The sequence below is a fragment of the Actinia tenebrosa genome, unplaced genomic scaffold (assembly GCF_029948245.1).
Source record: "Actinia tenebrosa isolate PJP-AT-01 unplaced genomic scaffold, QUT_ActTen_1.0 PGA_scaffold0__85_contigs__length_37466705, whole genome shotgun sequence".
NCBI lineage: Eukaryota > Metazoa > Cnidaria > Anthozoa > Actiniaria > Actiniidae > Actinia > Actinia tenebrosa.
Window position 1 is genome coordinate 10924358 of NW_028292569.1, and position 143791 is coordinate 11068148.

Genomic DNA, 143791 nt, shown 5'->3' on the forward strand with positions numbered 1-143791 from the left:
ACGTCAGCTTTATCTGTCTGTCCTCTTATTGATGATGGAAATAACCAATCAGCGCGCGAGAAATGCGTATCGTAAGTTATTGTAAAAATATAATGAGCTTTCATGGGAAAACGTGTCTTAACGCTTTACCGTTAATAACGCCTTTCGTTAATGACCGTTAAAGCGGTTTGAAAAAGCGTTAAACGCTCTCGAAAACCGTTAGCTGTTTATGAAAAACCGTTAGGTCATTCTAGAAAAGCGTTAGCTCTTACCGTTCAAACGTTTTTGCAAAGCGTTAGCCGTTTATGTAAAACCGTTAGCAAAGCGTTAACAGTTTATGAAAAGCGTTAGCCAACCGTTAGCCGTTCATGAAAAACCGTTTGCCAACCGTTAGCCGTTTACGTAAAATCGTTAGCAAAATGACAAACCAACAGGCGTGGCAAAAATAGTTGACAGTCATGCTTTGTTACCATAAAAATCGTTTTCTAATAACTTTGATATTTATCAGCAACAAAAATGTAATAGTCCTTTTCACTTGAGCCTAAGCTTTCTTTTGATGTATTTTTTAAATTCAGAACTTATCTAGAACAGAAGTTAAGGGAAATTATTTGGGTGTATTTTCGACGAGTCAGTCTGAATGCCGGTGAATGGTGAAACTTTGGCGTCGTTTGACTTCTCGTATGTTTTCACGAAAGTCGTTTTCTAATAACTTATTTCTCAGCAACAAAAATATAATAGTCATTTTCCTTTTAACCTAAACTTTCTTTTGCGAAGTGTCTAAATGCCTGCCATCATGACACTTCAATCGACCTGTACTGTATATTCAAGGAAAACCAGGGCATCAAGCTTATCATTTATTCGTATTTTTCTCAACATTGAAAAGGAACAGCGACAAAACGATCAGTTTAGCAAACAATCGTATATTATTATTTTTTGACAAGCATTTTTTCTCGACGAATCGACAAATCAAAGATTTTTCAAAGATTTTCCCTCAAAACTTTTAATATTTCTATAGATAAGCTTAATTTATTTTAATGCTGGAGGAAATATAACATAAAGAGCATATTACAACAAATACTCGTAAATCATTAACAATTCGGTTAACCAACTATCATATGTTTTTTGTTCAAGAACAATTCAGCTTTGTTTGCCTCCTATCGCGGGTCCCATCGGTAAAACAAAGCTGAAGACTTTCATTCAATGATTTTATATCTTTCTAGAGATAATTTATTTATATATTAAATGAAATGTAAAATTACGCCAAACATTGAACTGTTTATTAAGTTGTTCGAGCTAGCCATAATTATACAAATGAGCTTAAATTTGTGTTGTTGAGAGATGATATTGTATAAAGACCTTGTCTTTCACTTTATAACCAAGCTAAAAAATGTTCAAAAACATTTACAGATGCCAATTTACTGACAAAGAAATTAGTCATTTTGTATTTTGCATTATTTTCTATTTTGTCTCAGTTGTTCGTGTCAAGTTTAAAGACCCATTGCCACTTACCGTGATGCATCACAATTTGTTTACATTTTGAATCGTGTCACCACTGAAAAAACAATTCCAACCTTTTGAATAAACTCTTAAATAGTCCCTAAAACCGTAAAATAATGTAAAAGAATCATTATTGTGCCTTAGTGCTATGTCGGAAAAGGATTTAATATGACGTTATTATTCAATATATGAATGTTTGAATTTCACGGACCACGAAATTCATCTGTGACCGCGGTGCATCACGGTAAGTGGCAATGGGTCTTTAATACTGAATGTAAACTTTGCTTTTCGAAAACTTTTGTCGTTCGTGATTTTCGTATCTTTCTCACACATGAAAACAGACATGAAAACTGGTAAAATCGAATCTCAAAATTTTGTAAGCTTAGTTTTCAAGCTCCTCGAAAAGTAGTTAATTCTCATATGAAAGGAATAAAATTATTTCAATGAAGTAATTAGGAAAACGTTTTCCTTTTAACTGCTGACACAGTTGGTTTTAAATGTTCAGGGCCTTCATTTCTCAAGTTTAGTTAGTTGATGATCTCCAGGCAATTTTCTCTCTGATGCTACCAAAGCATTTGTTTTTTTTAATATTTTCATTGCGGTAAAAATACATTTAATATAAAAACATCAAAATTCTACTGGTTTTCCAAACATCTTTATGTGAAAGACGCAAGTAAGCTTTAGTTTTTTCTCACCTTAACCAGTTTTCAAGTCTGTTTTATAGTCCTGATTTGTCCTAAAAGAATCGGGAATCTCCAAAATTTCGATTTCAATGAAAGACATCCAAGGTAAATTTCACTAAACCTGATATTTTGTTGGATTGTCTGTAGTTATCTTTCGTTTTTTTAAAGTAAAATTAAACAGAAATTCAAAGCTTAAAAATGTCGGCCATGGAAAACTTTGTCGAAGAATCTTCAAAGAACAAAAATATCCTATGGGGTGGCTGGTGGTGAGTTGTGTTCAAAATTTCTAAGTGGGATGGTATAATCGCGCATAAAAAACAATGTAGTGCATTTTGATTCGATTTCAATGCATGGTTTTTATTATGGGATACGTTATCTTCATCTCGAATCAAAATTATTGAAGATTTTTTTCCCGATCTTATTTTGACCTTTCAGATTCATTGAAATTGGGCTCCCTGGCTCCCTAATTTCGTATCAGGAGCTCCGCTTTTAGGCAGTGCCTAAATATATATATATTAAAAAACCGTTAGGTCATTTCAGAAAAGCGTTAGCCGTTCAGTGCAAACCGTTATAACGTTCTGGCAAAGCGTTAACGTCTCTCAAAAAATAGGCCTTTAAAATAGGCCGTTTAACGGAAAAGCGTTAAGACACGTTTTCCCATGGAAGGTCACATTATTATTGAGGCAATGCCTAAAAGCGGAGCTCCCAATAGCAGGGGGAGCCCAATTTAGTTAAAACTGAAAGATGAAAATAAAATCGGGCAAAAAAATCTTCGATTTCTTCTCTCCATCGAGATGAAGACAATGTCCGCCATAAACATCGCCAACTATTCCGGTCATGCGCCCGCGTACAAATGCAGCGGTATCGCTTGAAAGTGTTAAGCGAGTTAAGTCAGATTTTACAAAGAAATGTATAGAGAGTCAAGACAGTTTCGATTTATAAATTTCTGTGTAAACAGTTTTCCACTTGCCGGGGTAGAAGAACAATATATAACATTAAAGCATTTATTTTTTACCAAACATACTTTAATTTGTTTGGAAAAATCTTTTCGTCTCGATAGTTAGATTTTAACAGCCTTCCTTGCCATAAGTGCTTTGTTAAATTGCAAGAAAAACACAAAAGGTCAAATATTATAGCCTGCGTCACATCTGGAATTTTCTTCGTAAATACTTCGTACTGTATTGTTCATGCTTGATAATACACTCCGATCATATGATATGATCGGATATGAGATGATATCATATGATCGGAATGTACTATCAAGCATGAACAATACAGTACTGCTAATACATTCCGATCATATGATACCACACCAGACATCTGACCTAGGTCAAGCTTTCAGTAAACTAGAAAAAAGATTAAAGATTAAAACAGATTAAAGGTAATTAAACCTAGATATACGTCAATTTAGGTGAATTTAAGAAGCCTCACAAAACACTTCATTAAAGAGATTTAAATAGGACATTAAAGCTCAGGAAAGTTAAATTTACTAAATTTAATTAAAAAATTTAAGTTTACTTAAATACCTCATTAAGTTGACTTTCGTGTAGCTTTAATGTACATTAAATTTGAAATTTTGCCCTGTGCGAGTTTTTGTAATTTACCGAGTTTTGGTGATTGACCGAGTTTTGGTTATTGACAGAGTTTTGTAATTGACCGAGTTTTGGTGATTGACAGCGCTATTGTAAATCGACCGAATTTTCGCAATTGACTATTTTCATAAGCATTGATTGACATATGGAACGTGCTTGCGTAATACACATTCAAACGAAGTAAGAAGAAGCAATTGACCGAAACAAACGAAATGACAATTTTGAACCATTCCGCGCGCCATATGTTTTACCCACATTTTAACCTTAAGTTAGCAATAATCGTGCTTTGAACAACGCATTCTCATTCCTAGATTAAAATTTAAACCTCGATTAGGCGATTTAGCGTTACTGATTGATCGGGATTTTGACAACAGAATAACATCAGTCAAGTCTACGAAAACAACACCACGAAAGATACTCACATGCTCCTGACATTATGTTGACCATCATCAGAGGAATGAAGAATTTCAGGGTTCTAAGAGTCATTTTGAACACGTGGCGTGAGGCGTAGATAGAGTTGGCTTGGGCAAAACTAACGCAACGACCGACACTAAAAGCGGATGCGAGGGCGAGGGAGACTAGGACAAAACACACCACAGGGAACCCGGCTATATATTTTTTGCTTCTTTTAGAAAATTAACTTTGCTCTTTGTGGGTTTCCTGTGTTGTGATCAGTTTTCTTTTACATAAGCTGTAATGAGATCTGCGCTGTAATCAGATCTGTGCTGTGATCAGATCGGCGCTGTAAACTGATAGCCGTTTAAATTCAAATCAATAACCGTTGGTAACGCACTCTCTAGTAAACCCTCAAAGGAAACACTATGGAAAGCTAAAGAAATCCTTACCGGGGCTTTTCCAACAAAATCCCCTTATTATAACATTTTTATATAATTTTTTAAGTTTATGGGTTTTTTTAATGTACCAAAACACTTCAGTGCAATAACGTCAAAAAAGGTTTATTCAAAAAACTGGCGATGTTATCTTAGCAAGTCACGTGATATGTAACGTAATACACCCAAAATCGTTGGGGTGACTGACAGGCCACGTGACTACATCCCTGCCAAGTTTCGTAATCACAGGTTGTATTGCCGCGGAGAAAATGGGACAGGGGCCACCAGAGGTGTGGGGCCACCAGAGGTGTGGGGCCACCAGACGTTGGTGGAACGTGCCAACCCCTTCTCGCGTTACAAAATGAAAATAGTCGTAAGTATACATCTCTAAAATACATGTTCATTATATCATGTTCTATATACTAGTAAAGATGTTTATATATTTTCTTCTTTGCCTGGCGATATGGCTTATGATTTAGCCATTGTTATGTGGTGACTTCCGGTGCTTGTATGCAGGTAATGGGTCTGGTTTGTGTGGTATGATTTGTTTTACCATATAAATTTGAGTTCAATTGACCTTATAAAGGTCATGTTATTAAGAAAGATAATAATTATTGTAATATTATTAACGATTTTGAGAAATTTGAAGGTGTACAGATTTGCTTCCTTAAAATCACTTTAAAATATGATAATTATAATCAATCTATTTATCAAACTTATTAGTGTTAATATCAACTTCAACACCTTTGCTAATTATCCATAGTTCATCACATTGACAAAAGTAACCATCTATTGATTGGTCCTATTGATCAGTTTATTTTCAGAAAAGAATATATTTGCTATTATAACTGATATAATATTTGATACTTTGAACAATAACCAAACAGCTGCAACTATTATTTGTTGAACTCTCTCTCTATATACACATAAATTTATAAAAATATATATAATCATATTAAAATTGTGTTCATTAGGTTTCTGGATATATGGTACATTTCATTTTTAAACTTTTATCAGCATAACTACAATAGGACGAGGAAAGTGTTTCAGTTGTCGTCATGAACTTGGTCCATCCCCAAGTCTTGTTTTTGCCAAATACTTCAGTTCCTTTTAGAGAAACATCATTGACGCCAGGCACTTGGCTGATCACAGTCATCTGGTAAAAATTATTAAGTTATGTTAGTTATGAAAGCTGGATGTGTATGAAAATAACCATTAGTTCAAACAGTTTGTTAGGTCTCTCCCTTTATTGGGTAATTCAGGGTTTGATCTGTGAGTTAGCCCAATTATAAGAGAGGGAAACTTCTTATTGTTGCACGCACCATGTGAATTCTTAGTAACCGGATGTAGTTTAAATTTCGCCTTACACTACTCCCGTGCATCATCAACTTGTGCATTCCGTATCTTTCTGTTTATTTTTTTGACCACTAAAAACGAAACAGAAAGAGCTAATACGCTTGCAAGTTGATGATGCCTGGAAGTAGGGTAAGGCAAAATTTAAACTGCATCCGGTTACTAAAATAGCCCAGCCGAGATTTTACATGGCAAGTGCTACAATAAGAAGTTCTCCTCTCTTATTTATGCTCTCTTGGTTAGCTGTGCCCTGACATCTGCCTAGAGGTTGTTTCAGGGTTCAATCTGTGAGTAAGCAGTGCCCTGACTTAGATCAGCCCAGAGGTTGTTTCAGGGTTCAATCTGTGAGTTAGCCGTGCCCTGACTTAGATCAGTCCAGAGGTTGTTTCAGGGTTCAATCTGTGAGTTAGCAGTGCCCTGACTTTGATCAGTCCAGAGGTTATTCCAGGGTTCCATTTGTAAGTTAGCCATGCCCTGACTTTGATCAGTCCAGAGGTTGTTTTAGGGTTCAATCTGTGAGTTAGCCATGCCCTGACTTAGATCAGCTCAAAGGTTGTGTCAGGTATGGATAAAAAAATTAAATATTTTTTCAGATGGCTTTTGTTGTTTGAGCTGGTGAGATCATGTCATATCAGAACTACAATCACAACAGTTTCATTGGTATGTCCAGTCCAAGAGGTGTTTGGCAAGATAAGTGCCAATGTTGGACAGACATTGTCTGCTGACAACCTGCTTATTAACTTTTGATATTATCAACATATCATATTTATCAAAAGGCAGGTTTGGATACTGGTGGGTGTGTGTCACTACCTGAAACTTATAGTGGCTTTACTGCTGGGTACCACATGAACATCACCAGAAGTTCGCAAATGGTCTTCATATAATGTTAGGTATAAAGAGAGGAATGAATGACTTGTTTCTTTATCTCCATTAGGGGATACTGATAATCTAAGTCTGTAACCACATAACCAGAAAAAAGGACTTTGAAAGCTTGAGGCACAGGCATATTTCTTGCATAAAGTGGGGTAGTCAGGAATTATCCATGTGTAACTATTGGCACTGGCAAGTTGATCTTTTAAAACTTTTCTGAGAAATAATGATTAACAATAATCATCACTAAAAGATGAATAAACTAAGTTAAATAATACTATTAATTTTAGAGTGATAATAATCTGCAGATAATACATTTATTATATCAAGTTCACATGCCATCAGGGATTGCCTTATTGATATCAGCCAATCAGAGACAATCTAGTGAGTAGAATGTATAATATTTTAAAAAGATATTTTAATAGGAAAGGGGATTTATTTATTTTTATTATATACCAAGTGTCAAAGTTCAATTTTCCTCAATTCCTATTGGTCGAGAGTGTGTCACGTGAATATGAAGAAATTAGACTGTTTCCTGGCAACCATTCTGGGAGGGGAATATTATGTTATGGACCGGGAATAACAAAACCAGAAGTCAGACACGTGATTGAAAATTATAAAAACCGGAAACCAGAAAGCAACACATTTGAGCGCGCGTTTGCAAAATTCATTCACACTTTTTCTTTCAGGAAACATCATTATTCATTTCTCCACTTTTGTTTTGTTCTCTTTGACACTTGGTATGATAATAAAGCACTTATTTACTGGGACCTCGGGAAAGCAGTATGTTTTGTGGTCCCTCGACCTCTGATGTTTCCCTTAGCTCTGCCTCGGAAAACATCAGTGTTAAGTGTTAAAAAAATAAAATATATATTTATCTTACCAATTTAGAAATTCATTTCCTTAAGGACAGACTAACTGGGATTCATTTTACAAAATATGAACAAGCAAAAACACCTAGATCTGAATTCTATATCTTAGAAAATACTTAGATGTCAATGAAAAAAGTTGGGAAATGAAACATTGTGAATGGCTGAGGTCAACTAAGGATCTCCTGCCTGATTGGCTACAGTTGTCACTCTATGTAGTGATTGGTTAACTTTGTAAAAGTGGTCCTAGTTAGAGTGTCCAAAGATTAAGATTACAAATCATTGTATCATGCATACGTACCTTTACGTCTCTTAAAGTAGACTTCAATGTCTTCAAATCCTCCTTGATTACAACTACTTCCTTTGTCAACCTGTCACTTTTCTTGGCAAGGCAAGAGTTGATTCCCATCATCAGTTTGTTCTCTTGAGCAAGTAGTAACATGTGTGAAGACATCTTGTCCTCCAAGTGTTTCTCCATATCTTTGCGTAGCACTTGCTCTGAACATCCTTGGTGTGAGAAGGGGCAGGCAAGTGAGGTATTGCTGCATGTGTTGTCCAGATGATCTTTCATGGCACTCCTTTAATGTAATTATCATCACCTTTAAATTAGTATAGCAAATCGCACTGGTTATGAAGTCCACTAGCCAGGTGACTCAGTTCGATGGTCGAGCATCAGACTGTTGAGTGGGAGGTTTTGGGTACTATTCTTGGCCAGACCCACACTCAGAGTCTTACAATGACTGAGAAGAATGAGCTGCCTTTGTAATAACATCTACAAATATTTAACCTTCATATAGCATGGATGACCACTTAACTGTGTGGATACTCCAGCCAGGACCACTTTGATACACTAGTATCATTAACCAATCATATTGCGACCTTTAGTTCAATATTTTTAAGCAGCCAATAAGATAGCACATTGATAATAACTTATAATAAGTGAGTTATAAGCTGTGCCCTGACTTTGATCAATCCCTGGAGAGGTTGATCCAGAATGTGACAATCTGATTGGCGTACAATTTTATCAATTCAATTTCGGTCTAGTTTATTGTTATCTGATTGGCCAGTTTGATTCAAGTGCTCGCGGTTAGTGTCTCTCCACATTTCATTGGTACAAATTAATTTTGGAGGTACGTACTAAAAGAACCACTGTGGATATGAAGAAAACCTAGTAGTGACCACCCTCAATGCCTTCTCCTCATACTAACCACCTCTCATTCAAAACTCATTGTAAAGAACCTGAAGTTTCATCATATCCATATTGAATAAGGGCACTATATGAAACAATTCAGGGATTTATTGCACAGGCATTTCAACGAACATTTTAAACAAATTTCTCATAATGCTGTACCTTTGTATCTTGCTTGTTTCATGATTTGTATAACAGTTGTTGGGGCATGGGATCATTGCATCAGGACAGTCACTATCCTAGTGGAGTTGAAGATCATGTTGAATGACTTGTGCTTGGCAATCCTTGCAGGTCACTGTTCTATGTATACATGTTTGGGTATGATCATCAACATGTCTTCTCTGCACCATGGCTATACAGTTTGCATGAGGACATCGTACTTGGTAGAAAGCACAAACCTCTTGGTGTTTTTTAAGCTCTTGCAGCTTGCCATTCCAGTTACAGACATCTTTTGTGACTCCCTCATCTAATAAAATCATGAATAAATGATATGATAAGAAGAAATATAATTATATAACTATATTGTTATTCTGTTAATAACTATATATGTAAACCGAACACCAGTGTTCAATTCCTGAAACAACCTTTGGGCTGATTTAAGTAAGAGCACAGCTAACCCAAGATGGAGCCCTGAAACAACCTCTGGGCTGATCTTAGTCAGGGAACTGCAAACTAACAGATTCAACTGTGAACAAACTCATAACAGTAGATCAAACCTGGAAAAAACCTCTACACTGATCTAAGTCAGGACACAGCTACAGTAACTTATAATTTGAACTCTGAAGCACAGTGCTCAAAGCTGAACTTTTTTAAGATACTAGGCAGTGGGAAGCCTGTGAAAAGCCAAAGGTAACTGTGGTTTAGCACTATGGGTAGCATGGGTGGCGTTCGCGGCTAACGCGTCGTCTTTCACCGCTGTGAGTCCAACGGGTCGGGTCACTGGTTCGAGCCCTGTGGTCGCCACATGTGAATTGAGTTTGTTTGATGTGTCGTTCCCTCCTATGCTACGAGGGTTTTCTCCGGGTTCTCCGGTTCCCTCCCTCCATAAAAGTCAACATGTGAGTTGAGCGTTGTGTGCATAGAATATTAAATGTAGTGGTAGGGCGTGTGAGTGAAAAGTGTCCCCAATTAGTGCGAAAGCGCTAAAACGACTAGACACTTAAATAAAAGTGATTTATTTATTTATCTATTTGGTTAAGTCCATCTGCAAACTAGCAACAGCAACTAGCGAACTAGCTGCACGTTTTCTCATTCTATGGCCCCCAGCATCATACTTGGATTTCTAATTTTGGTGTGAGTTTCCATTGATATGTCAAAATATTCACACATAACTACCAAAACATTCCCAAAGCATGACCACCAGATGCAAGCTCAAAGACCAATAACAATATGGGTGTAAGAATGAATTAGCATAACAGCCAATCACAGTCTATAATATATAACCATTCAACCATGTTGGGGGTATTAACCAGAGTTAAACTAGGGCTGCACGCAGGCTAGGCAATAGGCTATGTCTATAGATCAAGTAGCCCAGCAGAGTAATCTGCTAGTCCAGATAATTAGTAATCCAAAGACCCCACTAGCCTATGGATTAGCGAGCCCTAATTTCCACTAACCCGGAGGAAAGATTTGCTAGTCCCACACAAGTGAGCTAGCATTAGTGTTGAACACTGAAACAACTTCTGGGCTTCTCAAAGTTAGGGCACATACAGTACATATATGCTACCACTTACAGATGTAACCCTGAAACCTGGAGAACATGCGGAAAAACCCTTAAATAAATGGACAGACAAAACAAACTCTACCCACATGTGATGCCGAGACCAGGAATCAAAGTTGAGACACTTAATTCCCTGTGATCAGTTACAAAGATAATAGCCATACTACAGTACAACTGTAGCTCTCTCTATCAGTACTGTTTTAAGATACATCTCACCTAGAAGGCAGGGGCTATTTGGCTTTGCACTATAATTTATACTCAAAATAAATATGTGAGGCCAATTAGGGGAATCAAGTTATAACATATTATGAAGCACGAGGAGTAAGTGTTATGCTGTTGAATGTTTTCTCATCAGTTTAGTTGTGGGTTAGATCCCTAGACCAGCCATCATATAAGACTAGAGCAGTCCATTGGTTCTCTTTTGTACTTTGAGGGTTTTCTCCAGGTTCTATGGTTACCTACCTAAAAATGTTAAATTCAAATCCACCCTCAGTGAGTCCTCTACCAACTACAAACGAAAAAATACATAGCCTTACACAGTACTTACGAGTTTCTAGCTTTTTCCTCTTTGCTTTTGGTTCACCATTCTCCTTATTCTCCTCATCTTGAGCAAAACAGTAGACGTAAAGATTATTCACGATGTTATAAACAGTCAAGTTACGAACCAAGCTGTCAGTGATCAGAGTGTTATCCAAAGGACAATTCTTGCTCGTCTTCAGCCACAATTCAATAAACTCGCTGCAGAATGTGTGACCATCTTTGCAGCTCACAGGGTCTTGGAACACTCCATGGCTAGAAATAAAGTAAAAATAGAGTGAGTTTAGTGATTTTGGAGGCGAATTATTCAACTGTAGTCTCGTTTTGCTCACCATATTGGACAGTGAAGGTTTTCATCACATGAATTCACAAACTGATCGGAATTAAACCCCATTTTCTCAAACTGCTAGAGGCAAATATATATCTTATTGACCTTTCTTGGAGTGAATTGAGGGTTTTTAATGGATATATTAGGATAAAAGATGAAGGTTTTTAGGACCTCCGCGTTTTGAGATGCAGAAAATATGACGTACCCTATGCACGAGTATCAAGCTTAAACTGTAGCGGGAAATCCCAAGAACCTTTGCGTGCTTACTACGGACTGGGGAGGTAAGGGGCTATAGGCCTTTTGCAACAAACAGTCACGTGCTAATAGTCCCTTGGGGAAGGCTCTGCTGGATGGCAAACAAACTTAAGGTTACTCCCTACAGTATTTTTTGGTTCGGAGCAGCATATCATTTTCATTCGGCTTACTGATAGCCTTTATCTGCACCTATGGATTTGATTTTTGGCCTGGTTTAGAACGAAGATGAAAGTTTTGAATTAAGTTGATTTTAGCTTGATCGACGTTACCTTGGTAACGACTCTTCAAAAGTGAACATAATGATATAAGATAAGAGGTAATCGATGAAACTAATCAGTAAAACTCGTGCCGATACACAAATTATCTAAACTTTCAAACGTCCTAGTAATTTCAACAGAGAAGGTTCCTACCGCCTTACAGGTCATCTACCTGAAGAACGTAACACTAGTAGTGACTGACCGCCTTTGCCATGACAACCCCCCCCCCCCCCCCCCCCCCAGAGGACAGTAGACGTGGCATGTCGTCACTCATTCATCGTTTCACTTCGTCATTATTCTAGTTATAGCCGAAACCATGTTTTTTAGAACGTCTACGCGTTTTATACGTAATGTTACATTTAATTTATCAGTAAACTTTCGCTTATTTCACTAAGTAGTTTCTCGTTTATGCGTAGTTTTATTTCATTGTTTGAAGTCAAAAGAATCTTTTCTTTAATAGATTTATTGGATAAATGCATGCATCGTTTTATCAACTTGATAAAGATTATATATAATAACCGGTGGATAGCGCTGTCCTGTTCCTGTTCTGACTCACAGAGGAGGTTTCAGGCCTGTTGCGAAAATCCCAAATTATTCTTTTTTTCTAGTTTTCGGGCATAATTTAATTTGTTTTCCGGATGTAAAAAGCACCTTTGTTTTTCCTGCGGTGATACTAGTAATGATTGGGCTTCACGTATAATGGAGGATCGTTGATTTACGATCGACAAAACTGAACTGAGGGTTTGCTTAGAAATACGAGACTGCTTTTCTTTTCTAGTCTAAGCGGTACTATTGGAAAAAAAAAAATATTATTTTATGCAGGTATCCCTGGCATGGTATCCGCGATATCCGTGCTATCTGCGTTTTCGCAATCACCTCAAACTCTTATTTAAAACCCTTACGAAACACAGAATGGGTTACACATGACTTGTATTACGTCACTTCATCGGCTAACTCAGTTTAAACGGAATAGTGGCCCAAGCTAACAACTCGTTTCTCCGTTTCACGACGAGTTAAAAATGATCCCTAGAAGCCTTTTATTTTGCATTCTTCTGATGGTCAACATAATCTCAGGAGCATGTGAGTATCTTTGGTTTTGGTTTCGTAGACTTGTGACCGTGTGTTTTTATTCTATAATTCCTGTTTTCTTTAGAACTACTGTATTTTTACCACCTACGCTCATTGACACTTTCAAAGCCTTCATCTAAAATTAGAGCAAAAATGGCCATCTTGAACGCATTCAAATCAATAGGTAAATTACGAGCCTTGTATGAAACGACTGAAGAAGATCGAGTGCCAATAGATGTGTTTTACAATTTTAAATCGCGTAAAAAAGTCGCTCAGCTACGCGACGTCGAAGGGTTGTTTTAGCTTCCTCGTCCGCCATCTCTGCAAGCTAAGCCTAGTTCGTGCAGCACTAAAGCACGTGTGATGAGCCCACGTCATCACTGTACATCTGCTTACTAATGGCATAGGTCAAGGGCACTAGGACACCGAATGTGGTTGGATTTCTATAGGTTTTTTCCCCTTTCGATTATTTGAATTAAATTAACGTTGTATACTTGTTTACTTATCTTGTGTTCGTGTTCCTTCGTTGTCTTCGTTCGCTGTTGTAGTGCAGACGTTTTCATTCCAAAGGTCAAACGGTTTGAATAGCCTACGAGCGTTACTTCTTTAACGGCCGTTCCGTACTTGACTCTGTTTGTACTATACCAACAACAACGCGACCGCGCGATGCTCTTTACGTCAGTAACATTCAACCGTCCAGTTAATATGGTTAATCAAATTCACCTTAAGTGATTTAATTCAAATAATCGAAAGGGGAAAAAACCTATAGAAATCCAACCACATTCGGTGTCCTAGTGCCCTTGCATAGGTCAAACCGGCACTCGTGCGTGGAGTTCAATGGTAGAACTTGAATGTTGGATTTGTGTAATCCAGCAATGACGGAAATAGATTATGTGTTTGTATCTAAAAACTTTAAAACCTTAGTCCTTGAACGAGAAACTCTAGTGGTTCATTTTAATATACTGTTTAGAAAATAACGTTCTCAAAATTGAATGCTGAAATTGATGTATGTCAAAAGAGCAATGTTGAATTTTGTCCAGACACGAAAAGCTATTAAAGGATTTTGAATCGTGGAACTCGAATGTTGGACGAGATTACAGCTAAGTTGAAATCGAAATCTTCAATGTCGGAAAAGCAACTAACAATATTGCATTGCAAGTGAAACACTGAATTCTTTACTAGAATGTTGAAAACCTGATGTTGAATTTTGTCGGGAATATAACGCCATAAGTTTCAGGGGTGTGCGGTTTTCATTTTTTGTGTCAAGTGGCTTTGTTTTACTTTTTAAAAGACTTACATTTTTAACAGTTCCGAGCGCAATCCAATCACGACATTCAGACAGTGAGTAATGTTTAGGAGTTCTATTTTTAGCTTTCTTCATAGGAAAAAATGAACTCATAAATGGTGCCAACCTAAAAATATGATATAGATATATGATATATGGTGGCACCTAAAAATATGATATAGATTGCTTATTGTATAAATATAAAAAATCTCCATAAAAAAGAACCTCGAAGTAAAAATAGAGCGATTATTAGTGAATTGTTGACTTTTTTTTTGTCATTTATTTATTTACTTATTTACATTCATATTTTAACAGGAAGCTTCTTCACTTATAAATGTGATTTTCAAGAAGGTCGTGATAAGTAAGATGTTTTGACAGTAATATGCAAAAAGAGAATTTGGAGGTTGAATATCGAAACCAGCTCGTTACTGAAAAGTCAACATCATTATTACTAGTATGTAAAATTGTAAAAGATGAAAAGTTCAGATTTAGGTTTACAGGTTTAAAAGAAATTCGATTTAAAATGGTTAATATTAGAACACTGTTTAAGAGTGTCACTCAGATTGTTCCATTCTTTCATGGCTTGAAACTGCATTGTATGTTTTCCCCAGTTAGTTTTGGGTCGTGGTAAGCGAAACTCGCTTCCATGCCTCGTGTTGTAGCCATGCTCATTGAGCTTATTCAGCTTTATTCAAGCATTCGAACTAGACGTGGTCGAGTTCCTGAATCTTACTAGTAATTTAGAAGTTTCAAGGATCTCTCGTTCGTGAAACCACAAGTTTTATCTGCATCTGTAATTTTTTCTTTATTCACTTGAAGAAATAGCAGGTACTTGAGTAAGACAATGTCCAAATCCTTTACTCTACATCATCGGTTGGTCGCAAATGAAATATCTATCTCGCATTGTTCGTGAGTGCAAACACGCACACACGCGAGTCTTTTTAAATACATACGCTTCGACAAGGATGTCAAACAATAAATTGTTATTTTAAATCAAACAATAATTGAGCTAAATCCAATAAGTGTTTGCTATTTATTTATTTATTATTATTATTTTTTTAATTATTATTATTATCATTTTTTTTTTTTTTTTTTTTTTTTTGTCTATTAAGATACGCTATATGATCTTAATTGCCTATCAAGCTACGATAGCTATCACTGTCTCTATTAAAGAGAGCATGTGATTCATTAGCAATCTTCCATGCCTCCAACCATTTCCTCTGGTGCCATCGTTCTTCTTTATAAACTACAGAACTACCAAGCCAGTTAATGCTGTGGCCAGTCTTCGTGGCGTGCTCTGCTAGAGCTGACTTATCCGGAAGGTTCAGATGGTGAAAACCTCAAAAGTAAACGTCTTAAGAAGCGACTTTTAGTTCATATTTTTTCACAAACATCTCTCCATAGGTTGATACATCCCCAGTAGAAAATCTCAAAATTCTGATGTGGGGCAAGCGATATGCCGCAGAACAACAGAAAGCGGTATCGTTCTTATTAGGAGCATTACTTTTAAAATAAAATCAGATTCGTCTTTTGTTCTTTTCTTCTCAATAATGCCATTATTTAAAGCGTGGGATGTGTCGAGACTTAAAAGAAAGTACTAAATGACAGACGATTTTGGTGAATGAAAATATGTGTGACCATGAGTGATTTGATATATTGCATAACATAAATCTTTGTACTACATGTTCCTTTCTTTAGCTTCTAACCAGAACAACAGTTGTTAACTCTATCTAACAGATGTTTTTGAAACGGTGAAGAGTACCTGTATGTCTATAGGTTTAAAAGTTCATTATCACTTATCCTTTTATTGTAACTAGTCGTTCATAACACATCCTTAACAAATCAAACATAAACTCCTTATCAGGCGGTTTATCAAAGATGTCCAATGATTTAATATTCAAAGAAATTCAATTTTAACGCAATTTTGACCATTTACATGCCAGCTATAATTATATTTCAATAAAATAAATGCGGTTATGGGTGTACATTTTGGCCCCCAGGGAAGAGCTATTCGTAATTAAGTTATGCCCTTTACCCAGGGGCTTTGAATGGTTTTTGTTTGTCACGAAAAACAATTCCCCGGTGGTGCCCCGGGGGTCGACCCACGGGGAAGCAAATGATAAGTGCATTAAGAGAACTTCATTCGTTATTTATGAAGTGATAAGAAAGCCGAATGTGATTGGATACGATAGAAAATAATGACAGCGGATTGACTGCTTCACAGAATATTATGGATTACCGAACTGATCTTAGTAGCGTTTCGGCCTGAGGGCCGAAACAAAACAAACAAAAAAAAAAAGACAACAACAACAACAACAGCAACAAAAAACACAGACACATCGGCACAGTCCATGATCAGCAGACACGCCGGTACATATCAGCATTATCGTTTCATGTAAATATACAAATGTGTAAGTTGTAATTCGTGATGACGTAGGTGAAAACCAAGAATACATCCTTGATAGGTGACAACCATAAATACTTATTAACGAAATCATAAGCTAAGGATATAACTTCTAATTCTATATATCACTTCTAGTTTTCTAAAATGGAAAAGCCCAAAATACTTCATGGAACCGGTTGTATGTGCCATTTTGAATAAGGGGATCTATGTGCTTCCTACTGTTATGCTTTTATCCTGTTTATCCAATGTATTGATCGTGCTCCTTACAAGAAAAATACATTTTTGAAATTTTAATTAAGCGAACAAAAATAAACTATAAACTTCCATATTCTAGTTTCGAATTATCGTTCTTTACTTTACCGTCGGCATTTGTGAATATTTTGACACTGAAATTTATATTATATCCAGGAATAGACCACATCGGTGGCTACGAACTCGACTGAAAAAGGTATATACTATTCAGCCGTGAGTGCGCTTGTAAACTTTAAGCTAGGTACATACGGTTCAACAAGGCAGACAATGTCGATAAAGTATCGTTTTTCCCCTGAATGATTACGTTCCAAAAAAATTGCTTCGTGTTACATGGCTCGCAACATTGATTGCCAGCGACATTGCGTACAATGTTGTAACTTAGCTTTACAGTTACAGTGGAACACCGCCTTACGGCCACCTCGTTATTGCGGTCAGCTCTTTTGGGTCCCGACGAAATGCCCATACATTTACTGTAAAATGTACCCGCTTAATACGGCCACCCGTTAATACGGTCAACGGCCACTTTTTTGTGGCCCGATTGACAAACTTCCATACTTTTTAACCCCGTATTACGGCCAGGACAAATAGGTTACAATTTAGATCTGAATGTAAATACTGCAAAGTTATTGCTGCAAAATGTGTGATTCTTTTATTCATTCGGTTAACATTCTACAGTAATGCTTTTTGTAGAATCATAATCAACAACTTCAAACACGTACAGCGCGATGCGCAAAAGTATGTCCGCATTTATTTTATAGCGGTACAGTATTAAAACGAGCCATGCCGGATAGCCTATCTGGGGTGATATCCAGCCTCGAGTCAGTATGGCTTCAAAGGGAGCTTCATTCGTCTGTACGGAAAGTCACTGCCTATTTTAAAAAGTAGTTGTTACTGTACACAGTTTTCTCTGTTGTACTGTTATATCTACATTCCTGTACTACTGTATAATTTAAAGTTTTAAAGTACTACTAAAGTTAAGTTATAAATGAGCTCCAATACCATCAGAAGTTTTAGAAACATTTAAAAAGAAAACCATATGTATTATTGCACTTAATTTGTTTAGTAGTTTCGTACTGATTAATAAAACACGTTTTTAACATATTTTTGACAGTCCGCTTAATACGGCCACCCCGTTAAAACGGCCACTTTTGAATGTCCCTTCGGTGGCCGGATTAACGGATTAACGGGGTTCCACTGTATGTCATTTCAACAATGGTCTCCATCCGAGAGCGATTGAAAGAGAAAAAATTACATAGGGAAAATGTAAAGAGTTCGAGAAATTAGCATTCACGTGGAGAAAATGGAACGAACAAAATAGCCGCAAAGAAAACTAGTCTCAATGAGGTACCACGTCTTACAAAGATATTTCGATGCTAAACCAAATACTATCCCTCTCATCTATAAGATAGGTCACGTATATAGAAAGAGTGAGGCATCGCATCATCTCTTGCTACAGCATAACAAGTTTTATATCAAAACAAAGTAAGTTTGTATGCTAAAGCCGAATCTCACCAGCAGTTGCCAGTTGCAGTATGCAAGAGAGGAAGATCTATTATAGCTAGGACTAGATGACTCGAGATGTTTTTCTTGAGTCAGTAACGGCGTAAACGATTAATGACATATGAGTAGTATAGGGAATGGGGGTTCCAGCGCAATCTCAACACGGGGTAAGACCCGCGTCAAAAATCCACCTACGGACGACCCCCACTCCAAGTGTGGTTGAGGGCAACAGCGCACTTAAATATGTTAGTCTATATATGGAGTGCGAAGGATGTAAAGAGTTCGTTTATGACTTCTGTGTAAAGTGTTTGAAACCCAAGTTTGTGCCTACTAAACCAAATAAGTATGTTTGTTGTGGTAAAAAAATGCAAATAGAAGATGACACGTCAGCACAGTGTTACGAATGTGGTAAGAATATTCGTAATGCCGTACCAAATGCTACCAAAGAGCAGTATTACGCCAATGGAGGTCGTAAGAAAACGCCATATAAGAGAATAAAATACTTTAGGGACTGGATGAGTCATATCCAAGGTTATCGACCGATATATTTAGACAACGAAGTAAAGAAGAAAATCATAGACCATTTAGAAGAGCCAACCCCACAAAGTCTACGGAAAACGTTGAAAAAATTAAAGCTAGGGAAATATTACAAAGCTATTCCCTATCTTTTGTCTGAAATTACCGGTAAGTCTATTCCTGAGGTTTCTGATATGACAAAAGCCGAGTGGATGTTTTGTCGGCTGAATAAGGATATTCCTTATTACCCTGACGTAATCTACGAAATATTTTACGAAATTGACCCCAACCACCCCCTGTTAGGATGGATTCCGAGAAGATAGTGAATCTTATGCCATAAGATGAGCGAATAGCATAAATCTTATGCCATAAGATGAGCGAATAGCATAAATCTTATGCCATAAGATGAGTAATTAGCATAAATCTTATGGCATAAGATTACGCGTAATTTCCAGACTGACGTTCAATATGTAAATAGAATCCTGTCACGCTTTTTTCAAAGCAGATGTTTACTGAGCAAGCTTTCTTTGAAGCTCTTCTTTCGCTTCTTGGTAAATCTTTTTGCGAGATTCCTCGGAAAGATCTTTTACGACTGTTTTTTTATTCCTTATGTCCGTCTTTAATTTCTCGTATTTGTCTTCTTCGGCCAGAATAAGCGAGAATTCTACGTCGTCTATCTTTCTGTCACGCAAAGCCTTTGAGACAAGATCGGTAATAGTATTTACTTTAGCCCTAGATAGAGCTATTGTCGTGTCATGCTTGGATATTTTCGTGGATAGCTTTTTCATAATACCCGTAGCAACAGCCGAAATGATACCACAAGCTGCCCCAACGCCAGCCAAAGGAACTCCAACGATTATTCCCGGTCCAGTAAGCGAAGTAGCAACGCCAGAGCCCGTCAACACAACAGATATGGATCCTGAAGTTATCGCAATCTTATGTAGCGTACTCCGGGCTCTAACGTACTTTTTTCTAACTTTTTCATAGTGTTTTGCCTGCCCTTCCAAGTAAGCCAGGATTAAGTTCGCTTTATTCAGACGAAAGTTTTCGGCGTTTAGTTCATTAGGTGTAGTATAGGGAACATCTGGGTACAACTTAGGTGCTGATGGTATAACATCCATTATATATACTAATGTACGACGCTTTTGGGAATGATATTGAGGAGCAGCCACATCACGATAATCGAGATTACTGGAATTGGAGAGCATTTAGGAAGATGTTTCCGCATGCAGACCCTAGTAAGTTCGAAAGAAGGCCCGATGGTATTTACTATAACGGCTCCAGAATGTACAGTAATGAGGATTTGAAACCTACGCTGGTCGATCAGATAGACGATCAACTGAAGAATTCTGGTTATGTTGAACATAAGCCTAAGCCAACGCCAACATATGTTGAACCCGGTTGGTCAAAGGAATTATTGCTTGGTACCGGTACTTATCCGATACCCGCGGTTTCATTTGATAAACATCCAAGTTTGGATTTGACATTGAACATGCGGATCTCTAACAACCATTCCTTTTCGTTAAAGGTGCGAGATATCTTCAAAGACGTACCCATTAATCATACCACCGCTAAGGAATCTCATGAATGGTTAAGTGGTCCTAACATGCGTTATTGGCCGCAGCAGCTGAACTTTGCGGTTTGGTGTGCCACTAGCGGCTGCGGTGTAAGTGCAAACTTGATGAAGAATTCAATATTCATGTTTCACTTCCACTTCACGGTTAGAAGAATACTACATGAAATGGGTGTTATTGCGCTGCCGGGAGATGCTGCGTTTTATCCTAGAGATAACAAATACGACGTTCCAGCCTATGACAGGCTTTGTAAGGAGTTTGGAGTTGTGGGAAAAGACTTTAGATGCACTACCGGTGCTAACAATGGCTTGGGGCATATTTGGGCTTATTGGGGGATTGGTGGACATGTGCTAAGCGATAAAGAAGTTCATGCGTTGAATCTACGATGGAACACTGGGTATCACAAAGAAACTCACGACAGTAGCACCTTCTTTGAACCAAATGCTAAGACCACTAAGGAAGTTAGAGACGGACCTCTGTTCAAAGACGAGGGTGGTAAGTATGCAGGGGCCAATCCACTGATTATCAAGATTACCAACGACGAGCAAACGAAGCAATACTTTAATTTCATACCCCCAGAAGGTAAAGGACTAACCAAAGCCGGCCTTGCCCGTTTGAACCGCAGCATAGAAGCTTACGTGTATTCCATCCTTGGAGCTCAGGTAAACACCCGATCGAGTATAGTGGGGAATACCGGCGCCGCAGAAGAGACGCGAGCCGAAGCCTTGATCTTATTCGAAAGTTCGATCTTGGAGGGCGACATTAGCAAGGGCGTACAGCGTTACCAACTAGCTATACAAAATTCTAAGGCGAGGTTGGACTATGCAGTAGCCCCGGGTTGTTGGTTAATGCCTAGTAATTTATCTATAAATACTGGTTCTGTAGTAGGATACAACAACAAACTTCAACGAGCTACTAAGGATATGAAGTTTGGGGTGAACGACGTGAACTCTGACACTCTTAGGAACATCCCCCATTTCGTGGAGAAGTCAAAAAAGTCGCATGAAACGAAGCTACCCGTAGTTAAGAAACCATCAAAGAAGGCCCTGCCTGCGATACCTGAGGAATATGACCATAACTTACTAAAGGTCGGCTTAACCGCTGCAAGCATTGGTCTGAGCTATTATATATGGCGATGAACAACCCCTACGTAGCTGGAGTAGATTGTGTTTATACGACTTACACAGGCGAGAAAAAATACACCCAGGCATCTTGGGTTGATGTCACGGGCATGTCCGTGAATTTGAATTACTCAGGAAAGAAATTGATCCTTTGTAGTATTTGCATTGGTACGAGCAGCCATGCCAACGTCGGCTTTAGGTTCCTGGATGAGAATGGCGTACTGCAGCCTATGAGAAATAAGACAAACAACAGGGAGCCTACGCATTTCTCCGTAGAGCCCACCACAACCAGCGCCGAGAATCTTTCCGTTTGGACTTTCCACATGGTCGCCGATTGCCATGGGAAGGTAAAGCTGCAGATAAGAGTAGACGATACGGGAAAGGTTACGGTAAATAGCATAGAAAATCAAAGGGATACAGCCTACAATCACGCTACCATTAGCACTCTTACGGTGATTAGTCTTTAAATATATGAACCCACACGCGAAGGAAGATTGGTTTCTCCATTACCTGGAGGAGAAGGACTACTTAGAACAGCATTGGTATGACACCGGGCTGTGGGTGAAGGTTGGGGGCCTGGGATTAATCATGTGTACTATTAGTATTTCAACGGCGTATTCATGTAAAGCCGGGTTTAGGATTGTCGATGAGAATGACCATCCATTACTACCTTACAGAAAGAAAGATAATAATAGGAACCCAGTTCATTTCTCGTCGGAACCCCCACCACCGACTGTAGAAGACTTAACACCAGTAAGTTTTCACATGATAGTCAATTGCCAATATGCGAAGTTACAAGTTCTCCCCAACCGCGTTGCCTACCTTCGGATAAATGCCGCCACAGTAAAGGCAAACCCCCCGACTGACGCAGCTTGGAATCATAAGACCATTAGCACCATGACCGCCATACCGCTAGTTCCGCATTATCAAGGCGGCGCGAATACTATCTTTACTTATCCCCAGTCGAGGACGCCTCGGGCGCCCGACGACGATAAGCCACCAGTAACATACAAGGATAAGATTAACCCTTCATCTTCTTCAGGAGTACCACTCCAATAGCTACGACTAATATCCAAATGTTATTCCCCACAAACTTTAGCAGTTCTCCGCCGGCCCTAAGTGCCAAGGAAACAACCGAACCCAGCAGCCCAGGAAGACCGGCTGCCATCTTTTTTCCCAAGTCCGTCAGCCCACTGCCTAATTTCTTTACGCCCGCGCCTGTAGCCTTAAGCGTGCTAAGGATGACTCCTACTACGCTCGAAATAGCAACCGCAAATGCCAGCGGAATACCATACTTCACCAAAGCTCTTTTTATTTTTTCCTTGGTGGTAAGCCCCAGCTCTTTCTCCAACTTCTCCTTTTCCACCCGCAATTCCGCAAGGCGTACCTCTAGATTTTCTATTTCCTTTTGAGCTGCCTCCTTTTCTTCCTCAGGGCGTTCTTGATCTTCGATTACCCCCCGCTGTCGTTCTATTTCATACTCCAAGTCTTTGATGGCTTGATCTTTCTGTTGAATTTGATCTGTTTTTGCATTGATTTCAGACATTAACATTCGCCTTTCTACCAAGGAGTCAGTCATTTCAGCCCGCAGGTTTTCCTTTTTTATATCCAACTCCTGCAGGGTGAGGTCAAGATCCTTTTGTAATCGATTTCTTTCACGTCGAATTTCATTCCTTTGATCTACCAGCTCCCTTATTTCTTGATTTTTAAATTCGACTTCCCTCCTATGCGCGTCGGCAAGCCGCTGGTTTTGCTTCATGTATTCCTCCTCCCTTTCTTCCAACGTTTCCCGCAGTGCTTCCACTGAGGCGCCAGAGCTTTGGGCTTCTCCTAAGTCCTCCCGTGCTTTATCCCTTTCGCGCAAAGCTTTATCCAACTGGTTTCTCATTTCTACCATTCTTTCGTTACCGAACTTTTTTTCGGTATCGACGAGTAGTTGAGTTTGCTTTGCGTATTCTACCTCCCTTTCTTTTAACGTTTTTTGCAGCTCCTCAGCGCGTTTTTCTAGCGCAACCTTTTCATTCAGGGTTTGCAGCCTTTCTAACAGGCTTCTAGTAGCACGCTGAAAGCCTCTTAATCTTGAGACGTCACCCCTAACGTTGCCCTCCTCATCAAAGAGGGGTTGTGGTTTCGTCCAGCGGTCTTTGTCGGGAAATCTCAGGTCTTGGACGCTTATGAGGACTTTGTTTCCCTTTTCCGTGAGCTTTACGTCGTCAGCATCAAAGTTGTCGTAGCGCAGCTCTAGCTCCCGCGCTGCCCACTCTACGGTTTCCCGCGCGGCTGCTTGCGGCTCGCCCATGTTTTGAAGCTCTATGTGCTCACGCGGAAACGTGTACTCGCGTGCTTTGGGATGTCTTAGGGCCTTTGCAATCCTATCCCTTAGGGAATCGTCGACTTGTTGGGTGGGAAGCAGCGGTTCTTCATCACCGTCGTTAATGTCAGCCTGACCTTCCTCAGTGGTGGGATCGAAGTCGGGGTCTGTTCCTTCTACTTCCATTATATATGATAAGCTCAAAGTTAAATCCCAACGTATTACCTAAGCAGGTTGGCGGACTAAAGGCAGAACGCACCTTTCACCGGGTCACATTCACACCTTCTAGCGCAAAGCCAGGAGAAACCTTGTACGTAGGCGTGCCCCGTCTAACGGATAACCTAGTCTTAGTTCCTGGCACCTTGGCTTTGAGGTTTGACCTAGCGGTACAGTCAAACCCCACAGATGAAAGGATTATCGTTAACAACGTGGGTCGCAACATCGTTTCTAAGATGCGCGTAAAGTTCGCCGGGGAATCCTTGCTGGACTTAAATAGGTACGATCTGTATACCACGTACAAAGACTTATGGTTGACGGCCTTTGACCGCGCGCAAAGGATAGAACAAGGAATTGGTAGTGTCATTCTACGTAAGGTCCGCACACCTACGAAAACGCAACCTACTGACGGCAGCGGAGAAACCGCAGTAGCAGACGCAAAGCGAATAAAGACCGCCTATGGTAGCAAGTATGTCATACCGTTGGACTTTGAAGTGATTACGAATCACGGTGTGTATTACCCAAGACAGTTATCCGAGTTACAGTTTGAAGTAACCTTAGCAGATGCTAATAACATCATTGGTGGGCTAAGCACTGCACTTACCAAAACAACCCCATACTCTATTACCAACTTAGAGCTACAGTACGAAACGGTGTACAGCGAAGAGCTGGCCCGTAGCGCTGGCATGGAATACAGCTCCGGAAAGGCATTCCTTTACGACCACGTAGTGATGTATAAGACATTTAGCTTCTTGGATAAGACGGATGAGGTTATCAACCAAAGCATTAACCTCCCGCGAAGAAGTCTCACGGGGTTGATGCTGGTGTTTGCCAAACCCTACGAGGCCGGTAAGCGCGACTCCGAAGCCTTTCACAACCCTAACATTACTAACGTCGGCGTGAATATTAACGGCGTTCCAAACAAGGTTTACTCCCAGGGAATAAAGCCCGCAGACGTGTACAGAGAGGCCGCGCGCAAGTTTGGCGACCAAATTAACCCTGAGGAATTCTTCAATGATAAGTACGCGCTGTGGATCGACATGCGCACAACGAACGACGAAGACCTACATGGTCAGGGTTTACGTCTAGTAAATACGCAGGATGGCATAACATTGGAGATCAAGCGCACCAAGAACACCGATGCCGGCGACGGCGATAAGATAAACTGCTACGTCTTCGTCGTGTCTGACGCGCAACTGAGCGTAGAAATGAATCAGCTAAAGAGCGTTGCATATTAATGTTAAAATATTTCTTAAATATACAATGCTTCGCGTATTTGAAAACAACGACACCAAACTGCAATGCATAGTGCAAGGCGAAACTTTGTACTTCAAAGCAAAGGAGGTGGCTTTGGCGTTGGGCTATGAGCGCCCTAGAGATGCAATTAGAGCACACGTATCTGAGAAATACCAGAAAAAATGGGTTGATCTACAAGGGGCTGCGAATCACCGCTCCTTTACTACGCAACCAAATGCCGTGTTTATATCCGAACCTGGTTTGTACGAACTGATATTTAGCTCCAAACTACCCAAAGCTGTGGAGTTTCGTGATTGGGTCTTTGAGGAAGTCCTACCCGCGCTAAGGAAAACGGGTAAATATGCAATAGAAAGGCGGTTTGGCGGCCCAAACAAGTTAGTATTCAAGATCGAAAATGAAGCCGACCTACACGCGAAGGTCGTCGACTACACACGTAGGTTTTACCCCGATTTCATCATAGCGCCGGGTCTTGGCGAACTTCAAGATTCAGACAGCAAGCGAATAACCTGCTGGCGAAAAGGCTACCAAGCCGGTCAACCCGACCTTTTGATCCTAAATGCGCATAAGAAATACCGTGGGTTGTGTATTGAGTTGAAAACCCCAAAAGGAAACGGCGTCTTATCCGCGAAGCAATCTAAGAAAATCTCACAGCTTGACGTAAATGGTTACCTAACGATGGTTAGCAACGATTACGACATCATCTGCCGTGCCCTGATGGATTACGCGGATGGTATTCGTATTCCCTGTAAGGGCTGTGTAAAGCGGTTTAAGTCCTACGCCACTTTGAAAACGCACCTAAAGATATTCCATAGGTATAATGAAGCTCAGCTTGACTCACTGGCGTGATCTTGTCCACGGTAAAGCATACGAAATAAAAAATTACGTCGTCTTTGAAGACATCGACCGTTTACGGTTAGTCCTCAAAGACTTAGAAGGCAAGGAATATTCCCTTTGGGCGCCGGATTGCGTGCGGTACGTAATTCAGGGCGAGGAATTCACCCACTTACGCAGCTATGGTAAGGTAAATGGCCGATGGAAGTTTGACATTGAAAGAAGAGTCACTCCATCTCCTCTTTGTAGTTAAGCGCGTCTGCTAAAGTCCGCTGCGCTTTAGGATCCGCGGAGCACCAATGCCCCACAAAGGATCCTTCGGAGAATACCCTGTCGCAATGAAGGCAGGTGTATTTTTTACGCGGTTTGGGTATCGCAATGCAGTCGGCAGGTAGTTCGCAAGTAATACAGTCCATATATTGAAAGGGCGATTAGGGCGCCCCCAAAGAATGCCGTGAAGTAGGCTACCATATACTTAGGGGACTCTGCAAGGCCCCTTTAAAGGGGTCTTTATTTTTATTTATTATTATTCATTATCCTTAATAATAATAAATAAAAATAAGAATGGGATTTGAGACTCTTTGCGCAAACCCCATTCTAAAAGGGTCTCAGAATGTTGAGCATAAGGTTGTTATATTGTTAAGGACGCTTGTTTGTCGAGGCAGTTGAAGATATGTTCCTCTTCTCTAACACAACCACAACGATCGCACTCCTGCCTCCAATACTCCCTTTTAGTCCACGGAACGCCTTCGGCGCGTTCAAAAGAGGGGAAAGTACGGACTATCTTCTTATGGTAATCTATGCGATTCCTTAAGTAATCCTCTTTATGCGGGCAGCGACTCATCATATCCGCACATTGGTAGCAACCCACGCCTTCCAAGTCGTAGCTCCCAAAGAGAAACCGATAGTTGACTTCATGTGTTTTCCGATGCGTTTGTAAACGTTGACGACTGCTTAGTATCTTATTACAGAAACTACACTGTCTGCTTTGTTCACAGACGCCCCTTTTCAGGTGCTCGGAGGTGTTAGGAAATTCCTTATTACAGCCCTTGCAAAGCCCACAAATGCGTTTGTCTTGATGTTGTCGCATCTTTTGAACGGTACTGAATTCTTTACCACAATCCTTACAAACTTTACTAATTGGTTTCTTTGTGCAAACGCCACGACGAACGTGGTATTGTAGTCTTTGCTTGGTGCTGAACACCTTTTTACACATCGAACAGTTCATTTATACTTAAGTGTACCTTAACCACAATATAACAACTTTATTGTTAACATTATGAAGTGTCTTTTAAAATAGGTCCGCAGGAGCATACAGCTGCGTTTAAAAGATACCTTAGAATGTTAAAGATAAGGTTGTTATATTGTTAAGGATGCTGTTTAAAAGAAAAAAAAGATGTCTTAGAATGTTAAGTATAAGGTTGTTATATTGTTAAGACTACTATTTTAAGAGATGTCTCAGAATAAGGTTTGCGTAAATCCCATTCTTAATGAAAACAGCACATCCTTAACAATTTAACAACCTTATACTCAACATTATGAAGTGTCTTTTAAACAGCATACGCACACATCCTTAACAATTTAACAACCTTATACTCAACATTATGAAGTGTCTTTTAAACAGCATACGCACACATCCTTAACAATTTAACAACCATACGCTTAACATTATGAAGTGTCTTTTAAACAGCTCTACAGGGGATATCGCATAAAGTCCTTAACGCTTTCTTTCGCCCAACCGGCCATCGTCAAAAGCGCACCAAACCTCTCCGCGCGCTTCAGACCGCACATTTCATCATACAACTCCTGCACGCGCTCCCGCAGCCGATCGATCTCCTCCCTTTGCATTTCTATGGTGTCTCTTTTATCTTTTGCGTCGCCGGCAATTCTTCTTACTGCGTCCACTGGGTCCATCGTATATATAATGGATCCGAACCATATTCCCTGCAATGCTCTGATAGTAGGACCCACCGGCTGCGGCAAAACGCAGTTCGTCGTGGAGCAGCTATTAGGACCCTTTAGATACCGCTTCGACTATATCGTGCTGCTTTGCCCCACCTACGTGAATAACCGCACCTGGACGGGCATAGGAGTGAAAGACGACGACTTCTTCGTAGATATCTTAGACCCTAACGAGTTATCCAGCCCATCTTAAGTTCTGGCACAAACAATTCCCTAAAGATACACAGACACTCCTCATACTGGATGACATCGCCTGCGGGGACGACGTAAAAAGGCGAACTTCCGAATTAGTGAAGCTCGCCTTTAGCGGCAGACACGACAATATTAGCGTTTGGTTGCTCTCCCAGCAGCTTACCAGTGTCTCTAAGCCCTTTAGGGAAAACATAGGATCGCTTGTCGTCTTCTAAACGCCCAGTAAGTCTGACCTGGAAACCATCTTAAGCGACTACGGCGGCGAGATATCCAAGGAACAGTTGCATGAATACATGCGGCACCTAAAAACGCACCAACATTCCAAGATGATCTTCTCTTTGAGGTTTCCCTACACGGTTGGAATCTATGATTCCTAATGTATATGGACATTGAGCAGCTCTTAGATGAAGTCCCCGCGCAGTTAGACGAAAGTAACCTTAAGGAACAACTTAACATCCTGGTGTCTTCTGGGAAGTGTAAAGAAATGATAGGCAAGGAACTTACCCATGAGCAGGTTAATAAGTTGTCGGAAGAGGAAGTCAAGAAGTTCCATAAGAGGTATGAGGCTGCCCTTGCAAGTAAGACCACGGACGCCGTAGCAGACTCCGCTATCCGACTTGCGACTAAATTACTTGGACTTGCACTGCCCATAGACGACGTGGAGCAACTGCGGAAGGACATAAGCGAGGACTATGTTATCGCCCAAGAACTTAAGATAACCTGTGGGTGGTTGTCTTTGAAGTGCGGTAAGTTAATGGCAGTCGCCTCTGCGGCACTTCACGTAGCTCAGCACGTCGACTTGAAGGAACTTGCGGGCACCTTTGGTGCCTCTTGGAAGGACTTCAAGAAGGACAGAGAAGTCGAAAAGGTCTTCCAGGCAGCACTTGCTGAGGTACCTGATCAAGTCACCTCAAGTACTTAGTCAAGTCGTTGTCAAGTCACCTCAAGTACTTAGTCAAGTCGTTGTCAAGTCATTGTCAAGTCGTCATCAAGTTACTTGTCAAGTCCTTCAAGTCCCTTAATATAAGATGAGTGGCACCGAAGAACAACCAGAAAAGGCTCCCGTAGAAGATACCAAGATTACCAAGGCTAAATCTCCAGGCAGAGTTGCTGCCGGAAAGAAGCTCGCGGAGATGAATAAAAAGAACAAAGCAAAGAAAGAAGAAAAGGTGGAGGAAAAAGAAGAGGAATCCTTTATTAATCCGGGATACGTCATTGGCGCGTTAGGAGTCGCTATAGCAGCAGGCAGCCTCTACTTACAATGGCGGGCTACGAAGCCAAAAGTAAAGTGGGAGGCCGCAACATATCACGCACCTGTGGAACCGGCTGTTAGAAAAAGTAAGATCCCTGAAATGGAGTAGATTTATCACCCGCGGCGACCTAGATTTTCCTTCTCGCTTTGTAATATAATGTCAACCGCGTTGTTGAAAACTGTTGAAGAAGCAGCTATTATTACTTCCATCGTTGCGGGTATTGGTTGGGTAGGTAAGAAAGTGCTCAAAGAAGACTTTACTGAAGACCCAAGCAAGAGCTTCGCTAATTTTGCTAAGATGACCGCTGCCGTGGGTGGGGCTATCATGGTAAAGGATTACCTACGGAAGGAAAAGTACCTACCTACGGTGTGATTTTCTAATATATAATGGCTAGCGTGGTCGCAGGTGGAGTTATTGCAGCCTTAGCATTCACTGGAGCTAATTATGGTGGTCAATATTTGGATAGATTAGTCAGAGGCGACAAAAGCAGAGATTTAGCCGCCGAAAGGAAGAGACACGACTTAGCGCTGGAGAAATATCAGCGAGACGTTGCAGCTTGGAATGAAAAAAGACAAGCTTACAGGGATTGGTTGGACAAGAACTACCAAGACAAAATGCAGGCGGATAAGAACTTCGAAAACACAGACTACGCCTTCAAACTTTATGCGCAAGCACACCCCGCGGCATTAACGGGGTTAAGAAAGCCCCAGTTTAAGAATTACTATCAGCCTTCTAAGAAACAAAAAGACAATGAGCTGGTCTTCGTAGGAGTTGCAGGGCTGGCAGGAGGCGCGGCTTTGGCGTATCTGCTCTGAGCGCAGCTCAGATCACTAGAAGGGGACTTGTCCCCTGTAATATATGATCGTCTTTTTGGAAAGCGACAAGAATAACTTTACCACTTATTTGAATCCCCCCATCACAGCCCATAAGGTTAGGCTGGTTAGTTGCTCTTTGTACAATTCTTGGTATAACCTGATTAGGGGCATAGTCACTGAGCATACAGGAGGATCTAACTATCAAGCCGTATTGCTGCCCGATGGACATTATACACCAATCACACTGGCCAAGGAATTAGCAAAACACGGTTATACTCTCACCACAGGATTGCCGCACGAAATGACCCTCAAACATAATATGTCAAATTATTCAATGACTTTTGGAAAGTCTGACCCATTGGGATCTTTATTATGTGCCTCGGGCAAAACAATTACCGACACAGCCATACCTGTGAAATGGAAAGTCGCATCCTCTTACGAAGTCTATTGCGATTTAGTCCATAGTTACAACAATGGAGAAAAGTCTTCTCTTATGTCTAAGTTCCTACCCAAAGGTAATCCATTCGATCTGGTAGAATACACTCCAATTTCTTTAAGCTATGACTTGTCTAATTTAGTAGAAAGCATAAACATCACCATCAAAGTGGACGGAAAGACGGTGGATTTTAACGGACGTAAGATCAATCTCGTTTTGGAATTCATATAATGGGCCGCGTAGAGGACAAACTCAAAAGGATTTACTATGGGCCTGAAGGCTATTGGAAAGGAGCGTCGGCCATCAAGAAACTCGCGACCGCGGCCAGGGTATCAGATGAAACGGCCAAGAACTGGCTAAGAAAACAAACCCTCTGGCAGGTTTATCTTCCCGTGCCCAAGTACATTCCCAGGCCCAGCTTTACCGTAAATGTCCCCAATGAAGTTCATCAGGCGGATTTGCTTTTCTTACCGCACGATAAGGTGAGAAAAAAGACCTATAGATACGCTTTGACCGTAGTCGATATCGCAAGCAGATACAAGGACGCCGAACCCATAACCAGCAAGGATTCTGGGGAAGTCGCAGAAGCCCTAGGTAGGATTTATAAGCGCGTCTTGAAATGGCCTAAGCTGCTGCAAGTGGATGCGGGGACAGAGTTCATGGGCGTGGTTACCAAGACCCTGAAAGACCACAGCACTAAAATTAGAAGAGCCGAAGCTGAGTACCACAGGGGTCAGAGCATTGTCGAAAGATTCAATAAAACCCTGGCTGAGCGTCTCTTTGGATACCAGTATTGGAAAGAGCTGGAAGATCCCTCCAAGCGCAACAGGGAATGGACTCAGAGGCTCCCCCAGGTCGTCGCGGCTTTGAACAACGAGGCGGCGAGGGCTACGGGAATAAAACCCAAGGATACCATAAAAAAGAAACACGTGGAACACAAGTCCTACGTCAGAAGTTCAAGGGCGGTCTTCCCCCATGAAAAAAAATTAGGTAATGTCACGGTCCGATATCTCTACGGACCGGGTGAATTAGAAGGAGGATCCAAAAGAGCTACGGATCCTAATTGGTCTTTGGAAACTTACCAGATCCGAAGCGTAATAGCTAAGAAGGGTCAGCCCATCTTGTATTATCTTCACGATGGCCCCACACGTGGGTTCGTCATGGAAGAACTGCTTATCGTGTGATGTCCGAATGCTATCGTATGCACTCCGTCATCACACATCCATCGCTTACCGTCAAATGCAGACAGTGACACCTTCTCCTGCGTGACGTTATGTATCTGATGACCATAGCTGCGCAGGCTGTTCATCTTATGCCGCTGTTCCTTGCGTGTTCGTAATACGTTGAGGTAGGACTCGTGCGTAATGTCCTTCTTAACCACGTACTTTTTTACGCCTTTAGCTTTCTTTTCTACGCCGTCTAACTTTAGCACGCTGTACATCTTTGGTTTCAGACCCACGTACTCTACTATGGGTTTTCCTAACATTTCGTCTTTCATCTTCCCAATTACCTTCTTATTCTTCGCAGAGTAAAGGAAGTGCTCCTTCGGGTAACCGCTGGTGTCGTACTCGTCTATGTCGGGGAGGCAGTCTTTGTAAACGTCTTCCGTTTGCACTTCTAGAATTAGGGAGTCGGTGTCTGTGTACAGGAGGCGACAGCGGTCTCCGTACTTTGGCTTAAGCTTATCGTAGTAGAACTCGTACATAAGCAGCTTCGATAGATCCAGCACCGTAAAGCCTGTGTAAACGGGCTTGTTTAGTAAGAGGTTTGCCCTTTTCATGTGTATGAATGTAGGGGCGCATCCAGGGTTCCTGCGTGAATTTTAGGACTCTGTGGATCTTCTCTACGCGCATTCCGTGTCGCACGTAGAACTGCAGGTTGCGGTAATGTACCACATACTTCTTCTTATCCATCAGGTTCATAGTTAGTTTCCTGTACGGTTTGTAACCAGGGCACATTTGCTTTTGCAGCGGACTTAGCTGCTTAAATGGTATCTCTATCGCTTCTGGTGCTAAGGGGAACTCATTGTGTTCGTCGTGCAGGCGCTCTGGGTACTCCAGATCCACTTCTAAGACGTAACCCTTGTCTTCCTCCTTTCCTACCTGCATGTAGAAGTCTATCGGCTTCACTGGATCCCATTCGAAGTCTCTCACAGGTAGGTACTGTGACATTGCCCAACCATAAAGGTTATTCGCATCCAGGTAGTAAATGTATGTGGTTGGTTTCTCTGGGTCGTGCTCTACTAAGGGGTTGTTTGCGCGGGCGTAACGTCGGCTGGGTCCGCATACGCCGCCACGAATACCGTCTTCCATAAACCGATACATGTCGTACTCCGTTAGGAGATCCAACTGCGCATTTGTCTTCTTTAACAAAGCACTCCAGCTGAGCCCAGGAGCCGTGTAGAAATTAGCGGGATCCAATCCGTAATATTCCATAGCCATCTTTCTGAAGCTTTGGAAAACATCTGCAAGCAGCACTACGTCAGACCTTAGGTAGATGTCGTGGTAGTCCCCCATGTTCTCACAGGAGTACTTTTCCCACACGTCTAACGCATGCTGGTACTCCTCATCCTTTATACCGGACTCGTTTAGGGTGCTGTAGAAGCGATCTTTGGGTGGTAGGGACTCTTTGAATCGATCCCAGGAATCCATGTATTCGTATGGGTAGACTCCTTTCCTTTCCGCGCCATATTGACTGGAAATGGGAAAGTTGGTGTTATACTTTACGAGGTTTGCTAAGGAGTCCGCCATAAACTGCTGCGAATCTAAGAACTTTAGCTTACCCACAGTTACGGACATGTAGCGCTCTTTGTTGTTGGGTATGCATTTGACGTCGGAGCCGTCTGTTCCTTGTAGTAGCAAATGGGAGTCGTAACCGCGGAGGTTGTGAAAGAACACCGGAATCTCCATGTCTGGATTTACTTTGAAGTTTATATTGCATTTCCAATGAGCCGCTCCTCTGTATTTACCCGTGATGTGGCAGTGATCCCTAACCTTATCCACATAGAAATCCTCAACAAATGCTTTGTGGCAGTGAATGCAGTGCGTGGAGGGCTTTCCCGGCTTCTCACCTTTCTTAGCATACTTCCCGCATTTAAAATGAGCTTCTCCTAGATACTTTCCATCTTCATCCCACGCTTTCTTGGCTCGTCTTCCAAACTGGAGAAGCGTATGTTGGCAAATGTGGCATTTCTTTGCCTTGGTAAAAGCCTCCTGGTTCTCTTTGGTAAATACCATCTTCTTTGGACGTCTTAATTGTTCTCTAATCTCCCCCTCCTCTTCTCGCAATGCTTCTAGAAACTCATTAGCTGCGTTCTTACCTCGGTAAATCACAGGAGGGTTTGCTTTACCGTCTGATCTGACTACTATGTAACCAAAGGAGCAGATCTCGTGTAATCCTACCTTATTCGTGGCACCACGTTTCTGCTCTTCCTTAGTTATCAACGCTTCGAAGTCTGCATATATCACGTAAGGCACTTGCATCTGCTTTTGATGGTCTGCGTATGAAAGCTCTTTGTTGGTGGGTATCTGGATCCGTTGCGCCACTTCTTCGACTCCGCGGCAGATCTCATCGTGTTTCTTTAGGGCATTTAAGGATGTAAATGACAGCAAGCAGCAGTCGCAGAAGTACTTTTTGCCTTTGTGCTTAGTATGTCTGTAGAATAGTCTGCTAATGTGTTTAACCCATGAGTAGTGTCCGCCGTGGTAGAATAAATGTACGCGCTCTCCTTTACTTTTTGACAGAACTAACGGTACTATCGTCTGCTCTCTGACTCCATAAACGTTAATTGCTAGATCGTTTATTTCCTCAAATATGGGGATGTCTATCAACTGCATGGGAAATTCCACACCATCCCACTCTAAATCATCTGTGGGATACTTACTTGTCCTACAGGGATCCTTCTCTGCTGGATACAGTGCAGACCTGATTGCCCACATAAAGCATCGATTGTCTTCATTCTTCACGTTTACAATAGCCTTCTTCCTTTCTACCCACGTTGGTAGCGGTACGTAACTCCCCCCTCGTATGGGTACGTACCTGGCTATACTTATCTCTATTCCTTCAACCTCCTCTACTGTCCAACCCGATCCTTCTTTCGTGTAGTTAGACAGCGACTCCATTATTGCTTCTAAGGCTTCACTGAGTGACCTATCCAGATTCGTGGATTCTAATATCACTAACGACTTTGATCGCAACATTGCTGTCGTCATTACCTCGTCTTTTGACAAACTTACTTCTACCATTATGCTCGCTTTCAGGGCTCCTAATTCTTCTATACCTTTTCGGAGAGTCCTTTTAACCTTCCTTTCTGACTGACGCCAAAACTGTCTAACGTCAATCTCACCGTTACCGGGTATTGACACCGTGCTGAAGTTGCTTTGGGATTCCATCTATATAATAGGAAATATTTTATACCTAATACCAAGCACTTTTTAGGTCGTCGTAGTCGTACTCACAGTCCTGACAATGCCAAAACAATTTAACCTTAGTCTCAAACTTCTTACCACATCCACAATCATAACTGCTCATACACTTCGTCTTCATTTTCAAATGCTTTTTCAAATCCGCTTCTTTCTTAAAAGTTCTCTTACATTCTTCGCACTCCATATATAGACTAACATATTTAAGTGCGCTGTTGCCCTCAACCACACTTGGAGTGGGGGTCGTCCGTAGGTGGATTTTTGACGCGGGTCTTACCCCGTGTTGAGATTGCGCTGGAACCCCCATTCCCTATACTACTCATATGACTATATACTGAAAATCTTTTACGAACTAACTTTTTATTTGAGCAGATTTCTTTCTCTTTTTTTTTAATCGACCAAAAATATCAGAACTTATTCGACAAGAAAAGGGTTAAGAATGTATTTATCACCTGCCTGTCTTGGACGAGGATCATACTAACCTTAGTCAGGTGATATGAAGAAGTTCACAAGTCGGCAGTTGTTGTCACAGAAAAAAATTGCTAGAATCGGATAGTTTCAACATGACCGTAAAATGAAATCATAAGGAATCGTCGAAAATATTCCCAGAAATTTGTCACCGATTTAACTAGCCAGCTCTAGAGTTCTAAGAAACGCGAATGTCAACTGGGGAAACAAAGAATCAAGGAATGATTTATTCCAAACTGTTTAGATTAAATTTATGCTAATTATTGAACATTGATTGTGTGACTTATGTCACGTGGACTTTTATCACGTGTTATGATAACATTGATTTATGTAAATGAGTATCAAGACACAGTTTTTTTGGTTTTCAAAAATGTATGACACGTATTTTGCTAACCTGGACTATCAAGACGTTATTGCTAACCTGTACTTTACATGATTGGAATTTTATGGAAGTGTAAGAAGTATGTCTTTATATAGTCGCCACAGATGTAAGTTGTGTGAATTTTATGATTCATTATACACGATTGTAATCGTAAATATTAAGCTATGTGATCTGCATGTTTTAGATCGAATACACTACATTACTACACAATAAACAAGTGCTATACGGTTTGTGGTGACTCTGGTAACTTCTTCGCGGTACACAAACGTTATACATTGTTTGAGTCAGGTAATCTAATTTCAGTGAATAGCCTATATAACCAATACAAAAGCTTTCTGAATCAGTATTGCTCCAGAAAGAAATAACCGTTCTACCAGTCTTGTCAGTATGAATAAGTTAATCCTCATGACTTGTTAGAAACTCCATAGAACAGTAATCGTATATACACTATACAATATAACATGGTCACAGTGAATATAAATTCTTGAAAGCTAAACAAATTGAAGTAAAAATTGAAAGACATTATGTATTTTGAAAATATTTCCAAGAGTTTGGCTTGGTCATTGGTGCAAACATAAAACACAATAGGGGGGCACCTCTATTAACTATGATAAGGATAAACAAAATAAAGGTTTTTTCAGTGATCGCTTGCGATGGTAATTACAAAACAGTGTGAGAAGACGCGGTTCCGTGTTTTTGGTAAATGCAGTGCTAAAACCGGCTTAAGGTTTTAACACTTTTAATCCTTCGAGTCCATTAAATGCTTTTCTTTTACTAAACAAGCATTATAGATCCTTCGATAGAAGCTCTCTGGCATAATATGCTAAATTTTGCCACCAGTCGGCTCAGAATTTTTGAGCATTGCTGTGGACAAATGACAAAAAGCATACCTTCCACCAGAGTGTTTTGAGCTTTTTTTCATTTGAATATAAAGAATCTATTTCAAAGCTCTAGACAGTTTATAGATTTTCAATAAAAACTACTCAAATGATATTCCAAATGACATTGTGGAGGTAATACCTACAGTTTTTGTTTCGAAATGAATTGTGCAAAAAGATATATTTGTAAAAATAAAAAATAAAAAATCAATTCGATTGCCATGGTTAACTTAAACCTGCAATGATGATAATATAACAAATCACTTCTAATTTTCTAAAATGGAAAAGCCAAGAATACTATAGAACTGGTTATATGTACCCTTTTAATAAGGGGGATCTATATGCTTTCTACTGTTATGCTTTTATCCTGTTTATCCAATGTACTGATCGTGCTCCTTACAAGAAGAATACATTTTTGAAATTTTAATTAAGTGAACAAAAATAAACTATAAATTTCCATATTCAAGTTTCGAATTATCGTTCTTTACTTTACCGTCGGCATTTGTGAATATTTTGACTTTGAAATTTATATTATATCCAGGAATAGACCACATCGATGGTTACGAACTCTGTAATAATAATAATGATAATAATAATAACAATGATAATAATAATAATAATAATTTTATTAATATAACGCATTTTCCAATATGCCCAACTGCACTTGCATGGGACTTACGATATTCATAATAAAAAAATAAAATAAAATAGAATAGAATAAAAAATAATATATACTATTCAACAACTATATCTATTTATAATTCTAAATTACTAATATCTAAAAAGAAACGAATGATCTAAAACTAATATCTAAAAACTAATATAAAATAATATTGATACTCTATAGACTATGTATAAAAAGGATGCTTTAAACACTATGAAAATACCTAATACGTAAATGCTAAATATGAAAGGGCTACAAATTAAAGACATCCTTAATAAAAAAAATAAGATTTTAGATTCTTTTTGAAAATAGCTAAGTAAGAACTCTCTTAAATATACATAGACAGAAAATGCACGTAGCCCATAATATTTAAGTTTATAGCTTGGCTGCTCTAAGAGAAGTTTATGCTGTGATCTTAGACTACGTTACTTTAGGTACATAATGGTTTAAGAGGACATTAAGTATTCAGGTGTAGCATCCTTGATTATTTTATAAGTATATAGTAAAATCCTAGATTTGATGCGATGCTCTACTGGGAGCCAATGTAGCTCATAAAGAATAGGCGTTATATTATGTTACATGTTAATTGTTACTAGTCTTGCAGGAGTGTTAAGCACATGTTGAATACGCTTAATCAAATAATCTGGTACTCATCCATATAATAATGCATTGTTATTATCAATACGAGATGTAACGAATACGTGGACTAATGTCTTTGCAGACTCAAAGCTAAGGTATCTTCTGATAACGAGAAATGTTTCTAATATGAAAAAATGAAACTCTACGAATGTCATTAATATGTTTCTCAAGTTTCGCCGTTGTGTCAAATACGACACCAATGTTTTGTGCATCATCAGTGGAGTTGACAGATGCATCACCAACTACAATACACTTTAGTGGTGGCATTGGTCGATGCTTTGAGTGTAGGATCAATAACTCGGTCTTGCCGTTGTTTAATTTTAGATTGCTCTGCAACATCCAGCTATTGATATCACGCAGGCAGTCTTCAACTTTGGTATATGCTATTCAGTCGTGAGTGCACTTGTAGCTTAAGCTAGGTAGGGAATCACACCGGCAGTTGCCAATTTCTGAAGAAATAACAGGCATGCAAGAAAGGAAGATCTATTATAGCTAGGACTAGATGACTCGAGATGTTTTTCTTGAGTCAGTAATGGCGTAAACGATTAATGACATATGACTATATACTGAAAATCTTTTACAAACTAACTTTTTATTAAGTTGAGCAGATTTCTTTCGATCTTTTTAATTAATCGACCAAAAATATCAGAACTTATTCGACAAGAAAAGAGTTAAGAATGTATTTATCACCTGCCTGTCTCGGACGAGGTTCTTCGCTATTTCTTTAATCATAAGGATCATACTAAAATAAATAATAGCCTATATAACCAATAATAATAACCTGAATAGCCTATATAACCAATACAAAAGCTTTCTGAAACAGTATTGCTCCAGAAAAAAATAACTGTTCTACCAGTCTTGTCAGTATGAATAAGTTAATCCTCATAAATTTGTAACAAATATTTATTTGAAAGCTTATGGTCGGTAGAAACTTTATAGAACAGTAATCGTATATACACTATACAATATAACATTGTCACAGTGAATATAAATTCTTGAAAAATACATTGAAGTAAAAATTGAAAGACATTATGTATTTTGAAAATATTTCCAAGAGTTTGGCTTGGTCATTGCAAACATAAAACACAAGTTCTGTAGGTTTCTGTTGCTTAGTGCTATAGAAAAAACAATTCCACTTCTTTGGAAGTAACTTAATTAACGGATCTGAGGAGGGGGTGGATTTGGTTGCTGTACATCCTCTTAATTGAAGAAAATGCGAATAAATAATAGATCCGATCCTTTTTAACATTATGCCAGGTGTTCGAGGCTAACAAGAAAATGGAAATGAAATATTTTTTGAATTTTCAGTCCCGCTGGCCTCGCAACCAAGATAGTTTGTTTTTAAAAGTCTATGAAATCTATAGAAAGCTATGTATAATGGCTTTCGACGTGGCTAGAGAACGAGAGAATGAGAAAAAATATCGTAAATAGATATTTCCCGGATTCGCTTGCCGACCACGAAACAATGGTTCCAAGGCGAGGCTGAACTTGATATATTTATACATTTACTGCTAGCCTATACATTATACACTTACATTATACATTCAAGTCTAGCCTCGAATTGGAGTAATTGTTTCGTGGTCACGCAAGTGAAACCGGGAAAGGTCTTTTATTTATGATATTAAACTGATAACACCGGCACCACTTCTTTTGGATTCATCTGAGACGACGAATGAGGTTGCCACATTCAGTAAAATATAAAATTTGTTTCCATTGGGAACGAGTCATCCTTACCTGTGCTTTTCATTTTACTTACACTAGTTATTCAAACTTTGGAACTCTTTTACCAATTTTTGCAGGTTCCCCAGTGCTGAAGTCACTAGATGCTACTGAAGGTGACGCCGTTACTTTTGTATGGGACCTTATAAGCCCTGGAACAGGAAAGATAGATAGGTTGGAATGGGGAATTTGGATCAATCCTACCAGATGGTATCCCTGTATTGTCTTGACGAGGAAATACCCGCCAAAACATGACAGTAAAATAGTGTGCAAGTCTCTTTATTCTCGGATGAAACCCCCAACCAAAGAGAATCTGGAGCAAGGAATATCAGCAATGGTATTGCTAAATTTCACCAATGAAGATCCAAAGAACTTCTACACCGACGTTCAGCTGGAAGGGAGATACAATAAAGAAGATCCTATAATATATCAAGTCAAAGTTTCCCCTAGTAAGTATATATAAGATATTTTACAATAAATTGATGAAAAACGAAGAGATCGATATTGAAAACTACTATAGGTGGAGGGCCCTGAAGGGGTAACATGCATGGGAGCTGGGATTTGCCTAGTCCTTTTTTGGGCTGGGAAAATGGAAGTTTATGAATTAGACATGGGATTCAAACATAGGCTTATAGCCCCCACATTTTGTGAAGTTCACGTGACTGAAACTATTCAATTGCCCTTTTTTTTATAGCTTTTTGTTTATGATCGGATAGTTTGTCTAATTTTCAAATCCCCCCAATCCCCCCAACTCACTTACTTTCGGACGTGCTTCGCGGTCCGCCTGAACCAATCCAATGATTGACAGCTAGAGGCCGCCATTGAATAGACAGCCATATTAGACAGCCATATTCTTCGTATTCAAGGTTGATATAACAGGTATATGTAAGGGGATCCAATAATTGCTGTGCTGTGCTGTGCTGTGCTGTGCTGTGCTGTGCTGTGCTGTGCTGTGCTGTGCTGTGCTGTGCTGTGCTGTGCTGTGCTGTGCTGTGCTGTGCTGTGCTGTGCTGTGCTGTGCTGTGCTGTGCTGTGCTGTGCTGTGCTGTGCTGTGCTGTGCTGTGCTGTGCTGCTATCTATCCACTTATTAACTTAATATTTTATTATCAGGGTCAGTGACGGTTAACCCAACCGCAAAATCGGTCACCACAAAACCCAACAGTAAGTATACTATTGTTCATGCCGTCTCCATAATAACGTAAATCAAATTAGACATTTCCTTTATCAGAAGACTTTAATCGAGGGAGAGAACTGCTTTGTTCCTAGGGAAGACGTTTCAGGCGGGACTGACTAAACCTGTTTCCTCCGCATGATTTCCAAAAGATAACCGCTCTGAATGAATATCGTATGCTTATATAGCTTCTTTTTAATCTTTTTTTTTTTTCAATTTCAGGCGCTACAACGAAATCGGACCTGAAGATTGTAGTACTTATAGCACCCCTCGTGTGCTTTGCGCTACTGGCACTGGCTTGAGTTACTCAAGGGAAAAAAGGGAGCATAAATAAGAGAGGGATGCAGTTCACATTTCGCCTTACCCTACTCCCGTGCGTCATCAACTGGCGAGCGCACGCTATTTCCGTTTCGTTTTTAGTGATCAAAACGATAAATGCAAAGAGAGCGCGTGCGCAAGTTGAAGACGCAAGGCAAAATTGAAACTGCATCCGGTTACCAAAAATAGCCCTACCGGGAATTTACATGGCGCGCGCGTCATTAAGAAGTTTCTCTGATATTGATGCTCTCTTGCTGGACCTCAACATCCTCTCCATCTAGGATAACCTTTCTCGAGTTCGTTCACTTACCTATACATCAAAAGGTGAAGTCACAATCTGTACTTCCTGCACTCTACCGACATAGTTATCTAAACTTGTATATCTTAAGCCCTCCCTACTATATGTACCAACCACAACCTCCAGCTCCAATACCCGGCCGTGCATGAAGTTCACAACTGTAATCCTCTATTATGCTTCCAGGTGTGCTTATAGAGAGTTACTATCAATGTTTGTATTTATCGGGATATTATAGGCACTTAATGGATTCATCCAAGCCCATTATATATTGGAGAATATTAAAGTCGAGACTTAATATCTGACATAATGGGCGAGGATGAATCCTATAGGTGTAAATTATAGGAGTAAAATATCCGTCATTTGTTAGTGGCGACCATGCAAGCAATTATGCAGATGCAAATAATTCACCTTTTTGGCGCTAGCTTGGATTGTGTTACGGTCTCCAAAAAGTTTGGACATCGTTCTCGGATTTCCATACAAATTGACTTACTTTAAAGAAAAAATTTAAGTAGATATCTTTGGTTAGCTATCTTAACACAGTAAGAAAAGCTTCAATCAAGCTAGAAAAATAATTATTTACTTGTATTTAGAGAACTAGCTAAACATTAACTAAATAAATAGTTCATTTAGAGTCAGTACATTTGTACGGAAATTCGAGAACAATGTCCGAACTTTTTGGTGAACGTAACACAATCTAAAACAATTTATACCCCGTGACGGCTAGCGCCGAAAAGGTCAATTGCTATTGCGAAACACTAACAAATCACGATATATTGTGATTATCGAGTTCAATAATTGTTTTATCATTCAAGTTATAATTCCGTTCTATCTTTTCGATTTGGCTCTTTTTGCCAACTATCAAACATACCATGTAACAAGGAAGCGAGCTATGTTGACAAATGAATCGTTACTGCGCATGAGCAAACTATCATTTGCAGCAAAACGGCTTTGCATCATAATGCGCATGAGCAGAATATTATTTGCAGGCAGTTATTTGCAGTTGTCTCGGCCAATCGAAACGAAGGTAAAATTATTGGATGAAGTTTTGATGACATCTAAAATTATTAATGTCCAAGTAAGTGTTATTGGCCGAAAGATAACATTTGCAGAGACAATGATAATAGACCGGCTTCGAGTTCCAAATCACGCTGTGTTTCTTGATAAAAGACTCATTTACTTAAGGTTAGCCTCGATTTTGTATAGAATATTCACGTGTTCCAGTCAAGGTCCGTGGAATTTCAAAGTGTTTGTATTGTTAAAGTTGTGCTACCTTTTCTTTACCGTTGGGGAATTTGTGAATATTTAGACACTGATTCGAGACTAACCCAGAGTCTGTAATCAAGGAACACAGCGAGAATTTGAAACTTGAAACTGGTCTATTCCGGATATCATCAAAACCGAATTTAGCTAATGTTTTATTCTACATTGTTCAAATAGATTAACTGATAATACGAAGATAGAAACTTTATGATGAACTTAATATTTTAAAAAGTTTCCACCGTCCGCTGACCTTCGAGGCTCGTTTTTGCAGATAACTGCCTACAGATATAACAATCGACCGCTGAAAAATCGCTGGCGCCTGCTGATTGCAAGTTGTAGTTTCTCGACCAATGAGAATTGTCAGTTAACTACTAATTTTTGGATCGAATGTCAGTTAACTGTAATGATTTTGCGAGCACTTACCATAATATTAACCACAATAATGAAAACATCAGTTAACTGTGAAAACTATTAATTTTAGGTTATTTGTCAGTTAACTACTATTTTTTGGCCAATTGTCAGTTAACTATTAACCCAATTGGCAACCTCGAAAAATATTACTTATAATCACTGAGCCTGAGGGGAATAATTTTAGTTTTAGTATAATTTTAGACTTGAAAAACAAAGAAAAATTGAAATTCAGAATTAAAAAAACACGTTTTAGTATTACTTCCAATCTGGAAAACTTTGGAAAACCTCATAATCACCGCTCCAGCGGTAATTATCGTCTCACTGGTCGCTCGACCAATCACAGCGCGAAACTCTATATTCAAACCTAAAATTTACTAATTAACAATTATTCGCCGAAAGCGAAGTGACTATCGTGGAATATTTACCGAGGCGCGAGTCTTCGAGCGGCGAAATAAATATTCCCTATATTGATCACTGAGCCTGTCGCGAATAATTGTTTTAGTATTCATTTTAACAAAAGTGAATTCAGTAAATAACGGAGAGAGAGTTTGTGTCGTATTTTCAAATGTTATTTATCTTTGCAAGCGGCACAAATCGGCAATCGAGCGTGCGCGATATATTCACATGTAGGTGACTATAGCAGCATAAGACGTAAAATGTAACCAATGAGCACGTCGGATTTATTATATACACTTGTGTAAAAATAATAAAATAAGATATGATAACTTTTTAGTTTAGTAATGGTAAACTCAGGATTAAACTAAATATTGCAATACCTTTATTGGATCTTCCTGAACCGGAAGGGCTTTTCAAATTCAATTTACAAAGCTTACAAACTTTAAGAGCTCCTTTACAAATACATGTATGTGCTTAGGTATATAAATTTTAGCTATAAAGGCTTTTTAAGTAATTCTGTCATAATGTTTAGTGGATAATAAAAGCTATGTCATACGATTAATTACAATCTACTTAGTATATTAATATTATTACTACTATGTATTATTACTTATTAAAGTATTAAATGGACAAACTAATCAGCCAACCATTCCGTGGACGTTAGTCCTTCGTCAGTCCCCATGGGATGAATTCATCCCATGGGCCGGGGACTGACGAAGAACTAACGTCCAAAACGTCAGTTTCCGGCAAAGCTTTTTACGGTGATCCAAGTTATCTACAAGTTCCTACTGTTTTATTCAGAAACACCGACGCAGTCCACGCTAGTACTCTACTAGTTACCACTAGCTACTCTTAAGAGAGTTTTTTAAAGAGTTTGACTGAGCTTATCTGTGTAATACTTTTGGGATAGAGTTCCAAATGTCAAATGCAGCTCTTAAGGAAAAAGACTGTTGAGCGAGCTTTGTACTTATATGATCTCCCCCAATATTACGGATGGGTTTTAAAGACCATTGCGTCTCCTCCCTCTCTGTTATCTGTTACATATTTTGGTAAAAGCTAAATTTGCTAGCACATAGATGTGAGCACAAGTTCAGTTACAAATGTGAGATAAAACGTAGAGTGCTTGTATTTTGGTTCTATTTTCACTTTTATTACATACACCTACAATGTACACCTACTTGCAAGAACTTTGTCATTCGACATTAGAAAGTTAGTAATATAGTGAGAATGGAATACATTAAAAGACAAAAGAAAAAGTTCAGCTTCAGTGATCTTCTTTTGTTGTTTTTTTTTTGATATAATTCCTATCCCACTAAATCACTAATGTTCTATTTTCGTATGACAACGTTCTTTCAAGTAGGTGTACCCAGATCACAATCAAGTGGTTTACACGAGGGTCCTCCTAAACAGAAACTATATAAACCTATAACTTAATAATAATGTATAGATAATGATGTTGAAGAGATTAAATAATAACGATAGAAAGAGTATGAATACTAAAATAGAGAAACTATAAAAATACTAGATATACCATTTGTTTGGAAAGTTCCGAAAGACTCGCGGTCTTCTGATTGAATTGTGTGCTAGCTAGAAGCGTGTACCATTTGTAGGGAGTGAAAGTTTCGCGCTCTTTTCTTACCATTAGCAAATAAATTTCCGACCAGATGGTTTAAATGGTGTAATTCGTAATGGCACTTTTTGTACACTTAGGCCCGGTTGTACGAAGCATGGATAGCGCTATCCATCAGTGGATAAATTTATTAGGTAACACTGAGCATCAACTTACCCACTGGATAAGTATTTACCTATCAGATAGTACTATCCTATCTTCGTTGAACCCGGCCCAGGCTTTCTGCTGACAAAGGCTGCCTTGATCTTGCCACTATCGATATCTTTACTCCTGGTCTTTTAATTGTATATTACACTTAATTTGCAAGATCCCAGTGGAACTGTCACAGAAGGTTCTGGAAAGTGCGACATTTGACCTCATGAACCGATCCCACTCCCAGTAATCATTGGACTTTTTGAATATTATATTCCTGGTTACGACATGATTTTTGTTTCCTTGTTTGACGCTTAAAACGTCCAGTCTATTTACACAAAAAAGACAACAAATGTAATTAATTGGCTATTATTACTATCCTTGCGGAACATGCTTCGCTAGTGAAGTATTTAGTATGAAAACCGGTAACCAATCAGAACAAAAGCGTAGCAAAGCAACAATATGGCGGCTTTTTAGATTTTATCCGGTAATTTCAATTTCTTTAAAACGAAACATAGTACCGTAAAACGTAATGCTAGTTTTTATGTTTATGTCAAAAAACAACAAAAAAACAATTAAACAAACAAAAGTAATACGGAAGGAGCAGTTGGCCGTTGTTGTTTTTTTTGGGGAGGGGGGGGGGGGGGGGGGGGAGGAGGGGAGGGGGGGCAAATCAGAGCAAAGGTCTAGCAAGGGGGACCAAGAGCGCCAGGGGCCCCCTTGGTAAAAACAAAATGGCGGATTTTTAGACGGTATTAAATTTTCTCTTTTTTTTTTTTTTTTTTTTTTTTTGTAGCGAAATCGTAAATGTATAATGTCGGTTCTTTTGTTCTTATATTTTTGTCAAAAAAAAAAAACAACAAAAAAACAAAAAAACAAAAAAAACCAAACAAGCAAAAAAACAAAAACAAAAACAAACAAAAAAACAAAAAAAACAAAAACAAAAGAAAAGTAATACAAAAGGAGGCCGATCTTCATCCCAGATTTGTCATTTTCAGGTTTTAACCTGTTAGCTAGCCGTGCCCTGACTTCGATCAGCGCCCCAGAGGTTCAGTTCAGGGTTTAACCTGAGAGTTATGAGTGTCCTGACCCAGATCAGCCCAGAGGTTGTTTCAGGGTTCCATCTGTCGGTTAGCGCTTGACTTAAGATCCTTACACAACTTGTTTCATCGTTTCATGCATGAAGGGTTCAAGGAAAAAAACTAGATGTCAATTGATAACTTTGTTTTGAATTGAGGCAAAAATGATGTCCTTACCTTACAAAAGCAGATATTTTAAAATCTTCATATTGTTTCCCCTCTTCGTCTCCAATCCAAAACAAACGCAAATTCATCATTCCAAAACCTGAAGTACTTGAACCATTTGGAAAAACTTCCATCATCCATCGGTGACCACATTGTATGAACATCGGACTTGTAAATGACGTGCCTTTTTCTTTTGTTTTGGCAAGGGATTGGTAATCATATATCTTCCACAAGTAACTCCCAAAGGATTTATAATTACTTTTCTGGATTGAAATGTAAAAAAGTATATTCAAAAAAGATTTCATAACACTACTAATTACTATTGAATACTAAAGAAAGAAAGAAAGAAAGAAAGAAAGAAAGAAAGAAAGAAAGAAAGAAAGAAAGAAAGAAAGAAAGAAAGAAAGAAAGAAAGAAAGAAAGAAAGAAAGAAAGAAAGAAAGAAAGAAAGAAAGAAAGAAATTTGAAAAATTATTGGTTTTTTTTAATATCATAGCCGTCCCACCCAGTTATTTAGTACAGGTCATTGCTGGTTTGCACTCATTCCCAAGGGAATGAAATAACAAGGCGGCGGCCATGTTGAATGCTATAACGAAAGAGATTATGACGAACGTTTTGTTAAATTCTCAACATTGCAGCTGTGAAAACAATCAATACTAACCCTCTTAACTTCACTTAATTCATTCTTCAACTGTATATTTTGATTTTCAACCAATTTCATGTGTTCAGTCGTGTTATCTTGTACGTGTTTATCGACATGTTGTCGTTCAACTTGGACTGAACATCCCTGATCCTTGAATGGACAATCTACCAATGCTCTATCACAAGAAGTAGCCAAATGGTCATCTAAGTTCATCCTTAGGAGAAAGTGCAGAAATGAAAATGAGAAAAATGTTAATCTTTTTTTTTAAACAAATTACATAAAGATTAGGATATGTTCACGCAGAAAACAGACTCATGCTTTCAGCTTGCATGTCGCGGTAATGTTTACAGTCGTGCGACTACTTTAACTCCAAGGCCACTCAAACAAACTGTAAATCAAAGTCATAAAAGCCAGTTTTTGATGATGAATAATAGTATGGTTATGAGTTCTCGAGTTTTTTGTTCGATCCTGTTCATACAAACACATATCAATTAAAATATGTGATTATAAAAGGGAAAAAAACTGATGGGAAATGTGTGCAGATTCTAGATAATTGTCTAAAAACTCATTCGTGGTTGCCCACTCTTGCAGTATGAAAATTTGACTGGGTGAGCTTGGTTGGTATAGTCTCGCTGTATTGATTTCCCATTTCAGACGACAGCGTATCATTTCTTTAGGAAGAAAGAAATGGTACTCAAGAGAATGACATTTGGTCTGAATTGAGATTTTGGATGTTTTTGTAACCAGCACTTTGTACTGACGACTTGCCTTTTTATATTTTGTATCAATCCATCTACACTTGTACATTGGTATGGACATGGAATCAGTGTTTCAGGACAGTCACGCGCTTTGTGGTTCTCAAGTTCATGTTGGACTAACTCAAGTCCGCATTTGCCGTCACATGCCACTCTTTTGTACTTGCATGTGTTCTCGTGATCTTTTATTCGCATTCTTTGCATTTTTGTGATGCAGTTTTCATGTGGACAGGGCACGAGCTGAAAAGGACATGTCTGTTGGTGTTTTGGAAGAGCTTCCAATTGGCCGATCCAGGTACACTTCTGCGTAGCATCTATTGACCCTTAAGAATTCCAAGTTCAATAAATCATACTTTAATTGACATAAACTGGTAACACGCATTTCTCTTCATGAGAACCCCAGACTAAAATTATGAGGCAAATTCGCAAAGTCATGATTCAGAGCTTTTAAATGAGCATTATCCGGCCCTAGGAAACTTTGAAGGACTTGTCCATCCCCAGAAGCCATTGTATATACAGTCAATTCAAAAAACGTTGTCGTCGACCGGCTCAAGCCTACGCGACTGGACCGAAAGTAATATGAGTAAAAATCACTGAAGCGGTTAAATATTCGTTCTGAATAAATTGTTCCCGCTGGTAATAAGATAATAATGGCTAGAAACAATCCATCAAATGCATGTCTTTGGGATTAAGGAAAGAAAAACAAAGTAGTTATGATTAAGTTCACAATTCCTAAAATATGTAGGCATTAAAGAAACGTCTCCTTCAACACTTCCCGCTCGCCTACGAAGGTTCGTGCTGTTAACCAGGCATAACTAGTCAGATAAAATTATGGAGTCAACTCGGCTTCAATGATTACTACCCAGAGTTCCTTTCGGTCCAGTCGCGTAGGCTTGAGTTGGTCGACGACAACATTTTTTGAATTGACTGTATGTTCTCTCGTTTTCCTTATACCAAACATGGTCAACGACTTGGATCAGAAACCATGCGTAACTTGAGTAGTATAGGGAATGGGGGTTCCAGCGCAATCTCAACACGGGCAAGACCCGTGCCAAAAATCCACCTACGGACAATCCCCACTCCAAGTGTGGTTGGGGGCAACAGCGCAAATATGTTAGTCTATATATGGAGTGCGAAGAATGTAAAGAGTTTGTTTATGATTTCTGTGTAAAGTGCTTGAAACCCAAGTTTGTGCCTACTAAACCAAATAAGTATATTTGTTGTGACAAGAAAATGCAAATAGAAGACGACACGTCAGCACAGTGTTACGAATGTGGTAAGAATATTCGTAATGCCGTACCAAATGCTACCAAAGAGCAGTATTACGCTAATGGAGGCCGTAAGAAGACCCCATACAAAAGAATAAAATACTTCAGAGACTGGATGAGTCACATTCAAGGTCATCGGCCGGTATATTTAGACGACGAAGTAATGGAAAGAATTATGAACCATTTAGAAGAGCCAACCCCGCAAAGTCTACGGAAAACGCTGAAAAAATTAAAACTAGGGAAATATTACAAAGCTATTCCCTATCTTTTGTCTGAAATTACCGGTAAGTCTATTCCCGAGGTTTCTGATATGAGCAGAGCCGAGTGGATGTTTTGTCGGCTGGATAAGGATATTCCTTATTACCCTAACGTAATCTACGAAATATTTTATGAAATAGACCCCAGCCACCCCCTGTTAGGATGGATTCCGAGGCGACAATAACATATTACGCGTAATAATTTGCCAAATAAGGTTATGTAAATAATTCATATTACGCGTAATAATTCACCAAATAATTCATATTACGCGTAATAATTCGCCAAATAATTCATATTACGCGTAATAATTCGCCAAATAATTCATATTACGCGTAATAATTCGCCAAATAATTCATATTACGCGTAATAATTCACTAAATTTATATTACGCGTAATAATTCACTGAATTTATATTACGCGTAATTTCTAGACTGACGTTCGATATGTAAATAGAATCCCGTCACGCTCTTTTCAAAGCAGATGTTTACTGAGCAAGCTTTCTTTGAAGCTCTTCTTTTGCTTCTTGGTAGATCTTTTTGCGAGATTCCTCGGAAAGATCTTTTACGACTGTTTTTTTATTCCTTATGTCCGACTTTAATTTCTCATACTTTTCCTCTTCGGCTAAGATAAGCGAGAATTCTGCGTTGTCTATCTTTCTGTCACGCAAAGCCTTTGAGACAAGGTCAATGATCGTATTTACTTTAGCCCTTGACAGAGCTATTGTCGTGTCGTGTTTTGATATTTTGCTTGACAACTGTTTCATAATGCCCGTAGCAACAGCTGAAATGATACCACAGGCTGCCCCAACGCCAGCCAAAGGAACTCCAACGATTATTCCCGGTCCAGTAAGCGAAGTAGCAACGCCAGAGCCCGTCAACACAACAGATATGGATCCTGAAGTTATCGCAATCTTATGTAGCGTACTCCGGGCTCTAACGTACTTTTTTCTAACTTTTTCATAGTGTTTTGTCTGCCCTTCCAAGTAAGCCAGGATTAAGTTCGCTTTATTCAGACGAAAGTTTTCAGCGTTTAGTTCGTTAGTACCCTCCTTAGGAAGTTCAGGATAAAGTGGAGGCGCTGATGGTATAACATCCATTATATATACTAATGTACGACGCTTTTGGGAACGATATTGAGGAGCAGCCACATCATGACAACAGGGATTACTGGAATTGGAGAGCATTTAGGAAGATGTTTCCGCATGCAGACCCTAGTAAGTTCGAAAGAAGACCCGATGGGATTTACTTCAACGGCTCCAGAATGTACAGCAATGAGGATTTGAAACCTACGCTGGTCGATCAGATAGACTCTCAGCTGAAGCATCCTAAGATCTTACCGCATAAGCCTAAACCCGTGCAAGGTTGGTCAAAGGAATTATTGCTTGGTACCAGTACTTATCCGATACCCGCAGTTTCATTTGATAAACACCCAAGCTTGGACCTAACGCTGAACATGCGGATTTCTAACAAGCATTCCTTTCCGTTAAAGGTGCGGGATATCTTCAAAGACGTACCCATTATTCATACCACCGCTAAGGAATCTCATGAATGGTTAAGTGGTCCTAACATGCGTTATTGGCCGCAGCAACTAAACTTTGCAGTTTGGTGTGCCACTAGCGGCTGTGGGGTAAGCGCAAACTTGATGAAGAATTCAATATTTATGTTTCATTTTCACTTCACGGTTAGGAGAATACTACATGAAATGGGTGTTATTGCGCTGCCGGGAGATGCCACGTTTTATCCAAGAGATAATAAATACAGCGTGCCGGCTTATGACAGACTTTGTAAGGAGTTTGGCGTTGTAGGGAAGGATTTCCGATGCACGGCCGGCGCTAACAACGGTCTGGGGCATATTTGGGCTTATTGGGGGATTGGTGGACACGAGCTAAGCGATAAGGAAGTTCATGCGTTGAATCTACGATGGAACACTGGGTATCACAAAGAAACTCACGACAGTAGCACCTTCTTTGAACCAAACGCTAAGACCACTAAGGAAGTCAGAGACGGACCTTTGTTCAAAGACGAGGGCGGTAAGTATGCAGGGGCCAATCCACTGATTATTAAGATTACCAACGACGAGCAAACGAAGCAATACTTTAATTTCATACCCCCAGAAGGTAAAGGACTAACCAAAGCCGGCCTTGCCCGTTTGAACCGCAGCATAGAAGCTTACGTGTATTCCATCCTTGGAGCTCAGGTAAACACCCGATCCAGCATAGTGGGAAATACGGGCGCCGCAGAAGAAACGCGAGCCGAAGCTTTGATTCTATTCGAAAGTTCGATTTTGGAGGGCGACATTAGCAAGGGCGTACAGCGTTACCAACTAGCTATACAAAATTCTAAGGCCCGACTGGACTATGCCGTAGCCCCGGGTTGTTGGTTAATGCCCAGTAATTTATCTATAAATACTGGCTCTGTAGTAGGATACAACAACAAACTTCAACGAGCTACTAAGGATATGAACTTTGGGGTGAATGACGTGAACTCTGACACTCTTAAGAACGTTCCTCACTTCGTGGAGAAGCCAAAAAAGGAACACGCAGAAAAACCCGAACCAAAGAAACCATCAAAGAAGGTCCTGCCTGCGATACCTGAGGAATATGACCATAACTTACTAAAGGCCGGCCTAGCAGCTGCAAGCATTGGTCTGAGTTATTATATATGGCAATGAACAACCCCTACGTAACTGGAGTAGATTGCGTTTATACGACTTACACAGGCGAGAAAAAATACACCCAAGCATCTTGGGTTGACGTCACCGGCCTATCCGTAGACCTGAACTATTCAGGAAAGAAGTTAATCCTTTGTAGCATTTGCCTTGGCTCCGCGAGTCATGCTAACATTGGGTTTCGATTTTGCGATGTTAACGGCGCACTACAGCCAATGCGCGCGAAGACGAACAACAGGGAGCCAGCACACTTTTCCGCAGAACCACCGACGAGTAGCGCTGAAAATTTATCGGTTTGGACTTTACACATGGTTGCCGATTGCCATGGGGAGGTAAAGCTGCAGATACGCGTAGACGACACCGGGAGCGTTTGCATAAATAGCATAGAAGATCAGAGAAATAAGGCTTATAATCACATGACAATTAGCACTCTTACGGTGCTTAGCCTTTAAATATATGAATCCACATTTAAGCGAAATGCGTTACCTCCACTACCTAGGGTCAGAGAGTTACAACAAACATGAGTGGTTCGATGTGGGGATGTGGGCTGAAGTTGGAGGTCCTGCGTTAGTCGTTTGCACCGTTAACGTCGGTACGTTGGTAAGCGCAAACGTGGGGTTTAGGCTTGTTGATGAGAATAACGAGCCTTTAACTCCCTATCGAACTTCCTCGAGCAATAGGAGAGTAGCTCACTTTTCGATGGAGCCAAACAAGTTTAGCGGTGAAAACCTAACACCAGTTACGTTTCACGTGGTAGTTAACTGTAAGTATGCTAAGCTGCAGGTGTTTCCTGACGACGTTACCAGCGACGGATCAAACTTTGGTTATGTAGTGATAAATGGTGTGCATAAAAACGACGATGCCGCCTGGAACCACAAACCCATTAGCACCATGAGCGTGCTGCCGTTAGTCCCGCATTATCGAGGCGGCGCGAATACTATCTTTACTTATCCCAAGCCGAGAACGCCTCGGGTACCCGACAAGGATAAGCCCCCAGTAACGTACCCAGATAAGATTAACCCTGAATCTTCTTCAGGAGTACCACTCCAATAGCGACGACCAAGATCCAAACGTTATTCCCCACGAACTTTAGCAGTTCTCCGCCGGCCCTAAGTGCCAAGGAAACAACCGAACCCAGCAGCCCAGGAAGACCGGCTGCCATCTTTTTTCCCAAGTCCGCCAGCCCATTGCCTAATTTCTTTACGCCTGCGCCTGTAGCCTTAAGCGCGGATAGGATAACTCCTACTACGCTCGAAATAGCAACCGCAAACGCCAGCGGAATACCATACTTCAAAAGGGCTCTTTTTATTTTTTCCTTGGTAGTAAGCCCCAGCTCCTTTTCCAGGTTTTCCTTTTGAGCCCGCAATTCCGCAAGGCGTATTTCAAGGGCCTCCACCTCCTTTTGAGCTGCTTCCCTCTCCTCTTCGGGGCGAGTTTGGTCATCGATTATTTCCTGCTGCCGCTCTATTTGCCCCTCCAGGTCTTCAATAGCCTGATCTCTTTGCCGAAGTTGCTCCTCTTTAGCGTTGATTTCAGCAACCAACTGCCGCCGCTCCTCTAAAGACCTAGTTATGGTGGTCCGTAAGTCCTTAGCTTCCTCATTATTAATATCTAGGTCTTGCAGGGCAAGATTGAGGGCTTGTCTGGCTTGGTCTCTTTCGTTTAAAGCCGTTTCAGCTTCTCGCTTGAATTGCAGTATGACTTCGTTCTTGCCCTTGATTTCTTTCTTTTGAGCATCGGTTAGCTGCCGTATTTGTTTTTCGTAATTTGCTTCCTTTTCTTTCAGCGTTTCTTGTAGTTCCTCGGCGTGTTTTTCTAGTGCGGCCCTTTCATTTATGTTTTCCAATCTTTCTAACATGCTTCTAGTGGCACGCTGGAAGCCTTTTAATCTCGAGACGTCACCCCTAACGTTGCCCTCCTTATCAAAGAGGTTTTGCGGTTTTGTCCAGCGGTTTTTGTCGGGGAATTTTAAGTCTTGGACGCTTATGAGGACTTTGTTTCCCTTTTCCGTGAGCTTTACGTCGTCAGCATCGAAGTTGTTGTAGCGCAGCTCTAGCTCCTGCTTTGCCCACTCTACGGTTTCCCGCGCGGTTGCTCCGTCTATGTTTCGAAGTTCCAAGTACTCAGGGACGGGGCTGCCGCGGTTTCTCGATTGCCACATGCGATTCAAGGCTGCCTTGAAGCTTCTCCACCTATCACCATACCTGCTTATCAAGGCCATGTCGTAAACGTGAGGCACGGTTTCCGTACCTCTAGTCCATGCGTCGTATTCTTCGTCATTGATATCGACTTGACCTTCCTCAGTGGTAGGGCCGAAATCTGGATCCGTTCCTTCTACTTCCATTATATATGATAAGCTCAAAGTTAAACCCCAACATATTACCTAAGCAGGTTGGCGGACTGAAAGCAGAACGCACCTTTCACCGGGTTACATTCACACCTTCTAGCGCAAAGCCAGGAGAAACGCTGTACGTAGGCGTACCCCGCCTAACGGACAATCTGGTGTTGGTTCCTGGTACCCTGGCTTTGAGGTTTAACCTAGCAATACAGCCAGATACCGCAGACGTGCGTTACGTCGTCAATAACGTGGGTAGAAACCTCGTTTCCAAAATACGCGTAAAGTTCGCCGGGGAATCCTTGCTGGACTTAAACAGGTATGATTTGTATACCACGTACAAAGACTTATGGTTGACTGCATTTGACCGTGCACAAAGGATAGAGCAGGGAATAGCAAGCGTAGCCATACGCAAGGTAAGAAGCGCAACCTCTGGCGCCTCAGGAGAAGACGAAATAAAGACGGCTTATGGTACTAAATATGTCGTTCCATTAGATTTCGAAATTATCACGAACCACGGTGCATACTACCCAAGGCAGCTAAGCGAACTGCAGTTCGAAGTGACCCTAGCAGACACTACGAACATCCTGCAAGGAAAAGATGTAAGTTCATCAGCCGTGGATCCTTATTTCATCAAGAACTTGGAGCTGCAGTACGAAACGGTATACAGCGAAGAGCTGGCTCGTAGCGCTGGCATGGAATACAGCGCCGGGAAGGCTTTCCTTTACGATCACGTCGTGATGTACAAGACGTTCAGCTTTACGAACAACGTCGAAGAGGTCATCAACCAAAGCATTAACCTTCCCAGGCGCAGCCTTACAGGGATAATGTTGCTGTTCGCAAAGACATACACGGCAGGATTGCGTGACTCTGAGGCATTCTTTAATCCTAACATCACTAACGTAGGCGTTAGCATTAACGGAGTGCCTAATAAGGTTTACTCACAAGGGATAAAGCCCGAGGACATGTACCGGGAAGTCGCGCGTAAGTTTGGCGACCAAATTAGCCCAAAGGAATTCTTTAAGGATAAGTATGCGCTGTGGATCGACATGCGCACGACGAACGACGAAGACCTACATGGCCAGGGATTGCGGCTGGTAAATACCCAGGACGGTATTACGTTGGAGATCAAGCGCACCAAACATGCCAGCGACACTACTAAGATAAATGCATACATTTTCGTAGTCTCAGACGCGCAGCTAAGCGTGGAAATGAATCAGCTAAAGAGCGTTGCGTACTAGGATGACTGAGGATAAAAATATCCCTTACGTATAATATGCTCCGCGTATTCGAAAACAACGAAACTAAACTGCAATGCCTAGTGCAAAGCGACAAGCTGTACTTTAAGGCGAAAGAGGTAGCAAAGGCATTAGGTTACGCAGACACCAAAGATGCTATTAAAGTCCACGTGCGGGATAAGCATAAGAAGAGGCTTAGCGAATTTAGAATAGAGGTGAATCGCCTCCCTTCTGGTTCACACCCACAATCCCTGTACGTGACGGAATCTGGTTTGTATCAGTTAATATTTAGCTCCAAGCTACCGACAGCAGAGGCATTTCAAGATTGGGTCTTCGAGGATGTCCTACCTACGTTAAGGAAGACGGGGAAGTACTCGTTGGATGGTCCAAATAAGTTGGTCTTCAAGATCGAGAATGAGTTTGACTTACATAAGAAGGTCATCGATTACATACGCCGGTTTCACCCTACGCTGTTATTAGCACCTGGACTCGGGGAATTGCAAGATACCACCAGTAAAAGGATAACGTGCTGGCAAAAGGGCTACCAGGCAGGTCAACCCGACATCCTAATTCTTAACTCCCATAAAAAATACAATGGGTTATGTCTGGAACTGAAGACGCCAAAGGGTAACGGCGTATTGTCCTACAAACAAAAAGCGGTATTGACGCAATATGAAATGAATGGTTATCTTACGATGGTTTGCAACGATTACGATCTGATCTGCAGGGAAATCGACCGTTACGTCGACGGCATTCGCATACCTTGTCCTGGCTGCGTTAAGGCTTTCAAGTCACAGGAGACGCTACAAACGCACCGAAAGATATTTCATAAATATAATGATAGTTGAACAAACTCACTGGCGCGAATTAATACAAGGCATTTCATACAAAATAAAAAATTACGTCGCCTTCGAGGACATTAACCGTTTAAGGTTGGTCCTCTTAGACGGCAGCCAAGAGTACAGTTTATGGGCTCCTGACTGCGTACGGTACGTACTGCAAGGCGAAGAGTACACTCACGTACGTAGCTATGGTAAAGTCAACGGTCGATGGAAGTTCGACGTTGAAAGAAAGGCGGAGGCTAATCCATTGTGTGATTAGTCGTCCTCATGGGCTTCTAGGTATTGGTCTGCTACGTCGGACCTCATTTTTTCCGACATGAAATCGATCGATATCGTAATCAAGGCTCCTCCTGCGAACGCTGCGACGTAAGGTAACATCATATATTAGACCATTCTTTTCGTATTGCAAGGTAATGGTCTAAAGGCTTGGGACCTTCGTACAGGCAACACCAAATATGTTGACCGCTGCGTTGACAGCCACATTTATCGCAGATGCCGTCCCAGTGTTCTCGGTTCTCCCATTTTACTCCTTCGTAGTCGTCAAAGCATACGAAATCTTGGTCTATTTCCTTCTTACGTCGCGTGAGCACCCGGCTGGTTTCAAGGGGGCAACATCGCTCTGCTAAATCGCCGTGGGTCTCGCAGACCACATCTGTGAGGTCATAGCGACGGCAGCGGTACTTATGCCAGTTTTCTTCGAAGAGGGGTTCATCGCATCGGTGGCAATGGCCTTTAAGGCAGACTCTGTTCTCGCGGTGATATCGTAGGGCCTGTACAGTGGACAGTTCCTTACCGCAGTCACCGCAAACAGTGCTGATGGTCTTTTGGCAGACTTTCTTGGAAAGATGGTATTGCAGTCGCTGCTTGCTACTAAAAGCTCTATCACATTGCACGCACTTCATTATATATACCTTATTTTTTATTGTTAAATTGTTAAACCCTGTAAGAGGGTTTTAGGATAGGTCTATTATTTCTTGTTATTTTGTTAAGCTCCCATTTAAAGACGAGGTATCATTCTTTCTCATTGTTGAAACCAGCAAAAAGATAATCATATTAACCATTCTTCGATTTAACAATTTAACAATAAAAAATAGGTCCTTGCTTGAGACCTCTTTGCAGCATTTAACAAAATAACAATAAAAAAGAAAGACCTATGCTAATTCCTCTTGCCGGGGCTTAGTAAGATCTTCTTTGCAGCCTCTTACTCTTCTCGAGCGTCGTTTAAAGTCCTTTGTGCTTTAGTATCCGCGGGACACCAATGTCCAACGAAGTCTTCTTCAGAGAATACCTTATTACAGTGACGGCAGGTGTATTTTTTACACGGTTTGGTTATCGGTGTTTTGGGAGGGATTATGCAGTCAGCAGGTAGTTCACACGTAATGCAGTCCATATATCTATGGGGGATATTGAATGAAGTCCTTAATGGACTCCTTAGCCCAGCCCGCCATTGTCAAAAGCGCACCAAACCGTTCTGCACGCTTCAGACCACACATTTCATCGTACAATTCCTGTACGCGCTCTTTTAACCGGTCTATCTCTTCCCTTTGCATTTCTATGGTGTCTCTTTTATCCTTTGCGTCGGCGATGATCTTTTGCACTGCTTCCACTGGCTCCATCTATATATGAACCCAGATCACATACCTTGTAATGCTCTGATAGTAGGACCCACCGGCTGCGGAAAGACCCAGTTCGTGGTAGAGCAGCTATTAGGACCCTTTAGATACCACTTTGACTACATAGTGCTATTATGCCCCACCTATGTGAATAACCGCACCTGGATGGACATAGGAGTGAACGATGACGACTTCTTCGTAGATATCTTAGACCCCAACGAGTTATCCAGCCACCTTAAGTTTTGGCATAAGCAATTCCCTAAGGATACACAGACGCTCCTCATATTGGATGACATTGCCTGTGGGGACGACGTAAAAAGGCGCACCTCCGAGCTCGTTAAACTCGCCTTCAGCGGTAGACACGACAATATCAGCGTTTGGTTGCTCTCGCAGCAGCTTACCAGCGTCTCTAAGCCCTTCAGGGAAAACATAGGATCGCTTGTCGTCTTCTACACGCCCAGTAAGTCTGACCTGGAAACCATTTTAAGCGACTACGGCGGTGAGATAAGCAAGGAACAGCTGCACGAATACATGCGGCATTTAAAAACGCACCAACATTCCAAGATGATCTTTTCTTTGAGGTTTCCTTATGACGTTAATGTATATGGAGATTGAGCAGCTCTTAGATGAAGTCCCCACACAGTTAGATGAAAGTAACCTCAAGGAACAACTTAACATTCTTGTGTCTTCTGGGAAGTGTAAAGAAATGATAGGTAAGGAACTTACCCATGAGCAGGTTAATAAGCTGTCAGAAGAGGAGGTTAAGAAGTTCCATAAGAGGTACGAGGCTGCCCTCGCAAGTAAGACCACGGACGCCGTCGCAGACTCCGCTATCCGACTTGCGACTAAATTGCTTGGACTTGCGCTGCCCATAGACGACGTGGAGCAACTGCGGAAGGACATAAGCGAGGACTATGTCATCGCCCAAGAACTTAAGATAACCTGCGGGTGGTTGTCTTTAAAGTGCGGTAAGTTAATGGCAGTCGCCTCTGCGGCACTTCACGTAGCTCAGCACGTCGACTTGAAGGAGGTACTAGGTTCCTTCGGAACATCTTGGAAGGACTTCAAAAAGGACAGAGAAGTCGAAAAGGTCTTCCAGGCGGCACTTGCTGAGGTACCTGATCGAGTCGCCTCAAGTACTTAGTTAAGTCGTTGTCAAGTCGCCTCAAGTACTTAGTCAAGTCGTCCTTAAGTCATTCTCAAGTACTTAGTCAAGTCGTTGTCAAGTCGTCCGTAAGTCATTGTCAAGTCGTCATCAAGTTACTTGTCAAGTCCTTAGTCAAGTCGTTGTCAAGTCATTGCCAAGTCATTGTCAAGTCGTCATCAAGTTACTTGTCAAGTCCTTCAAGTCCCTTAATATAAGATGAGTGGCACCGAAGAACAACCAGAAAAGGCTCCCGTAGAAGATACCAAGATTACCAAGGCTAAATCTCCGGGCAGAGTCGCTGCCGGTAAGAAGCTCGCGGAGATGAACAGGAAGAACAAAGCAAAGAAAGAAGAAAAGGTGGAGGAAGAGGAATCCTTCATTAATCCTGGGTACGTCATTGGCGCGTTAGGAGTCGCTATAGCAGCAGGCAGCCTCTACTTACAATGGCGGGCTACAAAGCCAAAAGTAAAGTGGGAGGCCGTGCATGTGCCGCCAACATATCACGCACCTGTGGAACCGGCTGTTAGAAAAAGTAAGATCCCTGAAATGGAGTAGATTTATCACCCGTGGCGACCTAGATTTTCCTTCTTGCTTTGTAATATAATGTCGACCGCGCTGTTGAAAACTGTTGAAGAGGCAGCTATCATTACTTCCATCGTTGCGGGTATTGGTTGGGTAGGTAAGAAAGTGCTCAAAGAAGACTTTACTGAAGACCCAAGCAAGAGCTTCGCTAATTTTGCTAAGATGACCGCTGCCGTAGGCGGGGCTATCATGGTAAAGGATTACCTACGGAAGGAAAAGTACCTACCTAATGTATAATGGTTAGCTTAGTCGCAGGTGGAGTCATTGCAGCTTTAGCATTTACAGGGGCTAATTATGGTGGTCAATATTTGGATAGATTAGTTAGAGGTGATCGCAGCGGAGACTTAGCCGCTGAGAGGAAGAGACACGACTTAGCGCTGGAGAAATATCAGCGAGACGTGGCGGCTTGGAATGAAAAAAGACAAGCTTACAGGGATTGGTTGGACAAGAACTACCAAGACAAGATGCAGGCGGATAAGAACTTTGAAAATACAGACTACGCCTTTAAACTTTATGCGCAAGCACACCCCGGCTTTAGGTTAAGAAAGCCTCAGTTCAAGAATTACTACCAGCCTTCTAAGAAACGAAAAGATAGTGAGTTGGTCTTCGTAGGAGTCGCAGGGCTGGCGGGAGGCGTAGCTTTGGCGTATCTGCTCTAACGAAGGGGACTTATCCCCTGTAATATATGATCGTCTTTTTGGAAAGCGACAAGAATAACTTTACTACTTATCTGAATCCCCCCATCAAAGCCTGTAAGGTTCGGTTGGTTAGTTGCTCTTTGTATAATTCTTGGTATAATTTAATTAATGGCTTTGTCATCGGAACTTCCGGCACCAAACCAAAAATACCAGATTCCCATTACACCCCCATAACACTGGCTAAGGAGCTAGCAAAGCATGGATATACTCTTACCACAGGATTACCCCATGAAATGAAATTCAAGAAAAATAGTGGAAGCGCTAATTTAAAGGACAGTTCATTGGTAGAACTCCTGGGCCTTACTAGTACCACGATAAATAGCGGCAGTACATATGATGTAAAATGGAAAGTCGCATCCTCTTACGAAGTCTATTGCGACTTGGTTCATAGTTACAACAATGGAGAAAAGTCTTCTCTTATGTCTAAGTTTCTGCCCAAAGGTAATCCATTTGACCTGGTAGAATACACCCCCATTTCTTTAAGCTATGACTTATCCAATTTGGTAGAAAGCATAAACATCACCATTAAAGTGGACGGAGAGACGGTGGATTTCAACGGACGTAAGATCAATCTCGTCCTGGAATTCATATAATGGGCCGCGTAGAGGATAAACTCAAAAGGATTTACTATGGACCTGAAGGCTATTGGAGAGGAGCATCAGCTATCAAGAAACTCGCGACCGCGGCCAGGGTATCAGATGAAACGGCTAAGAAGTGGTTGAAAAAACAAACCCTCTGGCAGGTCTATCTTCCCGTGCCCAAGTACATTCCCAGACCCAGCTTTACCGTAAATACCCCCAATGAAGTTCATCAGGCGGATTTGCTTTTCTTACCGCACGATAAGGTGCGAAGAAAGACCTATAGATACGCTTTGACCGTAGTGGATATCGCAAGCAGATATAAGGACGCCGAACCCATAACCAGCAAGGATTCTGGGGAAGTCGCAGAAGCCCTAGGTAGGATTTATAAGCGCGTCTTGAAATGGCCTAAGCTGCTGCAAGTGGATGCGGGGACAGAGTTCATGGGCGTGGTTACCAAGACCCTGAAAGACCACGACACCAAGATTAGAAGAGCTAAAGCAGAGTACCACAGGGGTCAAAGCATTGTCGAAAGATTCAATAAGACCCTGGCCGAGCGTCTCTTTGGGTACCAGTATTGGAAAGAGCTGGAAGATCCCTCCAAACGCAACAGGGAATGGACTCAGAGGCTCCCCCAGGTCGTCGCGGCTTTGAACAACGAGGCGGCCAGGGCTACGGGAATAAAACCCAGGGATGCCATAAAAAAGAAACACGTGGAACACAAGTCCTACGTCAGAAGTTCAAGGGCGGTCTTCCCCCATGAAAAAAAATTAGGTAATGTCACAGTCCGATATCTCTACGGACCGGGTGAATTAGAAGGAGGATCCAAAAGAGCTACGGATCCTAATTGGTCTTTGGAAACTTACCAGATCCGAAGCGTAATAGCTAAGAAGGGTCAGCCCATCTTGTATTATCTTCACGATGGCCCCACACGTGGGTTCGTCATGGAAGAACTGCTTATCGTGTGATGTCCGAATGCTATCGTATGCACTCCGTCATCACACATCCATCGCTTACCGTCAAATGCAGACAGTGACACCTTCTCCTGCGTGACGTTATGTATCTGATGACCATAGCTGCGCAGGCTGTTCATCTTATGCCGCTGTTCCTTGCGTGTTCGTAATACGTTGAGGTAGGACTCGTGCGTAATGTCCTTCTTAACCACGTACTTTTTTACGCCTTTAGCTTTCTTTTCTACGCCGTCTAACTTTAGCACGCTGTACATCTTTGGTTTCAGACCCACGTACTCTACTATGGGTTTTCCTAACATTTCGTCTTTCATCTTCCCAATTACCTTCTTATTCTTCGCAGAGTAAAGGAAGTGCTCCTTCGGGTAACCGCTGGTGTCGTACTCGTCTATGTCGGGGAGGCAGTCTTTGTAAACGTCTTCCGTTTGCACTTCTAGAATTAGGGAGTCGGTGTCTGTGTACAGGAGGCGACAGCGGTCTCCGTACTTTGGCTTAAGCTTATCGTAGTAGAACTCGTACATAAGCAGCTTCGATAGATCCAGCACCGTAAAGCCTGTGTAAACGGGCTTGTTTAGTAAGAGGTTTGCCCTTTTCATGTGAATCACGTAGAAGTTCAGCATTTCTACGTATCTAACGAAGCCTGGCTGTGACACGTATGCTTCTGCTTCCTCTTTGGTGCTGACTATTTTTACGCTTACGCGCTTGCGGATGTTCTCCATTGTCTTTCCGAACACGCTGTTGTTCATCAGTTTGAAGAGGTTTTTCTCGAAGTCATTTTTCGCTGCGGTACGCTTTTGCGTGTTAAAGTCAATGTAGGGGCGCATCCAGGGTTCCTGTGTGAATTTTAGGACTCTGTGGATCTTCTCTACGCGCATTCCGTGTCGCACGTAGAACTGCAGGTTGCGGTAATGTACCACATACTTCTTCTTATCCATCAGGTTCATAGTTAGTTTCCTGTACGGTTTGTAACCAGGGCACATTTGCTTTTGCAGCGGACTTAGCTGCTTAAATGGTATCTCTATCGCTTCTGGTGCTAAGGGGAACTCATTGTGTTCGTCGTGCAGGCGCTCTGGGTACTCCAGATCCACTTCTAAGACGTAACCCTTGTCTTCCTCCTTTCCTACCTGCATGTAGAAGTCTATCGGCTTCACTGGATCCCATTCGAAGTCTCTCACAGGTAGGTACTGTGACATTGCCCAACCATAAAGGTTATTCGCATCCAGGTAGTAAATGTATGTGGTTGGTTTCTCTGGGTCGTGCTCTACTAAGGGGTTGTTTGCGCGGGCGTAACGTCGGCTGGGCCCGCATACGCCGCCACGAATACCGTCTTCCATAAACCGATACATGTCGTACTCCGTTAGGAGATCCAACTGCGCATTTGTCTTCTTTAACAAAGCACTCCAGCTGAGCCCAGGAGCCGTGTAGAAATTAGCGGGATCCAATCCGTAATATTCCATAGCCATCTTTCTGAAGCTTTGGAAAACATCTGCAAGCAGCACTACGTCAGACCTTAGGTAGATGTCGTGGTAGTCCCCCATGTTCTCACAGGAGTACTTTTCCCACACGTCTAACGCATGCTGGTACTCCTCATCCTTTATACCGGACTCGTTTAGGGTGCTGTAGAAGCGATCTTTGGGTGGTAGGGACTCTTTGAATCGATCCCAGGAATCCATGTATTCATATGGGTAGACTCCTTTCCTTTCCGCGCCATATTGACTGGAAATGGGAAAGTTGGTGTTATACTTTACGAGGTTTGCTAAGGAGTCCGCCATAAACTGCTGCGAATCTAAGAACTTCAGCTTACCCACAGTTACGGACATGTAGCGCTCTTTGTTGTTGGGTATGCATTTGACGTCGGAGCCGTCTGTTCCTTGTAGTAGCAAATGGGAGTCGTAACCGCGGAGGTTGTGAAAGAACACCGGAATCTCCATGTCTGGATTTACTTTGAAGTTTATATTACATTTCCAATGAGCCGCTCCTCTGTATTTACCCGTGATGTGGCAGTGATCTCTAACCTTATCCACATAGAAATCCTCAACAAATGCTTTGTGGCAGTGAATGCAGTGCGTGGAGGGCTTTCCCGGCTTCTCACCTTTCTTAGCATACTTCCCGCATTTAAAATGAACTTCTCCTAGATACTTTCCATCTTCATCCCACGCTTTCTTGGCTCGTCTTCCAAACTGAAGAAGCGTATGTTGGCAAATGTGGCATTTTTTTGCCTTGTTAAAAGCCTCCTGGTTCTCTTTGGTAAATTCCATCTTCTTTGGACGTCTTAATTGTTCTCTAATCTCTTCCTCCTCTTCTCGCAATGCTTCTAGAAACTCATTAGCTGCGTTCTTACCTCGGTAAATCACAGGAGGGTTTGCTTTACCATCTGATCTGACTACTATGTAACCAAAGGAGCAGATCTCGTGTAATCCCACCTTATTCGTGGCACCACTTTTCTGCTCTTCCTTAGTTATCAACGCTTCAAAGTCTGCATATATCACGTAAGGCACCTGCATCTGCTTTTGATGGTCTGCGTATGAAAGCTCTTTGTTGGTGGGTATCTGGATCCGTTGCGCCACTTCTTCGACTCCGCGGCAGATCTCATCGTGTTTCTTTAGGGCATTTAAGGATGTAAATGACAGCAAGCAGCAGTCACAGAAGTACTTTTTGCCTTTGTGCTTAGTATGTCTGTAGAATAGTCTGCTAATGTGTTTAACCCATGAGTAGTGTCCGCCGTGGTAGAATAAATGTACGCGCTCTCCTTTACTTTTTGACAGAACTAACGGTACTATCGTCTGCTCTCTGACTCCGTAAACGTTAATTGCTAGATCGTTTATTTCCTCAAATATGGGGATGTCTATCAACTGCATGGGAAATTCCACACCATCCCACTCTAAATCGTCCGTGGGATACTTACTTGTCCTACAGGGATCCTTCTCTGCTGGATACAGTGCAGACCTGATTGCCCACATAAAGCATCGATTGTCTTCATTCTTCACGTTTACAATAGCCTTCTTCCTTTCTACCCACGTTGGTAGCGGTACGTAACTCCCCCCTCGTATGGGTACGTACCTGGCCATACTTATCTCTATTCCTTCAACCTCCTCTACTGTCCAACCCGATCCTTCTTTCGTGTAGTTAGACAGCGACTCCATTATTGCTTCTAAGGCTTCACTGAGTGACCTATCCAGATTCGTGGATTCTAATATCACTAACGACTTTGATCGCAACATTGCTGTCGTCATTACCTCGTCTTTTGACAAACTTACTTCTACCATTATGCTCGCTTTCAGGGCTCCTAATTCTTCTATACCTTTTCGGAGAGTCCTTTTAACCTTCCTTTCTGACTGACGCCAAAACTGTCTAACGTCAATCTCACCGTTACCGGGTATTGACACCGTGCTGAAGTTGCTTTGGGATTCCATCTATATAATAGGAAATATTTTATACCTAATACCAAGCACTTTTTAGGTCGTCGTAGTCGTACTCACAGTCCTGACAATGCCAAAACAATTTAACCTTAGTCTCAAACTTCTTACCACATCCACAATCATAACTGCTCATACACTTCGTCTTCATTTTCAAATGCTTTTTCAAATCCGCTTCTTTCTTAAAAGTTCTCTTACATTCTTCGCACTCCATATATAGACTAACATATTTGCGCTGTTGCCCCCAACCACACTTGGAGTGGGGATTGTCCGTAGGTGGATTTTTGGCACGGGTCTTGCCCGTGTTGAGATTGCGCTGGAACCCCCATTCCCTATACTACTACTTGGCACAGACGATGCAGGGTGTAGAAGGCACAAAATGTAAAAACTGGACCCAAATGTAATAAGGGTCACAAATGTAATAAACTTTGGTCACAAATGTAATAAAGGTTACAAATGTAATGAACCGTTGGTCACAAATGTAATAAAAAATTTGTTTGTATCAGTCTCAAGGCCAAAACTAATTGTGCTTTTGTTGTAAACTCAAAATCCATTGTACAACTGTACACCGTGCATGCAAATTTTCCACATTTTTTTCCTCAGATATAAGATCACAAATTGTTTCTACAATTTCCAAATTCGTTTAATGTTTAAAACGATTCACAACATTAAACCTAAAACAAGCTTTATTAAACTCGATCAACTTTTACATTAGACAATCAGATAAATAGGTATAAAATTGAGATTAGAACATCAGTATATCGTTTTCATGTTTTTCATGCATGTCAATTAATTTTGTGACGTAATTGACTGACTTTTTTCTTATAAGCTTACACGAAAACCGTTAGCTCATTTCAGGGAGGGGTCCGCACCCCCTGCACCCCACCCTAGATCCGCCCTTTCTTCCATCAAGTTTGCAACTGAAACAGTTCTTCAGTACCAAACTCTTTAATACTTCGGCAGTTGACATTTAGAGGCCGAATTTTAACAAACAAACGATCGATCGAACAAACGAATGAATGAATAATGCGGAATGTGATGTTTTAAGGGGAAAATTATTTTCAGACTACTGGCATTAAACCATGGTTTTGTGTTGCAGTTGTTTGGAAAAATATCTTTTGAAAAAATAGTGATAACTTGTGATCCTCCCGAAACTGAACTAATGATCGACAATTAACCATTGAGACATCAAATGAAAGGAAAAAAAACACACGTACACACAAAAACATGAAAATAAATAGCGAACAAAGAATAGAAATACATTATTCGACATTAATTCCATTTTATTATCAATAACAGCGTAACTTTATGAATAGAATTAGCATAATTTTAAGTTATTTATGATCAATTTATTTTCGATAATGCAAGCCACTTTCGGATCATGTGAGTATTAATTAAAGTCAGCTGAAAGTTTTCTTATTTTTTTATTTTATTAGAGTGTAAACAGTATATCCGTGAAAAATTAGTTTTACTAAATAGTACAATTCTTTTCAAATTATATTATATTGTTTTCTATTGTTTAATTAGCACTCTCCTCATACTATTTAGTAAATTGCATTCCGTGGATATATTGCTTGCACTCTATTATATAGAGTACAAACACTAAAAGTGTGCAACACTTTGCAGTATTTAGTAGTACGTAGTGCTAATTAAACGATAGAAAACAATAGGAATAGCATAATTTAGCAGTATTTAGTGGTATTGATGTTACACACTTATAGTGTTTGTACTCTATTTGATTATATTTTTTTACTTGAACTGATACATAAGATTTCTTTCGGGTTTTTGGACATGTACATTTGTGACCTTTATTACATTTGTGACCAAAGTTTATTACATTTGTGACCTTTATTACATTTGGATCCAGTTTTTACATTTGTGCCTCCTACAAGGGTCTGTAAGGGTATTTGCGGGAAACGAATGAAATATAGCGCGGGATCCATGAAAATATACTCGCTTGATTGGAATTGCCTGATTCAATATTCTGGCTTTCTTATTTTCGGGTAAAACGTGAACATTAATGAATAAAATAAAAATCTAACGCCTTTGAATATGTTGAATATGGTCGTCGATGGCAAACTGTCGCGGGACGCGGGATTTCACGTCGGGCACGCACGTCCTCAAAAATGCCGACTTTCGCCATTCATAATGTACAGCGGTATAACGTACGAAAGAAAATACAAAATGGCGGCTTGTTTGACGGTTGAGGAAGTCTTGGAGGAAGTTTGGAGGGATTCTGGTGATGATAATGACGTCGATAGGTTGGAAGATGATCTGGGAGAGGAAGAGGATGTGGAGAAGTCAAAGTTGTTGAAGTGGGTGGAAAATTTTGATGGTGGGAATGTGTTTGATGGAGAGTTTTTTAGGAGAGGAGCGGTGGATTTGCTGTTGCCTTTGTTACGTTTGTCAAGCAGGATATCAGAATGCAATTCATCCGAGGTTGATGCTCGAATTAATGGTAAGATTTATTGTCATAAACGGTTAAGGAATTTAGTTTACTATATTATATTGACGAGATTAACATTAGACCTCCATTTTGTTTGTTCTAGGAACTCACTAACCCAGAAACTATATATTTTTATCGATTCTTTACAAATAATTAAGTGGACAGGCATGATCTTTACATACAAATATAATTTTATAACACATTTGTAGTTGTAGTACCATCCCTTTTTTGTCACTTTTGATATCCCATAGGTTATATTTTACTTTCTGTGATGATGATTATACGTGTGTAATTTTATTTCTAATAAACGCAATAAAAGCAATAAAAGCTTATCCATGCATGGATTAACACCAATATACGAGAAGCAAAAATACATGTTACACTCATTACGACTTCAAATTATATATCATTAATGTAATAACTTATAAGAGTTAATTATTGTTTATACTCCCAGTTAACATTTACGAAAATAAAGGTTGTTGATATTTGATCCACTGTGTATTTTAGTTGCCCATGTACTGATCTCCCATACAATAACGACTGGCTCAATACTAGATAGCGAGGCTAGGCTGTGGTTAAGGCAAATTTATCGACGGTTGTCTGGACGAGTTTCAATAAGACGGCCCTACTATGCTGAAATACACCGCAATATCCCATACGCAATAGTACAAGCCATGTCGTTAGTCATCCAGCAGTGTCCTGATGAGCTTAAGGAACCTGTCTGTTACTCATCAAAAAACAAGAAAGGCCATGTTATTAGTTTTACCACCCGGGATGCAGTTATTTGGTTCCTTAGTGTAATTACCAGTATGAGTAAAATAGAAGTGAGAGCCTTCTTGACCAAGAAGTTGAAAGGTGCGAGGAGAAACAAACACAGAGTTAAAGTGCTTGTAGAAGATGGTAAGGATTTTGCCTTTGTATACTATCATAACAAAGGGCTGATGTCCATCCAGTTTCACTATGGTGAATGGAACACACATGATTACCCTCAACATCCATGCCAACTTACTTGAAAAAAGAAAATAAATATTGTTAAGCATAGGCATATTACTGTTTACATGTAGGTCTATTCTAGATCGAATTAGGATTTAAAAGGTGATTTTTGCTGAATGAGGAAAACTGGATAAATACCCTCAAAGCAGAGGAGGAAATCAACAAACCTTACTTAAATAGCCAGGAGTAGATCCACGCCTCCCTGAGAATCAATTTATTGCTTTATTCTATTATCTAGTTTTGCCACAGGATTTTTTATATGTTTGGGCGCTCTCCCTCCCCCCACAATATTCCTGGATCCACCTTTGGCTATTTATAAAAAAAGGAAATACTGCAAGGGAGATAATGGTTTTATATTTCAAATAAAATCACTATCAAAACAAAAACAAAAGAAAAGATGTAATACTCTAAGTTGTCAGTAGTATTTAAATAGTGTTTTAATTTTAAGTAAAAGTACCACAAAATCATCAAGCATAACTTTTGAATGAAGAAAGGCATCTATTATATGAAGGCGAAAAGAAGTATTACAAGACTGTCTTTCATACATATATTTATATTTACAGTGATAAAAATGCTAATTAATCAACACAAAAAGAAATATTAGACTCTCAATATTGTGAAGCAAAATTGAACTGATTTTTACATTAAGTCAGACACATGCTGATATAATAATAAATAATAAGAAATTCTATACTTAAACACACTTTTCTGTATACAAAAAAACTTATATTTATATTTACAGTGATAAAAATGCTATAAAAATATTTAAAATCCAGGTAAAAAGAATTAGAGTACAAACACTAAAAGTGTGCAACACTTTGCACTATTTAGTAGTAAATACTGCTAATTAAAAGGGTTAGCATTATTTAGCAGTATTAAGTGGTATTTAATAATGGTACACACTTATAGTTTTGTACTCTATTACAAGACTGTCACTATTATTAAGCAAAACTTAACTGATTTTTACATTAAGCCAGAAGCATGCTGTGATAGAGTGCTTTTAGTCTCGCTGTTGAATAGGTGATGTCACCTTAATTAAATAAGTAAACTACTATTTTAGCTGATGTCACCTAAATTTGAAACTACGACTAAACTGCTACTTAGATCAGGGGGAGAAACAGTGATACAATACATACAAATGAATGTCTATTCACTGATTCTCTGGAAAACAACTTGCACTTTTACTATTTTAGGTGACGCCAACTAAATAGTTATCTAAGTTAGATACATTTATCAAACTATTCAACAGTTTGACTGAATGCACTCTAGAGTAATAAATAATAAGGAATTCTATACTTAAATACACATTTCTGTATTATATAATAAATAACTTGATTTTTGAAGTCTTACATACATATATTTATAGTTATAGTTACAGTGATAAAACATTTGCAAAAAATATTTACTTTGTAATCATTTTGATAAATATGCTGTACAAATCTTGTTATAATGGTTAATGTTTTGTTTTTTTCTCTTAAGTTTCAATGAAATTAAAAAAATAAATCTAAATTTTATATCTTATAAGTGGAATATTCTTAAATTAAGGTTAATAAATGGAAGAGCCTTGGAGGCAGTTACTGTAAATCTATGTGTTTGTTAGACTGAATTGTCACAAGAAAGCCTTTGGTACTTACACTGCTCATGTTGTTAGCATAAATCAACAACCGACCCCCTATCATAACGGAAAATCAGTTAATAAGTTGGAAATTGGTTTATTAAAAATCATACTTTAAAAGTCATTGAACAAAAAATACTGAATTATTTTTTTACGCATATCATGAGGTCTGCACATGCCATAATTATAACCAAAGCATTAAGTCTGCCCCCTCCCAGCCTATCTGAATTAGGGGATATTCTATTACCGATCAAAAACTAAGTGACTGACTGCTGACTGACAGACTGACTACCTTCTCATTTACTATAAAACTGACATCAAATATTTTGTTTTCATGTTTAATACTTACATCATCCTGTTATGTGTGCTGACATCAAATATTTTGTTTTCATGTTTAATACTTACATCATCCTGTTATGTGTGCTAGTCTTTGAAACTCAGGACAACCTTCATACACTTATAATATTTATGAAAACACTGTGCTGCTCAAGTCATGTTGTTTATCAAAACAGATTTGTGCCAAAACATGGCACCATAAGTAAATAATATTCCATAGCAATCGACGTTATACACTTTAAAAGTAATTACAAGGTGTTTTGTTGGAATATGTAGTTCCAGAAATTATCCATACCCCCACAGAGGAATTAAGTATTTCCTCCGAGGGGGAAAGGAAAATTACAGAGTTTGTATGGAAGAATGGAATTAAGGGGTTGGGGGGTCCTTTAAAAAATTCCCTCATTGGGGATTGGGGATGGATATTTTCTGGGAGTACACAATACTTCTTATACCCTAGCCCTGTGTTTTATTTTCTTTTGGACAACAAGTTTTTCCCTTGAGTTACACTGGCAACTACCTTCTCTCTGAGAGGATGTAGGCAGAATACACACTGTGATTCAGATGGTTCCTTGTGATATCCACAATAACAGTAATTGGGATCATGCAATGCTCTTTTTGGAATGTAACTCAGATTTCTTGATGAAAGCAAACCACCATTGTATCCCCTTTCGCGAAGCCACAGAAGAGATACATACTCATGTCTAAAGATCTGCTGCCACCGCAAATGATAGATTGTGTTTTTACTGTATCTAGCTATAGATTGATGCTTAGATTCCCTCCCTTCCATGGAATTGAGAGCTAAACCTAAGTCATACCTGTCTTTCATTTCCCTGACATGAACTGGAACAATGTTACCTAGATGCCAGACAGTGGGATGAAAAGTAAAGAAAAGCATGTTAATTCTAAAGAACTCTTTACATTTCTTTTCAAGTTCACTAACCTGTTCTTGTGAAATCTCTAAGCGATTAAACAAAGATACACAATCTCTCAGTATAAGACAGAAGTATGAAAGAATGTGTAGTTTACTTTCATTCTGGGTCCCTTTACCTGCAGAAGGCTCAATAGCCGCAATTAAATACATAAAACCATGCAAGAACCCCCTTGATTCCTTCCCTGTAAACCTGAAATCAATGCTCTTTCCATTACCATGGGTATCATTAAACCACTTTATAGCACTCTTTGCAAGCCTGGATAGATGACATTCTGTCTTTAAGGCCATGACATATTTTGAAAATGGAGAACTAGAATGAATCTGGAAAAAATTAGTAACTGATGATGGTATTGCAGACAATGATAAAGCCTCATTTAAAAGGTAGCGATGAGCAAGGGCACATGCATTGTTTTTTAAGTGCAGGGGTTCAATATGTACTCTGTCAACTAGTTCTCTAATTGGAGGTACAAACTCTTGCCTGCTGTTGCAGGATGATATGAACTTTGTTAAATTTGTCCTCTTAGTTGAGTCAGCTAGATTCTTCTTAGACATTTTTTTCTTTTCCTCATCTACTTTCTTTGATACTTTTAACCGGTCTGAATATTTCCAAGGCTTCCAATCATTTTCCTTTTGGCTTCCAAATGTTCCATCTATTTTAACACCATTGTCAAAGTTCACATCTGCAAAAGAAGAGAAAAATTTTGCACTGTTACTGAGCTCTCCTGCAAGGAAAGCAACCATTTTCATATCGTTTGGAAATTCCCCAAATCGAAATTTCACATCAACAGATTTACCATTGTGCGATAAAGTAAAAACATCATTTTCAATAGAATAAATTTGCTTAACAAGCATAGCAACATACCTTTGTACTGGAAGACAGGTTTCACTGCAATTTGCTCCAAACAAAAGATAGTTCTCGTTACAGCTTAATATTCCTCTCCCAATATTCAAAAAACTTATTAACCAGGAACAAGCTGTGTCGTACTTACCAAAGGGAGCTCCATCACCACCCAATGACACAATAAATGTATAAGGTTCATTGTTAAACCACACAAGATCATAGTCAGTATTACTGGATAAATAAAACTTACCTAACATTATTAAAGTATCTTTAAGATCACGATAGCAGCCACTTACCTTATCTTCCTCTCTCATCCCTTCACACAAAGTGTCACACACACTATACACAGTACCCATAGGGATTGACTTAACAAAGGTTATAAGTTTATGATATGGTACAAGCCTAGGATATGGTAAATGAGCAACAGAAATACGCAAAGTCTTCTTAGTCTTTGGATCACGCTTATACGAGCTGTCTCTATAAACCTTACGATACTTTTTTTTACTCATTACACCCCCACTATAATAAACTGCAATGCTTCTTGTCATATTTTCTTTAGTTGCTTCATATCTTATTACTTCTGGCTTAAAAACCTTGGCAACACTTCCTTCACTACCTTACTACTTTTAGATAAAACATCCACTAACACAGTTTTACAACATTTTGTGACCGCTGTGTCTATTAACCCAACCTCAGCTGGAACACTTGACTCTTGACTTGCTCCATTTATTTCTTTAGCTGCCTGAAACATCTCTCTTCTTCTCTTCGTTACAACTGACTTGCTTCCTTCTATCTTTCCATTTTCTTTCAAAGTTGTTGGTGTCTTCCTTCTATTTCTTACTGCTTGATCTGACAAAAAACTCCCTTCAATACTCAGCAACCTGTCTTTCTGTCTTCCACTCAACTCCTCCCCTATTTCAACCATTTCCTCTACTTCATCTACTTTCTTTCCTATCTACACCAAAATACAATAACATATAAGCTTATATGTAATAACTTTAGTAAGAATAATATAATATTCATGTTTGTCCTTTTTCAGATGTACACATCAATATTGTCAATTGAAAGCATAATTATTTTTTACGATTAAGCTTAAATGTGATAAATTTATAATAAATAAAATAATAATTTGATGCATGAAGTAGCAAAAACTGCTAGGTTTCAATGAGCTGATATATATAATAGTCTATGAATCTCATCTGCTCCAAAGGGTGGTAAAACACTGACAAATAATAAACCTGTCAACCACAAAGAATCCTATTGAAAGGATTGTGATTGATCAGCTGATGAACATGAAACAGCAAGGCAAAGCATCAAGTGACACCCAGCAATACTGTCTTCCTTCCTCTTACTGTACATAATCATTTGATATTCATTTCATTTTTAATAACAGTATGTATTAGAGTAAGTTTTAATTTAAGGTAAAAAATCATGTCTTCTATAATCTAGATGTACGTTCAAGCTTCAGCTAACGCGCGTACGTGAGTTAAAAGTTTAAATACCAGATTATCACTGAACGATGTAAACAAAAATGACTATAAGTTGACATATAAGTAGTGGTAAATCTTACCTTTTCTTCCAAATAACGAAGTCTATCGTATTTCTCCTTCAAAACCTTTTCCTTTGACCTTATATCCTCTTCCACATCTTCCAACTCCTTCGTTAGGTCTTCCATTCTTCGATTCCTCATGAAAAGTTTTTCTCGTAGTTCTTTTTGTTGTTTCATGAACTGTCCCACTCCAAATCGTGGCATCGTGGCATAAAATGTGTGCGAAAAACAATTTTTTTGGAAGAAATCAAAGACAAATTTCAAAAAACTAAAAAGAACACATCTTGGCTCAATCACAAAGGATTCTCATAACATAATTTTCAAAGCTTTACGTTTAGGTTCCTTAAAAATAAAACAAGGCTTAAAACACGTTATTTTCGATTTTCAAGACATTTTGTGATCATTAGCCTTAAAAACATGATTAAAAAAAAATTTTCAAGACCAAAACACGGCCATATTTGGTATCAAAACAAGCCTTGAGCAAAGCTCCCTCATTTCCCGCCAACTTCGATACGATCAGAAATACACGATTGCTCTACGATCAAGCCGAAAAGATCACGAAGCCGTTAATCGAAATGTAGATTCCAGTCTCCGATAGTTGTCTCACGTCCAATATGGCGGACAGTGAAATTTATCGCGACATTTTCGAGGGCGCGCGTGCCCGACGTGTTTCAGGACAAAATAGAGCGTGAATCGGGATCCGGATCCCCCTTCCATATCCTGACAATGGGCTGACCCAGCTGAGGAACTAATGCTCTAGTGACAAGTAGTTATCTAAACAAATGAATTTATGAAGGCGAAACAAGCAGATCACTTTTCCATGCACTTACCTACATCGACTGGAGCTGACTCCTGATTATGATTTTTATCTTCTCTTTGGGGATGACAATAAACTTTTAGGTTATCTATGACGCCTCTAACAGTAAGGTTACGCGAGAAATTCCGGTCTTCAATCAAGCTGTTATCCAAGGGGCACCTATCGACACTCCTCAACCACTGTCCAATGCAGTATCGACAAAACGAATGTCCCTCTTCACAACTCATGATGGGATCTCGCAGAACGTCGTGGCTGTAACAAACAACAAAACCAACCAGAATGTGTAAGATATTATCTTCGCCCAGGAATAGACCTCTTGCACTGAGTCCCGAGCGGAATTGTTCTGGGGGACAAAAAAATAAGACGTCTTTCCTCATCCAAAAAAATCCATTGTTTTGTACCCCAGAATTAATCCTCTCGGGACTCAGTGAAAGGCAAAGTTTCAGCTTATAAAATGTAACACAGGAGAAATACTATTTAATATAAAATCGAAAATCTTTTAAGGATTTGCATGGGAAAATGTGCTGAATGGCAAGCTTTGCCATCCAGCACATTTTCCCATACAAATCCTTGTAAAATATGCGATTTTCTATAATGAAGAGAGCGCGCGTGCTATGTTATACAAGCACTTGGGAAGTTCGGGTGGTTGCCTAAGCACCATTAAAAATAACTAGAGTTGCACTCCGCTTCGCGTCGTGAATCATCCATAATTCGAAGGACGCACGCTACTTATGATCCATTCCGTAAATATTCAATGGCATTTCTCAACGTTATTTGCTAAAACGTTGACTCCTTACTAATATCGAAGTGCTCTTTCCATTTCTGGTCTTCAATTTGACACAATGTCTCTTTTTGCGGGCCTATTGTTAATTAACTAATTAATTAATTATTGTTAATTAAGTGAATATTGGGGAATAATAACCGAAACGAAGTAGAGGCGTCCAGGGCCAAATGCAAGGAAATAATAAGGTGTCAATGCAAAATATTTACTTTTTCACTTGTTCTGTCTTTCTTTTCTTCTTACATTCAGGATAGCGAAAATTTTGCATCATCAATTTATAAGAAAAAAACTGCACATTTTGAAATTTGGCTCAGTCTAGATGCTTCGTTTTTAACTGACCGTGCGCCATTTGGGATTTGAGTCTATGCAGTCCGTAAAGTCCTCCACTGATCTTGTAAAGCGCCATTGAGCTCCTGGAAATTGCGCTATATAAATTCATTCCTTTACCTTTACCTTTTTACCTTTACGTTATGATTCAATGTAATGCTCATGATTAGACAAAAAAGTTCAAAATTTGCATAGCATCACAGAAGCCGACTTTGGGCTTCCTGCGGCTTCTGATTCCAAGAAATGCTGCTTTAAGTGTCAACATATGATTTGCTTCGAAGTCTAATACTTGTTTTCGCTTAAATAGTAATAGAAAACAATTCTTACACTGACTCTGAGAAGTAAAACAAATAAAATATCATTTGATATTACAATTAATTCTCTTATATTTTCCTTGTAATAATCCCTGCCACTATAAAGTTTAATCGTTTATGAAAATACTGATTGTGAAGTCAATGCCAAGCGAACTGGTTGAGATTTAATCTCGATCGTCTGATATCGTGTAAATTAAATTTTAGAGATTTTACAGGCATTGTACTGGAAAACTAACTATATTTTCTAATGGAGTAAAATATGATACAGCTTAGTGAGAAATTAGAACTTTAAACCGAGATATCCCCTAAACTATGGGATAAACTAGACACGACTCACCATATTGGACACAAGAGGTTGTCGTCTATTTTATCCACAAACTGTTCGGTCTTGTAACCCTCCATTTTAAAAATAAGTAATCTTCTTTCGTGTGATTTCAGATAAAAGTCACAAATGGACTGCTACACCGTTGGGAACATTTTGCATGATTTGAAGGGCTATAATAAATGTATAAGATAAGTGCTCGTCATTGCGGTAGATTGAGAATTTAAACAAAATATTGATTGTTCGTGGTAAAACTTCGTGACGTAACGTTACCATGGGTCATGGCATGAATAATCTTAGTAGACGTCTTAGATTCAGATTTGTTATAATTAATCCTTGGTATATGTGAAATAGTATAGTTTACAATTCGAAATAATAATAATAACATTTGTAGAATATTAACAAATAAAATATACATATTTTTTTACCTTCCTCCTCCTTTTACAATATATATATATATATGCACTATCCTTCTTATTATTTTCAAAATAAATAAATAAATGAATAGACATTATTTACATATGGAAAGAAGGAATAAAATTAGAAGTCATATACCTAGGGCAAGGCAGTCCAAAAGAAACCTTAGGGCTTATAATTTTAGACTACCTTAATCACAGGTAGCCCAAGCTTGGTTTCTGTGGTGTCATGTGAAATGTATCAAATGTGTCATAAGAAAATGTATGCTAAATTCAAAAAATAACCACACAGAGCGAAAGAAGTGCTATTTCTCAATGATCGGGTAAAATTTCGAGGCTTTATTTCACGTTTCAATGATTTTATTGAAATTTTTGATGAATCCCCATACATTTTCTTATAACACGACACCACAGAATCCAAGCTTGGGCTACCTGTGCCTTAATTAAATATAGAATTGTAAATGAGAATATTAATAAGAAAAAAATATGATGCTCAAAAGAGAATGTACTTGAATGAGAATTAATTATTAATAAATATGAATAAATAAATTGTATTGATATTATTATTTTGCATACAATGCGCAGAATTTATCCAGGCTTTTTTATTAAAGATGTTAAAGTCAAATTATGTGTAATAAATATTTTTCAAAATTATTTTTCAATGAGTAGAAGGGTGATTTATTAGTGAAATATCTGGTGGAAGCAAATTCCAAAATGTTGGATCTTGCCAAGAGATTGTAAATTTCCTTGTATTTGTGCTAACGTTTGTGTGGTCTATATTTGCTTGCTTGTCTCGCTGGACATAATTATGTATTTCAATGCTCTTGTGAAAGATAGTATGAAAAACGTCGGGCAGAGTTCGACTATTAACAGGTAGGGTCTGAATGGGGGTGTGTTAAAAGAAAACATGAATAAACCAACTTGAAAAAGATGTATATTCATAATGTTCAAAAGGCCATCTTCTTGAAAAAGAGGAGCAGTATGTGCATAAGGTTTTGCATTAGTAAAAAGTCTTTTAGCTAAATTATCATAATACAGATACGGGTAGACAAGAGAAAAATGCAGTTGAAACAAGGAAGTCTGTAAAAGATAAGCTCTTGATCTATAAGTAACACCTATGGATTTTGAAATTTTATTAGCAATGATAGTACATGTTCTTTCCAATTACGATTTTCATCAATAAGGACCCCCAAGAATTTAATATTGGATTTTTGCTCTATGATCTTGTTATTTATTTTAATACCATCTTCTTTCAAGTGAATTTTCCCTTGTTTAGGTTTAAATATTAAATATTTAGTTTTTTAATATTAATAGATAGTTTATTTGCAATTAACCAAATAGAAATCTGTTGAAGTTCTGTATTTATAATTTCATATAAATTATCTATATTTTAACTAACTTTAGAACTATTTATAATATCATTGACATAAAGTATGAAGAGCAATGGACCAAGAATACTTCCTTGTGGAATTCCACATTTCATGATTAGGTAATCTGAAAAATTGTTATAATATACTACTGTTTGTTTACGATCTCAGTAAATAGTTTTTTAGCCATTCAAGTGCAGGACCTCTAATACCATAATATGCCAATTTATGTAATAAAATTTCATGGTTTACTGCATCAAAGGCTTTTAATAAATATAGAAAAATACCAGCACATATTTCTTTGTTATCTATTGCACCTGAAATATTACCAGTTAGATGCGTTATAGCTAAGTTTGTTGAGTGATTAGATCGAAAGCCATATTGGTGTGGATAGAGAATTCTATGTTTATCAATAAATTCTAAAATTCTGTCATGTATTGCTTTCTCATGAAATTTAGAGAAAGATGGCAAAATTGAAACTGGTCTGTATTTAGTAAAAAGGGATTGATTTTCATTTTTGTAAATAGGAGTTAGTTTTGCTATTTTTATCTCTTGAGGCACAATACCAGAGCTCAGTCATAAATAAATAGGAAATGTTCAAGGCTCAGCAATTGAATCAATGTTATGCTTTATATTATCAATATATATTTGATCTGCACCAGCAGCTTTACCTGATTTTTTTAGAAAGATCGATTGACTAACCTCATTTTTTAGAAAAGTATGATAGGGTGCCTGTGGATTATGCAATTTACTAGCTAAATTTGGGCCAATATTTGTAAAGAATTCACAGAAGTTGTTAGAAATTTCTACAGTATCCTTATTTTCTTTATCGTTATATAAAAAGGAAGAAGGTAGCGCAGCTTGCATCTTGCTTTCCTTTTGTTTATAATTTCGTTAAGAAGCCTCCATGTAGCCTTCAAATTACCTTTGGCTTTGTCTATTTCATACTCATAATAACTACGTTTAGGAATTTTTAATAAATGATTTAATTTATTTTTATGTTTCTTATATCTTAATTCATTATCCATGTACACAAGGACTATTGAGGTAAACTTTATGCAATTTACATTTTTTGTTTATGGACTTTAATAAACCCTTGGTCTTAGAGAAGTCTTATATTAGCAGTAAACCTTTTTTAACTCGTGGATAGAACGCGAAGGGTAGAAACAAGTTATTGTGAGGGTTCTAAATATTCGAATGAGTGACTCATGATTTACTCGTTCGCTCTCTCAACACAGCGAACCGTCGAGTGTTTTCAGGCCTCGCAAATCTTCGAATCCTAGTTCGATCCCGATAATTCCTTCATATTCTCTCTCTCACATCCCTTTAGGGCCTAGAAAACCATATAACTTTGCTGGGGAATAAATGAAAGAAATAGAACTCAAGACGATAGTCACGTATTCCAAAACAAGGGGGGGAAAAAGCAATACGTTTTTGGCCACCCATCTAGGTAGTAATCTCGCTCAACCTGGCTTGACTCTGTTTCCTTGAAGCCCAAGTTTTTTCCACTGGACCAAGATTCTAGGAAATTTGCACAACAATAGCCATGAAAACAATGCATCAGACAGACTAGATTATTTCTACTACAAATCAACGTGCCAGTGCGTGGCAGAGTGCAAGGGATTAGATGTAGATATGGTCTTAGGGCCGGCTTGTCTTTCCCCTGATGCTCGGCTAGAACACAATCCTGCGTATTACGTACACCAAAGGGCAGAGGGACTTATCGCCGTCATGTCCGAAGTCCATACGACGACCCAGCGGATGTCTCGGGGTATGGCATGAAGGCACTATTTTCTTTTTCTTTTTTGGAATTAATTATCAAAATCACTTTTGGTAGACGTGGGTTCGATCCCCGTCTTATCCAGATAAAGATTTCTTGTTTTCTTTTTAGCACCTGATCGCGATCGCGTGATCGCGTGATTTTTACGTTCATTGAATTCAAACCCTAGAAATGGATAGTCTTTTTTTGGAAAAAGTGACTACTTTTTCCTCGCATTCAGCATTATCAGTTAAGCAATGTTTAATATTTAAGACCCCGGGTAAAAATATGTGCGTTTACATGAGGCTTCGTGTAAACGCTCATCGTTTTCGCACCGTTTAATTTTGACCGTTTATACGAAAACGCACCATCGACTCGAAAACGCTCACAGGAGCTAAATGAGCATGCGCATAGTTCCTGAGCCTGCGATCTGCTTTTATTAGCGACGTTAGCGTTTACGAAAATATCCGGCTTCGAGTATTTACACTGAAACGCATAGCCAGCGTTTTCAAAAATATCCGCTTTGAATAGCGTTTTCGAAAATAGCCGGCTAAAGACTGTCTCCGTATAAACGGTAGGCCTAAACGGATAAAAAAATATGCGTTTACAAAAATATCCGGCTTCGTGTAAACGGGGCCTAAGTTTATGCTTATTATGACGTCATATCTAAATTTGTTACAGTAATGGAAATACAAACTCAATTTGGAAAATTATAAACCGCTGCTTGCCAAACAAGAAAACCCAAAATGCGCAGCCCATAAAGTCCTCCACTGGTCATGATTGTGAAGCGCATTGAGACCATGTAAAATGGGCTATATAAGAACCCCGTTATTATTATTATTATTAAAATGGTTATCATACTTGTAACAATCCTGAAGTCCTGGCTGATAGATTTAACAACTATTTTACATCTGTTGGATCAAGTGCTGCACAAAAAGCACAAAACCTTGCTATTGAACATAATATTCAATTAAATCCTCATGCTTCAGCACAAGAATCTACTGACAAGACATTTCAAGCTTCGTACTGTATCACAACAGGACGTAGAACAGGTTATTTAACATCTCCCATCAAAACAAAGCTTCAGGATATGATAAGATCTCAGCAAGAGTTCTCAATTTATATCAGTAATATATTAAGTGTTTGAAACGACAAATTTCCCTTAAGGAATAACGTTTAGGAGTAGATTTAGATTTCGGAGTTTGAAATAAAGAGGACTGAGTTTACAAGTAAAATCAATTAAGTCTTGAAATAGTTCTCTTAGAGAGTGTACTGAGCAGCTACGCGACACTTGCCAAGACCCAAAGTGGAAATCGCAAACTTCATTCAACAGAGACATTCTTATTACATGTCACAGATGATCTGCTGAAGGCCATGGATGACAAGAAGATCTCTGTGTTGGTATGACAAGTTATAACAAATTAATAGAATCAAACATTTGTTAGATACTAATACACCTCTTATTTTAATTCAGTCCTTTGTTTTCAGTAGAATGTTTGATTTTTCTACTGTATGGTCCAATACTAGTAAGAGTAATCTTCATAAATTGCAGTTGATACAGAATTTTGGGGCTAGAATAATGCTTGGGCTTAGGAAATGTGACCATATATCACCAGGTTTGAAATCTTTGAATTGGTTGTCTGTGAAGGAAAGACTGTATTTAAATGATGCCATCATGGTATTTAAATGTATTCATAACTTAGTTCCTGACTATTTACATAATAAGTTCGTCTTGCGTTCCAAAATCCATACTAGGAACACAAGGAATGTAAAGAAGAACCAGTTAGATATTCCTTATTTCCGTCTTGCCACAGCGCAGAGATCCTTCTCTTATAGAGGTTGTAAATTATGGAATAACCTTAGTGATGATCTTAGATCTGTAGAAAGCTTAAATGTCTTTAAGCGCAGAGTAGTAACTCAGTTACGCTCAGGTTAGTGAATCTCGGTTCTGCTGACCTGTGCACTGAACTGTTCCATTGCTCTATGCTTTAATATATTTCTTATTATTATCTATTATTGAATATATTATAGAATTAATATACTAGTAATTAAGTTTAATATTTTGTATATATTTTTATCTATTCTATATTTCTATATTTTATATGTGTAATTAGATGTATGTATGCTTCATAGCAAAAATTTTAGCCTTGCTTTGTTATTCTTTTAACTTGGGAAGAAAACGACTAGGAAATGGAAGCCAATACTAGGACTTATCCCTGACCTACCTTTAGAAATTATTTAATTTAAATATCATTAGAAGCAGCTTCCTTCCGTTTTTTGGTCTCGGTCTTGGTCTGGGTCTCGGTCTGGGTCTGGGTCTCGGTCTTGGTCTGGGTTTTGGTTTTGGTTTTGGTTCTCCTTCTTCTTCTTCTTGATTTTAGTGTTCTTCTTGTTCTTCTTGTTCTTCCTATGTACTCAATATTATGTACTGAATATTACGTACTGAATTCTTTGCGAAATGAACCAAGTTTGATAGAGAAAATCCAAGTTAAAGTTTATGCAAATGAAGACGAATCTATATCAGATATAAAATCACCTTCATGGTTATGATTTCTATTGTGTTTCCTTCATGAATTATATTATCAATGAGTTTTTTAAATGTTGTTGAAAATGATGGCAGGATGTTATCGAAACGTCCAACAGTTCTTGTGTTTATTTTCTTAACCAAGTCTGAGATATGAAATTTATATTCTCTGGTTAAAATGCGGAAAATCACATTTCTAACCCTTAAGTCATGTTTCATATCCCAATCTAAAATGAAACTACTATACGTTGTTCGGCTGTGAATATATTACGGCGCGCAAAGTGTGAGTGGACTAAATGACCGGCCCTGGTATTTTTGGAGCTTGAAAGAACGAAGCAAACAAGGCGGTAAAGTGAAATTATTGTTATTCTTTCTTTCCATATTTCTGCTTCTTGCAGGTACGTATATTATATTTTATATTGTCAAAAGAAAACAGAAAAATACTTCAGATAAAGTATGGGCTACTGTAGCCTAGGAATGAGGGCCGGCGGCGAAACAACTAAGCTCGCTGTGATTCGCTGAAATAAAATTCATAGCACAGCTGGTATGGAGAAAAATATCGTCCTTTGTCTTAAAGTCAATACCCTGCAATTTTGCTGACTTTCGTCCGAAATAATTTGTATGTTTTTTGACACAGCTTGAGCTCTGAATACACAACGAAACAATAAGTAATATTCAGTTTAGGGAAAGAGTATTATGCGAAGAAACTTATTATGTGAAATGACTCCGATAAAATGATAGTTAAATGTTCATTCATAACAAATGAAACAGCTAATGCAATCATACGGATAAACGAATACAAATTAAAGACTTCAATCTACATTTACGAAAATTGAGTCGTTTTAGGGGATAATTACCCAGACACCTCTCCGGTCTCGGCCTCGATTTTAAAACTGTGCACTAGACAATACTTTTGTCATTCTTTGTGTTTATTTTCAGCAAAGAAGGTCGACAGTCAAAATGAAAATAATTTTAAGCTTTCTGTCGTGTTTTTTATCCCATTCCTTGAGCGAGGAGACAAGCGGTGTCTACTTCGCTAAACTTGAGAACCACAAACTCGAAGGAAATGTAATGGAGAAAGTAAAATCGACAGATGTTCTCGATTGGTGCTTAAGATGTAAACGCTTAACAGAGTGTTCTTCGATAAACTTTGCATATAAACCCGAGAATGGCTTTCATGGATGTTTTGATGAATAGAGATGCATCAAAAGTGACCCCATCAAAAGTGTATCATCACTTTGCTCGATTGGTTTTTTATTCTATTAATGTAAAAAAGCGGGAAAACTCTAACTTGAGATCTTCATTGTTTGGTATTTTAATATCAGCTAAACGAATCTGAGAAGGGCAGCTTCTGATCGCGAGTTATGGCTCTTGAAATAAATAATTTGAAAATATATGGCTAAATAAATAAAAAAGAACACGGGTTATTAAAGTAGACTAACGCTAAAAAGTCATCATTTCAGGAACATTTCGAAACATTGTGACTTATAACTATCATCTAGAGAGTATTCTAGTACTTGCTATCAATCAGCCGAATGAATCCCCAATAAATCCCAATGTCAAACAAACATTGTCCATCATGTGCTATCAAACAGACAGTATTCTATTTCTGGGTATCCATCAGTTGAATGAATCCCCAATGGATCCCAATGTCAAACAAACATTACCAATCGTGCTATCAACCAGATATTCTTTCATTCTTAATAGGATATCGCGTGTGAAAAAGGCGGAACGTGCAGAACGTCGACATCTAATGGCGTCCGTTGCCACTGCCTGCAAGGGTTCACGGGTAAACGGTGTGAAACAAAATGTAATAAGTGTGCAATATCGCGTCGAACATTTAGGTATTCAAGTGAAGGTCCGTGGAATTTCAAAGTGTTTGTATTGTTGAAGTTGTGCATTCCTTATTTTACTGTTGGTATTTGTGAATATTTAGACACTGATTCCAGGCTACCCTTGAGTAAGTGAGCCTGAAATCAAGGAACACAGCAGTTTTCACGAAAGTGGTTTTCTTCAGATCGTGAAACAGTTTCTAGCGTATAATAGTTTAAAAAATAGAAAACAATGGGAACTAGATCTATACTAACCCCTATTAGTTTTAAGCTACTAAATGCTCTATCACGTTCCTAAACTCTGATTGGCTGTGCTACTGTTAGTGGTCTATTAGTGACTAGACCACTACTAGCGAAAAGTAGGGGTTTTGAAAACCAAAAAAAAAAAAAAAAACAATGTAAAAAATGAAAAAATTTGAATATTTTTACCTAATTTCTACTTCTTCAATGTCTGAAGAAAATCAATCTTATTTGAAAAGGGAATATTAGAATTTTAAAGAATCGTAGTCAACTACAATGCATTGCGCCCCTATATTATTGTTTACATCGTTCGCCAACATCGTTCTCGAAGCTCTTCCATGAACTGGTGAAGCAAAAGTGCAAATTTACCATACCAAGGTCTTCAAATTCCCAAAGTTTCCTTCCTTTCATTCCACAGCAAGTTGGTCGAATTTTTCAGAGAGATTCTCGTCTTTGAGACATTATGACCTTTTGTTCCTCCACATGTTAGACATCCCAACTGTCGAAATCTACCTTAGATTCGTTGCCAAAATTTAAAAAAAATCTAAAATGGAAAGCATATAAAATGACTACGTATCATTATTTTATGATTATCTTTAAACAATTACCAAGAATAATAAGACCGATGGAATTGAATTCACATACTTCACCTACAACTTCACCTACAAAACCGCCATTTTGCCTGGCAGAGAAAATGGCCGATTGTTTTATTCCGGCGCGCAATGCAATGTAGTTGACTAGGATTCTTTAAGGACTTTTTCTGTGCAACTAGCAAAACAAGTCTACACTTTGTTATTGTTTGAATTTTGTCGTTTTTTTGAAGTTTGATTTTTTCTTTACCAGGCATTTGTTCTTATAATTTTATTTTGTTTTATAAAATAACTGTTATGAATGTCGCGTTCTGATTGGTTAGGAGCGCGTGCTTTATGAGAGCACATTGCACGCGCGCGCGCCGCTACGCGTCGTGCTTCTCCTAACACTTCTCTCGTGTTCTGCCAACCCCCGCGTGCTTTATGACTGCACACAGCACAGCAAGCAAGTTTTTTATTTCTTTTATAAAATACAAATTTTAGGAATGAAACAACGGAAAGTGCGCGCGCGTGAACGTGCACGATGAAAAGCTAGGTCTATTTGAAGACCGGGAAAATAATTTGTGCAATATAATAACTAAATAATAATTTAATAACTTATAAGGCATAAGGTGATCTAATTAACAAATAAAACAGCTTTTTCCGTGCTTCGTTCAGTAATAAAGCACGCAGGAAATGGCATAAGCACGAAAGAAGTAGTTTTTTTTCGTCTTATTATAAAAGTCATTAATTTTATTTCGGCATTAAATTTTTTTACGCAAAAAGAAAGACGATCGCAGGATCTTGCAGCACTTCGTGCGCGCGGATAGCGTCAGCACTGTGCTCCGTTCACTAGTAAAACACAGTTTTTGACCAATCAACGTGTGTGTACTATCCTTACTATATATTAATGCGCATTACAATAATAAGCAAAAGATAAACAGAAATGACAAAGAGATAAAATCTTGGCTAGCGATAGAGCACTACATGATAAATTAAAATTATAAAAATTCGCACACAAATATATTTTTCCTGATTAGGATATTCTAAGAATTCATAAGTAAATCGTGTATTTGATATACTATGACAATTTGCGATCAAAACGAAAACAAAAAAAAAAAAAACAAACAAAAAAAAACAAAAAAAAAACCAACTCCAAATATTTTCTTACTTGAAAGAAAGGAGAATATTTAGGTCACCCATCCAGGTACTAACCCTCCTCAGACGGGCTTGACTCAAGGTGTCTCGGAAGCCCATGTTTTTTCCACTGGGCCACGTATCTACGAAATTATCATAACAATAACCGTGAAAACAATGCCCCGAATAGACTAGACTTTTTAACACTAAAATTTCAACCGATTCCGTGCGTGGCAGAGATGCAAGGGATTAGCCGATATGGTCTGGGGGCCGGCTGGTCTCTCCCCTGATGCTTCGGCTAAAACATTTTCTTGCGTAATTCGTACACCCAAGGGCAGAAGGATTTAATCGCCGTCAGGTCCGAAGTCCATACGTCGCCTCAGCTCTGCGGATGTCTCGGGGGTATGGCACAGTGGAATCGTTTTTTTTCTTCTTTTTTTTAATTTATTTTTTAATTTAATTTGCCTTTCATTTCGAATCCACCGTATCGAGAAATATATATATTTTTTTAGCATTTTTTCCAGATTTTTCATAGGATTTGTACCCACAACATTCGTGAATATTTTTTCAAATCAAAAAATATTTCAATTCTATCTGTTGATGTTTACTGATGTTAACTGTGTTCGATCGACATTATCAGTTATCCCAATAGGACGTTTGCATGATGGCGTCAATTGACTCCCACTACCAAGAGGCTTTTCGCAAATTTTCTTTCTCCTTTAAGTTTGTATTCCCCCATGAGTATAGAAAGACAATTGGCGCTAATTAACAGAACAAAAGAAAGCGTGCAAGGAAGTTTAGAAGTAGAGATCACAAACACCATCATAGAAACGTCCTATAGTGGAGTTGCAATTCTTTTCTCATATTAAAAAATCCTGCCTGAAGTTTAAAACAGTCGGGGCTGACCGCAGCCTTTGGTTGTTTTCTCAGCATTTTTCTCTATATTGCCATGCTTTCTGTTTGTATGCTACTTTAGCTATTGTCTAGCCAAAATGTTGCATAGTACCCGCGCGACAAATTAGCCGCTTTCGTCGTGCTCTATTTTTTAAGGGATACTCTTAATGATGATAGTGAGTCATGTTGATGGTGGTGATATGATGATGTTGAGATCATGAAGACAGTGAAGGCGTTGATGTTGTTGTTGATGATGATAGTGAGTCATGTTGATGGTGGTGATATGATGATGTTGAGATCATGAAGACAGTGAAGACGTTGATGTTGTTGATGATGATGATAGTGAGTAATGTTGATGGTGGTGATATGATGATGTTGAGATCATGAAGACAGTGAAGGCGTTGATGTTGTTGTTGATGATGATAGTGAGTCATGTTGATGGTGGTGATATGATGATGTTGAGATCATGAAGACAGTGAAGGCGTTTATGTTGTTGTTGATGATGAAAGTGAGTAATGTTGATGGTGGTGATATAATGATGTTGAGATCATGAAGACAGTGAAGGCGTTGATGTTGTTGATGATGATGTTAGTGAGTCATGTTGATGGTGGTGATATGATGATGTTGAGATCATGAAGACAGTGAAGGCGTTGATGTTGTTGTTGATGATGATAGTGAGTCATGTTGATGGTGGTGATATGATGATGTTGAGATCATGAAGACAGTGAAGGCGTTGATGTTGTTGATGATGATGATAGTGAGTCATGTTGATGGTGGTGATATGATGATGTTGAGATCATGAAGACAGTGAAGGCGTTGATGTTGTTGATGATGATGATAGTGAGTCATGTTGATGGTGGTGATATGATGATGTTGAGATCATGAAGACAGTGAAGGCGTTGATGTTGTTGTTGATGATGAAAGTGAGTCGTGTTGATGGTGGTGATATGATGATTTTGATATCATGAAGAAGCGAAGGCGTTGATGTTGTTGTTGATGATGATCGATAGTGAGTCATGTTGATGGTGGTGATATGATGATTTTGATATCATGAAGAAGTGAAGGCGTTGATGTTGTTGTTGATGATGAAAGTGAGTCGTGTTGATGGTGGTGATATGATGATTTTGATATCATGAAGACAGTGAATGCGTTTATGTTGTTGATGATGATGATAGTGAGTAATGTTGATGGTGGTGATATGATGATGTTGAGATCATGAAGTGAAGGCGTTGATGTTGTGATGTTGATGATGATAGTGAGTAATGTTGATGGTGGTGATATGATGATGTTGAGATCATGAAGACAGTGAAGGCGTTGATGTTGTTGTTGATGATGAAAGTGAGTCGTGTTGATGGTGGTGATATGATGATTTTGATATCATGAAGACAGTGAATGCGTTTATGTTGTTGATGATGATGATAGTGAGGCGCTGAATTTTTTTTCAGTTTCAATAATATTGACGATTATAATAGGGAAATATTCAATACATCTCGGCACGCCAAGAATCGCAACAAAGTTCAGGACGCATGGAGTGATTCTAGCCGCAAAGTAATAGTAGCAAATCAGGAGAATTAACGAGCTCACATTCTAAATTATTCGGCACATAGATCTAAGTAATTATCGGAAATCTTTATATCACAACGCAGAATTCAAAAGGCAATCAGTTTATTTCATAACATCAATAGCTGTTAGATTATATTGAATCTTCAAATTTAAGATCTTTATATCATGGACACTATGTAGCAAATACGAATCACGGAATGAAAGTAAGGAATTCTTATGAAAACCTCTTCGCAAGCATTGCTTCTTCTTCTAGTTCGGCTTCATCTTCTATCTTATACACGATAACTTCTTCGTTGGTAGAAACTGGTTCTAACTCTTCAGGATTGACAAAGAGAGCGTCCAAAGGACTTTCCACCATTTGGAAAGGTGTCAAAGCTTTAATAAAAGTTTACTGATTTCATTCTTTTCACGATAACGCGTTAAAACATCAAATAAACTTCTGGTAATCGAACAAGTAATGTATAGTCAATACGACGCTAACTTGAATGGGTTGAGAAACCGCTGTAATAATGATAATAATCAATATTTGTATAGCGCCTATCCAAATCTCCTCTAGGCGTTTTAAACAAAAAGAAAAACCACAAACTGTGGTAGGCTGTGAGCTTTGCTTGGCGCCTGTGGCTGCCGCTACACAACCCACATACCACAGGGAAAAAATATAACATTTGATAAATAAATGATACGAAAATAAAACAAATAAACACACACGCACGACGAAACCACGACTAAAAGTCAGACTGTTGTATCGGGTAACAATCCCCTACTCTTACGAAAAATACAACAGGATTTTTTACGTCCACTTTATCGGGGGTCAAGTGCAAGCAGACGGGACCTCCGGTTTTACGTCATTATCCGAGAAGACGCTTGCTTGATGGCTGTTGGCTCCTACGAGCTCCTTCACCCTTTGACAGGTCTTATTTTTAATCCTGCTGGGTGTCAAGCCACCCTCCTCACTGGATAGCCAGTGGGGGAGCCGGTTTAGACGCCGACGACCCGTCCATGTGGCAGGTAGTACTGGGTTACATGGTACCAGTAGCAGTAGCAGTAGGGTTACAAGATTTCCCGTACAGACCTCCCGCTCGGTTGATAAGAGTTTTATTATATGACCACTTTTCATTGAAAAGGACAAAATGTTTTCGCCGTAACATTAATATGCGATCGGACCGGTTAATACCGGAGAATCTAGACCGCGATGCGATCTATCCAATCAGATTGCTCGATTTGCTAGTGTCCAGGCTCTAAGATTCACGGTCATATAATAAAAGACGTTATTAAGATAAGCTTATTTTATGCTCACCTTATTAACCAGTTTTCAAGTCTGTTTTTTGGTCTTGATTTGCCCTCAATCTCCAGATTTTCGATTTCAACGAAAGACATCCGAGGCAAATTTCACTAAACTTGATATTGTATTAGATTATCTGTAGTTGTCTTTCGTTGTTTTTTTTTTTAAGTAAAAGAGATTCAAAGCCTAAAACTGTCGGCCTTGGAAAACTTTGTCGAAGAATCTTCCAAGAACAAAAGTAGCCCATGGAGGTGGTGGTGAGTTGTGTACAAAATTCCTAAGTGGGAGAGTATACTCGCGCAAAGAAAACGATGTAGTGCATTTCGATTCGATTTCACTGCATGGTTTTTATTATGGGAGAAATTATCTTCATCTCGAATGAAAAATAATTGAAGATTTTTTCCCCGATCTTATTTTTACCTTTCAGTTTCATTCAAATTGTTGTCCCTTTGACTTCCGTATCGGGAGCTCCTCTTTTAGGCAGTGCCTAAATATATATATTATTATTACATCATTTGGCATAAATTTGCATACCAAACGACTACCATATTTGTGTCGGGTACAGGACCTGATTGTTCTTTTGACCTGTTGGTCCAACTCGGTTGGTAGACGAGTAATTGCCTCACTTAAAAACATCAAGAAATCATGTCAACCGAGGTAAAAATATGTCCACAAAGCCTTAATTTCGGCGGGAAAGAACGAAAATGGATTCGTCCTGACGTCGTTTCAAAGTGTACTTGGCATTTAGGAGCAAAACTCTCTGACTCTCCTCACTATCACGCAAAATCCAGGTACAAAATCACCAGTAATAAATAACTCAAAAAGATATTAAATTTCTCTATTCGTTCGTTTATACATAGTTGTTATCCAACTTAATTTTAGGGAGCCTTCTTCGAAGATAATGCCAAATATCTTACAAAAGATTGGCGATACTCCTCTCGTGCGGATAAACAACATTGGCAAATCCTGTGGACTCAAGTGTGAATTGCGTAAGATTTAAGCAAAATTACTGATCATATTATTCTTCTTCTTGGACGAAAAGACATAAATTGTAATATTAAAGAATATTGGTCATAATGTTAGTTGTCTTTTTATTCGTTGTTGGGTGTTTTTAGTGGCGAAATGTGAGTATTTTAACGCGGGAGGTTCAGTGAAGGACCGAATTGGTCTGCGAATGATCGAAGACGCGGAGAGAGAAGGAACGCTTAAACCTGGAGATACATTGATTGAACCTACCTCTGGAAATACAGGTAAGAATATTGATTGGCGACAAAAAAAGTTTTGTTATAAGATATTTGAGTGTGTATTAAATTCAAGAGCCAATAACTAGGGCACTATTTTATATGTACACGTGTTTATTGTTAGTGAAATGTTGGGGGTTTGTCAGAGGCATGGCCATTGTGTTGGTTCACCACGGGATAAAATAAAATACATTCTAAGAATTATTTTATTATACAGTACCACAGAAAAAATTTAATCTGTTTCGTATCATGCTAAAATTGATGATATTATATCCCTTCTTATTTCCCCCCCCATTTTTTGTAGGTATTGGCCTTGCTCTAGCTTCAGCTGTGAAGGGATATCGTTGTATCATCGTCATGCCAGAAAAAATGAGTAAAGAAAAGGTGTTAGCAACTTCCCTTAATATGGCAACTCTCTTCTCCCAGTTAAAATTGTGCATAGTTCCATAGTTACTACCGATCTCACCGAACTGTGGGGACACGTCAAAATTTTGTCTCGCTACCAAAACCTAATTCGTTCACTGACAACACCTACCTTTGTCACTGTCTCTGATCTAGCACATTGCCAGTAAGGTATTCACTGTAATACATGTAGCAAAAATAGACATGACAGTAGACGAATTAGGGTGTGATAGTTAGACAAATTTTTGACCTGTCACCACAGTTCGGTGAGACCTGTAGCATTTTTTGATGCTTTCTTATTTATCATCTAGTATAAATAAGAAAAAAAGGCAATTTCCTTTTCAATAAACGATTAATAAACTTAACTGTATCTGTGTGGAAATATTTATTTGCATAGTTTGTGATCATCCAATGAAAGTTTTCACTTTCAAAATGTTCATACATGAAAATAACAAGGAAATGTTTATTTTTAGCAATACTTGCTTTGGTTCATTGTGCACGGTCAGTACACGTGATGGCACGATTCAACATCAAAGGCAAAACAATGGCTTTGTTCTATTGAGTTTCCAAATCATTCCACTCCATTAACTATGATAGTTCTGACTCCCCAAGTGTCACTCTGATCGCCAAAAGTTTAGTAATTTATTTATGTCTTTCTAAGGTTGATGTGCTGAGAGCTCTTGGTGCTGAGATTGTCAGGACGCCCACAGAAGCCAAGTTTGATTCACCAGGTAATTAATTATTTATAGTTTAATACATGATCTAGACGACACGACTGGAAAGGAGTATTTGAAAATAACAGATGTGAAAACCATATGAAATACATGTGAAATTTTTACATGTATTTCACTTGTCCTTTTCACATATGCACATGGGCGGATCCAGCCAAAATTTTAGGGGGGGGGGGGGGGGGGCTAATTGAGTTTCTTCCATCAACAGAACGGAAAACATTATGAAAAAGCATCAGTTCTTTTTCTGCTGAAGGGGTGAAGGGGGCTTCAGCCCCCCTTTGCCCCCCCCGGATCCGCCCTTGATGCATGTGAATAAAAACATGTAAATAACAGTGTTATGACCAGGAATTTCTTTCAGGGGGTCAAAGAGCCCACCAATCCAAAATTTAGGGACCATTTAGAAAACTGGATGGGCCATTTCCAAAATGTTAAAACAAAGAATAATAATGTTTTTTGCCAGTGACTCTGTTGCAAATCTAAAACAATGTAAGACAGTTTTTTATTAGTAATGATAGTACTGACAATACACTTGCGCTGGGCAGCCATACTTGAGCCTCCAATAAAAAAGTCATTTAACGTAGACTAGTCCCAGACCTCTTGGCGAGTTAAATACAAGATGGCGGCTATGTTCCATTTGTGTCGTTTCATGTGGACTTTCACCTTGTTTATTGACAATATAATGTGACTTTTATTATTCCAAAAGTACTCTAAATCTTTTGAAATTATCAGGAGGTATTCCTTGGATAATTCATGCGCCCTTGGGGGTGCACAGAGTTAAAATTTGTGCGACATTACTGTTTTTTTATGCACGATTCCTGCAATGGCACGGCCTGGTAAGAACACTGAAATAAGGCCTAGGGCTAACATCGAACTTTTCATGCACCGAACTTAATAACGTCAAAGAATGCCGCCTCATTATCACCTGATATCCATTGTTCTTAATGAGTTTGGTGCATGGAAAGTTCGACATTTGCCCTAGGCCTAACATACGAAAAAACATGTGAAATGGGGTGGTCCTTTTTACATCCCAAAAGCATGTGAAAAAATGTGAAATTTTGAAAAGACTAATGTGGATGGAAGCAGGTGAAAAGTATACATATTTCACATATGACCATGTGAAAAACGTGAAACTTTTGAGAAATAGTATGTTTCACGTACTATTAACCATGTGAAACTGGCTCTTTTCAGATACTAAAATCATATGAAAAAATATTAATAATGTGAAACTGGTTCTTTTCATATTCTTTTCACAATAAATTATGTGAAAGAAAGTGAAATTGATAATTGATATCATCAATTTCTTAATGATGCGAAATTTATATAATTACAAATATATGGGCATATATATAGAAAGAGCTAAGTATAAGAGAGATTATGGAAAATTTTAAAAAAATACAAGGAAAAATGGAATCTATCAAAATATTTATTTTATTTTTCTCCATTCATATCAAATAAAAAGCTAGTCAGTTTTAGATCTAGATCTCAAATGTCAAAACTAGAAATAAGTTAAATTGTATATGAAATATAAATAATTATATAAATTTCTCAATATTTTTTAAACAGAAATGACCTTTAAATAAATTAAAATCTAATTTGTTCTAAATCTAGGAAATTAATATAATTTCTTTAAAATATATTTGAAACATGAAATTCCATTTCACATGCTTAAAGCTATTGATAGATTACTTTCACATACATGTGATATCTGCGATCAGATTTTCACAGGATTTTCACATGGTTAGAATAGTGAATGTGAAGATATAAACATTGCATCACACCCAGTTTCACATGTTCTTGATAAATTTCCCTTTTTTCACATGCCATTTCACACACTGGGAAAAAATTCATATAATAATTTCACATGCTTTTTCACATGGCTTAACTTTTCACATGTTTTTCAAATGGTTTTCACATCTATTTCACATACTCCTTTCAAGTAATGTGATGAGCCAATATTTCAGCTCTCTGGGCTTTTGTCCTTCACCAGTTAGATCATCCATGGTCTTTGTTAATATTTTTTATTGAAGTCAGAATTAATTCTAGATATATGAGACTTTGGCTTGTTGTCCTGGTATCCATCTGTCAAGCTGTATAGTTCTGGAAAATATCCACACCCCCACCACGGAGGAGACTTTTTAAAAGGATCACCCCACCCCTAGGAACTTCCAATTTTCTTCCATACTGTATGAAGTACTCTTTAATGTTGTTCTTTAGCTTACCCCCCTCCCCTACAGAATTTCCCATTTCCTCTGTGGGTAGCTAGGGTATGGATATTTTTCTGTAACTAAGCAATCTGTTATGTGTGGGTCAAAGCAAATTCAAACAGCAGTATCCCAATCAGGAGCAAACTAATTGACATTATCTTTCTTTATGCTTGCCCCTGGAGGAGAAGGGGTGTGGATTTGTCAGCTAATTGATTAAGAATTTAAAAAACAAAGAAGGTACAGTATTGGGGTAGGGGAAGGGAATTTTTTGGCTCTTTTTTTAATGTTTTGCTTTAACCTTTCGAATGGATAGATTTCTTACGCTACATGAAAAATTAAATAACAAACCTTGAATAAAAAAATCTCAACATCCAATAAATTGAAAATATTTTTACTGCTTGATAATATTTTAAAGAAATTCTATTTTTTTCTGAGCAGTACAGCACATCCAAAAACCATTGTTATTTTTGCTGTTTCTAGAATCCCACATTGGAGTTGCTCAAAGACTTAATCAAGAAATACCCAACTCTCACATCCTTGACCAGTATCGTAACCCTGGCAACCCTCTGGCTCATTATGACAGCACAGCCGAAGAGATTGCCTTTCAGTGTGATGGTGAGAAAATCTTCAACTATTAATTAACTTCAAAATATATAACTTGTCTTTAAAAACTGCCCTAGACCTTAAAGTCATGAAATCTGAACTTCTCAAAAATATATCCTTAACACACCAAAGATTTTGTCGAAGGATGGGGGGAGGGGGCTAGATGCCCAGGCAAATTCGGGAGGGGTGGGAGGTCAAACAGCGAAATAAACTCTTCTAGAGCCACACGTAAGAATGATCAATGTTTCATTCATACTTACTTAATTAGTTCATGTATTCAAACATTTCTACCAATCAGAGCATGTGTAGTATCTCAAATATTTCATAAATTCTGATATAGTACATTTTTCCAGGAAAGATTGACATGGTGGTACTGGGTGCAGGTACAGGTGGTACCATTACTGGTGTTGCCAGGAATCTGAAGACCAAATGCCCAAACATCAAGGTATAAAACATGAAAGAGATCAAGGAACACCTTCGCTCCATCCTCCTTTTCCTCCATTCCCATACCAAATTAAATGTGTTGACATTTTCAGGTTGTTGGTGTTGACCCTTTTGGCTCCATCCTTGCTGAACCAGAGAAATTGAATGATACTGATGTAACAACATATCATGTAAGAATCTTACTACTGTTTTTATTGATATAAATCACAAACTAAAGAGAACTATTAAAGAGAAGTTAAAAAAAGTGTGTGAGGTGATGGGCAATCAAATTATGAATCTTGACAGTACAGCGGATTAAGTTATAATGCTCTAGTCAACTTATTGTCCTGGCTTTTAGGATAGCTCTATATTTATACTATTTGGTTCTGCTTGATGTTATATGAAAGCTGCTTTAGATGTACATATTATCAATATTTTATGTAATGTATCTGCCTTTGTTAACACAGGTTGAGGGTATTGGGTATGACTTTGTTCCAACTGTTCTGGACCGATCAGTTGTTGATGAATGGTTCAAGGTTGGTGACAAGGAAGCCTTTTCTATGGCCAGGCGATTGATCCGAGATGAAGGACTGCTGTGTGGTAAGTCAATAAACTAAAAAAAAACTGTTTGTAATCCACATTCATATCAGTGCAGGGTTATATTCTTTGCTTGTTTTGAATCTGTTTTAGGAGGTTCAAGTGGGTCTGCAATGGTGGCTGCTCTTCAGGCTGCAAAGAGTCTTGGTGAAGGTCAGCGTTGTGTGGTTATACTGCCTGATTCAATCAGAAACTACATGTAAGTTATTCAAATATACTACTCTTCCCAGTAGACCGAGGTAGTTGTGACTTTTTAATTGCCTTCGTAGCGTCTGTTATGTTATCCGCAAGTACATTTCAAATCGACCACGTGATGCCAAAGTGGTACCACAAGGACAAGTTTTTTACACCATGTGATCAAAATTCAGTCAAATTTTAATCACGTGGTGTAAAAAACTTGTCCTCGTGGTACAACATTGGCATCACATGGTCGATTTGAAATGTACTTGCGGATAACATAACAGACGCTACGAAGGCGATTAAAAAATCACAATTACCTCGGTCTACTGGGAAGAGTAGTATCATCATGATGATGCTACTGCTGCTGCTGCTGATGATGATGAAGAAGGCTGATTAGCAGGGCCTTGATGAAAGCTAGCTGCTCCATGGTGGTTATGATGATGGTGATGATATTGGTGGTGGTGGTGAGTGGTAGTAACAATGGTAATTGTAATAGTAATGATGGTGGTGATGGTAATGATATTGGTGGTGGTGATGAGTGGTAGTGACAATGGTAATTGCAATAGTAATGATGGTGGTGATGGTGGTAGTGACGATAGGGATGATGATGATGATTAAAATTTGACTGAATTTTGATCACGTGGTGTAAAAAACTTGTCCTTGTGGTACCACTTTGGCATCACGTGGTCGATTTGAAATGTACTTGCGGATAACATAACAGACGCTGCGAAGGCGATTAAAAAATCACAATTACCTCAGTCTACTGGGAAGAGTAGTATCATCATGATGATGCTACTGCTGCTGCTGATGATGATGATGAAGAAGACTGATTAGCAGGGCCTTGATGAAAGCTAGCTGCTCCATGGTGGTTATGATGATGGTGATGATATTGGTGGTGGCTGTGAGTGGTAGTAACAATGGTAATTGTAATAGTAATGATGGTGGTGATGGTAATGATATTGGTGGTGGTGATGAGTGGTAGTGACAATGGTAATTGCAATAGTAATGATGGTGGTGATGGTGGTAGTGACGATAGGGATGATGATGATGATTAAAATTTGACTGAATTTTGATCACGTGGTGTAAAAAACTTGTCCTTGTGGTACCACTTTGGCATCACGTGGTCGATTTGAAATGTACTTGCGGATAACATAACAGACGCTACGAAAGCGATTAAAAAATCACAACTACCTCGGTCTACTGGGAAGAGTAGTATCATCATGATGATGCTACTGCTGCTACTGATGATGATGATGAAGAAGGCTGATTAGCAGGGCCTTGATGAAAGCTAGCTGCTCCATGGTGGTTATGATGATGGTGATGATATTGGTGGTGGCTGTGAGTGGTAGTAACAATGATAATTGTAATAGTAATGATGGTGGTGATGGTAATGATATTGGTGGTGGTGATGAGTGGTAGTGACAATGGTAATTGCAATAGTAATGATGGTGGTGATGGTGGTAGTGACAATGGGGATGATGATGATGATGAATAATGTACTAATTAAAATACACAGTCACCTCCAAACATCATAAATCATTTTTACAGGACCAAGTTCTTGAGTGATGACTGGATGGAAGAACATGACTTCATTGAGCTAAGCATCCATGATGAAAACAGCAAACTATGGTGAGTAATAGTAACTTACAGCTTCCCAAATTGATGATGGTCATTTATATATTATGATGTTTGCATCATTGACAGGTGGTGGTCAAAGAAGGTCAGTGTAATTAAGCTGCAGTCACCACTGACAGTTTTGCCGTCAATCTCCTGTCAGAAATGTATTGAGATCATGAGCAGGTAACTAACCCTCAAGAATATATACAGTATTTGTGTTCAAGTTTTCTCTAACATCATGTGTTATATGTTCTTTCTGTTTTTAGAGAAGGCTATGATCAAATTCCTGTAGTTGATGATACAGGGTAAGTGATTTTTGTGTGATATGAGATACAGTAGGAATATGTAGGTGGATGGATACGATGAGATCGACTGATTGATAAATGTTTGGTAGGGATCTGGGACATTAAGGTTGATGGATAGAATGGGAAATACAGAGGTATGGGTGTGTGATCAGGATGGGAAGGATGGAAAGGTGGATGACAGGAGGGGAAGCAGGAATGAATAGGTGGATGCAAAGATAAATGGTTGGATGGGATAAGTGATGGTCAGGATAACTGATGAGATGAATGGATAGGATTCAATACACTGTATATAAGTGGATTGATTAATGGATGGTTGAATGAGATGATGGATGGTCAGCATGGACAGACTAACATCCTCACTAGCAGAAAAGGATTATTTGAATCACTGTTAAATCACTGTTAATTGTCCTAGATAACAACTAGTTTTAGAACTAGTTTGGACTGCGTCGGTGTTTTTTAGTTGAAACAAATGTGTCGTAGTGGATAATTTTATCACCGTAAATACGAAAGATAATAGATTGACATTTCGGACGTTAGTCCTTCGTCGGAGTCAATGAGAGAAAGAGAATGATGGAGGGGTTCAACTCCTTTCACCCTGCTCTTGAGTTTACATGGGAAATCAGTGAGACTTCCATCACATGTCTTGATATTTCCGTGATTATTTCTACCAACCATCTCGATACTACCATTCATTATAAGCCCACAGACTCTCACTCTTATTTACTTTTTTCCTCCTCACACCCCAAACACACCCTCAACTCTATTCCTTTTTCACAATTCTTACATTTACATCGCCTTTGCAGTGACGATGCCAATTTTTCTCACAAATGGCAAGAAATGCATTCTTTTTTTCTTAAGGGAGGTTATCCAGTTACTATCATCGATCGGGCTATGCACAAAGCTTCATCCACAGACTGCAATACTGCTCTTACTCTTAAGGCTCGCACCTCTAACCTAGACAGTATTTACGATATTCACCTTTATGATATTCGCAAGAAAGATCTCTCTAAACCAGTTTCTCGACATTTCAATTCTGTGAACCACTCGGAAACTAATGCTAATGTTTTTGGTCTTTGCTTAACACACGGTAGCAATAATTCACGCAAAATAAAAGAAATGCGCTTGATTCATTCGCTTGGCACAGTTAATCCGCACGGGATGAAAGAACACTTCACCTTTAATTAGCCACTTCTCACCTATCATTATTATTTTCGATCCTTTTGTTCTCTTTTGTTTTACGATTTGCTATTTTCTTATTGGTTTGTTTTCTCCCTACACCACTATACAAACCCCTCCATCATTCTCTTTCTCTCATTGACTCCGACGAAGGACTAACGTCCGAAATGTCAGTCTATTATATTTCGTATTTGCGGTGATAAAATTATCCACTACGACGCATTTGTTAATTGTCCTATTAGACTATATTCATGTGAATCATTCTCATCATATGTATTATTATCATTGATGGCAGGGCTGTCCTAGGTATGATTACCTTGGGGAACATCATGTCACAGATTCTGGCTGGACGATTGAAGCCAAGTGACGATGTATCCATCTGCATCTACAAGAACTTCAAAAAGGTAAGATAAAGTCTAGGGGGTCTATAAACATCCATGCTTGAAAGCACCATAGCATGCCTGATGTATTAATGAAAAAATACTTTCTCCTTTGTTTAATAAAGCTGTTATAAATAACCAAATAAAAAAGAATGAGATTTCAATTTTTTTTGGGGGGGGAGGGGGGGTAGATTTCTGAAATCTATTCTATTAAAAAAGTAATCGTCAGGAGAGACAGTAAATAGAGTAGGTGTTTGTTTTTTTTGGGTTTTTTTGGTTTTTTTTTTTTGCTTTATGTCTTTTATGGGTGTTAAGAATTTTGTATTTCTGACTAACTTTGTTCACCTACTGGGTACATACCTGTTTCTATTCTATCTATATCTGTTCTAGTGGTTTGCCGACATGCTGTAGCTTGATCCAGGCAGGTTGATTCCTTCACCATTCAAGGCAGCACACCATGTTGATGATGATGCCTTGATAAAAAAGGAAGACATTATGTTCGACTTAGTCCTATTCTAGCTCTTGAGATAATAGTAGAGGTAATGCTTCATGTTGCTCATAATGATTCTTCAATATCTCTTCATTATTATTACTCATCATAGTGTAGACACACTTACTTAAACCTGACTTTTACAAGGTTAAAAATAACTTTGAAAACAGTAACCAATCAGAAGAGGGTAAACTCTGATCAGTATCACATTGACTTGAAGCATAAAAGATGAGTTACATAATAATACAGATTTATTGCTGATTTTCTCTCAACAAAGAAGGGAAAAAGTATGTCTCTCTTAATGCTTCATGTGCAGGGAGATCAATTTAATAAATTTTAAATTTAAGGTAAAGAAAATTCTTCCACTAGCAGAATTTCTTCATTTGTTTTCGACTGAAGGACCATATATAGGAAAACTGTATATCAAAAGGAGGCCATGTGATAACAATAATTTGACTACTTTGACTACTACTTGTTTTGCTCCAAATTCAATATCCTTGGCTATTTTATTTATTTATTTATTTATTCTATTAGCTTAACAACTAGTTCTTATTTAAAAGTAAATTACGAAAAACACTGGTTGAGGAAAAGAACGACAGGACGAGAGTCCCATATAAAGTTTTTCCAAAATAAACGTTTTACAAACACTAAATACTAATGAGAAACATTAAAAACAGAGAAATAGTGACAATTATCAATTGTCTTCATGCCTCAAGAGCCTTGCAACACCAAGAAAGGGTGTCTAAGAAACAGCCCTTAGATTTTGTATGAGTGTGAAACATCCTCTAAACCAGTCAGAGCGTACAAGGTTATTGCACTGCTAACTAAAATACTTGTCCAGGGTACCATATACCATTCCCATATCACGATATTCCCTATATGTGCTACAGCTACTGCATGAACCTTCATTTCCCATCCCTGGGAGAGTGTTTAAGGGGATACTATCAATCTTTATTAACAAGATGCCATAATTTGTAGGTTACATTGGATACGGATCTACGCAAGCTGTCCCGTATATTGGACATTGATCACTATGCCTTGGTAGTTCATTCTCAGAGAGTCTGTAAGTATCACAGGTCCTTAATTTATTTTGCATACTTAATATCATGCTTACCATCGGGTCATAAGGTATTAAAAGGCTCACCAATGAACATGACTTGTTGATGGGTTTCCTGTGTTAAGTAACACAGGTGCAGAGTGCGTTCATGGTAAACCCAATACAGTGTTTTTAGTCTCATACTCCTCATGCTTGGGAGTATTGTTGTTGGTTGTTGTTTTTTTTTTTTTTTCTATTTCAGATTGTGTGTTGTTCACTTGAAAATAAGATTCTTTTTAAATTTTGAGTTTTTTTCATATTATATGTGTCTTCTCATGAGCACCTAAAATGACACGAGGTCTAAAATGAGAAAACACTACAACCACGCTAAAGAGGTCCACATAAGCCATTTGCATGATGGCATCATTTGACTCCCACTACCAAAGTGCTTTGCGAATTTTCCTTCAAATTTGTATTTCCTTATGAGAATAGTAAGACAGTTGGTGCTAATTAACTGAACAAAAAGAAAGTGTGCGAGGAAGTCTGGTAGTGGTATTAAATGATGCTATAATGCCACCCGGTCAGCTCGGTTGGTAAGAGCGTCGGTCTGTTGTGCGGGAGGTCATGGTTCAAGCCTCGGCCGGACCAACACTCAGGATCTTAAAATAACTGAGGAGAAGGTGCTGCCTTTGTAATAATATCTGCAAATGGTTAGACCTTCAAGTCTTCTCAGACAAGGACTTTAAACCGTAGGCACTGTCTCCTAACCCTTCCTAACCTACAGTAAAAATAGGGGACAGAAAAGAACCACTGAGGACGTAAAAAGAAACCCTGGCAGTGACCACCCTCAGTGCCTACACTTCATACTAACCATCTCTCATGCTTGTAAATTGCATAAAGCAATCTGTCATTCACAATTCCATGTAAAGCGCCTTTGATTATATCCACATATTAAAGGGCGCTATATAAATCATAATCATAATCATAGTAACCTATTCTTGTCTTGTCTCAAAGATTAAAATATGAATATTGAATGGGTAGAACTGTGGTGAAATAATGATAGATGTGTTGATCATCACAGTGAATGAGCGATCTAAGCGAACACTTATTACATATAGTGGCTTGATAAACCCAACAAAAATGACCGCTTGCCAACAGGATTGGCTTCATAGCTCAGTTGGTAGAGCATCGCACCGGCATCGCGGAGGTCATGGGTTCGATTCCCGTTGAAGCTTGAAATCATTTTTTCAAGTCTTTCTGTACAGCGTTCGCTTAGATCGCTCATTCACTGTGATGATCAACACATCTATCAGATTAAAATAATGAGTCGTGAGCTTCTGCACACTGCATATGGCATGTTGATAACAAGCAACCCAGACATATTGACCAAGCTATTGTTGAATTGTTTTTAGATAACGACACAGACGTGATGAAACAGAAAGAAATGATCTTTGGGATTGTGACAAGAGTTGACTTGTTGAACTACATCACCCATGCTGAGGCTAAATCACCACTGTGATACAACTACTGTTCCCCTACCCTACCCCCCTAAAACTACCATGGTTAACTAGACAAAAATACCCTGATGCCTTGGGTAGTATTATACTATATCTGAGCACCAACTGTAACCCTACCCTACCCCCTGAAATTACCATGGTTCACTAGACTAAACTACCCTGGTGCCTTGGATAGTACTATATTATATCTGAGCACCAACTGTACCCCTACCCTACCCCCTGAAATTACCATGGTTCACTAGACTAAACTACCCTGGTGCCTTGGATAGTATTATATTATATCTGAGCACCAATTGTACCGCTACCCTACCCCCTGAAATTACCATGGTTCACTAGACTAAACTACCCTGGTGCCTTGGATAGTATTATATTATATCTGAGCACCAAGAAGGGACTAAGTAATTAAATGACGAGAATATTCGTAGCATTTAAACATTAATCTTACAAAAATATAATACATGGACTGTCGTTTAAAAATCTTATTAATTTCTATTTTAATATGAATATAATCATGGTATTATGTTGTATGACTTGGATGGTTAACAGCTTAGTTACGCCAAGTTACGGCGCATTGTCTTTTTCTTTCCTAAAAGGTATTTATTTATTTATTTTTGTTTTGTTTTGTTTTTTTGTTTTTTGTTTTTTATTTGTTTAAAACCGGGGCAACTCTTCCACTAAGCTAAACGCGTTTTATTTTAAACTCTGAATCGGAAAAAAATGATGGACATACTGTAGTCTTAAACCAAAATGTTTTGCATATAATTATCATTAATGTTAAGATAATAAAGTAGTTGAACGAAATGCTGTTGTATCTGTCGTGCTGATCCTAAAATACATCTTGTGTTTGGACGCTTTAGAGTGAAGGCATTTAACCCGTGGGATAACAATTATTATTCAACGTGTAACTGTCAAATAGACACAAGGGCGGATCCAGGGTTTTTTGAAGGGGGGGGTCTCGGGGGGGTAAATTTTGTGGGCAAAGGAATCCCAGTCGCATTTTTACCATTGGAAGCCCATTTGACCTCAGGAATGACAGGGGGGTCGCTACCCCCCCCGACCCTCCCCCTGGATCCGCCCTTGAGACATCTACAATATAAAAATAAAAAAGTGATGAAGATGAATCAACACTATAGAAGCTGATCTTTTTAATTTGATTATCCATAGACATAGCAGCTTCCAACCCACAGTACCTTTTTTTTAATATAAAAATAATGCTAATAAAATCGAAGGAAATGTGATTGATTGAAGCTAAAACGTTTTGGACAAACTAACGTGCGAAATTTGAATATGTAGTAATTACATCTAGAAAACAAGTAAACTCTCAACTTCTTTCCTCACTTCAAATCAAACATTTCATTTCTGATCTGTGACTTAATCGTCTACGTCATCTTTGATATTGCCTACGTCATCTCGAGCCTCATTGTCGGTGTCATCTCTGACATCGTCTATGTCATGTATTACTTCATTGTGTACGTCATCTCTGACATCACTGCTTACGTCATTTATGACTTCATTGTCTGCGACATCTCTGGCTTTATCATCAGCGTCATCCGTCGCGCCATTTTGAACTTCTTGCACGTAATTTTGCGAGTCATTGACAACGTTATCATGTTCCATAGTTCGCGGCGGACAGACTGTAACTGTAGGATCGGTCTGGTATTCTGAGATAACGGGGGCAGGTCTAAAATGGTGCAAGAAAGCCACCTTATCGAGTAAACAAGACGGTTTAAAAATAAATATTTTTATTTAAATGTCTAGTCGTTCTAATGCCGGTGGGGGGGGGGGGGGGGGGGGGTACTACGCCAGAATTTGGGTAAGGGTGTTCCGCTGGGATTCTGAAAGGGGTATCCTGTTTATGACAACAAAAAAAACAAATTTGTAGACCCTGTTAATGACAAAAGATATAATTAATTGCACTGAGTTCCCGTTTCAATTATCATGTCATCTCGCGTATCGTTTTTTTTACCGACCATAATAACCAGTTTCCGTCAATACGAAAGTAGAAACCCTGAATATGACAGGAAACTCAGGAAGAACTTGGAACTTAAGTGAAATTTCTGGATTGGGACACTTTTCACTAACACACACTACAACTACATTCAATGTCCTATGAACACAGCGCTCAAATCGCATGTTGATTTTTACGTAGGGAGGAAACCGGAGAACCCGGAGTAGACCCTAGTAGCATAGGAGAGAACAACACATCAGACCAACTCTATTCACATGTGACGACCGAAAATACACACACGCACACACCGCATGCATGTATATAACCAACGGCCCGATCAGCTGGACTTATAGCGGTGAGGTGAAAGACGACGTGTTATTTCTCAATTGACACGGTTTTCTTTGTTATTCACAAGGCTTTATTTTTGTTATAACCCTCATTATAAATGCGAGGTCAATATATAGTTATTAACCCGGTTAATAACTATATATAGACCGTTCGCATTTATAATGAGCAACATTTGATAGAAAACCTTCTCAATTGATAAATAAAATACTTAATTACCTCGAACTTCGGCAATAAGCCTATACATCCCTCGGGCCTGCGGCGATGTATATGGCTTATTGCCGAGGTTCGAGGTAATTAACTCTAACTTAGCAGTGTACACCACCCATACTACCCAATTGCCCTATTTCACTATGACGTCACATCAAAACAATCTATTGTTTAAACGCAAAGGATCATGGTCGTCGGAGGGGGTCAAATCAACGCAAATTCACCGAAAATTATTCTAAAACCCGCATCAATCCACGAAGAGAAGTAGAATAGCCAGCAAACGCTCAGAATATTTTTTAGTACATATAAACACATATTATATCTGAAAACCAGGCCATTTTAGATTAAACTGTTTCGCTAGGAGAAAATTTTGTTGAATTTTCTATTGGATTTCGCGATTCTATCCCCCACATGAACAAGCAGTGACGTCATAGTGAAATAGGGCAATATCGATACTTGGTTTAATGTGCTCATCTTTAGACCTAACTTTCAAGTACCTTAATATGCTGTCTGTTTAACCTGCTGAGCGTTTCTTTGTCGAAACCATATGCAATGGCGTTGAGAACACCTGCAAACACACAACATAATTTGCAATACTTCATGCATGCAATACCTCGTGATCTCACAGAATATTGGTGTAGTTGTTGGGTGGAATCTCCCTTGCTCCAGGTTGTTCGGTTTCCCTCCACCCACAAAACTAAAAACAAGCTAAAAGCCAATTAGATCGGCCCAGATGTTGTTTCAGGGTTTGATCTTTGATTTAGCCGTGCCCTGATTTAAATCAGCCCAGAGTTTGTTTCGGGGTTTGATCTGTGAGTAAGCCGTACCCTGACTTAAATAAGCCCAAAGGTTATTGCAGGTTTCGATCTGTGAGTTAGCCATGCCCTGACTTAGATCAGCCCAGAGGTTGTTTCAGACTTCGATCTGTGACGTCAGTTACCGTACTCTGACTTAGATCAGTGTAGAGGTTGTTTCAAGATTCTGTGTGTTAGCCGTGCACTGACTTAGATCAGCCCAGAGGTCGTTTCAGGGTTTATTCTGTGAGCCGAAGCGGTGCCCTGACTTTAATTAGCCCAGTTGTCGTTTCAGGGTTTGACAAGAATCATGATTACAGTTTTGCATGGCTTACCGCCAAGGGGATTGAATATCACATGTAACAACAGCAAAGGGAAACTTGGTGTTGCAGTCGTCACGTTGTAAATCCTGAAAACAAAACTTCGATTAGATGCAAATTTTGTAGAATGCTGAGGGTGTATAATCTTTACTTGCCGGGTTTTTTGCCACATCACAAAGGTCATCCAAATTAATAGGATTTTTACGCAATGCTTGCGAATAAGTCATGACTCATCTCCATGAAATCCAGGGACAGGGTAACAAGATGATTCTTAATCCTTACCTGTGTATTAAAGGGCATATTGAAATAACCAAATAGATGCAGGGGTACGCCATCAATGGCCTGACTTTCCTTTTCAACGACTCCTAAAAATGCAGATGAAAAGTGACATTGTTTAAAGGAAAATAGAACATAGAAGGTGTGCTAAGATAGCCAAGTTAGGGCATTGTTCCTGTACTATATAATGTCATGGTCAGTTAAACCTGGCTGCTGTCGTAAATCTCTAGATTTCTTCATGCATGGATACCCTTAACATGAATATCAGGCTCTCTTGAGGAAAGGGGGAGGCGGAACTCGAAAAGAGGAATGAATACGAGAGCCTGACACAAGCACATATCGGCGCTTGTATCATTTTGAGATCTACAGTCATACATATATTTTTTGCGAACGTAATTATTAAATGTTATCAATATTATATATATAATTTATATATTGTCAATATTTTCACCAAGAGAGCCTGATACTCAGATTAACATACCCTTAGTCGCTGTTGATCAACATTGTACATTCCCGTCCATTCCCTTTCCTGCAGCAAACAAACAGCACACATTAGTTAATAGAAGGAATACACCTTTTTACCTTGGCCTAATATTAATGTTCTCCAATTTTAGATTACGTGTGTATTAAGATAACCGTGAACACCTAAAATATATCTGGAATGTAAGACATCGTTTTCTAACCAATCACTTGAGACAGTTAATTAGAAATGAATTCTCGCATGCGATTGGTCGAAACATGATGTTTAACATTCCAGACATATTTTAGGTGTTCACGGTTTTCTTAACATATTAATAATTAGTTTGTAATATGTAAATGTAATCATAATAATTAATTTTGTAACTAACACTAATTGTAGATTATTGTGCGAAATATATTAAATTGAATTGTCATTCCCTAGAGTATCATTCATGAATATTAAGGACGATGCCTACTATTGTGCACGCGCACACGTACTGCGCATCTACATTTGAGGAATTCCAAATTTTATTATTCGAAGGCGTACGAAACAAATCGTTTATTTTCAATGAAAGTTAAAGCAGAAAACGATTTTAAGTAACCCAGGCTTGTGAAAGAGATAATTTGCTAAGGTTCAATTATATTATTGACAAAGAATCATAAGGGAGCCTTAAGGGCACAAGTTTTGAAAAAATGGTAGACTTAGTTCTAAAAAATCAAACTAGGGACCGACACTGCGCCAAAGATAAAGAAGACAGTAGACCTGGTGAGATGGTTTGGAAGTAATGTTTTCCAAGTTCAAAACCTCTTTGGATAAAGACTTTTTGTTTGAATGCATGGTATCTAAACAGAGTAAGTTATCTAATGGAAAAAGAGCAAAACGACTATCCTAACTTTATATGTTATGATTTATGGCACAGAAAGAAAAACAGAGGGAAATACGATTAGTTAGATATATTAAAAACCATGGACAATTTGTCATAGTTGAATGGAAATATAAAGTCGATGTGTTATATAATAACTTTATTAGTGTCTCTAATCTTCTAGCCGGGCACAAGTGCCCTACTAATCGGGGAGACAAAGGTAAATTTGTTAAAGGTAAATTTGGTCAGCATTTGTGGCATAAACGCACCTTTTTTCTGTAGGTATAAAAGATGTAGCCATATACTATGAACAAGATGGTGATGATGATAAACAAAGGAACATACCACCTGCAGGTGAATGAAAATGAACACTGGTAAGAGAACCGAATATTAGCAATCTCCTGAAGGGCAGTAAAACAGTAATATTTCCGAATTCCGTGCCTACAGGTTGACAAACCCTCGCGGTCCCAGTGATGAACCTTGAAGAATCCCATAATGGCAATTCAACTAATTTCTATTCCTAGTATACGCTTATATCAAATATAGAAAATCTTAAGCTTTCAAATGAGGAAAGGTGAGCAAATGATAGTTCCCTTTCAAGTTTTATAGTAATTATACCATTTGCTCTCCCAGGCTACTAGACCATACGATATCCCTAGAATACTTCATAAACGTTACCAAAACGTTTGACCTTTTGATAAGGGTTCTCAGGTTCTCTTTCCTCCACAAAACATTCATACTCTACTGCGGTGAATTAGCCACGTTTTACAGCCCAGAGGTCATTTCTGAGTTTGATCAAAGGGAGTTGTCTCAAAGCAACTTCATCTTTCTACTTACATCATGAATCTCCAAACTGTACTGTTGGAACTGTCTCGTGGTATCCAGCTGTGGACACGATAAATGCATTGTATTAGGGTGGTTTTAATAATGACTAATGAGGGAGCTCTGCCGAAGCCTAAGGGGAAGGTTAGTGTCGGCCCCTAGACCGTAGATTATTGTATTAATCCCTTGCTATGATCAGCAAACTCAAAAGTTTTGATTGAGACGTACGCCGATGGCTTTGAACGCATACTCACTCCTTACCATTTGGGATGCGTTTAGTAAAACTAAACGGAACGTGCATCATTAATCTTAAATAACTCGCAGCCGTTCCTATTGTCGTCACGGGAGAAACTACCCGTAGATTATCAAAGGCGGATTTATACACGCTACGATTTGTCGACCCAATTCGAATGTCTGCCAGTATCACATATCACATTATCACCCGAACTTCAACAATCGGCCTGACACGAAAACAACTGCTGTTGCAGTGCAAAAGATTTTTGTAAATCGGGCCATTTCAATCTGATATTATTTGTTTATTAATCGGGTACTTAATTACACGTATGACATGCCTCCCGATAGACTCCCACACTGGCAGACATGCGAATCGGGCCGACGAATCGTAGCGTGTAAAACCGCTTTAACCCTAGGTTGTTTTTGCCTCTTTCAATTTAGCTAAATTTTCGGGTTCTTCGAAAGTAGTTGGTTGTTGTAGCGCTACGTATTCTTTAATGTCAAGACGCAGGCGTTTGACAAAATGATGAAGCCATTCTGAGGATGGTAAAAATTCAGTCTACTACATTTCTGTTTAATGTCAATAGTATAGATACTCAATTTTTCTCCTTCTCTTTGCTTTCGTTAATTGAGAATTTGTCGAAATCTCAAATTATAGAAGCCGTCGATGCGAATTGATGTTCTAAGGCTTTAGTATAAGTCGATCAAGGGCTAAGTCATTCCTGTGAGGTAGTGAATTAAACCAAATGCTAGCTACTCCCTTCAAATATGATGGCAAGGCTCTAGATTGTTTCTCAGGCTGCCATCCGCAAATTTCGGCAGTACGAGTATAGTTATTAACAAAACTACGCACATTTCCACTCTCCTCCCCCTTGAATGTTGGGAAATTGAAAATTCCTCTCATACTGAAAGACTCTTGGCAAGAGCAATGTAATGCTGCCATTCTCTGTTCATGATCTTCTCTTTCCAATCTTAAATGGTCTAATTGTCTTTCTAGCGCTTCTTCCATTTCTCTTACTGAATCTAGCGTACGCGGCGAAGATAAGTTTTTGTTTTCAACAGACTCTTCTTGTTCAAAGAGGCGTTGTTCCTCTTCCAAACGAACTGTCCGATCTATACCCAATGGTCTACTATGCTCGAAATGTTCAGGAATTACAAATTACAAATAACACACAGACAAATTAAGGTTAAATCGTCAAGCAAGGGAAACCCCCAGAAAATAATTTTCCTTTTCCGGCTAATCCTATTGTTGATGTTCAACGCAGCAATAACAATGTCGTCACTGCAATCACAGCCTTGAACACCATCACCATCATTGTCGTGGTAGTCATACCAAAGCCGTGCCAAAGATGACACAAGTCACGAAGACCCACCAATTGACTCCTTTCTGGCTTTTGTTCTGATTTGTAAATTCATCACTGATGCTACCTTAACTGACACATATGGAATGACTTACTCAACGATACACGAAGACTGCTCTAACCTAGGTTTAAACGATTCATGAAAACCTTCTTATTATGTTGAAAAACGTTTGTTGAATTTATATCATGTTAAAATCAAAAGAACAATTTAATACATATTCATTGTTAAACTTTTTTTTAGTTAGTACTTATTCCTGACAAAGAGCGCCAGGAGGTGCAGCAACTGGCTAACCAGGGGGGGAGGCATGTTATGCCACAGTTTTGATATGTTTTAACCTTCTTTATCAAAGTGCTGTGTGATCTAATTAATTAGGTTTTTTTTATAGCATTTAGTCGTTTGGTTAAATAGTGATTCGTGCTAGGGCCGAACCAACGGTTTAAAGTTACATTTACATTGAGGATTATGGACAAGATCAATTTATAGCTTTCACGAACTTTGTCATGGCCAGAGTTATTATTGTATTCAAGTTAATTTAGCATTTCGTGTATGACGCATTTGTAATTCATTGATCGATATTACAATCCGGTGAGATTATTGACGCACAGAGAACTGTTTAGGTTAGTGCCCGGAATAGGGAGTTCTTTCCTGTACGCAGCTGTTTTAGATCACCCTTCTCCTTAATTGGCAAATGTTTATGTTAAATTAGTTCATCACAGGAAGTTCTGCTTGGGTCATGCCTCACTTAAATAAGGCTTCAAAAACCTTCGCACTAAGAATTAAAATACAAACAAAGTAGAAGAGCAGAAGAAGAACACAATTAAAAAACGAATCAATAAAGTTCTTGGAAGGTAAAACCCTGCCTCGAAGATCCTCTGTACTAACAATGCAAATGGAATAAACCAGCGAACGTTAATATGCGCATGCTGCCATACGTTTATATGATTGAATCAACAGTGGAGACGGTGAAGTCACCATGGATACCTGGCCAAACTTTACTGTTCGCATTTGCAGTTGCCTAATCGACAAGCGGGTATGACAATAACTTACCACCAAGGTCCTGCAGGTCCGTAATGATCATCAATAAGAGGGAGAAAAGATATGGCGAGAGAGACGCCCCAGCATATGACATGGTACCACCTGACGTGCACAAACACAATACAGAGATAAGGTCTGTGAAAACTATCCAGGAATGAAGATATGAAAAAAATCTCTATAAAAACAATTTGAATTATCACTAGCATTAGTATGATCTCTTTCTCTATCATTATCCTGACATTATTATCATCACCATCATCGTCACCATCATCACCACCATCATCATCACTATCATCATCATTATTTTCATAATCATTATCATCACTATCATCGTCATCATCACCATTATCATCATCATCATAATTGTCATCATTACCGTAATCATCACCATCATCATCATCATCTTTATCATCATTACCTCCATCCTCATAATTATCATCACTATTATTATATCAATGTCATCCCACTCTCACCACCATCATCAACCTCCTTCTCCTCATCATCATCATCCTTATCATCACCTGCACCCTCATCATGACCCTGTCATGTTCATCATCGTCGTCGTCATGATCATCGTCGTCATCATCGTCATCATCATCCTTATCATCAACTGCACCCTTAGCATGACCCTGTCATGGTGATCATTGTCATCGTCGTTATCATCATCGTCATCCTTATCATCACCTGCACCCTCATCATGACCCTGTCATGACCATCATCGTCATCCTCCTTATCATCACTTGCACCCTCATCATGACCCTGTCATGATCATCATCGTCATCATCCTTATCATCACCTGCACCCTCATCATGACCCTGTCATGATCATCATCGTCATCATCATCCTTATCATCACTTGCACCCTCATCATGACCCTGTCATGATCATCATCGTCATCATCATCCTTATCATCACTTGCACCCTCATCATGACCCTGTCATGATCATCATCGTCATCATCCTTATCATCACCTGCACCCTCATCATGACCCTGTCATGATCATCATCGTCATCATCATCCTTATCATCACTTGCACCCTCATCATGACCCTGTCATGATCATCATCGTCATCATCATCCTTATCATCATGTTTTAAAGACTAATATTTTAGTCATGCAATACTCACTTCTCAAAATGACTAGTCTTTCGGTCCTTGATTAAATTCCAGTAGATATTGAATGTGATGCAGCACACCCAAAAAATGACACAGCGATCTACACCAACACGCGGATGAAAATAAAAGACCTCTTTTACTCGAATTCTTAAAGAAAGATCAACTTAAGCGCGTTCGCGGGCAAATATGTTTCCCATGCTTTCATCCTGAAACTTTGCACGGTGAATTAGGATTATGATAGAAACCCGATAAGCAAGTAAAAATGGTGGTCACCGAACTCACTGAGGATTGAGATGATATAATGCACTAGTGAGTTGTTTCCAACTACCCTACCCACCCCAGGGATATGTCGAGAGTTTACCCGGTAATTCAAGACGCTGACAAGGAATAACGCAGCCTCTAGGAACAAAAAACAAATAAAATTTGCTGCTCTTAGGTAATTATGTAAATTACTAAGTTGTACTAACCGAAGTAAGTGAGCCACCAGGCTTGTAACACACAAAAAGATCCTTTCTCTGGATGCAAGTCTCCCTGTATCAATAACAAAGATATTGATTAACAAGTTATGCACTAAAAGGGAAAAAAACCTCCCTCCCCCCAGCCCACCGCTTTATTTAGTAGCTCATCCCTAGTCAATCAATTCAATCAATGAACTTTATTTATCCACAGTAGACGGCTCAGCAAGCTGATCAGACATGCTGTGCAAACAAAAGATACAATTATGATAGAAACAATAAATAACAGACATCTAAACAATTATGAATACTATATAATGCTAAGAAATCTAATAATATATATGTGTGTATATAATGTATTCTAATTTTGTATATATCCTAAAGTTAAAATTAAAGTAAAAATTTAACATTCTAAATAAAATTACAATAAAATTGTACCACAGGTATTATACCGTGAGGTACTGGAACGAGACAGCGATAGCAACCAAGGGTAAGCTCATTATGGGGTAAGCTTTATTCTACTGACTTACCATAAAATACGAGATACATGACATGAAAGCTGCTACTGACAGCGCCAACAGGAGTCTCTAAACAATAAACACGAAATCCAATAGATATGTTGATAGGGAATTCTCGTTTTAATATTTTCCGAAGCTGAAAAGAATACAGTCAATTCAAAAATGTTGTCGACCAACACAAGCCTACGCGACTGGACCGAAAGGAACTCTGGGTAGCTATCATTGAAGCCGATTTGACTTAATTTTATCTGACTAGTTATGCCTGGTTTACAGTACGAACCTACGAATGCGAGCGGGAAGTGTCGAAGGAGACGTTCTTTTAATGCCTTCATGTTTTCGAAATTGTGAACTGAATCATAACTAAACCCGAAGACATGCATTTGATGGATTGTTTCTCGCCATTATTATCTTATTACTAGCGGGAACAATCAGAAATAGCGCAGCGCAACCGTGACGTCGTAAAAACGAAGACGAAGACAAAGGCGATATTCGGACAAACAAACTTACAAGTTTACTTTCAGCAGATAATTTTCACAGCCGATCGCAGTTGATCTTAGTTTACATGGGTTATTATTTTAACTTTAAGTAAAAATAATAAAATCGGTTCGTATAATCCTCGTAGCGGTTAAACAGAACGCAATGTTTATCAGTGCGCAGCGCTATTCAGAACGCGGAATATTTAACCGCTTCAGTGATTTTTACCCATATTCCTTTCGGTCCAGTCTATGAAGGGTGGCGTAATTTCGGAGAAAAACGAAAGAAGAAAATGTGACAAAATTCCAAAGTGGTTTTAAAGGAATATGAACAAGTGAATTGTGCCGAATTGAATTCTTTCAAAGTCATCTAGCATTCATTAGTGAAAAAAAAAGACAGCAAAGAAACATAATATTGCACATTAGAATACACGTCCACATTTTGGCGGAAACCACCCCTCATACCAGTCGTGTAGGCTTGAGCCGTATTGACTGCAGTAAAAAGCCAGTGATGCAAGTCAGCCCCACAAATCTATGCACCACGAAGTCGTTTAAATCTGCATAGAAATAATGCAGAATTAAAGATAGTTCCTGAGGACCTAACTGTGGAAGAACCCCCTGACCCTTGACTACAATTCCTCACTCAGTAACTGAGTCACTGGACATGTCAGGACCTGCCATTTCGGCGTAATATACCTATAAATAGCACTTATTATAGATTCGGGTGAATCAAACGAAGGGGAAACCCCTTGATAATTATTCGCTATAGTCAAAACAAAAAGTATTAAGAGTTTTAAAACTCGATTGTTTAAAGATCTTAAATCCCTAAACTTCACATAACAAATCAGTGCTTAGTTTTGGCCCATTTGGGTGGTTATGGGGTGATTTTGAGCTCTTAATTAGTACTGAACCGTTAGAGCAAGGCGAATTAAAGTGATTCTAAAAAAGGACTTCCTTACCTGCTCGAAGTATTTGTATTTTTCGAAAAGCCAGATGATAAAGATAATGAAGAAACTGAGATGAAAAACATCGTTGGTCAATCCGTTATTTAATATTGTACAATCTTAGTCTAAATCCAGGGATCATAGGTATCTTATTTCAAGCCTTTCATCACTCGAATTTCAGGGCAAACTTCCGCTGTTCGCAGTAACAATAACAATCATTTTGTGCCGTTTCGTACTATAACGTTTCACATTACAACCATGGTTACTCAGTTTTAACTTATTTTTATCATAAGTGGGTTTAGAAATAAGACAGTGTCCTGAGAAAAACGTCGGAATTGCCTTACCTTCCGATCATGGAGAGGCTTGCAATGGTTCGTTTTACGGCCACTATGGCATCCTATTTAATAGCAAGAAAAACATCATTGTTTCTAAGGTTTAAACGATTGTTACGGACATACAAGTTCTCTCGAAAGGTTTGAATACTTACACAGTGGCTTGGATTGTGCGGAAAGAGAGGACACTCTGTAGACATTATCACATTCACCAACAATTTGCACGATTCGTGCTAGGTTATGTGGATTGCGTGACAATAACGGTAAGTGATTATCGTGTCAACTCGTCTATACCGTGACCACAGGGAGCCCGCGCGCTTCAAAGCCCGTTTAGAAGAACCTATACGCAGCTGCTCCTCAAAAGTACCTAATTATCAAAAGAAAAATTCCTAAATGTCAAAACACTCCTATAAAATAAACATACAACTGAATTCGTGTTTTAGATTTAAAGAACACGAATAGCCGTATTTATCATTCATAAAAAAGAAGCCGTTCAACGACATTCAAATTGGAGGAAGCCGGAGTAACTAAGAATGGCTTGGACTTCTAATCTGACTCATTCAAGAGGATTGATATGAGATTTCAAATCATAGAAGGGAGACCCCCATTAGATCCAGAACAGCCAAAATCAAACTACTACATAGTACGACATGGGATCTCCTCGGGATCGCGTATACAATTCAAGTTCAACTAATTTCATTCAATCTTTCTTGTTTATCTTTGTCATAGAAACATCAATTCATCTTTAATGTGCATCATCAAAAACTGCTATCCAAGACTAATGTCTGATGTGAATTACAAATCAATCCAACTTCAGGAAGTGTGCTAACTGAGAGTCAATCAAGAACGTTTGTTATGACTCAGTAATGAGAAATAGGATAGAAACACCGTGGACTTGATAATAGTAAACAAATTAATAAATCCATCATATATGAATCCTACAGATTCGGGCCAGCCTCAAATTTCAGCAAATCATTCAAAACTACCCAGTTTCTCAACTTTTGCAACACATACACTTTTCGGTTAATGAATCCCCTTGTTCATTGGTGACTCGTTATTAACATTCGACGCTTTTACAATTTCCGCTTTTAGGTGGAACCAAACTAATCCGGAGCGAATTTTGGACAATTTTATTCCCTCTCCCTTCGCCAAACTATATTAACTGAATTTTTCATATAATGTGCTTGGATTATCCTAGATTCTTACAGTGTATTTTATTTTAAGATTTTTTAAACGTTTAGCCTAATAACGTTTAACCCGTAATACGGCCAAAAATCAAACAGTGCTATTTTTAGTTTTTTGGCTTTTTTCTCCTCATCATCAGGTACGATTTTTCTGAAATTTTCAGAATCTTATCATCTAGTACTATTGCAACCTGTGTATAAATTTGGAAGGAATGTCTTGGGCAGAAAAAAAATTATGGCGCCGCTTGAAAATTCAATCCAAAATTTGAAGCATGTAAGACATCGCGCTGTAGAAACATTAACATTGAATGGATTGCCTTGAAGTTCTCACTTATCTATTTCCAAGTATTGCGGACGAGCTTTACGAAAAATCAAATCAAAATCAAATCAAATCTTAAAAACTCACCGAATAAATGTTTTTTTACTAATTGTCGTTGTAAAGCTCAAAAATAAGAGTTTGGCTAATAATTACATTTTCGCCGTTTTCTTCAAAATGGCTCCAAGTTCTTTAAACGGCGTTTTTTTTTTTCTGTCAGACTTTCAGAAAATTTCAGAAAAATCGTACCAGAAAAAAGCCAAAAACTAAAAAAAAAAAGCACTGTTTGATTTTTGGCCGTAATAGGTTAACATTTAAAAAATCTTAAAATAAAATACACTGTTAGAATCTAGGATAATCCAAGCACATTATATGAAAAATTCAGTTAAATTGACGTAATAGTTTTGCAAAGGGAGCGAGAATAAAATTGTTCAAAGTTCGCTCTGAATTAGTTTGGTTCCACCTTAAATCGCCCTAGAATTTATTTTAAATATTAGTAGGTGGAAAGTAATCTAACTGCCGAGTATTGATATTAATTGCTAGTACATTTACCAACTGGGTTTTTGGGGGTTCGAATTTATGAAACTTTCCGAACATGCCAAATCAGGTTGAAAGGAGGGGAAACCAAAAATACCCCGGGGGGAAGGGGGAGGGGACACTTTGAAAAAAAAAAAAAGATTGACATACTTTGAAGGCATAATTCTTTTAAAGTGAGACAATGGGTATAGGCTACGGTTAAAAAATTGTTTTTGGTAGTTTTATACAGAGCTTTAGGTCTTCTAAAGCTTTTAAAATGGGTGAAAGGAGATGAATGATTGAAAAATAGGGAATACGAAGCTAAAAACTTATACTGTATTAGTTTATAATAGTCATGATAGTAGGGGTTGTATTACCCTTCAATGTAATAACACCCATAAATGTAATACCCACCATAAATGTAATACCCACCATAAATGTAATAACAACCATAAATGTAATACCCACCATAAATGTAATAACAACCATAAATGTAATACCCCCTATAAATGCAATAAAAATCAACCATAAATGTAATAACAACCATAAATGTAATAACAGTCAACCATAAATGTGATAATCGACCCCACCATAAATGCGATAAAATCGAACCATAAGTGTGTAATAATCCAAATCCACCATAAATGTAATAACCCCTCCAACCATAAATGTAATAACCAAGTATTCCGGAGAGTCAAAGAAAGTGTTCAATCAACAAACAGCTCTAAGAAGCATCGTTTAAGTGTTTCGTTAAACAAAGTGGGTGGGATCACATACGACGTGATAGCCTGTGTAAACAGCCGTTATGGATACGGATGGAAGTGCAAGAAACGGCTGTTAACGCAGGCTTGTCACGTGACTGTGGGATTTGTTTTGTGACAGAAAGAAAATATGATGTAATAGTCCTAAAATAAATAAATAACTTAGTTTTTAAAAGTATTATCGAAATTTTGCGAAACTTTGCTCCTGTTGACGCAGGCTATTCACTTGACCGTGGGATTTGTGATAAAATATTATGTACATCCGTATGATGTTGATGGTGATGATGATGACGATCGTGGTGGTAGTGGTGATAATGATGACGATGGTGATAATAGATATGATAATGAAAGTGGTGATGATGGTGATGATGATGGTGATTGTGATCACATGGTCATGATCTCTTCTGGAGATGGCGGTGATAACAAATTTTACATGACGATGATGAAAACGGCTGCTAAAGCTTATTATTGCTACAATTTTATATTGCTAATATATTATTATTATTGTTGTTGTTGTTGTTGTTGCTGATGTTGTTTTTTAATTATTATCATTATTATTATAATTTTTTTTATTGTTTGTACATAATTACGTAATTCAGCCCATGAGCTGAAAAAAATATAATTTTTGGCTGATAAAATTTATATATAAAAATCTATTTAAATATATCTAATTCTAAATGAATAAAGTAATACAAAAATGTCTTTATTCCTGAACAAAACTTAGGGTTAGGGTTAAAAAGGGGAATGCTGTAAAACATTGCCCAATGACTCCAATGTTTTGTGCAAAATAGTGCTTCATTTTCAGCACAGTTATAGTATGATCCCTTTTTAACCCTTTTTAACCTGAATGACATGAGTGTATGTTGGGAATTGACGTAGTGATAAAAAGGTAAAGAAGTCTTATCGTCCAAGAGAACGCGACATCCGGGCCTGGTTCACGACGACCGAGAGGACGAAGGTAGGCCCAGAAGTGCCAAGTGTTCTCAAGGAGGAGTATGTTGTGTTGGGTGAAAAAAATCTTAACCTCAGAAGATCGTAACAACAAAGCTACCCCAGTTGATATATTTTATTGCCTTGTCGGGCATTATCACGTTTTGAATTAGAGGCGTTCAGTCATAATCCAACAGATGGTAGTTTATCAGCCAAGTGCAAATTGTCTTAAACTGCGGATTCATCCGTACTGAGCAGAATTGCTATTGCAACAGCACTTCATCAGTAGGGTAAAATTAACCTGCCTCACGACGTTCTAAACCCAGCTCACGTTTCCTATTACTGGGTGAACAATCCAGGACTTGGCGAATTCTGCTTCGCAATGATAGGAAGAGCTGACTTTGTAGGATCAAAAGGCAACTTCGCTATGATCGTTTCGCTGCCACAAGCATGTTATCCCTATGCCAACTTTTCTGACACCTTTAACTTAAAACTCCTAAAAACTAAGGGACTGATAGGCCATGCTTTCACAGTTTGTATTCATACCGAAAATCAAAATCAAGTGAGCTTCAACCCTTTTCCTCTACATGAGATTTTTTTTTTTTTTTGATTGAATTCATCTTAGGACACCTGGCGTTATCATTTCACAGATCTCCAGCCCCCAATCTCCCAAACTAACAGTCTCTTCGAATCGGATTGGTCTGCAAAAGAGATACCCTTTTATCCAGAACACATAAACCTTGCATTTCGTCTTCACTTCATCCAATAAGTAAAATTGATCCTCCTCAGATTTGCTCGTTACTAAAACAAGACCAAGAAAAGCCATTTCTTTGAACTTACCCATCAACACCTCAGATCACATGCAGTCTTGGGCCCTGTGAACCCAAAATCCAGACTTGCCCTCCAATGGATACCCCTTAAAAGTTTTCAGTTGTGCTCATTCCAATTGCAAGGCCTAGTAAGGCCATGTTCTTTATATTTCTTGTCAGGCTCCATATCAATACATGAGTTTACCCATCAACAGTTAAGATCACACGCAGTCTTTGGCCCTATGAACCCAAAATCAAGACTTGATCTTTTGCCCTGAGAAACCAAAATCCAGACTTTGCCTATTCTTTGCCCAACTTTCAAAACGTCTCCCCGAACTCACCACTGTCATGCACGCGATCCAAGAGGCTTACACTATTCCCAAAGCCTGGCTACCAGCACTGTTCTCTTTCGCGAGGCATAAGCTGTAACACTGTGCCTATCCATACCAGAACTTCATACTTTTCCAATGTCGATGTCATTGCAACCACTTCTACAATACCTTTCCTTACGGATCTCCACAATGCAACTGCTAAATATCCCAAGAAACCAATTTTTGTACTCGACTTCAATGCAAGCTTGTGAGGCGTCTCTGCCATTTTTCTCGACGCCTTTTCAAGCACCGTTTCCCCCCCCCCCCCCCCCCCCCCCACATTACACCTTTTGCTGTTCATTAACAGAAAATGTACATTCATTTGTGCCAATAGTTGTATCAATAACGTGTAATGTACTTTCATCAACACCACAAGTAACATCATTAGCGCGAATCAGCTTTCGATAACGATATTTGAATATGCGTGTACATTCATAGGCATCAATGGACAATCAATAGCTCGTTTGTACATTCATATGCGCGGAATGTATTTTCTTGTGCGCGAAATTCAACTTCAATAACACCAAATGACAGACAATTGCATTTATGGACAATCATTTACCCAAAAGTGAAAATTCATTAGTGCTATTAGCATAATCATTGACAATCTATAACGCGCTTGGACAATCATGAGGGTCAACGTTATATTCTATAGCGTGGTTCGACAAACATTTGCATGATTCGAATGAACAATAAGAGAAATAAAACAATCATTAGCGGAAACTGCCTCCATAATAGCGGCTGCGTAGGAGAATAGCAATTAGAGAGTTTTAGATTGACTTTTTTTTCTCCCCGCAAACGGCAAACGTGACCACGTTTTCATCGTTTTCCTGTATTTTACTTTACTTTTTACAAACCTTCTTACCAAGTGCAAATACTCTTTTGTTTTTCTACTACTTGGAATTTTTTGCGATTCTTTTTCAGTCATTTGAAAGAATATTTTTACTGGTCAACTGACGTTTCACGTTTGCCGTGAACGTAAATCTAAAACTCTCTAATAGCTCACTTAAAGCAGCAATCAAAGCCGACCTCAGCCGTCCAGAGATCCAACAATATACGAACGATCGGGCTGAGGTAAGACGACAAGGGATTGCTCTAGGTCTCTACAGAAAGCAGTTGCTAATGGAAGGGTTCCAGAGAAATGTGGCAACCATCACTATCGCTAAATGTGATCAGTGGTTCAGATATATGCAAACGTATTTGCCACGATGTATAAATGGCGAAGAAATTGAAGGCTAAAATAGTTTTTTAAAAAATCGCTAATGATTGTTTCATTTCTCTTATTGTTCATTCGAATCATGCAAATGTTTGTCGAACCACGCTATAGAATATAACGTTGACCCTCATGATTGTCCAAGCGCGTTATAGATTGTCAATGATTATGCTAATAGCACTAATGAATTTTCACTTTTGGGTAAATGATTGTCCATAAATGCAATTGTCTGTCATTTGGTGTTATTGAAGTTGAATTTCGCGCACAAGAAAATACATTCCGCGCATATGAATGTACAAACGAGCTATTGATTGTCCATTGATGCCTATGAATGTACACGCATATTCAAATATCGTTATCGAAAGCTGATTCGCGCTAATGATGTTACTTGTGGTGTTGATGAAAGTACATTACACGTTATTGATACAACTATTGGCACAAATGAATGTACATTTTCTGTTAATGAACGGCAAAAGGTGTAATACTCTTCAACTTTCCAATACCCTTCAGTTATAAGGCAATTTTTTTGTTTGTTTGTTTGATGGGAAAATTGTGCAAAATTTTTCCCCCACTGCGGGAATCGAACTCGGCCCACGGCGGTGAGAGCGCCAAATCCTAACCACTAGACCATTTTGGAATACGATAAATGTAGGTTTACGATAAGTGAATACACGCAAATTTCATGGCTCAAAAACGCGAAGACAAGTCTCTAATGCAACTTTCTCGGTTGTAAAGGGATGTGAGAGAAGGTTTATGACTAAAGTTTGGCGCTGGAAAGAAAATTTGAAGACGTACGAATTTCCAAAGACTCGTGATGGTTCGCTTTTGGGACTCGAGTCTCCAGCCTTCTCTTGTTTCTTACTGAAATCCTTAAAACGGGCAAAATTCAAAAAATAACCAGGCAGAGCGAAAGAAGTGCTATTTCTCAATGATCAGGTAAAACTTTGAGGCTTTATTTCACGTATAACATGACACCACAGAAACCAAACTTGGGCTACCTGTGTTAGTAGGCACCGTCCTTAAATCGCCTTGAACTTGGGATATGCGCGCTATATCAATTTAGTTAATTTTCACTGGTTATTAGTAATGTTATTAGGTGACCATTATAAACTATGCTCTTAACGTAATTAATATTTTATATACTCATTATCAATGCGCAATTATAAAATTTGAAATCACAACTTGCAGCTTTAGTTACCGATCGCTATTCTCTGTAGCACCGTTCAGCTGGATTTTTCCGGAAAAGATTAAGGTAAGTTTTAAAGTTATAATATTAACCCTTTAACTCTTACGACGTCCGAAACCGCACGTATTAAACGCACCTTATTCAGTTGAAAAATTCCCGCTTCAACCAAGCGAGTTGAACTGAATACAAGTCTTAAATCGTCATTCCGAAACAAGAACACTTTTCAAAAGTCAAACATGACTTGGATATATGTCCCAAATTCTAACAACCAAAAAACACTTTAAATGTTTTCGAAAAAACGAAAATTGACTATTTTTGATGCCATTTTCTAAAGCCCAAAATCACTTTTTATATTCGAATCATATTTTTTCTACTACAAATTTTTATTTCAACTTAAAATTCTAACAAAAAAAATTAAAATGTTTTCGGAAAAAACGAAAATTGACTATTTTTGACTTCATTTTCAAAGCCAAAAATCACTCTTTATCAGTCAAATCATTTTTACTGCAAATTTTTATTTAAACTCAAAAATATTGCTTACATTGTTATGTTCTGACCTGACTCTTGGTTGCAGATTTAAGTTTATTTGCCACCAATTCTTCGTTCTATACGGAGATCAACGACCTTTTTTCTTCGAGGTATCCGAGTAGCCGCTACTTGATTTCTCACTCGTCTGAAAATTGTCAGTTTTGAAAAATGATGATCAGATCGTCATGTTCTTAACAGCATAACACTAACAATTTCGCTTCATTTCTAGAATTTATTTTTTTTTTTTTTTTGGATATATCTTATCCTTAAATAATTCCCTTACACAGTTGCTTCTTTACTGGAGATCCGTCTCTCTAAATATTACATTCGATAGCATTTTTGGCCGTTGTATGAATGGTCGATTTTGACCGTCTTACAAAAATTACATATTGTAACATGTTAGATTACTAAAACCTCTCAAAAGAGTTTTGCTCAATTTTTGTGAAACTTTCGAGAGTTTTACTCGAAGCCACTAACAACATCTGCAGCTCTTGTTTTGTTAGGTTTTTTGTTCTGCTTTGACGCAAGCAATACTAGAACTTTCGTTTAGGAATGAATTCTATTCATTGTTGGTTATTTGTGTGTTTCGTGCAGGCTCGTAGCTAGGCTTAGAAATGTGGGGAGGGGGGGGGGGGGGGGGGGGGGCAAAACAACATTTTTTCGGAAGACCATAATAAACCTGTCTAATTTTACTCTAGTCAAGTCAACACACGCATAAATTTCAAAAGTTGCACCTACAGGTGTTGATTTCTTTACATTCGGTATTCATTCGGTAACCTTACGTATACCTCAAATTTATATATATATATCCCATCTTGGCCACGTATGTTTTCCGGAAAAAAGAAAAAGAAAAAATAATTAATCTGAGTAGAGTTCCTCCAACTTCTACGTGCCTGTCGTGCGACAAAGCCAAGGATTCTGGTGGGTAGTTAATGACTTTATGATGCCCTAAAGGTACCAAAAATGCCAATAACATACCGAGATTCAATAAAAAAATTCTAATTGTCACACCGGACCACCCGTCGCTTCACGTCGAGAAGTTATTTCATTGCATTGTTTCATAAAATTGAGTAAATAACATATTTTTATTTCGTTGACAGATGTTTTTATTTCTACTTGTGTTCACCGGGTTGTTTGTCGTGCCCGGTTCGGCTGTGCTTCGTACAAGATTCTCGCGACGTGGGATGTTTTGCAGCCGACAAGGTTAGATTCACGTGACTTTTGAGTGTTTTGTGGCGGGAAATAATCACGTGTTAACCATTTACCTTACCTGCCAGATCATGTCTTGCGCAACCACGTGGTAGCTGAACGTGACGTCGCAGACGAGTTAAGTTGCACCATCGAATGTGTTGCTGAACCAAGATGTCGATCTGTCAATTTTAAGAAACGAGTGACAAACAGCAGCAGTGGCGCCAAATGTCAGCTGAATAACGCCACAATGTTTTCAACCAAAAAAGAAAACTACGAGAAAAACTTAGACTACAACTACGTATTTGACTCTGATGACGTAAGTGATTGTTCCTGGACAATCCTTCCTGGTAGTTTTGTAAACACGATATGTATTTATTCTCTACTTTCTTTGTTCGAGATCCCTGTATCGTGCTCACAGATCAAGGCAACAGTTCCTTCATCCCAAAGTGGTTACTATCTCGTGAGAGGTTCCTCATCAAAATGTTCATCAAGATTGGTCTACTGCGACATGGAAAATGACGGTAACAATCTTAACTCTTTGTTCCGCAGAAAATGGATTCATATTAAAAGGATTTTTTAAAATAACGAACAATAATGGCAAAAAGCGCCAAAAACTAGACTGTATGAGTTTTGATCCCAATTTTCGTTTTGGGTTAACACTGCTGAAAACCTTTGTTTGAAGCGGTATTTTCAATTGTACAAAGACTTTTTGTTGCACTTTTGTTAGAATGTTGCTTTGTAATGCTTTTATTTAGAAATCATAAGGAAATAACCAAATGAAGGCCTAAACCTCATTTTCGATTCAAATTTTGGCTTTGGGTTAACACTTTGATTCCACCTTCATCAAACATCTCCACATTCAAACAAGCTAAACTTTCTGAATAACAACATTTTAGCCATGTACAACAGGCTTAACTGAAGAAAATAGTTTTTGGCGCTCGACGCTTAAATAAAAATAAAAAATCTCTTAATACGTAACATTAATGGTGATGACATTGGGTTTGAAGGAGAGTGGAAAGAGGATTGTATTTGTGTAACATTAATGATGATGACATTGTGTTTAAAGGAGGATGAAACGAGGATTGTACTAGTGTAACATTAATGGTGATGACATTGGGTTTAAAGGAGGGTTGAAAGAGGATTGTATTTGTGTAACATTAACGGTGATGACATTGGGTTTCAGGGGGAGGATGGACGCTAGTGACCAGTGTTTCCAACACCAGCAACAACCACCTGCTGATAAACAAGGTGAACTGCTTGAACAGCACTTTGTGTGTGGAGTATACGACTACCAATATGCAGACAAGAAAGATGGCAGATGATGATATTAGAGCAATGGCTGGTATGGAAGGTAAAATGAATGTAAATACATATTTAATGAATGAGGAAGGAATAAACCAGGTAAGAAGGAAGCAATATTTTAAAATGGGCTTTTCTTTTTTCAGGTGTTTTTCGTGTTAACGTCCTGAAAGCGTCTCCCTTCAGGGTGTTTTTCAAGGTAGTGCATTATTTGTTTATTATTAAGTCATATTGTTGTAAATTAATATTCTCCCATTCGTGTAATGTCATGTAATGAATCTATGGCATACACACCTTGTATTATTTGTTTCAGATTCCTAGTGGATCACAACACTTTGCTTCATCATGCGATGGAAACAGGTAAATATATAGAACCTAGCTAGTATTTAGAATCAAAATGAATTTACCATAGCCCCCTCCCATGCATTTTTATTCCTCCATATCCTCCATTACTCACCATTATTTCTTCTCCTCATTCTTTCTCCTCTTCATTTGTTGTAATGCGTTCTAATTGTAATTGTTTTCTTTGTTATTGATGGAATGGAGACTTCGATACAAAACATTTCAGTTTCATAACCACGTTTGTTTGTTTTCAGCTGTCCAAGAATAGTCACGTCCCATAATTATCCTTACGTATGGGAGTCGAACTGCAAAGGAACCAGCATGGGATACGCTATTGGTTTCAGTCCAGTAGGAATGGAATGCTATCATGGTATGGATGGATGGATGGATGGATGGATGGATGGATGGATGGATGGATGGATGGATGGATGGATGGATGGATGGATGGATGGATGGATGGATGGATGGATGGATGGATGGATGCATGGATGCATGGATGCATGGATGCATGGATGGATGGATGGATGGATGCATGCATGGATGGATGGATGGATGGATGGATGCATGCATGCATGGATGGATGGATGCATGGATGCATGGATGCATGGATGGATGGATGGATGGATGGATGGATGCATGGATGGATGGATGGATGGATGGATGGATGGATGGATGGATGGATGGATGGATGGATGGATTACTTCGTCAATAACTAGGAACTTTCCTTCTAATAACAATACTTTCTTTTTTTCAGTTTTTGACAACGAATCCCCTCACGACTGTCCCTCTCCATGGCAATCCTCTAAGTTTTCAAGTGAGTACTAAAATTTTCATTACAGTCAACTCTCCCAGCCATGAGAAATAATGGCTTTTACCAATTCAGTATCTCGATTGGTCGATTGGTTAAAAAATCCATAGAGTCATCAGGATTTCAGTACATTTTTACCACAAATTTTAATTTTCTGGCTCCTGTATTGGTCGAGAGACGTGGTAAATATGAACATCTCAACAAATTACGTTAGCAAATTACAAATTGCTCGCACATGGAGCCAGCTCGCGCTTGAAATCCTCCTTTTTTCAAACTGTTTGCTCTTTTTAATTGAAAATACGGTTTATTGTATCGTATTGTGTTGGCACTGTTGACGTCATATCTTGGTAAATATGGTTTATTGTATTATATAGGCACCGTTGACGTTCCTATCTTAGTAAAATGGTTTGTTATATAGTATTGGCACTGTTGACTTCATATCTTAGCAAATATGGTTTATCATATTGTATTGGCACTGTTGACGTCATGTCTTGGTAAATATGGTTTATTGTATTATATAGGCACCGTTGACGTTCCTATCTTAGTAAAATGGTTTGTTATATAGTATTGGCACTGTTGACTTCATATCTTAGCAAATATGGTTTATCATATTGTATTGGCACTGTTGACGTCATGTCTTGGTAAATATGGTTTATTGTATTATATAGGCACCGTTGACGTTCCTATCTTAGTAAAATGGTTTGTTATATAGTATTGGCACTGTTGACTTCATATCTTAGCAAACATGGTTTATCATATTGTATTGGCACTGTTGACGTCATGTCTTGGTAAATATGGTTTATTGTATTATATAGGCACCGTTGACGTTCCTATCTTAGTAAAATGGTTTGTTATATAGTATTGGCACTGTTGACTTCATATCTTAGCAAATATGGGTTATCATATTGTATTGGCACTGTTGACGTCATGTCTTGGTAAATATGGTTTATGGTATTATATAGGCACCGTTGACGTTCCTATCTTAGTAAAATGGTTTGTTATATAGTATTGGCACTGTTGACTTCATATCTTAGCAAATATGGTTTATCATATTGTATTGGCACTGTTGACGTCATGTCTTGGTAAATATGGTTTATTGTATTATATAGGCACCGTTGACGTTCCTATCTTAGTAAATATGGTTTATCGTATTGTACTGATTGGCACTGTTGACGTCATACCTTAGTAAATATGGTTTATCGTATTGTATTGGCCCTGTTGACGTCATATCTTAGTAACTATGGTTTTTCGTATTGTATTGGCCCTGTTGACGTCATATCTTAGTAAATATGGTTTTCCGTATTGTATTGTATTGGCACTGTTGACGTCATATCTTAGTAAAAAAGAGGACATACCACGCTTAACCATTGGAAATGTGTTAAATTACTCATCACTTAACTTTGATTCCATGTAAGCGTTTTTGTTTCCATTTTAACAGCTGAACGAGGCTTGTACGGATTTACATGCTGGGGAAACAACGGAATATTCTACGGCCTGAATGGATTTCTTTTTGTTAAGTAATGTATCTTATTGGGCTTAGTATAGACGTTATTTCACGTAACGAATGTACTGACACTGAACATTGAAATGTCTTCCTATAAGAATGGTTATCTTATGAGTGGGAAACACACGGTACTGACTGACAGCACCAAACGGTACAGCATGCTGTAACATTGTAATGGTTTCCCATAAGCAGGGGCGGATCTAGGGGAAGGGTGCAGGGGGTGCGCACCCCTCCCTGGTTACACTTTGTGCTCCTTCTTCGACGATAACCAATTTTGTTTTTTGCCTTTGATTCTAAGGGGTGCACACCTCCCTGGGTTAACATACCTTACATTGTGCGCAGCACCCCTCACTGAACAAGATCCTGAATCCGCCCCTGATAAGAATGGTTTTTCACATGCTGTAACACTGAAATGACTTCCCATAAAAGAATATGAAGTAATAGTCTAGCTCTTGCTTCCCACTGTAAAGCAACATTCATTCAGCCGATCATATCAAAAGCTGTACAATTCATTACTTTACACATTACGAGATTTTGATGGAAAGAAGCAAAACCCACCCTCCCCCCCCCCCCCCCCCCCCCCACACACACACACACACATAAACACACACAAACCCCGGTAGTTTCAATGATAAACTTTAATAGGTTGTTATAGCCAAAGGCGATAGGCGAAAAGCGATAGAAGGTTTTTCCAAGATCCAAGAATAGCTTGAATGACCTGTGTTTCAGCTTTAATATTGACCTTAATATTGCAACTGAGACTTGTTCAATTTTACGTTCGTCTCTCGTCTCGAAATGAACAAATCGCCTATCGCCGGCTTTGGCGGTGACAACGTTTTGAAATAGGTGTATGCTAAGGTGTTTTTCCAACACTCAGCCTCCTTCCATATGACTTATAATTACTACTAACTGTATTTTGTAACGTGGCAATAAATCATGATTTCAAGGTCTGGTTCAATTGAATTCCAATTCAATCTTTTGCCTTTCACCTATTTTGTGATAGTCTATGTGGACGATTCTTGCCATGCCAACTTAGCTATTGTTGCACTGAGGGTGATCACGGCCAGGGTTTGTTGCATATAATTGACAAACTCCCTGCAGCTTGTTACGTTAAACATAGTTTTACAATAAAATTTTGTATACAAAGTCAATATAAGTCAAATTCAAGAACTGATAAATAATACATAAGCCTTTGATCCAATTGCTACGCCTCGTAATAAGCCTTTTCATAGTTTAAGAATCGATTCCACTGCGCATGCGATTTTATCCCGAATTTCTCACCTTCTTTTGTCTAAACCTTCTTTTGTTCTTAATTAAACAAAAGAAGGTGAGAAATTCGGGATAAAATCGCATGCGCAGTTGAATCGATTCTTAAACTATGAAAAGGCTTATTTTAAACCTCTTAGATCACAGTTCAAAGTGTGTTTATCAATTGCGGGTTACGTTGTTATCGCACTTTCCAATCTACTCCCGAAGACGCCGAATGGAAGACTGCCTATAGACTAGGTAAGTAAAATTATTTCTTTTATAGATGAAAAAAGTGAAATTCTGATCACTGGTTTTTTCAATGACTATCATATTTTTATGGTTTTAATGATATCCAAAACTTTTGTTATGATCAGATTTGACTGAAATGTAAAAGTTAATCGCTATAACTTGAAACTATCTTATGTACATAAAATAAGATTTTTCGGCTCAACAAATTTGATCCAAGACTTTAACTTTTTCTATACTGATCTTCCCCGTTCCTGTCTTGCTCTATCCGCTTGCACAAACACTTCTCAATTCTACAAAATCTATTACGTTAGAAAAAACTTGTTCTTCGTTACGAGAGCAGCACTTAATAGGCAGTGGCTTACACTTAAGCTTGTGGCCCTCTTTTCATGATCTATTTAGAATTTAGAAGTTGTTTCAATTGTGGAGGATGGAAACCGAAGAACCAGGAAAACTCCTCGAAGCACAGGAGAGAACCAACTAGCATATAGACGACCGCTCTCGCTCTTACACCACACAACTTCCGCGATTAAATGACGAAAAAATGTTTTTAATATAACTGTATCAGTTAAGGAAAGAAAATTAGATTGATTTTGTAAATATTTCGCAAAAGGAAAGCAATAAGAAAGAACGAAAGTAAACTAAATAAAGAAATACATGCAGTCTGCTTCATTTACTAGTTTATCTGAAGTATTGAATTCTTCGTAAGGAATATGAAAAAGCTGTTTTATTTAACGAAAAGATATCGACTACTTTTCAACTAAGTTCCTTTATTAGCATTTTTGAAAACGATCATCAATAATGTAGACTTGTGCGAGTCGTAAATAATGAATGAGGAAACTAAACGAAAAACTTCATCTTATTGTTAGAGGATATTGCTCACGGTAGCCTATGTACTCACCCCATGCAGGGAACCCAGTATGACGCTGGATACCGGATTCAAAGGGCTGAAAAAAATTTTTTTTTTAATCAGTCATAATAAGTTTTGTTTGGTTTCAGAAGATCAATCCTGGGAAATCATGTTAGTAATATCACTGCAAACAAAGTCAATAAAGTCCTTGGAATAATCAAATTTCAGTTGGAACTGCAAACATTTTCTCGATCGATATACGACTCGCTTCTTTAAGCTGATGTTACACGGGACGATTCGCAACGACGATTGTTCGCGATACGACTCGTCGACTTTTAATACATGCTACACGAGTCAACTTTTCGATTTCGAGTCAACGATTTTTAGCGATTTCAAAGCCGCCATCTAGTTTGTTGACATCGCCGTGCTTCCATGAGTAATGAGCTGCATTTTAGGTATGCGTTGCGCTAAAAATCGTTGTTGAAGCTGTTACACGAATCAATTGACATAAAATTCGCCATTCATCGTTGCGAGTCAAAGCTGAATCAAAAACTTGCAACGCGTTGCCGAATCCGAAAATCGTTGTAGATGGCACGTTACACGGCATAAATAGTTCTCTCAACGGTGTGTCGCGAAAAATCGTCGTTGCGAATCGTCCAGTTTAAAAATATAAATTAATATGTGGCTATGGGGTTCGAACCCACTGGCAGAAATTGGAGAAAAATTTCGATTCCATTGTGGCATACCCCCCAAGACATCATCCGTAGGGCTGATGCGTCGTATGGTCTTCGGACGACAATTGAGGCCTTCTGTCCTTGGGTGTACGAATTACGCAAGAATATGTTCTAGCCGGAGAACTGTCAGGGGAGAGACTAGTCGGTCTACAGCTAACCCCTTGCACTCCGTAACGCATGGAATCGGTTGAAAATTTGATGTTATAAAGTCTAGTCTATCTTGTGCATTGTTTTCGCGTCTATTGTTATGGTGATTCATCTGCGACTATTGTGCAGTGGGAAAAACTTGGGCTTCTCAAACACACTTTTTCGAGTCCGGTTAAGCAAAGTTAGCAACTGGATGGGTGACCTAAAACTAATACCTATGTAACTTTTTTGCAGTTTTTCTTATTTGGGGGGGGGGGGCGAGAGGGACAAACTTTCATTCGGAGATTAAACTAAACTAAAACTCAGTCCTAATCGGCAGCAATTTGTGTGACATGCACCAACTCGTTTTATATTTGCAGCACTGAACTAGTTTAACATGTAGCAACTCGTCTAACATGCAGCAATTCGTTTCTTATTTGCAGCAACTCTTCTAAAATGAAGAAACTTGTCTATAACACGCAGCAACTTGTCTGTATAGCAACTCGTCTAACTTGCTGCATGTCTCTCATGGGCAGCAGTACTTTGACATAGTCCATAAGTACGTCGCTTTTTTTGCTTTGCCATTGAAGAAGGGCATTGTTTTTTATTCATTTTTTTAAAATTCATTTTTTAACTCGTATGATATTTTCCTACTCTCGACCGTGTACTCTCTGACTCTCAATCCCCGACCCTCGACCAAATTCCATGCCAGGTCGGTCATGTTCGTCTTACCGAATCAATTTATTTCGGATCACTTGATGACAGATCTTATGCGATGCCTTGAATTCCAAAGAAAGTGGATTCCGAATTCCAGTTTAATCTGGATTCCTGATTCCAAGTGTTTAATTCCGGATTCCAAGATTCCAAATTCCAGATTCCCTTACGTGGGGCGAGGTGTACCAAGAGTTTGTTTTTAACATAGTATTCCACTTCTGCTTCTTTGAAAGCTGTCAATCTAAGATATCTTGACGTGTAGAATCACTAAGTTATGATTGGCTAATCAAACAAGTACATTTCTAAACTTATAATCGGTATGGCAGTAAATATTCAGTAGAGTATATAATTTAAGAATCTTACATAACTAGAACTAAAGATAAACCAATGATAGCTAAGTAAAGTGGTAGAAACCCTATAGAGTGTGACCAAGGGCTACGAGTAATAGAGGAGGAGCTTCTAGTGTCGTGAGCATAGCAATTCTAATAGTTTAAACGTGTTTCAATGCTGAAATGGTATCGATATTGTTAAGAAGAAAAAAATCAATCCAAGTTTTCGGTTTCTAGGCGTTTACCTAAGAAAACACATTTTCTCTCTCATAACATTATTAGTTGCAACGCATTATGGCAGACGGCTTGAATTGGGTTCCCAATATTACTGACACATTGTTAGAAGATACCACTAGTAGGATTAGTTCATATTCGGCCTTTCTTAGCCCTTCATGATCTATTTAATAGAAGGCAAACTACCTTGGCTTGAAGATGATCTTGAATATATTCATATAGAAATATTATACGCTTAATGTCTGGTCGTGAGGGAAATAGTTAGATTTGTTTTCCGAAAGTCTAGATGTTTGACGAGGCGAAGCCGAGGGAAACATCGAGACTCGAGGGAAACAAAACTAATTTCCCGAGGGACCAGACATTAAGTGTTTTGTTATATAGCAATTGAGAAATATTGAGAAGTCAGTTTACGAAATAAGAACTTTATTTAGCAAGCTAAATGCATAAAAACTGACCATGATTTTACAAATACAACTCACATACGGTCTTTTATCATATATCCTGTATCTGCCCGGGCGCGCGCTGTTAAATAAACCTTTACGAAAATGGCGTGAGCAGGGCCTAACGGCTTTGTGCGAGAAGGGCCGTCCGTATCCGTACGGCCCTGCTCGAAACCTGCGACCGTATTTTCTTTCTTTTATTTTATTATTTTTCTTTTCGTGAGGGTCATATTATAAAAGCTTATTAACTGAGTTAGGTCGGGCCTAGTCTCCTTCGCATCCGTTTTTAGTGTCGGTCGTAACGCAACGCTCCCTCCCAAAGTTGCGTGACGACCGACACTAAAAACGGATGCGAGGGAGACTAGGTCGGGCCGCACTAAGAAGTATTTGGCTCTCGGTCATTTGTAAGGGTCTCGCTGCGCTCTGTCCGTACGGTATCACCTTAAGCCAAATATTTTCCCGTACGGCCTTCCCACTCAGTCAATAAGTACATAGTATTTCTCTACCAAAAAGCGAGGAGAGTAGCACCAGCTTTATTCGTATTTTCCGAATCCTTTTTCTCAATAAAAGTCTGCAATTTCTCTGTAGAAACACTGGAAAATCTCTATTGTTTTGATTCGAGCCCCATTTGTAATGAAAATTCAAGCAAAATATCTGCTCCCGCTTTGTCGTTTTTGATTGGTGCAAAACATCACGCCATCGCGATTTTCACGTTCTGATCACTTGCACTTGTTTATTTTCACGATTATTGTCAAATAGGTAACTTATTTCCCGTTCGGGACACATTTAGATTTAGCTAGTGTCACGTGGTCATCTTTCAAACAATGAGAGTTTTCGTTATATCGGAAAATTTCGTAGCTATATAGCAATGTTCAATTTTTTATTTATTTATTTTTTATTTTTTTATTTATTTTTTGCTTCAATACTGATGTCAGGTCACAATTTCTATCAAGTCTAGGGTTTGGATTCTTTAGGAGACCAACCAATGTAAATCGATTGAAACTACGCAAATAATGATCGGAAAGCGTCGATCACTCATCGATGGGCATCGAACACCAATCGGCAAATTTCGACCACCCATCAACTGCCACCGAACACCAATCGTCAAGCATCGATCATTCATCGACGAACATCGAGCAACAATCGACAAACGTCCACTACTCTTCCACGAGAATCGGACACCAATTGGCAGACATCGAGGCTTCATCGAAAATCAGCGAACACTGATCCATATCCATAAGTATTTTTGCTTCTTAGTTTTCCTTGGTGTTTTTGTCGAGCCCGGTTCGGCTGTGCTTCGTACGAGAATCTCGCGCCTTGGGATGTTTTTGAACCGACAAGGTAAGATTCACGTGACTTTTAAGTGTTTTGTACAACTGGTAGCCAATGCAAAGCGAGCAAGACAGGAGAAACGTGATCAATGCGCTTAGTTCTTGACTAACCTGGCTGCGGAATTTTAAATACGCTGTAGCTTTTGAATATTAGTAGCAGGTAGCCTATATATGACTAGTGCAGGTGTCAAGCTTAGACGATAAAAAATCGTATACGAGGTGTTCAATACTAGACTGGTATAAGGTAATTCCTAACTATGCCAATATTTCTATAAGCTAATGACGCAGACTGACAGTGGAAATGGTGGAAATGCCACCTATATTGCGCTCTTCAGAGGTTGTTGACACAGTTTACCATATGTGGTATTAGAGCTAGCAATTGAGAGAGAAAACCTAGATGAAAAATGTATACACCATTTACTTTACCTGACAGATCATGTCTTGCGGAATCACGTGGTAGCTGAACGTGACGTCACAGACGAGTTAAGTTGCACCATCGAGTGTGTTGCTGAACCAAGATGTCGATCTGTCAATTTTAAGAAACGAGTGACAAACGGCAGCAGTGGCGCCAAATGTCAGCTGAATAACGCCACAATGTTTTCAGCCAAAAAAGAAAACTATGAGAAAAATTTAGACTACAACTACGTATTTGACTCTGATGACGTAAGTGTTTAGTGCTCTTGTAACTTTCTTAATGGTAATCTCATAAACACCACAAGTATGTATTCTCTACTTTCTTTGTTCCAGATCCCTGTATCGTGCTCACAGATCAAGGCAACAGTTCCTTCATCCCAAAGTGGTTACTATTTCGTGAGAGGTTCCTCATCAAAATGTTCACTAAGACTCGTCTACTGCGACATGGAAAATGACGGTAAAAATGTTGACTCTTTGTTTCAGAAAATGGATTCATCATATACGTAACATCAATGATGATAATATTGGGTTTGAAGGAGGGTGGAAAGAGAATTGTATTTGCATAACATTAATGGTGATGACATTAGGTTTGAAGGAGGGTGAAAAGAGGATTGTATTTGTGTAACATTAATGGTGATGACATTGGGTTTGAAGGATGATGAAAAGAGGATTGTATTTGTGTAACATTAATGGTGATGACACTGAGTTTGAAGGAGGTTGGAAAGAGGATTGTATTTGTGTAACATTAACGGTGATGACATTGGGTTTCAGGGGGAGGATGGACGCTAGTGACCAGTGTTTCCAACACCAGCAACAACCACCTGCTGATAAACAGGGTGAACTGCCTGAACAGCACCTTGTGTGTGGAGTATACGACTACCAATATGCAGACAAGAAAGATGGCAGATGATGATATTAGAGCAATGGCTGGTATGGAAGGTAAAATGAATGTAAATACATATTTAATGAATGAGGAAGGAATAAACCAGGTAAAAAGGAAGCAATATTTTAAAATGGGCTTTTCTTTCTTCAGGTGTTTTTCGTGTTAACGTCCTGAAAGCGTCTCCCTTCAGGGTGTTTTTCAAGGTAGTGCATTATTTGTTTATTATTAAGTCATGTTGCTGTAAATTGATGGTCACCCATTTGTGTAATGTCATGTTATAAACCTATGGCGTACACACCTTGTATTATTTGTTTCAGATTCCTAGTGGATCACAACACTTTGCTTCATCATGCGATGGAAACAGGTAAATATATAGAACCTAGCTAGTATTTAGAATCAAAATGAATTTACCATAGCCCCCTCCCATGCATTTCTATTCCTCCATATCCTCCATTACTCACCATTATTTCTTCTCCTTATTCTTTCTCCTCTTCATTTATTGTAATACGTTCTAGTTGTAATTGTTTTTTGATGGAATGAAATGGAATGAATTGAAATGAAATGAAATGGAATGGAATAGAATGGAATGGAATGGAATGGAATGGAATGGAATGGAATGGAATGTTTCATAACAGCAGCAACTGTGGCTTTCGCCCTGACGTCAATGTCAAACAGTGTGTTTGATTCAAGTGGAGAGCAAATGTATGTTAAAAGAAGAAAATGCATCGCGGAATAAAAACAAAGTTTAGCAGTTTCTTAAAAAAGAAGACTAGAAAAATTCTGCGACAAAATATTTCAGTTTTATAGCCATGTTTGTTTGTTTTCAGCTGTCCAAGAATAGTCACATCCCATAATTTTCCTTACGTATGGGAGTCGAACTGCAAAGGAACCAGCATGGGATACGCTTTTGGTTTTAGTGGAATAGGAATGGAATGCTATCATGGTATGTATGCATGGATGCATGGATGCATGGATGCATGGATGCATGGATGCATGGATGCATGGATGCATGGATGCATGGATGCATGGATGCATGGATGCATGGATGCATGGATGCATGGATGCATGGATGCATGGATGCATGGATGCATGGATGCATGGATGCATGGATGCATGAGCATGGATGCATGGATGCATGGATGCATGGATGCATGGATGCATGGATGCATGGATGCATGGATGCATGGATGCATGGATGCATGGATGCATGGATGCATGGATGCATGGATGCATGGATGCATGGATGCATGGATGCATGGATGCATGGATGCATGGATGCATGGATGCATGGATGCATGGATGCATGGATGCATGGATGCATGGATGCATGGATGCATGGATGCATGGATGCATGGAGGGATAGATGGATAGATGGATGGATGGGTGGATGGATGGATGGATGGATGGATGGATGGATGGATGGATGGATGGATGGATGGATGGATCGGTGGATGGATGGATGGATCGGTGGATGGATGGATGGATGGATGGATGGATGGATGGATGGATGGATGGATGGATGGATTACTTCGTCAATAACTAGGAACTTTCCCTCTAATAACAATACTTTCTTTTTTTCAGTTTTTGACAACGAATCCCCTCAAGACTGTCCCTCTCGCTTGCAATCCTCTAAGTATTCAAGTGAGTACGAGAATTTTCATTATATTCAACTCTCCCAGCCATGGGAAATAATGGCTTATACCAATTCAATATCTCGATTGGTCGATTGGTTAAAAAATCCCTAAAAGCATTACGATTTCAGTACATTTTTACCACAAATTTTAGTTTTCTGGCTCTCGGATTGGTCGAGAGACGTGGCAAATATGGACATCTCAACGAATTACGTTAGAAATGTACAAATTGCTCGCACATGGAGCCAGCTTGCGCTTGAAATCGTTCTTCTTTCAAACTGTTTGCTTTTTTGTAATTAAAAATAAGGTTTATTGTATTGTATTGTATTTGCCCTGTTGACGTCATATCTTGGTAAATATGGTTTATTGTATTGTATTGGCACCGTTGACGTCATGTTTTAGTAAATATGGTTTATCGTATTGTATTGGCACTGTTGACTTCATATCTTAGTAAATAAGAGGACATACCATCGCTCAACCATCGAAAATGTGTTAAATTACTCATCACTTAAGTTTGTTTCCATGTAAGCGTTTTTGTTTCCATTTTAACAGATGAACGAGGCTTGTACGGATTTACATGCTGGGGAAACAAAGGGATATTCTACGGCCTGAATGGATTTCTTTTTGTTAAGTAATGGAGTTTACTGGGTACAGCACAGAACAGCATATTCCGCGTAGAATAGACTTAATTTCACTTAATGAATTCGAAAGTACTGGCACTGAACATTGAATCTTCCTATAAGAATGGTTATCGTATGAGTGGGAAACACACGGTACTGACTGACAGCACGTACACGTTACGAAATGCCGTAACATTGTAATGGTTTTCCATAAGAATGGCCGTTGTCGTCTGAGTGGGAAACATACGATAGTGACTGACAGCACGCACACGGTACGACATGCTGTAACACTAAAATGATTTCCCATAACAATGGTTATCGTATAAGTGGGAAATATACGGCACTGACTGACAGCACGCACACGGTACGACATGCTGTAACACTGAAATGGCTTACCACAAGAGACGGTATGAAGCAATACTCTAGGTCTTGCTTCCCACTGTAAAGCAACATTCATCCAGTTGATCATATCTCTTAGATACGTTTCTTCAAATTTCAAATTGAAGTAAATTGTTACTTCAGCTTCGTGTTTTTCACATTTATTTTGTGAAGCTTTCTGCCTTGTCAAGCTATCACAGTCATCTGGAAGGCAGACTCGAAACAAGAAAAACACAAGAAAACTTGAGCAAGCAGTGTAAAGCGCTCGCAGTACGCGTGTGCAGAAAAAAATCAATTGGATGATTCTAAAATAGGTTAAAAGAGGGCTCACGATAGCTATAAGCCTAAATACGAAAGATTTCTTCTCATAGTTCATTTTATATTAATGCCAATTATTGCTTGACCTAAGATCTAAAAAAAAAACATATGATTGTTCGCAGTTTTCTGTCTGTTGTTGCAGATATTCTCAGTCTCCCTCCCACAACCATTATTCTTAGCGTTAAAACAAAATAAGATTGTTTACATGTGACGTTCGTCAATAGAAAACATTCCGACGCGTAGAAACAAGAGCAATAGCATGTTTGAAATATCTTAGTAGTCATATACAAGCCACATCGCTTTACCGTCGTGCACAGGCTGTACAATTCATAACTTTACACATTACGAGATTTGGATTGAACAGAAAACATGATTACATAAAAGAAAATCATTGGATACACCCCTGTAATAGATCTTAGAACGTGTGGTATTCCCTTGATAACTATTTCTTTTTCTACCATTAATGTTCGAGGTACATGAATAAGAATACAACTGCAATAGTTGAAATGAGAAAACGTTACACCGAAAATGAAAAGGATTTTGAAAACATCATTTTCCGTCTAACTCCCGTAGTTTCAAGAGACGTTGTCATCGCAGAAGGCAATGGGCGCTGCGCTCGGTCCGTACAGCATCACCTCGAGCCAAATATTTTCCCGTATGGCCCTCCCACTCAGTCAATAAGTACATAGTACTAATTAGTAGTAATTCATACAGAATCCTTTGTTCCCTATTGTTTTAATATCACTATTTATCATATGACCCGTACGGCCCTGCTCACGCGCTCTAATAAAACCATTGGAAAAAGTCACGTGATGGGGGCCGGACGGGTTGACGTAAGCGGGCCGGAAAAACCCGTCCGGCCCTGCTCAAAATCCGTCCGGCCCTCTTCGGATGTAACCATTAAATTTCATTTAAAAAGAAGCTAAAATGACTGACAATTTAAGCGAACACGACGAAAGCGAATTCTACTATCCAGACGAGATATCTGACACTGAACTGGCTCAGCAAGCGACATATTTTGAGTCAAATCTGCTCAATGACGGTGAAATACAGAAATACATCCGAGCACAACAGAAAACAAGTACAATCAACAAAACTAAGTATGACATGAACGTACTGAAGCGCTTTTTACAAGAATGTGGCGAAGAAAGGGAAATTGAGAATATCCCTCCGCCTCAACTTGACAGTCTTCTTTCCAACTTTTACATAAAGGCAAAAAAGAAAGACAATACTTCGTACGAACCTGATACAATGTCGTCCTTCTCAAGAAGTATCACACAATACCTCGACGATAGAAATGCAAAAGTAAACATCTTTAAATGAGATGAAGAGTTTAAGTTTTCCAGACAAACCTTGATGTCCAGACGACGAGAATTAAGAAAAGAAGGCAAAGGAAACAAGCCAAATGCTACTGCTCCTCTGACAAGCAAAGATATTGATGCTATTTTTAATGAAAACGAGTTTGGAGTCCATGATCCAGAGATCCTTTCCCGTACTATGTGGTTCTTGATTACTTTGCATTTTGGTCATAGAGCACAACACGAAGCGAGACAGCTGAAGTTTGGAGACGTACTTTTAAAGAAAGATGAAATAAATGGCGAAGAGTATGTAGAGCTGTTCCAAGAAAGAGAAACTAAAACCAGACACGGCGATGAAAATGATCACCAGAGAGCTTTCCGACCAAGAGTTTATGAGAGCGGCGACAAGAAATGTCCTGTGGCCTGCTATAAGCAGTTTGTTTACAGGCGTCCCGAAGAAGCCAAAAGTCCAGAAAGTCCGTTTTTTCTTGCTATAAATCATAGAAGGATGCCAAATGATCAAGTTTGGTTCCCAAACAGACCGATGGGAAAGAACAAGATTGGCGAATTCCTGTCTCAAGCAACAAAAGATTTGAAGTTCACGAAGTCAAAAGCCGGTAAAATTACCAACCATTCCGTACGTAAAACTGGTATCACAACACTCCTGGATGCTGGTGTTCCATACAACATTGTCGCTCAACTGAGTGGCCATAAGATCCTTAAAAGCCTCGACAGTTATGCGGTTGCCTCTGAGAGCCAACAACGAAACATGTCGAAGATACTGAGTGGTGTTGAGAACGTCAAGCACGAAGCCAGCAGCAAGCAATCATGTCTCCCAGCGCAACCGACTACAAGTTCAACTGCCGCTGCAGGTTCTTTTTTGGGGGGAGCAAACATTGGAGTATTGAACATTCAGAATCTTGTTCTTTCAGGCCATGAAGAAAGCTCTATTATCATATGACCCGTACGGCCCTGCTCGCGCGCTCTAATAAAACCATTGGAAAAAGTCACGTGATGGGGGCCGGACGGGTTGACGTAAGCGGGCCGGAAAAACCCGTCCGGCCCTGCTCGAATCCGCGCGCTTTCTTTTTCTTATTTATTTTTATTTTCGTGAGGGTCATATGATAAAATGCTTATTGACTGAGTTAGGTCGGGCCGTACGGGAAAATATTTGGCTCTCGGTCATTTGTACGGACCTTGCTGCGCTCGGTCCGTACGACATGACCTCGAGCCAAATATTTTCCCGTACGGCCCTCCCACTCAGTCAATAAGTACATAGCTCGTGTCTGGTCAAACCCACGAAACGTCGTTTTATGATTGAGTCAGATGAAGAAGACCAACTAAGTCTAAAAACGTTGAAATTTGTCCATGAAAATACTTAGAGTTGACATAGACATTCTTGAGTTCCCAAGCTGCTATTTTTTCCCGACTTTTGACCAAATAGCTATTTGTGAAGTGTATTAAAGCAACTTAAAACTTTCAATGTATTAAAAACAATTTTACTTCTTGAAATGTGCCTCGTGTTTACAGTGACTGTTAAATGGCTTCTTTTCAATCAAATAAAAAGGAATTCTCCTATTGGTTCTCATTTACGCGCGCTGTATTTATCAAGCTTAGCAAGATCTTTCAGCCTTTTTTTACGATTAAAATTGGGTCATATGATAAAATGCTTATTGACTGAGTTGGGTCGGGCCGGACGGGAAAATATTTGGCTCGAGGTCATGTCGTACGGACCGAGCGCAGCGAGAATATTTTCCCGTCCGGCCCTCCCACTCAGTCAATAAGTACATATTAGTACTAAAAAATTAACATTTGTTTTACGGGTTTAAAGCGAACACTCTAATCGATGAGTGGACTAATCAGTAAAACTCGCGCCGATATACTTATTTTAATAAAGTTAGTCACCTGAAAAGCTACAAAGCTGAGACCGGCAAGGATTATGGGTAGATACATTTTACATGTTTTAACCGCTTGATATAAACTGTGATGGACTTGAGATCTTTTATCAACTGCTGTAGTTTGTGTCAAACGCTTTACTTGTTGAATATGAAATATTTCCCATGATTCTCAGCGATCACAGCTTGCTAGGTTTTTGGTGACTAACTTTATTGAAATAAGTATATACAAATTATCTAAACTTACAAACGCCTTAGTAATTTCAACGGAGAAGATTCCACCTCCTTAGACACCGCATTAGTCATCTACCTGGACTTAACACGTAACACTAGTAACTGATCGCCTTTGCCACAACAATCCCCACCCCCAGAGAACAATAGACATGTCACTCATTCATCGTTTCATTTCATCATCATTCTAATGAAGGCTATCACTAGTTATAGCCGAAACGTCATGGTTTTTAGAACGTCTACGCGTTTTATCCGTAATGTTACATTTAATTTCAAATGAAGTATTGGATAACAGGATCGTTTTATTGTTCCTGTTTACTCACAGAGGCGTTTCAGGTCTATTGTGAAAATCCCAAATCATTTTTTTCCTCTAGTTTTCGGGCCTAATTTGACTTGTTTTCCGGATCAAGCAAAAACACAGACAGCATGTAAAAAGCACCTTTGTTCTTCCTCCGGTGATGGTAATGATTGGGCTTCCCGTATGAGTGGTGGACTTTGATCTACGGCAAAGCTGATGAACTGAGGGTTTGCTTAGAGATACGAGACTGTTTTGCTTTTCAAGTCAAAACTGTTATCTATTTGATATAGTTTAAATTTAAATTCTATTTTATGAATGTACCCGTTGCGTGGTATCCGCGGTATCCGTGGTATCTGCGTTTTC

At 38.8% G+C, this 143791-nt stretch overlaps 9 protein-coding genes, 3 long non-coding RNA genes and 1 other non-coding gene across 22 annotated transcripts; 8 read left to right on the top strand and 5 right to left on the bottom strand.

Moving 5' to 3' along the window:
• Positions 1–3162: 3162 nt before the first annotated feature.
• Positions 3163–4324, bottom strand: LOC148913464 (uncharacterized). Its single transcript, XR_016119822.1, has 2 exons — positions 4174–4324; positions 3163–3505 (listed from the first exon to the last, which is right to left on the bottom strand). It is a non-coding gene; the product is annotated as an uncharacterized LOC148913464 (long non-coding RNA).
• A 3791-nt stretch (positions 4325–8115) lies between these two features.
• LOC116289260 (RING finger protein 151-like) lies at positions 8116–12140 on the bottom strand. Of its 2 annotated transcripts, XM_031696157.2 has the most exons (4): positions 11452–12140; positions 11130–11374; positions 9025–9328; positions 8116–8251 (listed from the first exon to the last, which is right to left on the bottom strand). In XM_031696157.2, the coding sequence occupies exons 1-3, from the start codon at positions 11511–11513 to the stop codon at positions 9102–9104; spliced, it is 534 nt and encodes a 177-aa protein (XP_031552017.1). In that variant the 5' UTR covers positions 11514–12140; the 3' UTR covers positions 8116–8251; positions 9025–9101. The 2 variants fall into 2 exon arrangements, with proteins under 2 accessions (XP_031552017.1, XP_031552016.1); XM_031696156.2 differs by having other exon boundaries at positions 11130–12140.
• A 763-nt stretch (positions 12141–12903) lies between these two features.
• On the top strand, positions 12904–44307 carry LOC148913465 (uncharacterized). 2 transcript variants are annotated; one of them, XM_089030238.1, is made up of 4 exons: positions 12904–13039; positions 40204–40572; positions 41235–41285; positions 41518–44307. In XM_089030238.1, the coding sequence occupies exons 1-4, from the start codon at positions 12979–12981 to the stop codon at positions 41595–41597; spliced, it is 561 nt and encodes a 186-aa protein (XP_088886364.1). In that variant the 5' UTR covers positions 12904–12978; the 3' UTR covers positions 41598–44307. The 2 variants fall into 2 exon arrangements, with proteins under 2 accessions (XP_088886364.1, XP_088886372.1); XM_089030246.1 differs by lacking the exon at positions 12904–13039 and adding an exon at positions 35101–36329.
• Positions 44308–44337: 30 nt separating this feature from the next.
• On the bottom strand, positions 44338–77417 carry LOC116305217 (TNF receptor-associated factor 4). 3 transcript variants are annotated; one of them, XM_089030203.1, is made up of 6 exons: positions 77280–77417; positions 75534–75772; positions 48396–48705; positions 47646–47841; positions 46997–47247; positions 44338–46068 (listed from the first exon to the last, which is right to left on the bottom strand). In XM_089030203.1, the coding sequence occupies exons 1-6, from the start codon at positions 77342–77344 to the stop codon at positions 45873–45875; spliced, it is 1257 nt and encodes a 418-aa protein (XP_088886329.1). In that variant the 5' UTR covers positions 77345–77417; the 3' UTR covers positions 44338–45872. The 3 variants fall into 3 exon arrangements, with proteins under 3 accessions (XP_088886329.1, XP_088886324.1, XP_088886326.1); XM_089030198.1 differs by lacking the exon at positions 77280–77417 and having other exon boundaries at positions 75534–75977; XM_089030200.1 differs by lacking the exons at positions 44338–46068; positions 77280–77417 and adding an exon at positions 46542–46900 and having other exon boundaries at positions 75534–75981.
• LOC148913466 (uncharacterized) lies at positions 50830–51673 on the top strand. Its single transcript, XR_016119066.1, has 2 exons — positions 50830–51268; positions 51397–51673. It is a non-coding gene; the product is annotated as an uncharacterized LOC148913466 (long non-coding RNA).
• On the top strand, positions 67857–71170 carry LOC148913467 (uncharacterized). 2 transcript variants are annotated; one of them, XM_089030226.1, is made up of 2 exons: positions 67857–68450; positions 68542–71170. In XM_089030226.1, exons 1-2 carry the CDS (start codon positions 68045–68047, stop codon positions 68550–68552), a joined length of 417 nt encoding a protein of 138 aa, XP_088886352.1. In that variant the 5' UTR covers positions 67857–68044; the 3' UTR covers positions 68553–71170. The 2 variants fall into 2 exon arrangements, with proteins under 2 accessions (XP_088886352.1, XP_088886345.1); XM_089030219.1 differs by having other exon boundaries at positions 67873–68450; positions 68946–71170.
• On the bottom strand, positions 68417–75183 carry LOC148913468 (uncharacterized). Of its 3 annotated transcripts, none has more exons than XM_089030207.1 (2): positions 74725–75183; positions 68417–72993 (listed from the first exon to the last, which is right to left on the bottom strand). In XM_089030207.1, exon 2 carries the CDS (start codon positions 72863–72865, stop codon positions 71849–71851), a length of 1017 nt encoding a protein of 338 aa, XP_088886333.1. In that variant the 5' UTR covers positions 72866–72993; positions 74725–75183; the 3' UTR covers positions 68417–71848. The 3 variants fall into 3 exon arrangements, with proteins under 3 accessions (XP_088886333.1, XP_088886335.1, XP_088886337.1); XM_089030209.1 differs by having other exon boundaries at positions 74725–75121; XM_089030211.1 differs by having other exon boundaries at positions 68417–69446; positions 74725–75089.
• LOC148913469 (uncharacterized) lies at positions 75662–78229 on the top strand. The gene is made up of 2 exons (XR_016119829.1): positions 75662–75803; positions 77381–78229. It is a non-coding gene; the product is annotated as an uncharacterized LOC148913469 (long non-coding RNA).
• A 13176-nt stretch (positions 78230–91405) lies between these two features.
• On the top strand, positions 91406–104550 carry LOC116305218 (cystathionine beta-synthase-like protein). Its single transcript, XM_031715076.2, has 16 exons — positions 91406–91638; positions 91730–91836; positions 91963–92097; positions 92393–92472; positions 93152–93221; positions 95906–96040; positions 96382–96473; positions 96565–96642; positions 96919–97051; positions 97142–97247; positions 98777–98857; positions 98933–99028; positions 99112–99150; positions 100622–100730; positions 102175–102259; positions 103645–104550. Exons 1-16 carry the CDS (start codon positions 91493–91495, stop codon positions 103749–103751), a joined length of 1599 nt encoding a protein of 532 aa, XP_031570936.1. The 5' UTR covers positions 91406–91492; the 3' UTR covers positions 103752–104550.
• Positions 103395–103467, top strand: Trnaa-ggc (transfer RNA alanine (anticodon GGC)). The gene has a single exon. It is a non-coding gene; the product is annotated as a tRNA-Ala (tRNA).
• A 327-nt stretch (positions 104551–104877) lies between the features above and the next one.
• On the bottom strand, positions 104878–116505 carry LOC116305220 (uncharacterized). 3 transcript variants are annotated; one of them, XM_031715080.2, is made up of 14 exons: positions 116408–116505; positions 116265–116317; positions 115936–115990; positions 114516–114572; positions 113998–114061; positions 113543–113630; positions 112430–112519; positions 109802–109849; positions 109234–109312; positions 108124–108171; positions 107649–107731; positions 107382–107455; positions 106750–106820; positions 104878–105453 (listed from the first exon to the last, which is right to left on the bottom strand). In XM_031715080.2, the coding sequence occupies exons 1-14, from the start codon at positions 116450–116452 to the stop codon at positions 105121–105123; spliced, it is 1188 nt and encodes a 395-aa protein (XP_031570940.2). In that variant the 5' UTR covers positions 116453–116505; the 3' UTR covers positions 104878–105120. The 3 variants fall into 3 exon arrangements, with proteins under 3 accessions (XP_031570940.2, XP_088886422.1, XP_031570943.2); XM_031715083.2 differs by having other exon boundaries at positions 105210–105430; XM_089030296.1 differs by lacking the exon at positions 115936–115990 and having other exon boundaries at positions 116408–116485.
• Positions 116506–123546: 7041 nt separating this feature from the next.
• On the top strand, positions 123547–129769 carry LOC148913470 (uncharacterized). Its single transcript, XM_089030304.1, has 10 exons — positions 123547–123604; positions 125167–125269; positions 125344–125573; positions 125655–125778; positions 126441–126608; positions 126703–126755; positions 126870–126916; positions 127153–127268; positions 127653–127712; positions 129145–129769. The coding sequence occupies exons 2-10, from the start codon at positions 125167–125169 to the stop codon at positions 129225–129227; spliced, it is 984 nt and encodes a 327-aa protein (XP_088886430.1). The 5' UTR covers positions 123547–123604; the 3' UTR covers positions 129228–129769.
• An 867-nt stretch (positions 129770–130636) lies between these two features.
• Positions 130637–140211, top strand: LOC116305219 (uncharacterized). The gene is made up of 10 exons (XM_089030282.1): positions 130637–130716; positions 135085–135472; positions 135896–136125; positions 136210–136333; positions 136648–136815; positions 136910–136962; positions 137077–137123; positions 137587–137702; positions 138341–138400; positions 138943–140211. The coding sequence occupies exons 2-10, from the start codon at positions 135145–135147 to the stop codon at positions 139023–139025; spliced, it is 1209 nt and encodes a 402-aa protein (XP_088886408.1). The 5' UTR covers positions 130637–130716; positions 135085–135144; the 3' UTR covers positions 139026–140211.
• The last annotated feature ends 3580 nt before the right edge of the window (positions 140212–143791 follow it).

What these genes read in the sequence shown, in the direction of transcription:
- LOC116289260 (XM_031696156.2), bottom strand. Translation starts at nt 11,454, where the DNA reads ATGGTGAGCAAAACGAGACTACAGTTGAATAATTCGCCTCCAAAATCA. An exon ending in GAGGAAAAAGCTAGAAACTC is followed by an intron (nt 9,329 to 11,129) that starts GTAAGTACTGTG and finishes TGATTTTATTAG; the next exon opens with ATGAGGGAGTCACAAAAGAT.
- LOC148913465 (XM_089030238.1), top strand. Translation starts at nt 12,979, where the DNA reads ATGATCCCTAGAAGCCTTTTATTTTGCATTCTTCTGATGGTCAACATA. An exon ending in CAACATAATCTCAGGAGCAT is followed by an intron (nt 13,040 to 40,203) that starts GTGAGTATCTTT and finishes CAATTTTTGCAG; the next exon opens with GTTCCCCAGTGCTGAAGTCA. An exon ending in TCAAGTCAAAGTTTCCCCTA is followed by an intron (nt 40,573 to 41,234) that starts GTAAGTATATAT and finishes TTTTATTATCAG; the next exon opens with GGTCAGTGACGGTTAACCCA.
- LOC148913467 (XM_089030219.1), top strand. Translation starts at nt 68,045, where the DNA reads ATGTTGAATATGGTCGTCGATGGCAAACTGTCGCGGGACGCGGGATTT. An exon ending in GGTTGATGCTCGAATTAATG is followed by an intron (nt 68,451 to 68,945) that starts GTAAGATTTATT and finishes TGTGTATTTTAG; the next exon opens with TTGCCCATGTACTGATCTCC.
- LOC148913468 (XM_089030207.1), bottom strand. Translation starts at nt 72,865, where the DNA reads ATGTCTAAGAAGAATCTAGCTGACTCAACTAAGAGGACAAATTTAACA.
- LOC116305217 (XM_089030198.1), bottom strand. Translation starts at nt 75,897, where the DNA reads ATGAGGAAAGACGTCTTATTTTTTTGTCCCCCAGAACAATTCCGCTCG. An exon ending in GTCAGCTCCAGTCGATGTAG is followed by an intron (nt 48,706 to 75,533) that starts GTAAGTGCATGG and finishes GGAATTCTTAAG; the next exon opens with GGTCAATAGATGCTACGCAG. An exon ending in TTGATACAAAATATAAAAAG is followed by an intron (nt 47,842 to 48,395) that starts GCAAGTCGTCAG and finishes CTTTCTCCTAAG; the next exon opens with GATGAACTTAGATGACCATT.
- LOC116305218 (XM_031715076.2), top strand. Translation starts at nt 91,493, where the DNA reads ATGTCAACCGAGGTAAAAATATGTCCACAAAGCCTTAATTTCGGCGGG. An exon ending in AAAAAATGAGTAAAGAAAAG is followed by an intron (nt 92,473 to 93,151) that starts GTGTTAGCAACT and finishes TGTCTTTCTAAG; the next exon opens with GTTGATGTGCTGAGAGCTCT. An exon ending in GATTGCCTTTCAGTGTGATG is followed by an intron (nt 96,041 to 96,381) that starts GTGAGAAAATCT and finishes ACATTTTTCCAG; the next exon opens with GAAAGATTGACATGGTGGTA.
- LOC116305220 (XM_031715080.2), bottom strand. Translation starts at nt 116,452, where the DNA reads ATGTCTACAGAGTGTCCTCTCTTTCCGCACAATCCAAGCCACTGT. An exon ending in ACAGTTTGGAGATTCATGAT is followed by an intron (nt 109,313 to 109,801) that starts GTAAGTAGAAAG and finishes ATTCACCTGCAG; the next exon opens with GTGGTATGTTCCTTTGTTTA. An exon ending in GATATTCAATCCCCTTGGCG is followed by an intron (nt 106,821 to 107,381) that starts GTAAGCCATGCA and finishes GTGTGTTTGCAG; the next exon opens with GTGTTCTCAACGCCATTGCA.
- LOC148913470 (XM_089030304.1), top strand. Translation starts at nt 125,167, where the DNA reads ATGTTTTTATTTCTACTTGTGTTCACCGGGTTGTTTGTCGTGCCCGGT. An exon ending in CCTTCAGGGTGTTTTTCAAG is followed by an intron (nt 126,756 to 126,869) that starts GTAGTGCATTAT and finishes TATTTGTTTCAG; the next exon opens with ATTCCTAGTGGATCACAACA. An exon ending in GCAATCCTCTAAGTTTTCAA is followed by an intron (nt 127,713 to 129,144) that starts GTGAGTACTAAA and finishes CCATTTTAACAG; the next exon opens with CTGAACGAGGCTTGTACGGA.
- LOC116305219 (XM_089030282.1), top strand. Translation starts at nt 135,145, where the DNA reads ATGATCGGAAAGCGTCGATCACTCATCGATGGGCATCGAACACCAATC. An exon ending in ACGTATTTGACTCTGATGAC is followed by an intron (nt 136,126 to 136,209) that starts GTAAGTGTTTAG and finishes TCTTTGTTCCAG; the next exon opens with ATCCCTGTATCGTGCTCACA. An exon ending in GCAATCCTCTAAGTATTCAA is followed by an intron (nt 138,401 to 138,942) that starts GTGAGTACGAGA and finishes CCATTTTAACAG; the next exon opens with ATGAACGAGGCTTGTACGGA.